General features: G+C 39.3%; 7 protein-coding genes and 1 pseudogene across 9 annotated transcripts in view; 5 read left to right on the forward strand and 3 right to left on the reverse strand.

Moving 5' to 3' along the window:
* The window catches only part of LOC146564577 (uncharacterized), an 11,851-nt pseudogene extending 4,824 nt beyond the window's left edge, over positions 1–7,027 (forward strand).
* On the forward strand, positions 770–3,909 carry LOC146564578 (putative C-type lectin domain family 20 member A). Its single transcript, XM_085290391.1, has 5 exons — positions 770–820; positions 1,516–1,875; positions 1,963–2,289; positions 3,057–3,157; positions 3,554–3,909. The coding sequence occupies exons 1-5, from the start codon at positions 784–786 to the stop codon at positions 3,689–3,691; spliced, it is 963 nt and encodes a 320-aa protein (XP_085146517.1). The 5' UTR covers positions 770–783; the 3' UTR covers positions 3,692–3,909.
* Positions 7,028–15,122: 8,095 nt separating the features above from the next.
* On the forward strand, positions 15,123–32,406 carry capn7 (calpain 7). 2 transcript variants are annotated; one of them, XM_085292462.1, is made up of 22 exons: positions 15,123–15,493; positions 15,751–15,859; positions 16,962–17,119; positions 17,260–17,327; positions 17,485–17,718; positions 18,055–18,141; positions 18,578–18,704; positions 19,115–19,200; positions 19,333–19,426; positions 19,863–20,009; positions 20,395–20,501; positions 20,615–20,735; positions 22,896–23,040; positions 24,254–24,353; positions 24,530–24,665; positions 24,776–24,851; positions 25,230–25,375; positions 26,394–26,456; positions 26,656–26,786; positions 27,847–27,939; positions 28,835–29,004; positions 30,083–32,406. In XM_085292462.1, the coding sequence occupies exons 1-21, from the start codon at positions 15,392–15,394 to the stop codon at positions 28,977–28,979; spliced, it is 2,475 nt and encodes an 824-aa protein (XP_085148588.1). In that variant the 5' UTR covers positions 15,123–15,391; the 3' UTR covers positions 28,980–29,004; positions 30,083–32,406. The 2 variants fall into 2 exon arrangements, with proteins under 2 accessions (XP_085148588.1, XP_085148587.1); XM_085292461.1 differs by having other exon boundaries at positions 28,835–32,406.
* Positions 32,407–34,985: 2,579 nt separating this feature from the next.
* On the reverse strand, positions 34,986–65,365 carry sh3bp5b (SH3-domain binding protein 5b (BTK-associated)). Its single transcript, XM_085292463.1, has 9 exons — positions 64,993–65,365; positions 64,123–64,185; positions 59,359–59,487; positions 43,805–43,969; positions 43,367–43,497; positions 40,290–40,332; positions 39,516–39,735; positions 37,374–37,733; positions 34,986–36,547 (listed from the first exon to the last, which is right to left on the reverse strand). The coding sequence occupies exons 1-9, from the start codon at positions 65,068–65,070 to the stop codon at positions 36,324–36,326; spliced, it is 1,413 nt and encodes a 470-aa protein (XP_085148589.1). The 5' UTR covers positions 65,071–65,365; the 3' UTR covers positions 34,986–36,323.
* Positions 65,366–97,325: 31,960 nt separating this feature from the next.
* LOC146564581 (uncharacterized) lies at positions 97,326–101,460 on the forward strand. Its single transcript, XM_085292466.1, has 3 exons — positions 97,326–97,567; positions 100,692–101,015; positions 101,219–101,460. The coding sequence occupies exons 1-3, from the start codon at positions 97,498–97,500 to the stop codon at positions 101,224–101,226; spliced, it is 402 nt and encodes a 133-aa protein (XP_085148592.1). The 5' UTR covers positions 97,326–97,497; the 3' UTR covers positions 101,227–101,460.
* A 2,649-nt stretch (positions 101,461–104,109) lies between these two features.
* LOC146564582 (tRNA N(3)-cytidine methyltransferase METTL6-like) lies at positions 104,110–109,283 on the reverse strand. Its single transcript, XM_085292465.1, has 5 exons — positions 108,834–109,283; positions 105,917–106,051; positions 105,595–105,765; positions 105,178–105,319; positions 104,110–104,886 (listed from the first exon to the last, which is right to left on the reverse strand). Exons 1-5 carry the CDS (start codon positions 109,122–109,124, stop codon positions 104,744–104,746), a joined length of 882 nt encoding a protein of 293 aa, XP_085148591.1. The 5' UTR covers positions 109,125–109,283; the 3' UTR covers positions 104,110–104,743.
* Positions 109,284–109,532: 249 nt separating this feature from the next.
* On the forward strand, positions 109,533–116,708 carry eaf1 (ELL associated factor 1). Its single transcript, XM_085292483.1, has 6 exons — positions 109,533–109,791; positions 110,163–110,257; positions 111,371–111,507; positions 111,637–111,809; positions 112,051–112,272; positions 112,443–116,708. The coding sequence occupies exons 1-6, from the start codon at positions 109,689–109,691 to the stop codon at positions 112,490–112,492; spliced, it is 780 nt and encodes a 259-aa protein (XP_085148609.1). The 5' UTR covers positions 109,533–109,688; the 3' UTR covers positions 112,493–116,708.
* A 123-nt stretch (positions 116,709–116,831) lies between these two features.
* Positions 116,832–144,179, reverse strand: part of bmper (BMP binding endothelial regulator) — a 33,050-nt gene continuing 5,702 nt past the window's right edge. For both annotated transcript variants that reach the window (XM_085292479.1, XM_085292478.1), the window contains 15 exons: positions 143,533–143,618; positions 133,112–133,211; positions 129,958–130,040; positions 129,263–129,353; positions 128,136–128,218; positions 126,909–127,008; positions 126,442–126,551; positions 126,219–126,353; positions 125,649–125,753; positions 121,391–121,436; positions 120,494–120,663; positions 119,584–119,785; positions 118,784–119,126; positions 118,480–118,610; positions 116,832–118,085 (listed from right to left, as the gene is read on the reverse strand). In XM_085292479.1, the coding sequence (XP_085148605.1) occupies positions 117,904–118,085; positions 118,480–118,610; positions 118,784–119,126; positions 119,584–119,785; positions 120,494–120,663; positions 121,391–121,436; positions 125,649–125,753; positions 126,219–126,353; positions 126,442–126,551; positions 126,909–127,008; positions 128,136–128,218; positions 129,263–129,353; positions 129,958–130,040; positions 133,112–133,211; positions 143,533–143,618 (1,967 nt within the window). In that variant the 3' untranslated portion in view covers positions 116,832–117,903. The remainder of the gene's footprint in view (positions 118,086–118,479; positions 118,611–118,783; positions 119,127–119,583; positions 119,786–120,493; positions 120,664–121,390; positions 121,437–125,648; positions 125,754–126,218; positions 126,354–126,441; positions 126,552–126,908; positions 127,009–128,135; positions 128,219–129,262; positions 129,354–129,957; positions 130,041–133,111; positions 133,212–143,532; positions 143,619–144,179) is intronic.

Below are 144,179 nucleotides of genomic sequence, written 5' to 3' on the forward strand. Positions count from 1 at the left end.
ATGCAAACACATGCACAGCAAGCAAACTCACGAACCTCAGCTTTGGATTCAAATGAAGACACAAACATTTCCAAGTGCGTCCATCTTTGCTGATGATGCAGCAGACACGCTGAACTCCAGTCAGGAGGAGAAGCATGTTCTTCCACTCACAGACTGAAGCCTGAAACCAAACGGCCCGTTTCCTGTGTTTAACCTCAGTCCTAGTCTCATGATTCGACCCCTGTGACATTGTTTAGGTCCAATTCACAGCCCGTTCTGCCAGACGTTAGTCTGTTTGCATCTGTAATAACTTTGAATAAGTCATCTTCAGTTAAATGACTCTGAGCATCTTTAAACAAATGCACTTTAATGAACACTGGGCTGCTTTCTAAAACCACTTTTACAAAGTCTCTGATAGATGTGGGAGGAGGAGCGAGGATGACATATATATCAGATGAAGAGTTCTGACTGTGTCACAGCTTAACAGACGTCTCATTGTGTCAGGTATGTTATGCATATGTTTGTTTTGGTTTATTTGATAATCTCACACATTCATTATCTGGTATTCTAATAAACAAAATGATGATAATTGAATAAAGACAACACTTTTTAAAGTTGAACGTTTCAAATGTTAAATATGTTTGATAGTTTTGTTTGAATCATTAGATTAGGATAGAAATGGAGTGAATGACAGAGACATCTGCCTCTTTGTTGATGCTGGTTTAAGTGTTATGATTAATAATGATAGAGCAGCTGCAGATGAGATTCATGAGGACATTCTTCACAATTTTTCAGCTCTCAGCCATGAAGGGGTGTGGACTGATCCTCCTGCTGCTCTCAGGTCTGTAAACTCATCTCAGTCGCCTCATTTATAATTTGAATAAAACTTTTGATATCAGAAAATCAGAGAAAGCACAAACTGAACTGCTCCATAGTGATTATTTTAAAGGTGTCTGTAAACAAGCTTCAAGCAGTCACAGAAACACTCGTACAATCTCCAAAGATCTTTGTCATGTCAACTAAACTTCTAAAGGTTTCTTTGGGTCCAGTTAAAAGTTTGATTGACAGTTTAATAGTCGGTAGTTTGTAACAGTTTGTATAAAGTGAAGTAAAAGAGCAAAAAAAGAAAGACAGGAGGGAAGAGAGAGTGCATGAACGTGGCTCTGTTTGTGTGCACATGTTGTTCAGCTTTGAGCCTCGGCCACTAACACGTTATTTTCCTTTATTGTGCACACTGAAGAGGAAAAATCATCCAAATACATGTGCAATAAGGCCAGAGTGAAAAACAAACTTAACACTGTTAAAGCAGCTTTTTAACCTGATGTGTGAGTTTTGCCCTGGAGCGGGAAACCAGTGTGTAGGTGTCCACAGGCATTGTAAAACACATTTTAACCAGTATACGAGTTACAGATCCTTTGAAGGACACATATATTAACAGACCACAACACTGTTCAAATCTCTGTAAATTCTCCTGACGAGTAAAATCGAGCTGAGATGAGTCTGTGACCGCGCTGAATTACTCGTGTCCTCTCTCAGGTTACGTGATGGTCTGCCATTTTCAGTCTGATCAGTTAGTCAGACAGCTCCACCTCGTTGACCTGCAGAAGTCCTGGAACGACGCTCAGCAATACTGCAGAGATGAGTACATTGACCTCGCCATCGTTAACAGCTCAGCTCTCATCCAGGAAGCCCAGAAATGGGCGGGGAGCACAGAGGTGTGGATTGGACTCTCCAAGAGCGACTGGAAATGGTCTCGCCTCAGTCCACTTCAGTCATCCTGGTTTCCTCCCTGGTCCCCGGGACAGCCAGGGACTGGGGAGTGTGTTACAATATCTAGTAATGGATCATGGTCCACAAGACAGTGCTCAGAACAACATAGCTTTTTCTGCTATATTGGTGAGTGTTTTGGACTTTGGAACCAGGGTTTGACAAACTGAACATTTGAGCTGCAGGTCTGAATCCGTCTGATCTTTTGTCTTTCAGAGACGGGTAGCAGGTTCATCCTGGTGCCGAACTTGATGACCTGGCCTGATGCTCAGTCTCACTGCAGACAGACACACGTAGACCTGAGCAGCATGATTAATTCAAATTTCAACACCATGGTCGCTAACACTTTGACACCTTCTAATCAGGCCTGGATTGGACTGTATAGAAATTACTGGACGTGGTCAAACTCGAGCACAGCCTCAAACCTGCCGTGGGCGCCCGGGCAGCCTGATGACACTCAAAACTGTGCCACAATAGATGCATCAACGGGCTCCTTCTACAGTCATAATTGTAATGAACAACGCCCCTTCCTCTGCTCCAGAGGTGAGTCTGTCCTCTGTGTTTCTGCACAGTCTGGTCCTCCTGGGCTCATCTGGACACTCTTGGCACAACACTGTCGATCCTTTGGGTGGCGCTGTCATTTGATGTTCGCTCTCTCTGTGGTAGAGTATCACTTCCTGTTCCTGTTCCAACACAGAAACAGGAAGTAGTAGTTGAGTAGCTTATCTGCATACCAATTTAATTAAAAACCTTTAGATAACTTCTGTTTTCATAGTATAATCTTCATGTGCAGCATGGCCTCTTCACCTGTCCCTCGTGCACTTTCCTGCTCGTTGTGTCAGATGTTTAGTTACTCCTCGGCCTCCTTTAGCAGTAGTGATACTTGTAACATATGTAGCATATTTGCAGCTCTGGAGGCCAGGATTACTGAATTGGAGACTCGGCTTCGCACCCTTGAGTCACCCGTAGCTAGCCAGGCCCCTGTAGTTGGTGCAGCTGAAGATAGTGTAGGCCCCGCTGGCTGTTCCCCGGCAGACCCTAAGCAGCTCGGGAAAGAGAGCGGCTGGGTGACAGTGAGGAGGAAGCATAGTCTTAAACAGAAGTTCCAGGTACACCACCAACCTGTTTTTCCTTCCCACTGTTGCCAAAGTGCTTGCTCATACAGGGTCATTTGATTTCTTGTTTTTTTCTCTATATGTATTATTGTAGGGTCTACCTTACCGTTTAAAACGCCTTGCGGCGGCTGTTGTTGTGATTTGGCGCTGTATATATAAAATTGAATTGAAATTCGGCCTTTTCTTTCTCTGCAGATGTCAAATCTTCCCGAGCCTTGAGGTCAGTGAAGGTTCAGCTGAGAGCAGGATCTGCAGACCTGAACGACCCCACAGTGCAAGAATCCATCCTGCAGCAGGTCAGAGGACACACAGGCCCCGATATAAGGAACAGACTGCTATGACTACTGTGAAATGATAGAGAGCAGTTAGTCTGTGCAGTCCAGGTTCAGGGAAACATGACAGCACACAGCTGCAGACATACGGGGCTCATTTAATGGAATCCCATCGATTTTTGTTATTTAACCTTTTTTCATTCTTAACTTGAAGAAGTCATTTAATTTCAGATTACTGTGAGGAGACGAAGTGACCCAATGACAGGCAATGAGGCCTAATAACAAACTTCAGTTTCATCCCCAGCCAGTTCATTTAGTACATTTCCCCCAGAAACAGCACGAACAATGTTTTCTGCTCACTACGGAAACAACGGCTGATTAATGAGGAGCTTCTTTTAATGTGTGAAAACTGTGTTTCAGGTGAGGGAGAAGCTGCTGGAGCAAGGGATCAGAGAAGAGGTGAAGCTGAGGTGGAAGGTGCAGCCTGATGGGAAGATTTTCCACAGAGAGGAGGAGACAGCCGGTTACTGTGAGAAGGAAGAGTGTGGGTCGGTTTAGTCTGAACGTTATTGGCTGATGTTCCTCAGATGATCTGCTGTGTAATTCAACTAATTTCCATCTCTATACTCTGACTGCTGGATTATAATAGCGTAGCTTTGCATGACTGATAGTTGGAAATAATCCTTATTTATCCTAAGCTCAGATCAAAGAGTGTCTGATGAGCTGTTTTATGCCTCTTTGTTTCTTCTGATTGGTGAAGCTAAAGTTTGCAGGTGAGCAGGTCATATTTTTGTTCATCTCTGTTCCTGGACTTTGTAAAGCAATTCTTACCAAAGGCCATTTGTGGACAGAGCATTTAAAATATAAATGTACCCAAGGAAAGTAACTAAATGTTTAAAACTGTGTAACCTTTGACTGAAAATAAATAAAAATATTATACAATGGAATACAAGTTTTTGACCATGTTTCTGAATTTTAGGGCTTTTCAAACAACATTTTTAAGATGTAATATCTCCCACAAAGATACAAAACACAGAAATGACAAAAGTTGTCATTGACCCTGAGTTTTTTGCCTGAGTTTGGAGTTTTTGTATTTACATTTTTGCCTTTTTCTGTACATATAATGTTCTGAGTTTTGGGAGACTATATTACATTTAACAAGGTTTAGCCTTAGTTTTGCCTTTAAATTTTCTGATTTAGTTTTCTTTGTGATTATTTGATTTTGATTTTGATATACCTTTATTAGTCCCACAAGGGGAAATTTCATAAGGCTGCCGACCTAATGCACGCAATGGGGGCGCCATCTTACCCTCCGACCATACATACATTACACAAAACATCACATGGGGAAGACAGGTCAGAGAGGTATAACAATGGAAAATGCACCACATGAGGAAAGATAAGGAGAAAAAAATAACTCCCCCCAGACTGAGCTCCAACAGGGAGATCAGTTTGAGAACAGAAAAAAAACCACCTCTGCACATAGCACATGAAAAAACTCTTAATACACCAAAGAAACACATGACAAGCAACAGGGGTGGGTAAAGGGTGCAGCATCGGAAGGGAATAAGCGTCAAAGGCGTTTGGAAAGGGAGGGGGGATGAGTGTGTGCATATCAGTGTATATGTATGTGTGTGCCTGTCCAGAGTTCAGCTGAGACAGTGTCCTTCGCCCTGCTAGGCTAGGTAAACAGTCTTCCAGCCAACCCAGGTGGCCTTGCATGGAATGGACTAAACAGACTAACAGACTAAACACAGTCGTTATCAGGGTGTTGTTGTTCAGCTCCAGCCTTGAGACCGCAGCTGGCGCCAAAGGGGTATCCGCATGAAGTGATGGTGGTTTTTACTTTAGTGCGAACAGCTCATATGAATTTCAAAGCAGTTCTACAGTCCAACACTGGTCTCTCAATCTCCCGTTGGAGAGCCGCGAGCTCCGCCTTCGTTCTGTGATGTTGTCATTTCTTGTGCTCAAGTAGCCGATTCTGATAACTCACGGCAGTGTGCCTCCCTGAGATGTCATCCAATTTGCACCCAGAGATGTTATTCCAAGCTAGCCCTTCCGAGATGTATCCAGTCTGCAGTCAGAGGTCTTATTCTGAGTATTCACAGCAGCCGTAGCCTTTCCAAGATCTTATCTGTGCTGCACTCAATGAGCCCATTTTGAGAAACTCACGCCTCTCCCATCGTTCCAATCCCAGCGGGCAGCCTTGTGGGGGTTTGAACAGCCGGTTCCGCTTTCTTAATTCTTTGATAAGCCATGGCCAAGCCAGCTCCGATCAGCCAGAACCCTGTTACCATGGTTCCGAATAGGTAGATATCTTCAGCACTCAGGCTCACCCAAGCCCAAACTTCTCGTTAAGAAAGGGGTGTCAATTGCATTTAGGGACCAGTTGATCCAATCCATAATTCCTCTTTTAGGTTTTAGAGAACAGACTGTGAGAGAATGTTCCAGGGAAAAGTAATACAAAAAACACGAGACTAGACAAGGATATAAGAGGCTAAGCAGGGAAGCTAAGGGAGAGGAGGAGGAGGAGAGGAGAAAAGTGCGACCGCCTTCGTCAAGAGCAAGAGCATGGAAAAAAAAAATTATAGATCTGTTCTGAAGTTAAATCATTTTTTTCTGCCTCCAATATGTATTTTGTGCTTGTACATAACAGAAGAATGCTTAAATAATAAGGGATCTTTGACACATTTCATTTTATTCTCAAGAAAAATATGAATAATTTTAGTTGTTGAAATAACTTTTTTTTTTGCTAGATAAGAAGTCGTCTTGTAATAAATCTTTTCTATCACTAGCAACATGCTGGGGAATTCTAATACTAATTATGGTCCTTCGCATCTACTGTGAGTATAACTTTAAAACTTACACGCAAACTAGTGTGATGTTTTATATTTGATTGTGTTTTTTTAACAGTTATTGTTGCATTAATTTACATTAATTCCTTAGGGTCCTTAGGGACTAGAAAAAGCGCTATACAAATGCAGGCCATTTACCATTTACCATTTAATTTATAAGAAATATGTAAATATATTCAAACCACTTAAAAATACTAACTGCTGTCCTTTGTAACCTTATAGTGTCCACAGTTTTAGAAAAACAGATCACAAACTTGACTGCAGAGACACAGATGCTCAAAATGAAAAATGGAGACAGAGAAGAAAAACCTAACAGAAATAATACAACATCATGGAGTGACTTCAATGTTAGTCGAGCTCAATGGAGCATTGATGCCTACTCTCCCAAAGAAAATAACAGTATGTTCCAAATATATTTGTACAAAATTACCTAAGTTAACATAGATATGCACTGAAGTTGTTTATTGACAGTTCTCTATTCTTGCAGACAGAAAATGTGAGCCTTGTCAGGCTGGCTGGGAATTGTCAGGCTGGTTGTTGTGATTAATGAAGAAGAAAAGGTACTGAGAAAATTGTGGGACACGTTATTACAGACTTCATGAAATAAAAATAATTTCTTTAGATTGAAAGCTTTCTTAGAGCAAATTGTTTAAATATCTCTGACAACTTTCTCTCTGTCCTCAGAAAACTGTCAATGGAAACAGTTGGAAATATGATGAAAACAAAGGATATTGGATTGGTCTGAGAGTTGAAGATGGGATATGGAAGTGGCTGGATGGAAGGGATATGACTAATAGGTAAGAGACACTTTGACTCAATATAAATTCCAAGTATTTCCCAAATCTGGAATAAATCAATTACGGTGTACCAGTGTCCATCAGCCTTGAGCAGATTTCTTGTTTTCCTCAGCTCCTGGATCGACCTGCTGTCTCCTTCTGACGGTCACTGTGCAATCTCTGTCCAAGACGAAGGATTTAAATCATTGAGCTGTAATGAGAAGAACCGATGGATCTGCAATAAGAAAGCTTTGTCTGTTTGAATACTGCAGTAAAACTTCAGAGGGCTAGTCTCAGTTTCAAATTATAATATTAATGATGATATTAATAACTGGTCAACAGAGGGCACTGCATTACTTCAAATCAAAGAGTCGTTGTGGGAAGTATTGGCATTGAGATTTTTTTAATACTATGTTTAGGACTAAAGTTTTAATCAAGCCGAGAACAACACTGTTCAAACTGCTGTAACATGTTTAATCCAGATGTGGAAGAAGGACAGCTGGCCTCTACTTTTGGACTTTGTTAATCAGTCAGTGTCAACATCAGCTACAGAGCAGGAACAACAGGACAGGGAAAGAAGGAAAAATAAGGGAACCACAGACAACTTTGATAATGCTTTGATTTATGCAGAATATATTTAGTTCAAATATTGTTTTCATCACAGTGGGATTTTCCTGGTTTCAGTGGGAAAGGTATGCAGCTCATTTAAATGCAAAGAGCTGTGAAAAGTTGTCCCATTCATAAAGTGTGTCAGTATTTTATAAGGATGTCATGTTTCTGTATCATCTCTCTCCTGTTAGAGCCTCTTACCCAAAAACCAGCCTGTTTAATGCTCTCATATCTTCAGCATCTTAAGTAAATTATACTGCACAGTTTTCTCATCGATAAAATAATATTTACTGCATCAGTTTGTCTTCATTTCATCTGAAACACACAGGGATCAAATCTTTGACTTTATGTTTGGGATATTTTACTTAAATATAACTAAAGCTTTCACACAGGGTCATAAATACCTTGAATTTTGACTGAAATGTCATATTTGATTCCAACACTGATCTTCCTTTTTCCAAAAATGGTGTGTATATAGTAAAATATCAATAATGTCACTCCTGTTACATTTGTACCATCAAGCTGAAATGAGACTAGTGTCAGCAGCTACACTAGCAAACTGTTTCACAAGCTAAACTTAGCATCATTGTTGTCTAAGGGGACTCAGCGCATGGCTGAAATGTTCTCCCGTCATACGGAGCTGAAACGACAGTTTTCACATAGAAAACAGTTTAACTAAGAACTGGGTACTTTTCTGTTGAATCGTTTTCATGATGTTTGTTTGTCGGCTGCGCTCAGACAGGATGGAAATAAAGGTTTAAAAAGAGCTCGAGTCCTTTTTCATGTACTCGTGGTGGCTGCAATTACACAAACCTTCAAAACACAAACCTAAAATGTTGCCAACTGATTTGGTAAAGAGAATTATCCAAAGCAGACTTCAGGTTTACCATCATTTATGATATTCTCTTAATCTTACACATAATCAGATATGAGTCCGAGTGCTCTGTCATGTGGATAGTAAAGTTTTCCAAGTCCTAACAAGAAGAAAATCTAAAAGTTTCCATCGAGTGAAACTAAAAACTGAAAATAAATAGAGGAGCGCTCTCTCCTTCCTATGCACCGCCGGCATCGAGCAGAACAGACCCACGCTGACACCTGGCAAAGGTGGACTTCTAAGTCAACACGGGCAACGAGCTCGCATCCGGCTGCCGTGGCAACACCGCTCACCGTGTGATCACTGGGACAGCTTTGTCTTGTATCAACATCCAATTATAATATTTAAAAGGTTTATCTTTTCTTTTAAATTCCTTGGTATTTATTTGTGAAGCACTTTGTGATCTTCACATTGTGAGGCGCTACATAAACAACATTTACTTACTTTCAGTGAAATTTAGTGGTAACTTAAAAATCATTTTATTTGTCTTGAGCCTCCATCTTTGGAAGTGGTGCTGTGTGAGACTGAAAGTTTTAGAGGAGATGCACTAAAACTGTAATATCATTTTTAAAAAAAACACGCTGAAGCTAAACAAACAAAGAATAAAATAAAAACTATTTGTTCTCGAGCTTCCTCCGAAGGGTGGCTGGCCTCTCCCTTAGAGATAGGGTGAGAAGTTCGGCCATCTGGGAGGGGCTCAGAGTAGAGCCGCTGCTGCTCCACATCGAAAGGAGCCAGCTGAGGTGGTTCGGGCATCTGACAAGGATGCCCCCTGGGCGCCTCCTGGGTGAGGTGTTCCAGGCATGTCCCACCGGGAGGAGGCCCCGGGGCAGACCCAGGACACGCTGGAGAGATTATATCTCTCGGCTGGCCTGGGAACGCCTTGGTGTTCCCCCGGATAAGCTGGAGGAGGTGGCTGGGGAGAGGGAGGTCTGGGCCTCTTTGCTTAGGCTGCTGCCCCCGCGACCCGGCCTCGGATAAAGCGGATGAAGATGGATGGATGGATGGACTATTTGTTCTCTATGATTGGAACTGACATGTGAAATGTGTCAGGTTGCGTCTTCATCATCACTGATTTGTTTGGAGGAGTCAAGCTTGAACCCTCTTTTGTTTGAATTATAATAATTACAACATTATTCAAATAACACTGAAGTGGTCAGGCAGAGAATCAGTGCTGTATCCATGCGAACACATGCACAGCAAGCAAACTCGCAAACCTCGGCTTTGGATTCAAATGAAGACACAAACATTTCCAAGTGCGTCCATCTTTGCTGATGATGCAGCAGACACGCTGAACTCCAGTCAGGAGGAGAAGCATGTTCTTCCACTCACAGAGACTGAAACCAAACGGCCCGTTTCCTGTGTTTAACCTCAGTCCTAGTTTCATGATTCGACCCCTGAGTTGTTTAGCTCCAATTCACAGCCCGTTCTGCCAGACGTTAGTCTGTTTGCATCTGTAATAACTTTGAATAAGTCATCTTCAGTTAAATGACTCTGAGCATCTTTAAACAAATGCACTTTAATGAACACTGGGCTGCTTTCTCTTCGTGTCAGGTATGTTATGCATATGTTTGTTTTGGTTTATTTGATAATCTCACACATTCATTATCTGGTATTCTAATAAACAAAATAATGATAATTGAATAAAGACAACACTTTTTAAAGTTGAACGTTTCAAATGTTAAATATGTTTGATAGTTTTGTTTGAATCATTAGATTAGGATAGAAATGGAGTGAATGACAGAGACATCTGCCTCTTTGTTGATGCTGGTTTAAGTGTTATGCTTAATAATGATAGAGCAGCTGCAGATGAGATACATGAGGACGTTCTTCACAATTTTTCAGCTCTCAGCCATGAAGGGGTGTGGACTGATCCTCCTGCTGCTCTCAGGTCTGTAAACTCATCTCAGTCGCCTCATTTATAGTTTGAATAAAACTTTTGATATCAGAAAATCAAAGAAAGCACAAACTGAACTGCTCCATAGTGATTATTTTAAAGGTGTCTGTAAACAAGCTTCAAGCAGTCACAGAAACACTCGTACTATCTCCAAAGATCTTTGTCATGTCAACTAAACCCAGAAATGGGCGGGGAGCACAGAGGTGTGGTTCCAAGAGCAGCTGGAAATGGTCTCGCCTCGGTCCACTTCAGTCATCCTGGTTTCATCCCTGCTCCCCGGGACAGCCAGGGACTGGGGAGTGTGTTACAATATCTAGTGATGGATCATGGTCCACAAGACAGTGCTCAGAACAACATAGCTTTTTCTGCTTTAATGGTGAGTGTTTTGGACTTTGGAACCAGGGTTTGACAAACTGAACATTTGAGCTGCAGGTCTGAATCCGTCTGATCTTTTGTCTTTCAGGCAAGAGTAGCATTATCATCCCGGTGCCGACCTTGATGACCTGGCCTGATGCTCAGTCTCACTGCAGACAGACATACATAGACCTGAGCAGCATGATTAATTCAAGTGTAAACACCAAGGTCGCTAACATGTTGACACCTGCTAATCAGGCCTGGATTGGACTGTATAGAAATTACTGGACGTGGTCAAACTCGAGCACAGCCTCAAACCTGCCGTGGGGGTCCGGGCACCCCGATGACACTCAAAACTGTGCCACAATAGATGCATCAACGGGCTCCTTCTACAGTCATAATTGTAATGAACAACGCCCCTTCCTCTGCTCCAGAGGTGAGTCTGTCCTCTGTGTTTCTGCACGGTCTGGTCGTCCTGGGCTCATCTGGACACTCTTGGCACAACACTGTCGATCCTTTGAGTGGCGCTGTCATTTGATGTTCGCTCTCTCTGTGGTAGAGTATCACTTCCTGTTCCTGTTCCAACACAGGAACAGGAAGTAGTAGTTGAGTAGCTTATCTGCATACCAATTTAATTAAAGACCTTTAGATAACATCTGTTTTCATAGTATAATCTTCATGTGCAGCATGGCCTCTTCACCTGTCCCTCGTGCACTTTCCTGCTCATTGTGTCAGATGTTTAGTTACTCCTCAGCCTCCTTTAGCAGTAGTGATACTTGTAACATATGTAGCATATTTGCAGCTCTGGAGGCCAGGATTACTGAATTGGAGACTCGGCTTCGCACCCCTGAGTCACCCGTAGCTAGCCAGGCCCCTGTAGCCGGTGCAGCCGAAGATAGTGTAGGCCCTAAGCAGCTGGGGAAAGAGCGTGGCTGGGTGACAGTGAGGAGGAAGCATAGTCTTAAACAGAAGTCCCAGATACACCACCAACCTGTTCATGTGTCTAACCATTTTTCCCCACTCGGCGACACACCCGCCGGGGGTCCAACTCTGGTAATTGGTGATTCTGTTTTCAGATATGTGAAGCTAGGGACACCGGCAACCATAGTCAATTGTCTTCCATCGGCCAGAGCAGGCGACATTGAGGGAAATTTAAAGCTGCTGGCAAAGGGTAAATGTAAATTCAGTAAAATCATAATTCACGTCGGCAGTAATGACACCCGGTTACTGCAGAGACACAGATGCTCAAAATGAAAAATGAGGTGCTGGAGACACAGAAGAAAAACCTAACAGAAATAATACAACAGATGTCGACATCATGGAGTGACTTCAATGTTAGTCGGGCTCAATGGAGCAACATCAGCTACAGAGCAGGAACAACAGAAAGCTCAGCTTTAGAGGACTCTCATGTTGTGTATTTAGGTTTTATGCAGATCACTGTTATTTTAGTGTTGTTATCAAAGTTTTGATTTTATTCATTTACTTCTATCTTCTTGTAATTTTATTTTTCCCCACATTAGTTTAGTTAATTTTCAAAGTAAATTTATGCTTTTTGTCTCAGTAGTTATTTCAGTATAATTAACCAAATTATTAAAAACTTTTGCCTGAAAGTCTGCTGGAATATTTATATGGTAGGCTCAGAATTTGGCATAAACAGCACGAAAATATGGATCCAACCTGCCCTGTATCAGCAGTTCAGACTGGTGGTGTCAAAATAATGGTTTGAGAGGTATATTTTCATGGCACACTTGGTGTCCTTTAATGCCAAATGAGTATTGATAAAATTAGTATTGTTGCTGACCATGCCCATCTCCATGTGAGTTCACTGTAGTCAAATAGCCCCCATAGTCAACAGGTCTCTATTTCAATAGAGCACTTTTGATAGAGTCTTACAAATCTGCAGTAACTGTTTGAAGGCATCATGCTAATATGGACTCAGGTGTTTCTAGATATTTATATATATAAACTATTTCAAGTATCCTCCACATAGAATTAAGGGAGGTCTGACCATAAAAATGGCTCCAACCAGGTATTACTGTGGTGCACTTGATAAAGTGTTTTCTGAGTGTATATAAGAGCATACAAGGGGCAGAGTGAGAACTATGCCTCAGACATGTTCAAACAAATAAATAATTCCCATCAACAAATAGATATGTGTGAAAAAAAAGACTGACAATCTGGTCCCTATTGACATGAGATACGTTGTTACCACATCCTCACATCTAACAGACAATTGCATCATAACTGTCACGGCTGCCGAGGCGAGCCGTGTGGTATTGAAGGGGGAAAGGACCCAAAACGCAGGCAGTAGATGATAATGCTGGTGATGTTTTATTTACACAGTGGTGAGATGGCAAAACAGGCAAGAGGAAAGACAAAACTAAAGACCTAAACTGGGAAAGCTAAATGACAAACCTGAGAGGGTACCAGAATGGGGTGAGAGGCAGAGAGACACAGACGAGGGACAGGACACCGTGGACCACAGAGGGACAGGACACCGTGGACCACAGAGGGACAGGACACCGTGGACCACAGAGGGACAGGACACCGTGGACCACAGACTGACACGGCGTGACCACAGACTGACACGGCAACAGGCAGGTGAACACACAGGGCTTAAATACACACACACACACACACACACACACACACACACACACACACACACACACACCAGTAATCAGGGGATGAGAGACAGGAGGGCAACACAGCTGGGAGGAATCAGAGCTGACGGGACAGGGGAAATGCAAACCGAACACACTCACATCAGACAGAGACCTTCACAATAAAACAGGAAACTCAGACACGGGGAACCAAACAAGACACAGAACTAAACAGACAGCTTCACAAACAGACGGGGTGACACCATAGACAGACAGAGACACAGACGCAGACTCAGAGGCAGACCGAATATAACACATAGAACTCAAACAATAATAATCATCATCATCATAAACTAGAAAATGATAATAAACTAAAAGCGCTGGGTCACCGACCCAGGACCATGACAATACCTTTATGTGTATGATGCACATTAAGATAGTTGTATTTATGTGAAAGGTTAAAATCAGAAGCACTGAGAATAAACAGTTTAAAAGATTTTCTTATTGAAAATGTATATCCTGTTTTAGTTTTGGATATACTAAAATCATAAAGAAGATTGTTTATTGGGAGGCAAAATAATTTTATTCTGAGTATTTTTATACGTATTGAAAACTATGAGTCACCTCAAATGGTTCCATGGCTTCATGGAGCTATTGGTATTTTATGTACAGAATATATCTGATCTGCAGCAAGCAGATAAAAACAAAATTCTAATTTCCCCATTTGCTGTTTTGAGGAGGCAGACATTCTCTCTAGATTACATTTTTATATTGAGTAATGCACAAATAATTTTTCGATTTCCAGTTCCCAAGGATAGTTTTCTTCAAGAGGTATATAAGGCATTCAGAACTATGTTTGCTGTATGCACATCCATAGATAATTCACTTACCTGACCTAAGACTCACAGTGAGGTAAGGTTGGAAAATAGCAACTAAACCATGTGCATAGGTATTCATATATACTCTGCCAGAAACTCTAAACAGTCGTACAAGACCTTAGAGCTTGCATATAGTTCTCAGATTAAGGAATTTAAACACATTTGTGTTGAGAAGTTTTTATCTTGGATTGATCTTGCTCCCATTTTGCAGTTGGGAAGGAATTTTAAAAATAACTTCAGTTCAGTTGATTGGTATTAAATCTTGCCTGTGTCACAGGCTTCATTTACTGATATTCAAGAAATTTACTGTTGCTGATCTCATAATTTGATACAAGTTATTGGAATTAAGTAAAGTTTCTGTCTTGAATAACATGTTCTAGATTTTTTACATTTGTAATTCTTTTCTCGTGCCACGAGGGAAAATGTTGTATTTTCTTTTTCTGATATCTAGACTCCAAATGGGTGTTAGTTTACAGAGGATAAGTGAAGATTTAAAACAGTTTTAAAGCAGATTTTTACTCTTTAACTGAGTGCTTGTTCTAGCCCCAACCATGAGCTCTCTAAAAATCTTTGTTTTGACCTATTTTTAAAACATACTGCAATCTATTTTTTCCATAAAAATTTTGAGATGTTTGAGTGTAGTGACTTAAACCAAGAAATAGAGGGTTTATTAGGTATCAGCAAGAAAAAAATATTTTTAAGACGGGTAAAGTTTCCCAACAGGTAAGATCATCATCTACCATTTTTAGTAAACAAATGTGATTCTGGAAAAACAATCCTCATAAAAACGATTGCTCTTCCCCCTTTTCTCTTGATTGGCAGCTCCATAATCAAAATCCTGTGTCCAATGTATCCACTATCCCTCTCATAACCATGTAAGCCTGGTCAGACATAACTTAACTCATTCTGACCCTTTGTATACTTCTGCATCATCCTCTTTCCCATATTTTCATGGTATGGCTCATAAAGAAAAAAGAAAGACTAGACTTATACTACAATATTTTACCAATTGCCAATAAATAACGTTAGCTGTATTAAAAAAATGTTATTTTTCCCTGCTCGTGAACGCACCGTCGTACCCCCGGTATCTGCGCTCTTCAACAGCGCTAGCGTTTCTACTGCGACTGCGCGAATTGTCTCCCGGAAACAGTATGGTTGTTTTGGTGTCTGCTAATGTTGTAGTCATTTGATAAAAGGCAGAGGAAAACTTTTACCGTGGCAGTTTTGGCTGTGGGATCAACACCACGTATCAGCATTATCTTCTCTATGTTTTTTCCGAGTTGACAGAATGAACAGTGCCAACAGAGAAAAGCAGATATTTTGTTTATAGACATTTTATAGGTAGCTAACGGTTAGCTAGCCTGTTCTGGCTAACTGAGAGATTGTCACTCTGTCAACAAGTTTTGTTCGACATGGACTCCGCGGCGCTGGAACTTGATGCTGTCACTTTTGCCAAAACAGCTGTAACATATGACCAGAATGGCAAATATAACGAGGCTGTATTTTATTATAAGGTAAGTGCCAATAAGTTTTACCTGTAAACGTATGCCATTTTTCAGGGTTAGCATTTTGCTAATCTTAGAAGTTCAAACTCACTTTCATTTCTGTAATAGCAGCAGGATTAGATTTAAGAAGTCTACTACTTTACGAATTAACAGTTTACAGATATATTTGGTCAAAGTTGGGTTGCTAGTGTCCCTGGATGCCAGTACTTAGTGACCGGATGTAATACTTTTCTAACCGCTGCCTCTTTTATGTTTGTTTTCCATAGGAGGCAGCTCAGGCCCTCATTTATGCTGGCATGGCAGGGTCCAAACTGGACGGGATCCAGGAGAAAGTGAATGAATACTTGGATCGGGTTCAAGCCCTCCACAATGCAGGTAAGCTCACCTCACAATAGGCGCAAAGGGTTTTGCTTCTGATGGCTTTTCAGATGACTTACAAATGAAGGCTTAATGTGAAATATAAATCACATAAAAGCTACTCTAGTAATATTGCATGAAAATATAGACCTGGGACTGAATATACTCCCATTTTAATTAATGTATGGATAGCTGGAAACTATTATAATAAACACAGTCCACATGTTGTTCATTAAACTTGTTGTCTAAAAGACACTCATTATCCTGTTTTACTGAGTTGTTGATTTATCTTGAGCAACACCTTTAAAGAGGTGAAGTGTTTAATGGGTAAGAAAATGTTTCTCTTTTTTACTGAAAAGGACAGTTTCTCAGTTTCTGTCTGACCAGTTTTTTCCATGACTCTCCTCATGCTCTTGATTTGTGTGTTCACATGGGTGTGGCCACAGAATGTACAAGAGTCCTGTTACCACTAGATGATGTGTAATGCTGGGTATTGCTGTTTAGTGATTTCGATGATATGAAATGTAGAAATTGATTGCTCTTTTTTTCTATCATCTTTCTATCATTTATCCAGAAAGCTACCAAAAAAATCACAACTAAGTAACTTAGCACCTGTCTGAGCCAGCATTAACAAAGAATAATAATTACTTCATGACATTTTTAAAGGTGGAGTTTTTGTATGCTGTTGTATTAAGCTGCACCAGTAAACTTACTAAACTGATAGTTTAAGCACTATTTCAGCACTGTTCAAGAGATTAAAGGTGGCTCAAGAAAAGTTGTTGGAAGGTTAAATTCTGTTTTACTTACTGAATACAATGAGAGACAAATATGGGCAGACAGTACTTAAGATGAGTCTTTGGGTCAGATAGGAGAGACTAGGGAGCATTAATCTCCTTATCTAGTGTCTGGTCTTAATCTGTTTTGTAATGAAGATATTCATATTTCCAACTTTCATCTTGAGTTTTCATTTACTCAAGTATAATGTGCTAAAAACAGGTTTGGATAACTTGGTGTCCATTAAAAATCCTCTATGACAACAACATTAATACTCCATGGGAAAATGAATTAGGTCAAATTACCTGTTGTCTTAACCATTCCTTCCTTTGACCTTTGACATTAGTTCAAGCACAGAAAAGTGACCCACTGAAGTCCCGGCACCAGGTGGACCTGGAACGTGCCCACTTCCTGGTTACCCAAGCCTTTGAGGAAGATGAAAAGGGAAATGATGATGAAGCTATTGAACTGTACACTCAGGCTGTGGAGCTGTGCATTAAAACGGTTAGTCTCTCACTAGGCCCCTTTCTGTTTTTCATTATGTCACTCACTGACTTACACTTAGACTTCCCTCATATTATCCCTACTCATGCTCACATTAATTCCTCTTCCTGATTTCTTTTTGTTTGTTTTGTTTTCACCAGTCCAATGAAACATCTGAGCAAGTGCTGCAGAACAAACTGAAACAGCTGGCACGTCAAGCTTTAGACAGGTACATATAAAATGGTCCTGGTTTTGTGTTGTAAACTAGAGTGTTCATCATTCATTTTAATGCTCTAGAGCTTTTTGTTTTAATGTTGTTGTTTTCACTTTTTGCATGTTAAAAAAAAACGAACAACAAAAAAACTTCTTCCACTATATTTTGCCAGAGCCGAAGGTCTTAAAGAATCCCAGTCCAAATCGGCTTCAGCTCAGGACAGGACAGGGGCTCCTGGAACCAAGCCCAGCACTGGTGCCAGTTCAGGAGGACCTGTCCGCCAGTTCCTCCCTCTTGGGCCAGACTTCAGCCTCAATGACCGACAGCAATCCCAACCTGTCCGGGCTGTGCAGTCCAGTGAGCCCCAAGGTCAGCGCTACACATCTGAGGAGATCGAGGTACTCAGGTGAGAAGGCTCACTGAATATGTTATAAAGGCCAATGTTTCTGGGTATCCCTTTAGTATACCCTTCTAGTTGCTGAAAAATTTTAGAAAGTATAACATTTACATTTTTTTTTTTATGTAGTTTTGTGCTAAATCACTGCACCAGGTGGCAAATGAAATAACTGCCTCAGCCTTTAATGAGATTATTTTGAAATCTTTGGATGCAAAAGATGCCTGGAAAACTTATATAGGGCCTTTTAATGCCCTAATGGTTTTATCCTTTTTAAATATGTAAATACTACTGCAAAATTATGTGTCAAAGCGTTTCTATTTCATTAAACTTGTGCTTTATTTTCAGGAGTACATCTACAATCAATGGCATAGCCTACGTGCCCTTCATGAGCGTGGACCTTAAAGAGCGATTTGCCTTTCCTGTACCTTTCTCGTGAGTTTGCTTTATTGTTTGCAGTCAGTTTTTATAATAGTAACATTATTTCAAAGCTAATACAAGCCTCACTGAGACATTCAGGAGAGAAAAGTCATGTGCGGATGTATGTATTTTGGAGAAAGTCTTAAGATTTGTAGAAACTGCAGTATCTGTTTCTTGACACATTGAAGGGAAGGATACCTGAAACACTCAACACTAAAACACTTTTGCTTTGAGATGTGGTTGTAAGAAGTTTTTCCAGGTTAAATTCGTATAACAAATGTGGGTTTTTTAGTAGAAAACATTACATATATGAAGCTTTGGTCCAATGCATGTGGGAATTACTGACAGAAACTTACTGTAGTTGAAATTTGGTGACATAGAAAAATAAAATGTGTGACTGAATTGGCTAAACACAGTTTTTCTTTTTCTTTTATTTTTTTCTTCTCACCAGGGACAAATCAGGGAAACTGGCTTTGTCACCCAAACAGAAAGCCATCTTCTCCCGCTGGGTTCGGCCAGATGAGATCTGCAATAACCCCACCATGATCATGTCTGTGTCCAGCTTCAGCATCAAACAGGTTGGACTGGTTTCGTTTTATTTCCACAATCCTCAGTTGATCTCTACATGTATTTTCTAAAATCCTTATATTTGAATATTAAATAAAAATCTTGTTCAAACTTTGTCCTTTACCACAATTATTGTTCTAATGTTGGTTATTGAAGAATCATGCATTTAAAATTAGTGAATTTTTTTTTGTTTACTGCTTAAATTCATCCAGTAGATGGCACAGTAACACCACAGATAAGCGTTTTTATGAGAGACAATTTAAAAAACCTTTTGATATGTAACTGAACATTGTAAAACTGAACAGTGTAAAAAGTCCAAACTCAGACTTAAAGTAATGGTGATTTTATGCAATGTATTTAAATATATGTAATTATATATTAACCCGTTCACATTGATTTCCTCATTTCATCTTCTGTCCAGACGGTGGTATCTGACTGTTCGTTTGTGGCCTCTTTAGCCATCAGTGCAGCCTACGAGAGACGCTACAACAAAAAACTCATCACCAGGTGCTGTGTAGCTTCTGTTCTTTACTGATATTGTTTTTATGGCACATCAGCATGCAGTGCATTTTAATTTAAACTGTCTTTCATACTAAAAAGCAAAATAGCCATTGAACCTTGCATGTGTGTGTGTTGCAGCATAATCTACCCTCAGAACAGACGAGGAGAGCCAGAATACAACCCCTGTGGAAAGTACATGGTCAAACTCCATATCAACGGAGTTCCCAGGAAGGTAAACAACGAATTACAACAGTCAGTTACCTGTTGGTTATTTGCATTGCAAATATTTTGTCTTTACAATGTGAGTTGAAATGAGCATAAAAAAAGTACTTTGTGAAATGTTTACGCTCATGTCACCTGTTCATGATGCAAAAGAAAATATCTTGTTTTGTTTTGTTTTTTTTGTTTTGGGTTTTGTGTTGTTGTGGGGTTTTTTTGTAGATTTAATAATGCATTCTGATATTAATTTAAATATAACAATAGTTATTTTTTTAAGTATACAAATTCATCCTCTTTTTTTTCTTTTTTACTTCAAAAAATGGAAAGTGGGGAAAAAGTCTTACTTCTATCTGATAACTGCTGTGCATGAGAAAAAGTTATAGTTATGTTCTTTGTTATATTACTCCTGCTTTCCTTAAACTGAGAAACTGACTCTTTGCCTGTTCCAGGTTATTATAGATGACTTCCTCCCAGTGGATCGCAATGGAGAGTTATTGTGCTCCTACTCCAGCAACAGGAACGAGCTCTGGGTGTCCCTGATTGAGAAGGCCTACATGAAGGTGATGGGCGGCTACGACTTCCCTGGTTCCAACTCGGTGAGTAAACCGGGACATTTGTTAATTAGTGATTTCTCCTGGTGTAACCTGGTAACATCTAAAAACAGCTCCCCAATAACAAGTAATTAAGTAAAATATTTTGTGCAGGGATTTGCTGGAACTGAGGAGAAGGGGATGTACAGTTGCAATAAGTTTAAATATATTTAAAAATAAATGTGCATTTTTTTAGCTTGATAAATTTGTGTCTTTGTAATTAGTTCACTTCCAGGTTTAGTAACTCCAAAAAGCTTCTTTTTTTCTAAATTTTGCAGCCATGCTGTTGAACAACTTTCTGCATATATTCTGAATTCGAAAAAAGTCTGATGTCAAAGTCAATAAATTCGTTTTCTTAAGAACTGTTTTCATAATAGCCTAATTTTTACAGAATATTGATCTGCATGCTCTCACTGGCTGGATCCCTGAACGCATCGCTATGCACTCTGACAATCAGTCGTTCAACAGGGACGACACCTTCCGCATGCTCTTCCAGAGGTAGGTGCACAGACTTGCACAGGCATAATTATTTTATAGGCCATAATAAATTCCTCAACTAAACATCTGTGCTTATTCTCACTCTGTATCTGCTTCTCTCTCTCCTGTTTAAGGTTTCACAGGGGTGACGTTCTCATCACCACAGCAACGGGTGTAATGACAGAGGAGGAAGGGGAAAGATGGGGTTTAGTGCCAACACACGCCTACGCTGTTCTTGACATCAGGGAATACAAGGTTAGCATTGGTTGTTTACATTATACTGTCAGTTTATACACATCAAGCCATTAGTGGCCCCTCATACACAATGGGTAGTGGACTTTCTAATTTCCAGCAGGGGAAACTGATTTTGTTGCAAAAAAAAAAGTCAGATTGATGTTTGTGAGAAAATGTTTCTACTTTTCACCTGGTTTGTTTCTTTAAGCACTTATCAAGTTAAATTTGTATACAAAGATGATCATAAAGGAACGATGGGATTGTCGTACTATTGCGGTTGCACATTCAGTGTTTCCTTCAATTTTTCATCTGCCTTATATTGACTCAGACTATATTGAGTATGGGGGGAAATCAGACTTATGACATTTATATTATACTGACCCTGCTGCAGCGCTGTAACACTGGTGAACTCAATATTTCAATATGAATTGAATTCAGCCCTGCTAACCGGCTGTGCAGGTATCTCTGAAGCTTCTAAAAGGTCTTTGTGCATGGTCTTGCTAGTGATTGTCAATTATGACTTCCTTAACAAGCTGCTCATGTCAGTAGGTTCAAAAAATGATGAAAACAAAGTTTTTAAAAAAAGAAAAAAAAACATTTTTAAACTTCCCAAAATACAACAAATTCCTCATGACGCTAAACTGAAGAATGAGCATTTCATTCTTATAATCTTGCTTAGTAAATGTTTAGTAAACCCGCTAGTTTGTAGTAGAGATGGACCGATCCGATATTACGTATCGGTATCGGTCCGATACTGACCTAAATTACTGGATCGGATATCGGAGAAAAATAAAAAATGTAATCCGATCCATTAAATATCACGAAAGCACCTGGCAAAACTTGCAACACGCCGTAACTCACCTCAGAACGTTAGCAGTCGGAGCAGTATGCATCACGTGATAGAGCAGCTGTGGCATGCCGGACCTGTCGGTGGTCTGGATAGCATGTGGAGCTTCGCTAGCAACCTGGCATTTCATCTCCGACAAAGTTATCCCCGAGAGAAGTAAAGCAAGTGTGTAAGTCCATCTCTGAATGTTTGTAAAGCATTCCCACGTTAAGCTTAACAAGCGACTGCCTCTCGCTCTCCGGCTGCTACTTCAATCGTGAAACTGCTTAAATGATCAGCTGATCGGCTTTTCTGTCGCGAGTCCGTGTCTCTTGTTTGTTTTTGGCCCACTTTGCACCAGAAAGAGGAAACCAGCGGCTGAACAACAGCAGAACGTTTAAGCTTGATAAGCTGTTGTTAGAATTTATTTAATATTACTTTCTACACCAGGATCTTTTTCTATGTAGCTGACGCTGGTAACTGTGCAGGGGCGGATCTAGCAAAGTTTAGCCAGGGGGGCCGATAGGGCATGAACAGGGAAAAGGGGGCACAAAGACATACTTTTCTTTCTTATTCTCATTTAAAATGTCTAGCTTTTAATAAATAATTATCTGACACCCAAAGTTTTAATTTGATGTAAAATGAATAGAAGTCCATTACTGTATATAGTGACTATTAAGTCTAATATATATACCCTAGTAAGCTATAGTACTTTTTACTTTGGGAAGGTACCATCTGTGCAGTCTGCAATTTTGTTGAAGAAAGATGTTGAATCTATTTAATATTTCTTGAAAAATAATTGATTTCTGTGCATTTTTTTTCACACTGCATCAAATTAAGGTTGATTACGTCGATTAAGCATCATGAGGTGGAGTGTGAGGGGTGGTTCCCTATTTTTTATTTATTTCTTTTTGTTGTTGCTGGGAGTTGGAACCCTATTAGTTAGGTTGCTTAATATTTACGCTAAGTACTCTTTAAAATACCAGAATAGGGAGGATGGTGTAGGTCTAAGTTTATTAGATTGATCAGTATTGCTGAACTATGAAATATTTTTTTTGTATACAGGTATAACAGAATAGCTTTAGTGTAGTTGTTGTTTTAAACTTGAGTATGAACTTGCAGACTTGCAAAATGCAGCAAGATATTTTAAAAAACAGTTTTGTTGATTAAAAAACACTATATCGGATTCATATCGGTATCGGCAGATATCCAAATTTATGATATCGGTATCGGTATCGGACATAAAAAAGTGGTATCGTGCCATCTCTAGTTTGTAGTATATTTAGATAATTCTGTCATTTTTTTTTTCTGCTCGTGTGATTAACCTCATACTTGCGGGTTTGTTTCTCTTGTAGAAAATGCGATTCCTGCAGCTAAAGAATCCGTGGAGTCATCTGCGGTGGAAGGGGCGCTACAGTGAGCGCGATGAGAAGAACTGGACACCTGAGCTCCTGAAATACCTCAACTTTGACCCCAAGACAGCTCAGAAGTTTGATAACGGTATCTGAGTTTATTGAGTTTTACATTCAGTACTTTGACATTGGTCACACACATTGGTCTTTATATTCTGTCTTTAAGTAATTCCAGGGTATGGAGCATATTCAGTCGCAGTCTAGCTGTTATTGTCGGTTTGTTTTTCTGTTCCTGGTAACTAATGTACTATTTTTATTTATTTTTTTACGTTTTTTTTTTTTTAAGTTACACATTATATGTACACTTACTGTGTGTATTTAAGAACCTTGTGAAAATGTTAGTCACATTCTTAAATAATCAAAGGGTATTTTAAATGTTATAGAAATATGTGGCACCTTGCGTCATGCATAAAATTACTCACACAGTGTTAGATTAAATAGAGGGTATGCCTCACTCTGGTTGCCTCTGTCAGGTGGTTTTAGTGTTTACACTTTCCCATCACAGAAAGAGACAGAGGTGCTGAAATCTTCAACATTTGCCATAATATCTCAGAAGACAGTTTACCGGTGTTGCAGTTTAATAAAATATGAATTTGATAAAAAGAAGAAAATAAATGGACGCATAGATTAGCAAACTGATTCCTTCTCACTGTCACCAGATCCACCATCTTTTTGTATGTAGTTTGCATGTTCTTCCCGGTGTCCATGTACACTGGTTTTCTGCCACAGTCCAAAGACATTCAGTTAGTCAGGTTAGATTAATTAGTGATTCCAAATTGGCCATAGGTAAAAAGGTTTGGTGTGAATGGTTATCTGTCTCTCTGTGTCCACCCTGTGACTCACTGGCAACATGACCAGGGTGTACCTAAAGGCAGCTGGGATCGGCTTCCACCAACCCTAAACTGGATAAACAGAAGAAAGTGGATGGAAAGATAACTGCTGTTGTGAATGGGTGCCATATAAATAAAAAATTAATTCAAAATGAAATAGTATCCACAAAAGATCTTAAAAAGGTAGAATAAAAATATTATGCTTTACAAATAATAAACATTGGAGAGTGTTTAAAAATTAAAATCACTTGCTAAGAAAGCAAAAGTTACAAAAGTTACTCACCATGATGTGCAGCGCTGACTTTATTCATAAGCTTATGACATAGTCGATATGTTGCTAATGAAATCCAGTATATACCCGAAGTCACTGTGAGGGTATAAATCCAAACAATTTTTATCTCTCTTGGCAAACTTAAAATGATTAAAAAATGATAAATTAGTGTTAACGATCAACTTGTGTTTGCTTTCCAGGTGTGTTCTGGATCGCATGGGAGGACCTTTGTCAATACTATGATGTCATCTACCTGAGCTGGAATCCTGCACTCTTTAAAAACTCCTCCTGTATTCACAGGTGTCTGTTAATTTATATTACTCATGTTTTATGGATGCAGAGTTTGTCACTCACATTTTAAGGACTATTCAAGGGAACAAAAAACATTACATAGTATCTTACTCCTAAATATTCTGGTACATTTTGTGACATTCTACACTGACATGTCTATGTTCTGGTTTCTTTTCCATCTGCAGTACCTGGGATGGAAAGCAGGGTCCAGTGAAGGATGTGTACAGTCTTGCCAACAATCCCCAGTACAGGCTGGAGGTTCAGTGTCCAGCTGGTGGTGCTGCTGTGTGGGTGCTTCTCACCAGACACATCACTGATAAGGTAAAGGCACAGATCTGATATGTTTTTATTTCATCCAGATTTCATTTCCAGTAATGTGGTGGTCTGATACTGTAATGCTACACTTTTGTGCTATGACCGTGTCTGTCCAGGATGATTTTGCACAAAACAGAGAGTTCATCACGCTGGTCGTTTACAAGACTGATGGCAAGAAGGTTTACTATCCAGGTGAGGTTTGATAGATACCTTAGAGGACATTTTCTTTCTTTCTTTCTCTGCACCACCGAGCAAGGACAGTTCCACTATAGATGAATGGTAGCAGGAGATTGATGGCAGCCTTTATTTCTGCCCTTCCGCCACATACAGCAAGGTCAGATGCCTGGAAGAAAGAGATTAGTCTATTGCAGAGCCCTGGCTTTAGTGATGCATCACCCTTTTTACAACGACACAAAGAAAAACTTCACTTCACTAACATTTACTACCCTATAAAATTGATACTGGAGGTTAAGAAAAAATTCAGTTAGAAGTTGAGTTTGAAGAAAGTTTTACGTTATCTGTAAGCTACAGTGTGGTTATTTATTTTGAACACCTCCTCTTCCTCCCCAGCGGATCCCCCTCCTTTCATAGATGGCATCCGTATCAACAGTCCTCACTATCTGACCAAGATGAAGCTGACCAGTGCAGGAACACACACCTTTACCCTGGTGGTTTCCCAGTACGAGAAACAGAACACCATCAACTACACACTGCGGGTGAGAGATGTTAACTCTGTTTATGCTCATACACAGAAGTACAATCTGAAAAGTAATTTAAAAAGTCTAGTCTTAATTCTTTTTTTACTACTGAAATCATTTCTAACTCGAACTAGAATTTGATGTGGCAGCTGGTAACAACAGTTTCAAAGCTACCTATTGGGCATTTTGTTATGCTAGAATAAGCACGATGTCTGTTTTTGTTTCTGTCAGACTTACTGTACATACTTATACGTGCAGTTAGGAACAGTGACTGCTCTTCTCTGATCTCCTCTCCCTATAAATTAAAATTCACCTCTCACATTATTCTGCTACACCCACTTCAGCTTGTCTGAAAAAGCAGGTCCTTGAGTGTAGATTCTCAGGGACTTTTTAAGTGCACGCATGTGCTGCGTGACCCAAATATATTTTTTAGTTATTTATAATTCATGGACTCCTCTTGCAAACCGCAGTGAGGACTTGGGAAAACAGTTTATACTGAAATCCCTCATTAAAAAAACAACGTGCACTCGTGTGCACGTGTCAGCTGGAAGCTTTGTGTTTTATGTGTGTGTGAATTCTGTAACAGCAACACGACTGCTGTAAACACTGCAGGCTTTCTCTCAGTTTCTCTCTCTCCCTCTGTCTCCAGCAAGCCAGCCGTGAAGAAAAAATCCCCTCCTATCAGCTCACATCAGTGTTTCTCTATGAATATCATCTTTGGAATAACTGATTGAACTCTCTCGTGTTCACTGTGTTTTCACCAGAGATCAAAGCCGGAGCAGAAAATCAGATTTCTTTCCTAATGTTTCTTTTGCCAGAATGGCACTGATATAAAAGATTTATTTTATGAGCAGATGGTTAAGAATTCACAGTTTTCTACAGTGTTTTGAGCTACAATATGCACAGTTTGACAAAGTTATAGATGATGAAGGAGTATTATTAGGTAGGGTATGAATTGAAATTTGAGTATTTTACTGAGCAGTTTGCCCACTAACAATGTGAACCCTAAAATAATGGAGGTTGTTTCTTTATGCAGGTCTACACTGGATGCAAATTCACCTTCTCCAAGATCCCAAATCCCTTCACTAACACAAAAAGGGTATGCTATCTATAAATCAACAACTACATTCTGTGCATTATGTATTTTATCATGTAATTTAGGACTGGTACATTTTTGGGCAATTTGGTTAGCTAAATTAGACAACATTATATTAACTGTATTCTGTGAATATATTTACCTTGTCCAAACAGTTGGATATTGTGGATATTATGTTTACTGACTTGATTTCTGTCTTCAGATTAATGGTCAGTGGAAGGGGCTCAGTGCCGGTGGCTGTGGAAACTACAAAGACTCGTACAAAAACAACCCAATCTATCAGATTAACCTGGAACGGTCCGGACCGCTGCTCATCGAACTCCGAGGATCCAGGTGAACCCCCTATACCCTAGTTGGTATACTGAGGCGCAATATACCAAATGTGGTATAGAGTAAATTGGGTCTCCATATGACAATAATATCCTAATAGGAGCACAGTTTTCAATTTTCATTGAAATCATTCATGTAGTTTTAGCTCCAATAGATTTAAAAGCTTGTTTTACTTTTACTTCATCTGTGCTCGTAGTTGTATAATCTGCATATAGCAGAAAATGATGACATAAAACAAACACTGAAACCATCAGCATCATCAACCTCTTAGTCTGGGTATCTATGTGCTACTTAGAAAATGCCAGCAAAAAGATTCTGGGAAAATTAGATTTTATAACACAAAATTGGGTTAAATTAGTCCTCCGGGGTCGTGGTCACGGCACTAATTTTGGCGCACTTCAGATCTCTAACCAACTGATGGAATTTATGTCAGCACAGCCAAAACTACTTGAAAGTCTTTGTCACTCTGTGCTACATTATCATATAAAGGCTTCAGAAGTGAAATGAAATTTGAATTTGTTAAATGTTCGCCTGAAACAAGATTTGCAGTCCAACAGATAAACCAAGTTATGCTTTTCTAGTTGTTCACACTGTAGGGAGGGTTAACAGTGACGCAGATGGCACAAAAACTAAGGCGTTTGTTCACCATGCCAATGACAGATGTTTTTGTAGTGGTTTTGTTTTTCTGGCATTAAATCTCCTCGTTAATGGCAATAATTTTAGGGCGTTGCCACTTATATTTTACTTCATTTCAAGCATATTTGTTTGACTAGCTTTAAGTGACTTATTAGCACAACGGCTAAATGACTTTTCTCATGTAGCATTAGCACATAAAAATCCTCTGGCTCAATCTCTTACCTTCTTTCTACCTTACATACTGAGACACACAGGCTTGTTGCACTAAAGTCCATCTCTGCACTGCAGGAAACCAAATAAAGTTAAAACAAAAAGCTCTTATTTTTCCTCAACAATGGATAACCCTATGACTTTAGCTTGAGCATCTTTGATCTGTGTAGAAGTCAGTTGCTATTCTCTGCATTTTATTTCTGTTCTGTGTCTGCAGGCAGTACAGCGTTGGGTTTGAGATGGTGACAGTGTCGACAGTGGGTGATCCAGGCTCAGCTGCCTTCCACAAGAAGACCAGTGGCGATTACAGGTACAGTAATGAGCAGGCATCATCGTGAAAGGTACACAAGCTGCAGAGCAACAAGTCCACCCTGACCATAAGCTGAGTTTGATGTCTGGTCATTTATCAACACTGCAGAAGATTTGTTTGAGTTCACTTAGAGCATCAGGAGCATTGTTACATCTGAGCAGTACATTGATCTGATGCGATATCTTTGTGACTTTCTGAGGGCAAAATTAATTTTAATTTGATTGAAAGTATTTATTTATTACTGCTGTAAGGGATCACAAAAATGTTTCTTTCTACAATTTGCATATTTCGAAATTATTGATCAATTAATTTTGTTCCTCAAAAACGTGTCTCCATCTGCGATTGTAGATCTTTACCATCATTAAATTTTTAACAGGTCAATACTAAAACGGTCAGCAGGAATATGTATTAAGCTGTGGATTTTATTGTTTACAAGCATGTGGGCATAGCTGAGTGAGTTCAGTGTTTGACATGCAGTAATTTTAGATTTTACCACCAGGGGGCAGCATTTTATCAGTCGGTGTGTTACGATGTTTTCAGATTTTTGCTGCTGTTTAAGATGTTTAAGATGTTTAAGTCTTTTTAGCAAACCCAGTTTCCTTAAGAGAATTTGAAAGTGTTCCTGATTACTTGCCAGGTTTAAAAAAAATAAAATTAAAATAACATCAACAAATTATTCTGTTTATAGATTTGGTTAGGTTTGGAAGATTAAAAACTCTTTTTTTTGATAAAAGCATTTACAGGAAGTACCGTTAAGTCAAAGTCGTTCGAATGAAGAAGAGTTAGTCTGCTTATCTTTTAAAATGAAAATGTGATGTTTAGTTTCCCACACCTCTGAAATGACATCAACCTCTGCCATAAATGAACGTCACAGCCTCTTCCTTGCTTCTTGCAGATGTGGTTTCTGCTACATGGAGGTAGATCATGTCCCAGCAGGCATCTATAACGTCACCCCCACCACTTTCCTGCCTAAACAGGAAGGACCCTTCTTTTTGGACTTCAGCAGTACTTCAACCCTGAAGGTCTCCCAGCTCCAATGAAGATGGAGCTGGGATTGGGAGGAAGGTACTTGGTGGCATTGTGGAATATATTTCTGAAACTGCATTTTGGAAGTGCCAAGGCCTCCACAAAGCCCAGAATGTGACTGCTGCTAGCATTTTCTCTTCTTTCACTGAGACTTTTGCTGATGTGGACTTGAATTTCAAAACTGACTCAAGGATACCACAAAGCTGTTCTGGAGATATAATCAAAGAGGCACTTTGATATGGACTAAAACGCATAACCATCAAGGCATCTTGGGACAAAAACAAAAAAACATCTCTGCCAAATTAGAAAACAGCCCATTACAAGCCTCACAAAGTAATGGTGTTAAGAGCAGTAACTCCTTTTGCCCTAATAAGGCACACAGTTCCTCAAATAGAATAATTAGTATCAACATTTTTGTTCTTATTGTAGGCAAATCTGAGTGATTTCATGGAACAATAATGATTATACAGACACATCTGGCATTCATCGGGATGTGGAGCAGTAACGGGGTTGAAGCTGCAGAATTAGTGACATCGCTACTTAAACACAGCAGATTTTTCTACTTCTTCACAGGATCTGTTTTGCTGCGGTGAACACCTCAGCTCTAAAGAGCTACAGCCTTGTGGTTTCAAATCACAGGTTTAATTTTAAGACAAGGATGATGTATTTAAGATATGACGGTACTTTTGGATTGTAGCTGAGTGCATTCAGTCTAAAATGTGACCAGCAGCAAGCCAACCAGTGTTGAACTATACACATAAGTAAATGAAATGATGAAGCTGAAATTCAAAATGAATTAAAAGACCAGGGGAAAGAAAACACACAACTCTCATATAAATGAGAAAAGTAGTCCAAGGGTTTCATGTTTGAGGTGCTCATTACTTCAAAGCTTCAAAGACACTGACAACCACAATTAAAAAAACACAACATGCTGTTTCTGGGAAGTAATTAAATCACTTTCCGAGTATATCGAAATCATATCTGTTGTGACATTCACTTCTTCTAGCAATTAAATAAGCTGCCAAAAAAGCTGTTTTAAAAAAACAGTTAACATGTCAGGTGGAAGGGGCAGTTAGTTTCTTTGAACCACCAACAAAATATTATTTTTAATTCTCAGGAGCAGTGCAGCAGAGCAGCATCACAGGGAGTCCAGTATGGCAGCAGTCGAATGATGTCTCTACATGTTGTCTGTGGATGTGATGGCTGAGTGAGAAACAGCCTGATTTCACTGACAGGATTCACGCTGAGTTTGTTATACCTGAGCGTGCGTATGTGGGTGCGTGTAGATGTCTGATTGTTACAAACTTAAATGTCTTGCCAAGTACCCATAATATGTTTACCTTTTGTTTTGTTGATGCACTGCACTTTAAACTCTTTTTCATCATGTTTACTCTTTGGTTCATCGGTGCGAACAGCAGCTCAACCTAAGTCACCGTGTTTCCTCAGTTTATCGTGTAGAAAGTTTCTTTTGGGTGATGTCAGCTATCAGCACTCTGTCATGTACAGATGCTGCTGCTATATTCATTGCTGCTCATCTCTGCCAAGCTTTACAGTTGCATCACAAATCCCTGGGCAACAATATGTGTTGCAATCATAGAGGTACGTGATTGTATTAGATTTGGATTTGGGCTAGAGACCCTGAAATACCAATGCTGAAATTAACATGAGGAATATGTTGCATCATGTGGAAGCAGCCGGCCAATATTACGCTCATTAAATGTACTGTATGCTTAGAGACATTTGAATGGAAAACCATTGAGTCAACTCACCGAAGGACTTTTGATCTCACAAAAGAAAGGTTCAGTGCTTTTCTCATTGCATTGCAACTTGCAGACTCAAAATCTACAGGCCATTTATTTCTGGAGTTTTCAGCATCAAAGTTTATGCTTCACCTTGGGAACATTGTTTGAAAAATGATATGGTCAGCTTACTATATGGTTTTTGTTTGTTTGTTTTTTTTTTTTAGCTTTTAATTGCATCAGAGTTTAACTAAAAGTGAAGGAGTTCAGTCAGTTGTCACAGAGCTGATTGTAGTTGTTTGCGGACCTAAGAACCATCTCTGTGATATTCAAGCACTTACTGTAAAGAAAAGCTCAAGTAATGAAAACTTTGTTCAGTCCATCCATCCATTTTTTTATTTTTCTGTTTTGTTTTTATGCTGGAGCCTATCCCAGCTGCTACAGGGTAAAATTCAGGGTACACCACGGACAGGTCGGCAGGTTGTTGCAGGGCTAGTGCAACTAGATAGACAACCATTCATACTCAATTCACACCTGCAGCCAATTTACATTCAGTTAACCTAAACCTATTTTGCAAACTCAGAAGTTAAGTAACAGAGAGCAAACACTTGGGAAATAATTATTAAACTTAATTTAAATTTTAACTTTAATATGATTCACTTTACAAATGTGTGTTGTGGGCCATTATATTTGTCATTTTCGCCCTTGTGAATGGATATGAGGACACTGATGTCAGATCCACTGGCACAAGCCATGCTAGTGTCATTTTGCATGGTCATGCACCATCCAGTTTCTGTAACCTCACAAGTGTTTCTGTTCCCTCAAAAATGCCACAAAGCAAATATAAATGTCACCATCAGTGCACGAAGCAACCATTGCTGGGTGTATAATGGGCCCTGTAGTGCCATGGCTGCATGCTGAAGAAGTCTGTGTTCAATGGGAACAATGCACAGCTGTAAACCCCTGTGTGAGCCACCCTCAGTCTGCGCACAGCTGTTTCTTGTGTGATTAATGATTTCACCAATTTAATTTGAATTGTTCATAAAATGAAGGGGAGAAATCCAAAACATGCAGTTTACAGTGGTGTAAAACACTGAAAAAGAGTTAATCATCACTTAAATAAACATATGTAGAAGCATTTTTGCACAAATGATTAAGTGATTTTCAAAATAGTTGCTGATGGATTTTCTGTTGCTTAACACGCCACGCGATGCTGTGCACTTCTTGTTCACAACATTACAGAAGCCTCTTCGCAATAAATCAGATAAAACTGCTTATCTTATTTTTGGCTTGGCTTTTTGATCAATTTATTTTTGAATATTTTAATTTCTCATGTGAATCGTGTACATCTTGTCTGTGTACCATTATTCTTTTGCAATGGAAAAAGCACGTGTGCAGTGGAGGCGGACTGTAAATGAATTAGTAATGTTGGTGTGTAAAAAGATTGACGTAAACTGTTCAGCTTTAAATATCCATTGCGAGGGACTTCTTTTCACCTGTGATGATAATTTATTGTTGTAATGAATATCCATCTCTCACAATACTGACGTGTCTTTTTATTACTGACTAGCCGACTCATTTAAAGACGAAACAAGACAATCTTGCAGCAACCTGTTGTGTGAATGATGATATTTGCAGAACTTGCACTAAGCGTCGAGTAGACTGGCATGTTCAGAATTTGAATACAGAGAATTATACCTGTTTCTGTCTGTGCTCTTTTTCAGTTATTTGTGCAGATAATCACAAGTACATCACATTATCTACCTCTGAAGCCAGTGTGCCATATTCAGATAACAGTATTTCTAGCCACAGCAATCCTGTACTGAAGCAAAACAGAAGTAATCATGTCAGCTATAGAGGTGTGCTAATGACATGTTCAGCTATCAGCCTTATGATAACCTAACCCCGACAGAGACACTTCAAGCCCTCCCACACATCTGACTGATGATTGCATGTAGCTGACATAAACACTGGATCCAGTGCTAGAGGGATAAGTCAGACATCTAGTGTTAAATTAAAAGGTAAGCCAGCCATATCCGTCTTGATCATCTGTGTGGCAATCTGACCGTAAAATCCTTTGATCCTTTTTATTTAAAAAAAAAATCCAACTGTGAAAATCATCATGAAAGGTTGTGATAACAGGATGTTTCAGGTGAGCGGTCGGATGAAGCAGAGCCAGTTCAGCTTCTGAAGAATTTGCTGACATGAAAGCTGTGAGGTGAGCCAGTTATCTTACTTTTATCATACCAGTCGTTAGGTTTGTTTGTTCTATTTGTATTCAAATTTCATTGAAATGTGCAGTTGTTTAGACATTACTGACCCCGTGCTGTGATTGGACAAGAAAAAAGGTAAGTTCTCATAATCTTTTTTTAGTGATTTCTGTTAAAAATCTGTGTTATTAATTTTTTTTTTTAAACAAGGTATATGAAGTAGAGGAGAGATGAAAAATGATGAATTATGTTAGTGTGCAATAATCAGGCTTCGGTGTAATTTTCTTTGTGTGGCAATAATTCATTTTAGTCTTTTTCATTGACAGTTTGGTGCTCAGTTTTTGTAGTTTTGTGTTTGTTCACCACCAGTGTGTTTCAAATCACAGAATCAACATGTGAGTAAAGTGCAGACTTTAATTCAAAGTGTTTAATACAAGTATTTCATTAACTTGGAATTACAGCTGTAATCCATTTTCAGAAGCTTAAAAGTAATTGGACAGTTAATAAAATTCTAGCTTCATGCTCAGGTGAGGCCTGTTGTGCTTCTAACAGCACATCTCTCACAGTGTCTTTACACATCCTTAGAATTAGAGGATGTGATGATGGCAACACCATGACAAGACAAAAAGGTTAATGTGATGCTGTTGTGTGTGTGACTAAACTAACAGGGAAAAAAAAGGCAAAAGGTCAGTGTTAAAGTGCAAACATGAAGACAGGCATGGGAAAACCCTGAAAAGAAATTAGAGGGCTGACTGGGCTGCTCAAAGCTCATGTCACATGTGACCCTGATAAATGCCAACATGTCAGCGTGGAAATTTTAAACTTCACAAGTTGCCTCCAAAGAAGTCTATCTGCACATTTAGTTACACGTGCTTTAAGATTTGGAAAATGTGTACTTTTAAGATCCTTACAAAATAGTTTAAAGTCGAACGTATGTTAAAACCCTACATGTTCTCATTTTAAACATTTAATACGGTCTCTTTGTTCTGTTAACAGGAGCTAAAATATTCTATTGTTCATCTTGCTAAACCTTCAGGCAAAGAAACAATAACCTAAACAATAAGTGGTGGTAGTGTCCTCACCAAGCTCCGTTCTTTTTCTCTGAATCCTGATCACTTTACAGCTATCCCTCACTGCCTGTTCAGAAGACACCACTGGCAAGTGTAATATATCTAAGCGCACGTAATAGTCAGATCATTCCTTAAAATAACTGACACATCAGGAACAAGCAAAGGGGCATGTCATACAAATCTCCCTCTACACCAAATCAGAGCTCAACATCAGACTCAACAGGTTCATCCCTATTTCTCTGAACAGTACAAAACTGTCATTGAGGAAAAGTGGAAGAACAGACTGATTAATGTTGGGCTCTAAGTCACCTGTGTCTCTAAAGACTGTAACAGGAACTTTCTGACCCTGATCAGCTAGTGGCTCATTGGCTTCTGTTATGTAAGGACCATGTCCTCAAGAAGATCCCTCTGAAGTTAAGATGGGCAGAGACTGGGACACCAAAAAAAAATTAGAAGTTGAGTCTGCACTGGTGTGACGTAAAAGACTACTTTCCCACCCACAAACTGCCTATCACCAACTAGCTCTTAGTCTTAACCCTAGGCTTCATGCGTTGTATTAGGTGCGTGTTAAACGTACTTGCCCTGGTTAAACTCCAGCCCTTGCGTCTCAGTTACACTTCCGTGTACGTAATACACAAAGGCGTAATCTTGTGATGAACAAAAAAAGACTAAAAACAATCCAGCAGCACCTGGGTGGACTGTGTCACTAATGCCTACAGGGTGGGTAATCCAAAAAAGCACCAGGTTAAATAGCTTTACAACAGCCTAACCATGTAGTGTCATCACTAAACCTTTGTCTGTCTCAGCAATTCCACCAAGCATGGAAACGCTGATACTCAGCGAACAGGCCCGAGGACAAGTAACAGTTATTCTTAAAAAAACAAACAAACTACCAACTGGTGTTGAGGGCCCTCCTGTAACGTAATGCTAAGAAACTAAGGAGAAGGCCTCATTTTTTTACATGTGACTCCACCTTCAACAAAAGAGTAAGAGCCTGCAAGTATAATAAGCATTAACTGTTTTATTTAGATAAGATGAACAGAAAAGTCAGTAAATCAGTGCTGCGATGGATGCATGGATGAGAAGAAAGTCAATGTCCATCAGTTCAGGAGCCTGCCTGCCACATGGAGGGGAGCAAAGAGGGAGGTCAGGTCAGTCTTTTATATCCTTGAGGCCACAATCAGCCCTTTGTGGCAACGAGCTGGGTTGTCTCAGCTCGACCCCACAAACCAAACCTGTATTAATGACGACCGATTATACACATTTCCAACACCATATTTCTATTCTTGGACTCCACTACAGTAGATTTTCTGATTCACAGTTCAAAATAATCCATATTTATCTTATACTAGACCTTTGATTCATCCACTCACCCTTCTCCCCCACATTTATGCATTCTTCTGATTGGCTGCCCCTCGTAAAGAAAAGATTTAAACTGCAAGTGGGTGGAGCCTTTGTTCACACACAGCCATCTGCCTGAGACGACCTTACAATCTTTCGATGATATCCCACTGACACAAGTAGAAAAAATTATCTGAAAGGGAGTGTTTAGAGTAGCTCAAGCCTGAGCTTTTGGTTCACAGGGAATACTTCTGCTTATGGTGAACTCAATCATCATTCACCTCAGTTTCAGCTCAGGGGAAAGTATGGGGAGCGTTTCTGTGCATATAATTGAGACACTTTGGTTTCGTCACCATGCTTCGATTTCAAATTTAATTATATTTGCAGTTTATGTGGAAAATAAACAATTTTAAAACAGTCGAATCTAAACTCAGACACGTCACATACACAATCTCAAAATTACAACATAGTTCTAAACAAATACAGGAGCACATGTCAGACTATTTATTTAGCTTTAGCATTTCCACACTTGTTTTCACTGTTGCGCCACGCAGAACTTCTTCCTGCATAGTATACAGAACGTCATTAACAGTAACAAGTTCACTTTTACGAGTTGTTTAATAGAGCAGGTTTCAGATGCACGCAGTTAGTGTACGCAATTTGCTTTTGTGACAGACGCATTTTCAGCTTTTAGTGAAAAAAAGAACATAATTTTATACCTTTCACCACCCTTAACAAAAACATTGCCAACATAACAGTGCTCTTTATATGTAATACATGAGTTCAAAAGGTGCCGTGTCCTTCAGAAAGGGAAAACACAGATGTATATTTACAAAGCTAATATACACTAACTATGACATTCAAAGTCTCTCTTTGACCACAAACACTGGCAATGGAGTGCAGCAGTGGCAGCTAGCTTACAAACAGCTCACACCAATTTGGTTCAAAATGAGTCAAGGGCGAGTCAAACTCCTTTCAACACATTCTCTTTTTGTTGTTCACACTCCTTTGACCAGGACCACAGTTTGCCCGGGTTCAGGCTTCTGGGAAAGGCTGTCTGTGTTTTTGGTGTTGTCGGCTCGTGGGCGTCGCAGGTTCAGAAAGCTGAAGCGTGCTTCCAGGCTGAAGCTCTTCTTGGTGCTGGATGTCAAGCTGATGTTGTTGTTGCCATTGCTGGTTGGAGCATTGTCTAGATTTCCCTCTGAACCTTCAGCCCGGTCACCTGAGGCAAAGGAGGAGGTGGTCAGTGAACATGAAATGTTTTGTTCTTTAACATAATTTTTAAAAGAAGGCAATTTTTTTTTAAACCAACAAAGTGCTGATTAAATGTGTCCTTTTATAGAAAATATTGCTCTCTGTTGCAAAGCGTGTTAAAGTAAGTTTGTTCATTTTAAAACCTTTTCTCTAAGACAAATAACAGGAAAAATTTGACCGAAAGCTGGACAGATACATTAACAAATCTCCAAAATTTTTATTAAGGGTCACTAAAGTTATGTGAATCATTTCCTCTCTGCAGGACGATATGCAGATGAATATTTTTTTCTGCAGGTGAGGCACTCGCCTCGCTGTCACTTTGACTAATAGTCATGTTGGCTTGAGCAGGTGTGAGCCACGCAGGGAGGAGGAGACTGTGTGTTACCAACAATAGATTCTTAAATATCATCCATCACACTTCCATTTAACTTTCACTGCCTTCTGTGTGCAAATACACACAAATGGAGTCATCCATGAAACAAACCTTTCGTTGCAGTCTGAGTTTTTCCTTATCTGAATGTTTGTTTTTTTTGTTTTTTTAAATATATCTACAGTGGAGTTAGGTTATCGACACTGGGTCAAATTAGCATTTTCTCCATTAACAGGCTCAGTTATCGCATATTACCATATCAATGACCACTTTTGAATTTTAAACTGGGAAATTGAAAGCTGGAGGGACCTTCTGATATCAGCAGGAGCTGATTTGTGATGGTGCATCAGTGCATTATGGGTTTGCATCTTCAGTTTCTGCAAGCTTCATGGGGTTAAACCGGATTTTCTCTCTCATCACTCACCTCTCTCTATATCACATTCAGGTGATGAAGCGCCGCTGCACTCGCTGCGAGGCCCGAGCACCGGCGAGATTAGGCCGAAGTCAGACAGCGACACGGTGCTGGGAAGGTCAAGACTGCAGGGCCTGGACAGAGGAGCCGGGGAGGACGCGGAGGAGGAGGTGGATGGAGTGGGGGACGGGGAGGCAGAGGAGGAGGACATGTAGGAGGAAGACGAGGAGGAGCTGGCGAAGGGGCAGGGTGACAGCTCCTCTTGCGGGCTGCTGGGAGACGAACCCAGGCTGCAGGTGGAATGAGTCTCAGAGTCTTCAGACATGATGCCGCCTCCTCCGCACGGGTCTTCATCAAAACACACTGATGCCACTGTAGCAGAGGGAGGGGAATAGAAGAGTGGGAGGGAGGCAGAGGCACAAGAAGGCAATTAGCAAAAAAAAAAAAAAAAAAAAAAAATGAGAAAAAGGAATGAAGAAGAGATGCCGGTGAAAGGACAGATGAAAGAAGGGCGAGATGAGAATAGGGAGGTTTTTATAAGATGGAAGGAAGAAAATGACAAGGGTAAAGGAGAAAGAGTTGTGGAACAGAGGGTGGAAAAATGGAAGGAGAATGATAAAGTCAGAAAAAGGTATGGAGGAATTATGACAAGGAAGGAAGAAGGGAAAGGTGTGTGTGTGTGTGTGTGTGTGTGTGTGTGTGTGTGTGTACAGATATAAATAGAAGTGAGAGGACTCATCTGTCACATCATATTCACACAAAGTGTTACATCTTCCTAACATAAATCAAATTACATGAATGCAAAATTAGTAAACTTTCATTTCAGCCACGCATCAGTGTCTCTCTGGACTGAACTGCTGTTACTATGGTAACACCATTAAAAGTACTGAAGAGTTAAAATTTATATTTTCTATGCCGCCTCCTAATATCTTGTTTTGTCCCATCATCGGTCTCAAACCCCCCCAAACTGCTTTTTGTCAAACAATTTATGTAATTTATTACTGCAGCAGAACAGAGTGAGTTTGGCATCAAAGCTGCGAGCTTATCACCTTCTCAAAATATGTAACACATGAAATCGATGAGTCTATACATCTCCCTAGAGCGTACGGATAAAACTAGGGTGGTGGCAGGGTTATAATACCAGGCTGCGGCACTGACATTATCACACAGAGAGACGGGTGAGATTTCACAGCTCGAATAAACCTCCACATTGAGAGGCTGTGTTTAGTATATGACTCAGTGAAGCATTAGCTGCCTGCCCGACCTAGCTCCAGGTTTTACTTAATTCAGATTATAGCTGCCTAAGATTGAACAACCTAGCAAATAATAACATGCAACAATTAATTTGCTGTTGATTGACAACCTGTGAGGCCTATTTTAAGGGTTGGAATAACTTTCCATCCTTGCTCACATATGAAATTTGCTATTGTGCATTGCTTAGAGCTAATAGTTGGTCTCTAATGGCCAGTCTCCTGGCAATAGGAGGTTTACTGACTGCATAGGTAACTACACACAACTGGTAACCTTCTAATTCAGTTGTATAGACAACCCTCTGATATATTTACCAGCCCCTAATATGGCAATCAGCATCATTCTTCCCTCTAGTAGCTCATCTAAAAATTAAAGGTTTAACTGAAGACCTACAAATCACTAAATTTATTGACCTTCTGTGGTCTCACTGCATCACTGCTGGTCTCCTCTGTGTGGATGGATCTTTAGAGTAAGAGTTAGATTTTGCTAAATAGACAGTTATTGCATCCCACAGATACCCTCTGATAGAGCATGCTTATTAACACATAAGAGGTGTGATTTCCTTGTCTGCCATGTTTTCAAAGTTTCTCAGTTGTCTTTAACACCAAGTGCTGCTAAATGGCAACAAGACTGCAACGAAATCTCATTACAGCAATCGCTGACATTTAGAGAGGCACCAAAGTGAGCAGCTGATGCTGCACGGATCGACAGAGCAAAAACATGGAAACGTTTAACCTTTACTAATTAGCCTTTGAATCATCTGAAGTGTCCAGAGAATCATTTGAGTCGTGCTGAAGTGTGCAGAGACATGCAGTTCAACATTTGCAGTGAGTCCACATAACCTGCATCTTTGACAGACTCATGAGATGAAGTGAAGGACAAGAAGACTGTTTTTGTACTCACTGGACACTCCGTCAGAGTCCATCTTAAAGTTGGAGATGTCGTCCCCAGAAATGCTGCTCCCCTCTGCACCAACGCCACGTCCCCGGGGGCCCATGGCAGAGGTACGCCGTCGCTCATGGATCTCATCGGAAATCATCTCCAGGTTCTTGAGAGCTGTCTTGTATTCGCCTTTTGCCTGAAACAGCTTGACCTGCCTCTCATCCACAGTCTTCTTCAGGTTCTGGGGGAAAAATAAACAGGCGATTTTGGGTCAGTTTGGAGTGTTTCTCTGTGCTAAGGAAGGTCTGACAATTCAGATCTTTGATGCTCAGAGGTGGAAGCTTTGTATTCTGCTGTCGACTAGAATTAGAGCTGACTACAGCTGCTGTCCTCTCCAAAGGAGAAACACACAAACATTTTAGAACCACCTCATGAAAGTTTAATATATTTAAATGCTAAAATTTAGTTTCCTCCATGTCCTGCAGAAGACAAAAATCAACATTACTGATGCAGTGTCTCATGCTAATTAGATGGCATAAAACAAAGCATGATGCACTTTCTCTCTAACAATGCTAACAGCTGCGGTTTCTAATCAAGTTTGGGAATAAACAGCTTTAATCTGATTAAACCCTCAAGCACGGGTTGATCTACATTCAATTAAAAAGAAGAAAAAGTCACTGCAGTTTCTGGTCAAGCTGTTTAACCCTGTATTAGGATCTGACAGTGTCTAAAGAAACAATAAAACAGAACAGAGGTGGTAAGTGGTTTGTAAAAGCACAACAGTGGGTCACATACCTCTAGCTGCAGATAGTACTTCGCCTTCATCTCAAAGTAGGGCCTGTGAAGGAGGAGGAGGAGCAGAGGTCAGGACAGACAGAACGTGGGGGGAAAAAACAGACTAACCTAGAAAAGACCGGTACCCACATCATCACCATGGCAACCCAGCAAAGGAAAGTGAGATAAAGGGGGCTGTGATGTTGGATGAGCGAACGATGCAAAATGGATTAACACCCTGCTGAGGCAACACACGGCAAGGCTGCAGCTGATAATTCAGTTAGAAGATTCCAGCTTTAATAATCGGAGCTGGGACTTCACTGATCGAGCAACAACGAGTAGATCGTGTGACAAGAAAGACATTGTTTTAAACTCTACCAAAAAAGATTGCAGCAGCTCTTTTTGGTGCCGTTTAGGGTAAACATCAACAACAGAGCAAATATCAACCTTTATTTTTTATGCGTATGCTCATTTTGATAGGTACTCAGATTCTTGAAATAGTAAGTAAAATGATTACATAAAATATTGTCAGCATGTATTAGAGAAAAATAACTTATACTGAGTGAAAGTGCAAATGGTGGAGAACTAAATGCACAAGCCTGCCTTTGTGTTAGTAATGAGTTAAGTGGAGTATCTGTATTTGAGTTCCTCTGTAATTCTGCACCGTTCCTGCTGCGAGTTACAGTATGCACATCGTGCTAAGCGGGGAAACGTTGTAGACTATTGTCTTTAATTCTGGGAATTAGCCACTGATAAAGCCCCATGCTATCTTTTGATAAACTGTGGAATGTAAAGCACCAAACACAGATCATGGATTTCATAGCCAGTATGCCCAAGAGAAACAATTACAGCAAGCAAAGTTTCAGTGTTCACGTGGGAACCAGATAATTGTTTTGGGAAACTTGACTGAATGTAAATCTGATGGTTCTGTCTTGTAAGCAAACTCTGGATCTAAAATTCAACAAGTACTTGTGTCTGTCAAGCAAAATGGATGAGAGATGGTGAGAGTTTACCCTTTTCTTCCTTCTTTGGTGGTTTTTGAGTAGTTGTTGCTGCCTATTCAGTCATAAATAGGGAGGGTGAATGGGACAAAAGGTTTATAACAGTTACAAAAACCCCCAATAAAACAGTTGTGAAACTTTTGGAATTACCAGAAATTCATCTAAACCTAAATTACAGACAAACAGAGACTAGAAAAAGTTAAGTGAAACTATGTGCTAGTGATTTCTCTAACAAATACTTCAAATCAATGTTTGAATTGCAGTGATGAGAAAGGAAGTGTGGCTTACAAAAGGTACACTTCCCTACAAAAAGTACAAAAACTGCTCTTGGTAGTAGATGGTCCTTCCTGTTCTAGATCTTTGTGCAGAAGAAGATGCCTCAAATGCAAATTCACATATTGCAGAATTGAATGAAATACAGTGAGAGAGAGAGTGGGAGTTGGAGGCTGACACAGACAAAAACAGCCTCTCTGAATGATAAGATATGAGACTTAAGGGGGAGCTTATGCAACTTTGCAATTCTTCAACTAAAGTTTTATTTGAGGTTGAAGCCTCGAAGCTCAAATGTACTTTTTCCTACACAGCAAACTAAACTCCAAAGGTGTTTGCAGCATGTTAGTATAAGCAGCAGCTCTCATCTGTGTGGTTTTAATGGCAGAGAATTTAAGTTTGTAAGGCTCATATGTATCATTGGATGAAATTAAGTAATTTTTTGAAGGTAAATAAAAACTTGTGTTTAAAAGGTTTTTTTCATTTGCAAAAACCTGAAAAGGCCTTTTTACAATTTTCTTGGATACCCTTAAGTTATGAGGTATATGTGTTATGAGGCAGTTCTAGTATATTAAGGGCAAATTACTTCTATCGATTGCATTTTTCAGTAATAGATATTTTGAATGTAACATTCACATTAAAATGTGTGGAGCTTAACTCTGTTGGATCATTTGTAATTTTTTTCCCCTTCATATTTTGAACTGAAGCTAAACAGCCATCTGCCAAACTGCAGCACTGGTTTAAAAAATAAATAAATCTTTCCCCTTGAGAAATTATTTCGTTTTAGGGTAAAATAAGGGGGATTTCTGGCCATTCTGAGCAACATTTCAATCATTCCATATTGCCAGCTGCAACCTTTATCATGTGATACCATAGAACCCATGACTGTGCTACATTTAGCCAGACTTCCCCTTTAACACCTGACTTTTGTATTAATATTAAAAGAAACACGTTCAGTGCGGCTGGAAATGAAAGTTTCTCTACGTCACAGAGTTTCTGCATGGAAAGAAGTGTAACCTGCCAGTGATGCTTTTACAGAAAACTGAAGCAAAACAAAGCAGGTTTGAACAGCTGCGTTTGGAGGAGCAGATCTGTTGTTATTACATAATTTCCATTGTTTAATTTGAGGTTCTATATGCAAGATATTTCAACTCATCAAACACTAAAATAGCAGCTACAGTCTCGTGTTGTGGTTCTGTTTTCCACATGGCATACATGACAACTGACTGCAGAAAATCTGCCCAATATCTTGAAAGTTTTAGTTCTCTAGTGTGACCATAAGTGAGACTCTATGGTCATGACTAAAAAAAACAAAAACAGGATGCTGAACATTTGGCTCACACAGTCTGCTTTAGAATTTGTTTGTTATATGGTTTTCATATGTACTCATTTTCAGTCATATCAACTATAATAACAGGAAATTAACCAGGCATATCATTATTTTCTGCCATATTTTTCAAGTAGCCTATATTTGACAACAGCATATTAAAACTGGAAGTATGGCCACCCCTACGAAAAAATTCTGGACACGTCCCTGCATCTAATTTTTGCTCACGAATCTGTTAGGTTCATGCACAATGGGCAAAACGATAAAATGCGATAATTTTTCTTTCAATTGAAGTTAATTTGTTTGATTTGTAAATGTGTTAAAAAGTTTTGAGATCACTTATTTGACAAATAACAATTTCAGAAGCAAAAAAAAAAAAAAAAAAAAAAAAATGAATGTAGCAATATATTATTGCCTTTTTCACCCCAAACAGTGGCTCTAAAACTCCCCAAACAGAAGTAGATAAGTTAAGGTGCCATTAAATTCTGCTCAGCTCTTACTTTGACTTGTTGATGGTGCGTTTGAGTTTTTTCTCCAGCTGCTTCATGCGTCCAGTCGCTGCTGTGTATTTTGCTGCTGTCTCTTTATGGACCAGCTCACTTTTCGTCTTTGTGTGCTCTGCCTCCATAACCTGCAACAGCCAATCAGAATTCAGTGTCATCCAATATTTCGGTTCAGTACCTTAGAAATGGTCCACGAACCCTGTTTTTTTTCTTCCACATTTTATGAAATATTTGCATAAATGAAAAATACAAAAAAAGATTTTGCAGGTCGCAGCGCTCCATAATCAGTGGGCATCATAACTGGTGTAGATGGACCATTAACAATAAGTTAATTTAGTTTAAGTGTTATTTTTCCTGTCGACAGAAAACTAGCAAATAAACCCAAAATAATATTCAGTTTTTGAAGAAGAGATTCCCACTTTTCCCCCTCCTCACCCGCTGGGTGGCATGGTTCAGCATCTCCTGCCAGGCGGAGTCAAACTGCCGGCTGTCCTCCTCCAGGAGCCTCTGCTCGGCCAGGGAGATGGTTTCCTTTGCTGCCTGCAGAACCTCAGTGGCTCTCTGAAAGTCCTGGGTGGCCTTCTGGGCCTCCAGCTGGGCCTGGGAGATGGAAAGATTGGATACAGTTTTTAAATTCTTGTTTTTTGGTTTCAACTGACTTTAGCAGATTTTAAGGTTTTATTGACACAGTTTTCATGTTCTCTGAGCAACTCTTACAATTACCCATGTCCTATAAATGTTTTCTTGGTGCCATAATAAACTTGTGCTTGTTGCTTCCTGAGGAAAACAATCAACATACATTGCCTCTATGGCTACAGAGCTTTACAACTGCCCTGTTGCCAGTAAGAGCTAGAAGCACCCAGGCCAGTCAAGTCAGGGGTCAAACAAGTTGATCACCTGGTGGCAATATTAACTTCATTTACAAAACACACTACATTTCTATGTGTGTTTGTTAGCAGCTTTAATTTAATAATAAACATAATATTGATTTAGAAAAATTATTGAGTTACGAAACTTCAGCTGTAACACAAGCACTCGTCTGTTTCAAAAAAAGTTACCAATTTGTTTTCTTCTCTTCAGCAACAGCTGTAACTACCAGGCCCTTTAGATTTTTAAGATGTGTTTTTGTTGAGTTAAAATCAGGAGAACCTAATTTTAAAATAAAATAAACCTTTAGTTCTTCTGAATTTCTAAAGTATTGTAATTTCATATAAACACCAATCTATTTACACTGTTTAAAAAAAAAAAAAAAAAAAAAAGGAAATCTCAGACTTGTAAACACCAATTTTTTTTTTTAAGAGAAAATGTGTTTGTTATCTTTTAGTTAGTTTTGCAGGGTTTGTATAAAAGTACCTTAAGGCAACTGCTGATGTAATTTGACGCTATAGAAGTAAAATTCAATTGAATGTGAGAAGTGGCAAGATGACCACTAAGCACTAAGCCCCTCCCCAGTCCCAAAAAAACCAACTTAAATACAGTCAAATGTGTCCAAGAAAGAAAAACAATGTAGAAAAAGAAGAACCCCAAAGAATACCTTCAGCCTACACCTAGCAGCAATTATTAAAAACAAGCTTTGAGGCATATCTGATGTTTTGTGCATTGCTTCATATTTTATGTGTAAAAAAATAAATAAAAAAAATAATAGTAACTAACTCCAACAACAACACAGCTCTCTGTTGCGTCGGAAACACCATTTGCGTAATCCAGGCAAAGTTGTACAGCTGAGACTACAAACTGCTGTTACAAACAAGATAAGACTGTTACCATGTTCACAGTGTGCATGAGTGTGAATCCACAATCGGTGCAACATGTGCTTCTTGTGGATAAACGCTGCAGTGGTTTGACAAGGTCTGTGTGTCACATTAAATCAGTTCATGTGACTGGTGAAGGCACACAGGAGCCGAGCTGGACACTAGACAGCACATCAGTTATCACTGTCAGCAGTAAATGTTTAGTTTTATGTTAGAAACTCAGAGCAGTGAACATCTTTACCAGTGTCCTTCAATCTGTTTCGCATCCTGCTGAGAGAATTTTTGGAAATTCTTCTGAAAATTATTCCCGATAATATAAATTTATTATCATATTTTATTATTTAAAAGGATTTCTCATCTAAAATGCAGTGAAGTGAGCACATACAAATCAGTTAGCTGACCAAACAACCAACAGATATTCAGTTTACTGTTATAGAAGACTGAGCAAAAGATAGTATCGATACATTTTAAAAATTGGAAGAAAAACGGTAAAATCAGCCGGATCATAAAAATAATACTGAGTTCATGTATTCAGAAATATCAGTCTCTACCTGTGAATAAAACTGATGTATGAACAGTCTACATAATTTTCTGTGTCAATGGACAGAAGTTTGAGACATTTTGACTAATCTGGTGAGGCTGAAAGCCCGTCTGTGTCCTCTGCTTTCTGCCGGTCTTATCAGCTGCTGTCAGCTCTGCCTGAACACATCAGCAGCAGCAGCATTTAACTCAGTGCTATGCAGGCCAATAAAAGCTATACAGAGAGACAAAGGCTCAAAGCTGCTGCAGCCTTGACACTGCAACACTCCATTTCTCTCCAGCTAGTTTATCTACACAACAGCTACATGAGGGATGCCACTGTTTGAGCAAGAGATACAGAAACATGACACACACAAGATGAATCCTTTTTAAGGGAACGCCTGAAAAGTCCACATTTCATGGATGAAATGTTGAAAGCAGACTTTCAGACACTTTTGAAGGACATACTCTTTTATCCTTGAGCCATTTGGGTACATAAAAACACTAACATAAAATACAAAATGCAGACCCCTTGGCTACAAATCTGACTATGGACGATTTTTTAATGGTAACTTTACAATGGCCTCGTTACCTTTAAAGGATTTGTCTACTGCTCCGTTGTTATTAGGGAAAGTCAAGGAGACGCCTCAAAATGATCTGTAGGGTACCAAATCCACCTTAAACCAAATAATTTCAAATCAGTGCTGCACTGATATTTAAGATATATTAATAAAATAGAAAAAATAAAAAAAATACTGTGTCTGCTACTTTAGAACGCTCCAAATAAATGTCCCACCCGTCTGTCCTGAAACAAAGTCTTCGAAAATGACTAGAACACCCAGATTAGTGTTACTTTGTTAGGCTCAGAGTGTTGACTGAACGAAGTATTAATAACGTCGTATTTAAAACTCTTTGGGTGCATTAAAACCACACCAGAAAAAGGAAGTGACAAAACCAAAGAGTACAAGTTTGCCAAAGAAGATGCACACCGATCGAGTTAGAGTGTGCACTCAGCTAATCTTCTCATATGAAAGTTCAAGCTGACAGCACTCTAATCCAGAATAAGAAGTTTCTGAATAACTGTAAGAGTGCATGGTGTGCATATGAAGTACAGTATGTAATGTGAATGTTATGAGTCACCACTGATGTGCTGCAGTACTCCCTTCATCGCTCTGAGACAGAAATAAGAAGCACTGCTTACCTTGTCATTTTTTCTTAAGTTTTGAAAGAAATGCTCAGATTAATAAGAAGAGCTCAGCATGAAGACGCAAATGTAAAACGCTGCAGAACGACAGATCCCTCAGGAAGAAAACATTCAGCTGAAAACGCTTTGCTGAATATAAGATCAGCTGTTGTTTCCACTGACCCAGTTTATATCAACTTAGTTGCTGTACAAACTTTGTTGCAAGTCTATATTTCACCCATAGGCTGTATATAAAAGACAGCTGCTGTGAAGTCACACTTTATCTTCACTTTAACAGGAACCACAATGTACAACATAAACAAAATGCTGTACTCGTAATGACTGGAAACTCGCAGCTGAGCCGTTCTTCCAACACAAGACAACTGTATCCAGAGGACACGCCCACTGCAAGCAAAAAGACACTGCAGATCAGAAAGATACGACGATCTTTTAAGTGAAAGTCTTTGGTTGCACTCAAAGAGACTGCACGTAAAATAAGCTAAATGAGCCAAGTGTTGAAGTTAAAAAGCTGTGGACAGAAATTTGTGTTTCTGTGAAACACAGTAAATATAGGTCAGTCTGAAAGTCAGTAAAGCCAGTTGCGTATACCCAAGACAATCTTTTCTTAAGACAACAATGCCTTACCGTGCTGACTGTCTTTAAACACCTGATTGTTTGCCTAGGATTATTCCACAGCCACACTTATATTTAATAATATATATGAACATTTGTTTATTGTTTCCTTTAAATTGTCTTAATGATGAAGTTCACTGAAAAATTCCAGGAATGTGTTAGCTTTCAGAGTTTAACTCACAAACACAGCATCTGTCTTGCCTCAGCTTTCTCAGTCAAACTCTAGTCTGCAAACACTCTGACATCACCACATGCTCACTGTAATTTCATTATCGACGGTCATCAACATGCCACGACAGCAGAGTCCAAACAGCTTCTGCCTTGTTGCTGTCATGAGGTCAGCTTTGTGTTCGAGACTGTCTGAAGACTACAGAGAGCATGAGTTACAGTTATGCCTCTTACGTTGTCGTCTCTTGTGACATCAGTATTTAAATATTCAGATGATTTACCAGTTTGTTTTTGCTCATCCAGCAGAAAGGTCCTACTTTTGCAGCCACTCTGCTTGTCATCATAAGTTGATCCTGTTGTGTGTCTAAGGATCTTTATGAAACTCAATTTGCTAATGTATGCAAATTACATCTGCATTCAAGTCTTGCATAAGGTAAAAAGAAGCAGATATCTATAAACAGATATCTTGATGTAACAGATCTCTACAATCCAAAAGCAAACGACACTATTTTGTGGAGCTTTCTGATTTTCTTTTTTCATCAGGGACAAATGAAACCTGCAGCTTTGGCTGCTGCTGGTAACAATCCAAGTAGAGAGCAAATAATGCTTGGATTTACTTCTTTAAATTGATCTGCATTTGAACAGGAAGTCAGGAACCATACACTCTTGGTAAATTGCCAGGTAGACCAGTCGATGGGTTCCCATACTAGGAAGCATCTCAGTGGAGGATCAACTGATGACGAGAAGTTTAACACTAATAAAACACCACAAACAAACAAACGTAAAAAGCCTGTATTTTTCTTGGCTGAGGATGGTTCTTTGAAGGGATTATGCAGTCTTGGTAATTATTCTAGGGAGAAGCCAAGACGTCTTTGGCTTTCCTCTTTGTAGGCAGGACAAAGGAAGATGCTCACTGTGGTAAAATGATTAAAAAAGGAAAATATTTACACAGAGACGATATTAGTATGCCAACATCAGCTGTCCGTCCATCTCTACCAAACAATCTCGATCTGTAGCTCATAGAAAAGACTGTTAGTAAAAAGCATCACTGTAAATATAGAATACGTCAACATTTGATTCCAGAAACATCACTGATGTTTTGTCCAGTTGCATCAACACATGTATTTCCACCATATGACACAATTAATGAGCAAATTTATGAAATCATACAGACTGTTTATTGGACCAGACTGCATCTTTCAAGCTGATGTTTGCATGCTCACTACTGCGAAACAGACAGCAGAACTGGGTTTCTGTAAATTTCACGGTCACAGTTTTTAGTTCTGAGGCAAACTTCACATTTGAGAAAAAGAATGCTAAAGTTGTCTCTCCATCTGTCACCTCCTCACCGATTATCACCTTTCAGCACCACTTTTTTTTCCTTTTCTCACGTTCCCTCACTACCACCTCCTCTGTTCTCACGTTGCCCACAAGAAACCCTTCAGGCACGTGCTCACTCCATCTCCATCTACCTCCTGCGCTCACCTCCCCATTCTGTCAGCACTACTCTCTGCTTGGTCTGCTTTAGTAAGAATTAAATCAGAAGGTCATTTTTGAAGCTGAAAAGGAACTAAAGATGCCATCTCAGTACACACCAAACTTAAAATCCAAAACTTCTCCTCATTCAGCTTCAACAGGGGATCGATAGACTCCTCTTCTCTGCAAATTGTTGTCAAAGCAAGAAATGTGTTCATGTTTTTAAATGGTTGAGTTTTCAAGAACATCTCAGACACTCAAATCCCAACAAACAACAAAACATGTGACAACACAGAAATAAAGGCCTGTTTTTCTCCCTTTATCCAAGTTTTTCTTCCCTTTGCGGTGTCAACATGTCAACTACAAGCAAGTAAAACGCCAGTGCTGTCATCACCAAGCCAGAGTTCAAAGGCAACACTCATAAGCAACCAAGAGAGAGAAGGATGAAAGAGGGAGAGGGGAGTGCTTGGAAGAAAGGCAAAAGGTGAAGCAGAAAGCGGAGAAGAGATAAAACAAAGCAAAAACAAAACACCCTCATTAATATGCATGCTCTCACTGCTGAATGCTACAAAGCCAAAAGCATGTGTGCACCTGAACCAGCAAGTTACGCCCACATGAGTACAGTTAAACATAAAAAAAAAAAAAAAAAAAAGAACATTAGAGTGTTGCTCTCACTTCTATAAAATGCATGCATTTTATAACTGACTACTCTCTGATTACTGAGATAAGAGGTTGCCTTCAACCTTTATGCAGTCTATGACAACGCTTTGACAACTGCATGACAATAATAAATAACCTGAAGTGTCTCATTCCTCTAATTCTGGTCCGGTAGTTTTGGCGCCTTTGGCTATCCTTCCAGCATTTCTACCCATTTCTCTTTCTGCATCAGCCTCTTTCCCCCCCCCCCCCCCATTGTTCTACCATTACTCCTTCCTGTCATTGCTATCCATTTGTCTCCTTCCATCTACATCCACTGAGCTCTCTCCCACCATCAGACCCTTTACCAAATCTTCAGCAATGGCTATCCTTCCTTTCTCTTCCAATCTGTCACTTCCTATAGTCAACTTAATCTCTCTTGCTAGCCACATTTAGGACTTTGTCTGCCTCTTTTTACATCTTTCCCAACACACCATGCTTAATCCCCATCTCTCCTCACCCTGCACCTCTGCAAAAATCATCACTTATCTCTTCCTCTTTCTTCCAACCATTTGCTCTTCTACTTCATATTTTAATCACTCTTTAATCACTCCCTATGAAATGTTCAGAGATTCAAGCCTCCAGAGGGAATCCAACATGTAAGTAATGCAAGACTTCTGACAGATCTGTGATGTCATGTATGCCCCTCTGTTTGAGACAAGTGCAATTTGTTTTAACAGCTGCTTCAATTATCCAAGTCCCTTTTAAAATAAGAAAACTTGATTTACTTGTGATTACAAGGAAAATAATGAAAAAAAAGGATGAATGCAGGATCATGAGAAATGTAATCTTACCAAGACGACCCAAGGAAATAGATGTTAAAAAAAAGAAATGGATGGAGCCCATTTGTGTGTGAGAATCTGTAAATCAGTCAAACTCCAACAGGTGAAGAACATAGAAGGATGAGAGGACATAGAGAAAGAACAAATGTGATCATCAGTCACAGTTGTCAAAGGACAAAGTTGTATAAAATGAGCCTTTATGATAAAGACTTTACACTGACCTTCACAGCAACCCACAGAAATTGAAAGTAAGACATGCCCAGATTTCACAGTCTGTTGAAATAACACATTTGCTCATGTTTAATGTGGGTGTTTGTTTCTTTACTTGAGCAGGAATATGCCTTTTAAAAACACATTCATGAGAAACATTGTAAGAGCAACACTTGTGTACCCAGACTAATGTAGGAGGAGATCCACACAAACCACAAATCAGTTTGTTTTCCATCCAAGAAAAAAGGTTTGGGAATGCACGAGACAGAATCTGTTTTCAAAGTGACCTGATTCAGCCAGCTTTCCAGGAAATCTGATTATTTTATCTGTGCCGCTCCATCAAGCCTGGCAATTAATTTTCTCTAAAGGAGAAGCACAATCTGGGACAATGGCATCTATTAAAGATGCCGACTGAAGAGTGCAAGAATGCTGTAAACATGATATCCTTTATGTCTCTGTACGCCTGACTAACCTCAGCCATCTATCTGATGTTGCTGTTTATACCAGGAGAGGGGGAACGAACTGTGACTGGCCTAGATAAATGTGAGAGCTTTGGGGCTAAACGGATGACTTCAGCAGCAGGGAGGAAACCTAAGCCTCTGATGTCCACTTCACGGTCTGACACGTGCAATTTAACCCAGATATGAACAGGGGTAGATAGATGGCTGCTGTCGTGTGTTCAAAGGGACAAGTTTTAACCGGGGTTTGCTTTTTAGACAGATTTGTACCACCTGACAGGGCTAACAGTTAAGAGCTTTTTTTTTTTTTAATACAGTTAAATAAATTTAATAAGTTTCTGCAACAAAGAATGATCCGCAAAAGTTGCTATGTTGATGAAAGCATCACTTCCTGCACTTCACACGGTGACAGGATGAAAGCAAGAATAGCTTAAAATCTCTCTCTATAAAAGTGTTGTTGTTTTTTTAAACAGTGGATTTCTTTGAAATTTGAACATAATTCAGAATATAATTATATATTTGGAATCTAGTATAAAACTCCACCCTGCCTGCACTCGCTTCTACTTACCTCTCTTGTGTACTCCCTTTTGCTTTGCATGGTTGACCCCAGGTATTTAAACTCACCTAATTTCACTACCTCTACTTTCATTTTTACTGGGTTACAGGCAGAGCCCATCCTGTGCAAGAAGAGAGCCTGATGGGTAATGCATTTGTGACAAGAGTCCAATGTTGTAGGGAAAAGAGGGACTGCTCCAAGTCTATTTATGTGAGCGAAGGTAATGTTAGCAGTGCATAGTGTCATCCCTCTGTGAAAGCGTGCCCACAGAAGTAACTACAGCAGCCTAAAATGTGACTAAGGGGCTCAGTCATGAGTGAACTGTACACAGTGTTTGCTGCTTCCTCAAGTAATAACATCTCGTTAGTGTGCATTTTAGATGCCTCTCTGCATCTCTTCACTCTTCCAAATTGGCTCAGATAACAAAGCTAGTTATCAGCTACAAACAAGGCTTGAATAAGGACACTTGAGGAGTCATGTGCTGATGCTGTTAAGGTATATGTAGTCATTTATGTTGGTATTGCTATTGGCATTGCTGATGCGCCAGATGCTACTTGATGGTCAAGTCATTTATGCTAAAGGGAAGGTATTTGGGGGGGGCGGAGATATGTCAGATTTGGTATACCTACCTCTTTTACAAAAGTAGTTCATGTTCAGTTTCTCTAGTCACATTTTCCAAGTCAGTTAAAGCACTTGTAATGATTTCCTATACTTCTTCATACAATAACAGTTACAAATTACAGTCCAACGTGTACGGTAACATAAATATTAAAATAAAAGTCCGCTTCTCTTGTTTGTAATTTCTGTTCTGCATTTCTGTAGAAAGGTTAGCGAAAAGCACAGACACAAACACACCTGTTTGCTCCTATTGAGTCATTGCCAAAAGTACAAAAGGAAATCCTCCCATCTACAAAAAACTCTGTCAGAGCTGCTCAGTGACATGCTTGCAATAGTTGTTATGCAATAACATACACACGCACACAGAGTCCCAGGTGGTCAAAACAAGACCAGATGGCTTTGACCTTGCAGCAGCTTCCTCTGCTGCCCCAACCCCTCTCCCAGAAAACCCAAATCCCTCTCTTTCAATCCACCCATCCATAAATTTGACTTCATCTCTCATCACCATCCCGTGTGCGCCTGCATTGCTTGCCAAAAGCAATTCACACCAGTGAGGCAGAGAGGGAGGATGATAAAAAGAGAAAAAGGGAAGGAAAGAAGATAAGTTGACAAGAAATGTGGGGACATCTATGAGTCACTACCCTAAACTTTTTTTCTCTTGTTTCAAATTACATAACATTATAACCACTGCTATCAGAGATTATGTTTGTCAAGAGATTTCCATGAAGCTTCCTGAAGCCAGTTATATGGTATTACATAGTGTCATATTAAACATGACAACTTAACTACTATCCTTAAGAAAAAACTATAACAGGAGCAGCTCTCCTAATCCTAACCCCTCTAGACACAGACTCTAGCAAGTAATAATCCAAAGAAAATAAATGTCAGAAAGCTATGCAGCACGAATGAAACGACATCCTCTTAAGTTCCCATCAACACATTTCTAGTATGCCCTGTTTCACAAAGACTGCCTTGTTGTGTCCCTCTGATGTGACTTGACGTTTAATCAATGAGGTGAGGAAATAATTAGCATATCAATGCATCTGTGTACATCACACATAACATTTTAATTTCAGCAAAATACATTCTGCAGGATCCCCTACTGCCTCACCTCAACCTTGAAGCATTTGATAAGCGGCTGCAAACCCTTCAGTATCAACCCTCCACAGTCTTTCACAGAGCCCCATCTAGCTAATGGGACTGGAAGACATGTTGGACAGGTTTTGTTGCTCACCACTGAGACAGTCAAAACAAATCACATCCATTAAGCAAAGCGTGAACTTTCTTGCTGACTACCTCTCCTTCTTTGTGCTCGCCTTCCTCCAAACAATCTCAGTACTTCTCTTTCAACTGGGTTAGATTTTCCACTCCAAGTCTAGCACAGCATCCTCTCAACAGCCAGCAATGTGCTTGTTAAGTCCTGACATCTGTTCAAACCGAGACGATCTGTATGAGATTCCCACAGCACCAGTAAACACCCTAATACATTACAATATTAGAATAACGCCCAAGACAATCTAGACGATCCCCTGTGGGCAAAAACTTGACGACATGGTCGTGGTTTATATAATCATAGTAATGCATCACAACGTGTGCTTCATATTGCCCAGTTATTAGGGAATAAATCCAGACCTGTGAGATTTTGTCAGATTTTCACCTCTGGATTTGCTCCCATTATTCACCTGCCGACTGGATGCAGACTTGTCTTGAATCAGTGCATCAGTCACATCACAAGAAAGCATCCTTTTATCTGCAAATTTACTCCTCTCTTCCTTCATCCCTTATCTAAATCCTGTACATTCCCATCTTATTCTCAAACTGCCTTCCTGTCTTTCAGATTTACAGTCAAAGTACTGCTCCTTTCTCTACAACCAAGATCAGCAGACCTGCAAACACACAGTGTGGTGCAGCAGGCTGAGTGGGCTGCTGGTTTCAATCAGAATCTGCAGTTGCCACACTGATGAGGAGAAACTGAGTCATCCACTTTAACGCTCCGTCATAACACAGAGAGAGCCATTGCTGCTCTTCACCCCCATTAATAGACAAAATAACCAGCAAGGACAAGTGGTTTGGCTTCAAAATGAAATATCCACAATTGAAAAGGGGATTGTCAAAGAATAATGAAAAAAAGCACTTTAAGCCTTCAAATGCCTGTGTTCAAGAAACACCAAAGACATCCCGTTCACATGCTGTATTCGCAGTATGATGTGAGATATTTGCATATGCTCACTTCAATCTCCTGCTGAGTCTTGAGAGGTGACGTGGAATATATAGCAGGCCCAATGCATATTTCATTATGTTTAAAACACACACAAGTCCAACTTCATACGTCATCCTTACTCCATCCCACCACAGTCAGCACTTAAAAACCTGCGTCTTTGAACGGATGTGAGCTTGACCCATCACTTTGCAAACTTTTTAGCCTTGTCGCCATGACCCACTTCTCAGATTAGCATTGAAGTCACGAGTACGGACATCTACTTTTCTTCCCCCCCCCCCCTTCTTTCTGGACCACCTGACAAACCTTTCCCAGTGAGATCAAGAGGAAAACAAGGACCTAAATGTTATTTAAGTTAACATCTGGATACACTGTTCTCTAACAGGAAAGTCAGAAGTATGAGTCATACAATATTTACCTTCTCTGCCACAAGTTTTCTTGAAGGAAAGAGTTCTGCTTGATTCAAATTGGATCGATTGTAAAAGTACATATAACAGCAACATTGCAGCCTGCAATCAGAATAACTAAAGTAAAGTAATAAGATGCTGTCTTAGTGCACACGCATTCTTAACATTAAGAGTTGATCAAATTTGCTGATGTGTGTGTGTGTGTGTGTGTGTGTGTGTGTGTGTGTGTGTGTGTGTGTGTGTGTGTGTGTGTGTGTGTGTGTGTGTGTGTGTGTGTGCGGTTTGATGGAGAGAGAGACAAGTATTTTGTGAACAGCAAAACAAAGCAGTAAGTCAGGACAAATGTTTTGTACACACTGATGACGGAGAAAGGGCAAACCTGAAATAACATGAAGAAATCGTATAACAGAAGACAGCCGAAAGCAGAGAGAGTGTGAGATGGAAAATGAGAAGGGCCAAGGAAAACGATCAGGTGTACAAAGGAAATATTAAGTAGAAATACAACATGACAATAAAAGGAAAGGAAATGTGCCCAGAGGGGTGAAGACTAGAAAAGTAAAAAAAAAAAAAAAGAAAAAAAGAAAGAAAAAATCCCCTGAAAGGACGAATTCAAAAAATGCGGAAAGGACAGCAATACAGGAAGTAAAAGTGATGCATTTGTTATGCAATAAACAAGAAAAGGTGTAATGAAGGAAGAAGAAAAGAAAGAATTACAAAAGAAAGAAAGCAATGAAACAACTAAAGAAACAAGGCTGTGTATCGAAGCTCCCTCCCAAACTGATAAGCAGGATGTGTTGAAAACACCAATTACATCATTAAACCTCTGCTGAGCAGAAGCCAAACATCACACTCTGCTGTACTGAGAAGTGAGCGTAGTGTGAGCGATGGAAGGCTACGCGAGGACAGTGACAATGAGTCCCAGCATGTTTCTTTTATTTGAGATATTTTTAGTTGGCAAGTGATTAAAGTAAATGACATCAAGGGAATGGTGCAAGAGTTTTGCCCAACTGTGTCAGAACCCATTTGCATGATTCGACAGCTTCATTAGAGAGGTTAGATACCCTCAAAACAAAAAAAGAGAAAAAAAAAAAAAAGTGTTCTCAGCTTCGAATAAGCAGCTGCTTTTAAAAGGCTTCAGCAGTTTTTTTCCCCTCACCATCTATTCAGAAAATAAATCTATGATCACAGTCTATACTGGAAAGTACTTATAATGTCGACATTTAGACCACAGGAAGCTGACGGATTGTACAGTCTTGTAAAGGCCTCAATGATTTCAAGGGTGAGTGGCACTTTATGAGAGACTTACTATGAACAGAAAGCCAAGATGAACAGACTTGTTGGGAAATTTAAGGGTTTTTGTTTATTACCCCCAGTCACAGTCAGCTCAACAGGATGTTCTGTTCATTAAATCAGATAAAACAACCCGCTATTTAGTGGAAGTATGAAATGCATTCACAGTCTTACCTGAATAAAATGGGCAATTGCATGTACACACACACACACACACACACACACACACACACACACACACACACACACACACACACACACACACACACACACACGTAACAATTAAAGATTTATCATAAGCCTGACAAACACCCAAAGTTATGTGCCAAAAATCTTATCCAAAGCTTTCCTTCACAGAATCACTGCAGGCAAAGCTTTACCTTTATATGCTCAGGTGCAGACAAGTGCAATTAATTATTGCAAGTAAGAAACTCTACTGCAGTCACGAGACAGAGCACAACAAACAAAGAGAAAGGCAGGGTACAAGGGTGGAACAGAATGTGACATGTGATGAAAAGGCCTAAGAGCAAAACCAGAACTGGCTTACTGAAAGAGCAAAATGTTTATCCTCTACTGTTGATACGAAACATAACAACAACTAAGCATGTCCTGGGAGGCACTTGCAGAGCAAGCACACTTTGCTACAACAGACAGAAAACGTTTATGGCAGTGGATTCAGCTACACTGGGCTTAGACAAGCTGGCTGGGATTTCAAAGTCACCGTTTTCTAACATCAGAACTACTGAGAAAACCTGGATTGTTGAGATAAATTAGCATTTCAAGCCCCCCTTGAATAACATGTTCCAAACACAAACACATTTAGAGAAGCGTGAGCACAGTGAGTAAATAAAAAATGCAAACAATCAAATAACAGCAACTTTACACTGCTTTGCTGTCACCCACGTCACATGTAGGCTGCTGTGACATAGTCACACTGTTCAATTAAATTAAGTTGGCAAGCGAAAATCAGATAATTAAAGCCATTTAGAAGAAGGACATTAATGTCATGACTTAATAGAGAGAAAATTGGAAAACAGTAAAGTGCAAATTGCTTTAACCTAAGTAGGAAGCATTTATGGCCAATCTCTTTCTTCTACATGTGCATGCTACATGGGGGAAGAAACAAAACAACAAAACAAAAAACAACAACAAAAACGCACTCCAGTTATACAGCCTTGTGCCACCACTAAATAAAATTTGGGTGACCCACTACCTTAATGAGGACAGCAGTCTAGATCAGTCACTTTGAAACATGTTTTCCTCAGAACAGAAGGGAAGATGCTTCACAAAGTAAAGGCTACTTTTCTTTCTTTAAGTTAGAGGACAGTTTCTCTCACCAAGCATACCACAACTGGGTCATCTTTAGCAAGTCACGAGCCAAACCATCTAACCGGCCTCAGCTTTTTAAAATTCTACTCTCAACACATGACCTTTCTAGGGACACAAGAAAAGCAGTCATTGTGAATATAGCCTTTTGATAACCGTTCTTTTGCTCATGCACAGTTAAAAAGTGAAAGTAAACAAGCAGAGAAGACCAAAGTAAAACTGTGCTAGCAGGTGAGTGGACAGGTAAAAGGGAACTAGAACGATCACGTGCGGGGGAAGTCTCATCTCAGTTCCCCCAAGGACCAAAATTGGCAAGACTGCCAGAGGTGCCACTTCTGTACAAATACCTGACATATTTATTTCACACTTTACTTTTGTGTTTGTGCATTTATTCTTAATAGCAACATGCAGTTTGTTTGTTTTTTTTTTAAATAGCAACATGCAGTTTTTCCTTGCAAAAAAGGTTTGAAATGAGTAACTGACAGAGGAACCTTGGTACCCTAGATTGCATTAATGTTAACAAGAAACTGCAAGCCATTTCTACGGAATATTTCACATCATTGACCTAATCCGCAGTATATTTGACTCTTTGCAGCACATCTGGATGTTACTAAATTCTAGGAATTGATATTTTTTGCTACAAACTTTTCCATATGACCTTTGTCACAATAGTAGCAGAAATGCTCTCAGAGAACCTAGTTTAAGGTCATAATGCTAAAAAATGGGAAGTCCAGCTACAGTGTCACTTTACAGAAGCGCTTTCAAAATTGCCAAAATTTCACCACACTGTGAAAAGTTAACCTTCAAACACATATCTACAGATATGTGAACAGATAAATACTGACAGCATGACAGTAAGACCTGTGTCTTAAGTAGAATCCTATAAAACTGCACAATAAAGTCTTTTGAGTCTCACTGCTGCCTAAATGTGCACTTACAGCTGTATGGGCTCTTATCAAGATGTGTAGGTGGCTTCTTCCCCTTTATTTACACATACACACATTTTACCGAGGCTCAGCTAAAAGGGGAACTGAGAATGTAGTCTGAAATTAGTCTGCATGTCACACTCGCCTCCCTTTTTATCTCTTTAAACACATTAAAACAAAGACCAGAAAGCTACACAAAGGAATGCAATTACCAGGTGTCACTTTAAGAGTACTGAAGATGAAACCATTAAAGAAGGTAGGAGAGGATAGGGGAAAAAAAAGATAAATACTGGTGCACACAATCAGGCTTGAACACCAGTAGACAATGGAACAATGTTTTTCACTCTGACTTACTCGGTGCTTATTTCAAATCCAAACTAATTAAAAACTTTCTGAGGCCTGACCAGGTCTTTCTATTTTATACATCAATGGTTGCTGATAGGAAACTTGCTGAGATTGAACCTGCTTTTCAAAGCAAATGTATAGCAAGAGACATGCCCCCCAAAAGAAAAAGCAACCAGCAGGTCATGCATAACTAAACATTCTGTATATGTGTACGTCTGTATAGACTAGCTGTGTAAAAGCCAGGAAGGGAAGAAATCACACTGCTAAAACCTAATAGCCTTGCAATTGGCTTTGAACCAAGTCGATACCCAAGGCTTGCTTTAACCACACCTAAGGCTTGACTTGAACTCAACTGATTAGTTTGAGTTGCCCAACTGTGCTTAAAGACAGTTTTGAATGTTTACTCCATCTTCCATTGCTCACTGACCTGTCGGGCCAGTCTGCGAGCCTCCCAATAAGGTTTGGACTCCTCTATTGCCTTGCCGATCTTCTTCATCAGTTCATCCAGCTTCACTGTGGCCTCCACCAGAACTGAGCGGAACTTTTGTCTTGCATCCTGATCAAAAGAAAAAAAAAAATCTTTAGCAATTTAAGTCAAAACAAACTAGGAACAGGAGGTTGCAAAAAAATGACAAATACAACTCTAGTGCTTCTTTAGAAGCAAAAAATAAATAAATCAATCAATCTTGTGCTTACTCACTGTCAAAAAAGGATAAAATCGTATACCATTTGAAGACTCCCCTACTTACCTAAATATTCCTCTTGTCAAGTAAATCAGTCATCTTAAAAACGTCAAAATGCGTGCGTTTGTTTTTTAATATTGTATTTTAAAAGGGAAAAAAAAAAAAAAAACGTTCAAAACGGGCCTTTGGTGAACAACCCCATGTTCTAGTGATTGATCATCCTTCAAGCAAGGCAATTAGTCTATGTTATAGATGTTTATGCATATTCCTGTTATTTCTGGCAATTTAATTTGTGGCGAATTTCCTTTGGGGAGAAAGTAGAAGCCTCAGCATTAGTAATTACACATGCTGCTATCCATCTTTATTTGTCATATCCTTCTAAAGGATGGTGTAGCTCTTAACTCCTGACCTTTATTAACCTCACAGTTTATGAAGTTGCTGTTTAAGGAAATTAAACTTGCCCTGTTGTTACCTCTCTTGTAACTCACTGCCAAGCCATTAAAGCACCTTGAAAACCCAAGAATTTCAAGAGAACAACAAACAAAAAAGGGCATTTGAAAAATGCAAAGCAAACACTGACTATCAAGCATTAAACATAATTTAATCTGGATAACGTGTTCAGACCATGTCCCAGATAGAGCTGACATATTTTTCTTGAAACTGAAAAACAAACTAAAGCCAGTCTGATGAACACAGTCCATGAAAATCTAATCTGATACACTTTTCTAACTGAAAAGAAGTGACCTTTCTGTTTAGTGTTAGAGAGCCTTGTTTGTCCACTATACAAACAAGGGGAACTTCTCAGACATTTATCTCTATAGTTTCATCACAGTCATCTAATTTGCATGAGAGACAAACCTTCAAAGCACAACAGCAAATAAAAAAAAAATCAATAAAAAAAATCCAGGAAGTAAAAACAAAAACATTCAGTAAACAAACTACAGCAAAGCAACTGTTCAAATCCTCATAACTTTAAATACTTCCTTGTTTTCAAACCAAACAGAATCACATCCATGATAAATTCTTTTATATGACACTTGTGTTAAATTCAGGCTCTGGTGTCATTGTGCATGGGTAATAACTGTTTATTTAAAGTAGACATACTGAAAATAAACAAGATGTTATTGTTCACTTATATACTGTGCATAACAGAAAAGTGGTAAGTAATTTAATATATATATATATATATATATACACATTTAAGGTTGAAGAACAAAAAGCTAGTCAGCATTCAGAGTGCACAATGCTTGTTTAGCACTCCACACTTTTTAGAAAATTCCATGGAAATTGGATGTGGCTAAAAGACAGATGCTCTCACCAAATATCATTTTGGTGCGACAGTTCTTGTTTTGTTGTGCGCTGAACTTTTATGTGGTCAATAACAGTACATAAGATTTACTAAAAGTTATGATCAACTTTAGATTTCTTTTAACACCTACGAGTTTATATTTTCTGGTATTAGAGGTCCCTAGAAGGTAATTCTCAATATGCTTTTCAGTATTGAGGAAAGTGTATTGAGTGTACTGGTTCGACAAGGATGCAATCTCTCATGTTAGATTACTCACAAGCCAAGGTTGTGAGGGTCTATTTTGAAGCAGGCTGAGGTGTCAGATCTGCACAGGAAGCAGAAAACCAACACTAAGTGCAGTTTGCTTTCACTCATGTCCGAACCTAAAGTTGACTTTGACTGTATTCTGCTTTCCAGGCTTACTGACAGTCAGTCCTCACTTTTCCCCTGTAGTTTGAATCTTAGCCCATGGCTGTTGTGTCAAACTAGTTTTTACTCCTTGTCCAGTCTTCTCTTCCACACCGCCACTTTTAAAAATGCCCTTCTACTCCACCTGCCACTGATCTTCTAATCACTCAACACTGCCCACTTCTTCCACATCAACTGACAGCGACTGGTGCATTGATAGTGTATTGAGAAAACTCTTGTTGCTCAATCGATGGGGTCACTTTGGCTTAAACTAAAATGCCTGAACATCAATAAACTGTCAAGAAATTATTCAGACATAAGCATTCCCCAGAAGATGAATCATCGTGACTTTCATAACCCCTCTGCCCTTTCACTTAATTACTTCACAGGATTAACATTTTTAAAGATTTTCCAGAAGAGTTGAAAAAGTTTTCTCTAACCAACAACATTCAAAAACTTACTGAAAGCTTTTTAACTGAGATAGAAGAATCAGTGATTCTTTATCCTTAAAGAAATAAATTTAACTTAAGACAAATTCAGGATTATCTGAATTATTTTTAAATTCTGTTAATCAAGTTGTCAGCAATTAAACTATGCCAGAAATATTAAAGAGTGATACAGCATATGGTATATATATATGTTTTAACTCTGACCCCCAGAACATGAGAGGATAAAGTACTGACTTTTAAGTTTGAGGTAAAAAAATAAAAAAAAATCAACAGTCTCTTTTTGTCCTTGTGTCAGATTTTGTCAGATGTGGCTTACAAAACCCTCAGCAGTCATTGTTTCATTTCCAACTAATGTGTTACTTAGTCAACATGAGAATTTCTGTGGAAACAGCTCCCAGTTTGGATTCAGAAGACAGAAACCCTTTTTACTTTTAAAGTTAGACTTTCCTTTCTAATAATGATTAGAAAGTCAGGTGACCCTGATCCAGCTGCTCAGACTGCTGGGGGATTTTCTGTGACACACTAAACTTTTCTTCTCCATTCATCTCTTTTCCCTCCTCTGATGTTCCCTGATGTTTATCAGGGAACATCAGAGGAACAATTTAATGACATGCCTCATGTAAACACATGAGGCATGTCATTAAATTGTGTCTTTCTCCCATAAGCTGTGTTTTGCTGTCTCCCTATGCTCTCCGTTTTCTCTTCTTTCCCCTAACAACCAACTGGTCAGGACATATGGCTGCCCATGTCTGAGTCTTGTTCTGTTAAAGGTTTCTTCCTATTAAAGGGAGTTTCCCCTTACCACTGTCACCTAGAGCTTGCTCATAGGAGATCATCTGATGTTGGGGTTTTCTCTAATACTGTAGGGTCTTTACCTTACAGTATAAAGCACCCTGAAGTGACTATTAATGTGATTTAGAGCCATCTAAATAAAACAGAATTGTCTTGAATTCAAAATGTCCAAGAAGTACTTATTTTCAGCTTTTATTGGAAGGAACTTTTTTTTTTTTACTGATGCTGATGCAGACTGAGGTGCAGAGTGTCTGTCCTCTCTCTCAGGGCTCGGATGCTGACACTGTGACGCACTTCAGCTTCAATACATTCATGCTTAAGGCGGTGTGTCAGCAACTTGTGGTTATCTGCTAAATTAAATATCATTTGCGTCACTGCTGTGAAGATACATTTTCTGTTTCACAACACTGGGATCGGTACTACTCCAACCTCTTTATTTTACTCATCAGCAGCATCAACGTTTCAAATCAAAAGCCTCTTTAGGCAAAACAAAAGCAGTATGATACCACACTGCTTAGTGTAGCAATAACAGAAACCTTTATTCAAATAAGAAGACAGTGTCCCCGCTGCTGACATAAACAAAAGGATGGATTTCTTTGGGAAGTTCTGAAGCTGAGTGTGCACAGCTGGGGTGAATGGATAATTTAAGTTTTGCATTATTGTTGCTTATATTTACCAGTGGAGCATCATAGGCTGCATTGATGTGCAAAAGATGTTCTTGTCTTATTTGAGCACCTATATTCTGTGCTGCAAAATAAATAAATAAATAAAAATAAAAAAAATACAGAACTTGTGTTTAAAAGAAACCCTGAGAAGATGCAAAGTCACGGACTCCTGTTCAGCTTAACCTCTGAGTGCCCCGATTAACCCCATGTAGAACTGTCAACTTGTGCAGTGCAACACAGATTTGGACTTTCAGCCCCATAAAAATGCACACAATGTTGCTGAACTATATAAATGCAAGCCATCAGCTGCTTCTGTGCTTTAATGGGATCAAAGATCAGTTCACCAAGTTTAATGGTTTTTGACGGCCCAAGTGAGAGTCGTGTCTCTGCAGCACATTCTTTCTGTTTTGGTCATCACGGGCTTATAGCTCCACAACAGTCAAACTGTTTTATATAGAGGTGGTTTGCCAAGACTTTGAAGCTCACATGCTTGATCTTGGTAAATTGATTTGGATACAGCTGTCAGCAAAATGTTTTTAAGGCTTAAATGAGTTTATTGTAATATAACACACCAAGTCAGTGTCTCACACAAAAAAGTAACAAGTTAGTTTGTAGGCAGAAACCTGCTGACATGGAATAAAATCTGAACTTTATATGAAATTTGGCCTTCAAAAAGGAAAGGTCCAACTGTATCTATATTCTGAAGCCTTCAAAACAACACTTGATCTCTTTGAGCGATGACTTTAAGAGCAGATGAAGTAGATGTTAAGTATTAATTACTGACGGGGGTCATATAAGCATGATTATTTGCTTGATCAGTCAAAAGCTAACATAACTCCACTACGCTGAAAGGAAAAACACAAACACATTCAATGCACATAACACTGTGTGTACCAAATAACTGACCTCAAGCTCCGTCTCACATCTGTTGATGTCGACAGTGGACTGGTTGAGTTTCTCCAGCTCCCCCTGGAAGAGAGATGAGGACAAAGTGATGAAGCAAAAAGGAGGAGGAGATAATAATGTAACACAACACCTAAAACTATGGGAGAGAAAAACTAGCAACATCTGGAAAGAATTATGTGAACATGGGGAAGAAGGGAATGTAAACTATGGCTTTTAAAATGTTAATGTGCTTTAAAAAATAATAATTATAATAAATCCACTGGAACTGTGAATTGTACATTACACTAAATATATTTTCCCTCATAAAAGGTGCAGAAAAGAGTGCAGTATGTTAAACGGTCAATGGTCCACTGATATCAAATATCTTCCTCAAATTCAAATTCTGATTCCAGAAATTTGAGTATTTGGAGATACAAATTAAGAAATCTGTATTCCTCGCAGGACCCAAAGAAAAACCACTGTAAAGAAAATGCTAACTATAGCCCCTACAGGAGGCAACATGAATAACTTTTAAAGCCTGATATTAAAATACCAAAGTACATTTTTACTCATATTACTGGCTTCTACCATTTAAATTTTGACTTGCCAGTAAATTAACTGGACTAGCTTTTTGAACATAATACTTTCATCCAGTATTAGTGGAGCTACAACAATCTGCACACAACCAACACAGAAGACAATACTAACAGTGTTACCTTGTATTTACAAAAAAAATTAAATTACTAAGAAAATCCAGGGGCTGAATCATGCTAGGACTTCGCTGTTAGCTGCTACAGCGGTTTGGAGACAGACATACTGCTGTCTGGAAAACAACGAACCCTTACCGATTAATAAAACACGCTTAATGCTTTAAAAGTAAAGGTTAATCACCTGGATTCTGGGGTCCACCTCCTCGTCTTCATAATCAGCCTCGTCGTCGGACCTGTGCTCCTTCTCTAAATGGTCCATATCGGAGCTGAAGAAGAGACACCACAGCCAAACAAAGACAGAGCTCACTACAAGCGGAGACACCGCAGACTCATCTGTCTCTCGCAGCCGGTCACCAAGAGCTGGACTCGCCGCCCTTACTTCAAACCGCTGACTTAAAAAAATCGGTTTTAAAAGCTCGGCTTTTCGAGGAGGAACATCTCGGGTGGTATCAGCCCGGCCGAGCAGTAGCGTCTTTCCCCGTTCAGCAGTGCCTGCACACGGAGACCGCTGCTGACTGACCCGAGAGCTGACACAAACGGGAACGCCCCCTCCGAGTATGGGAGGGGCCATACAGCGGTGAAACGTGATGGCTTTTAAACGCTCAGAACGCTTATGAATATATATTTATTTAAAACAAAAAGCAAATCTCAGTTAAATTAAATGCTCTTTCTATATTCCCATATACAAACATGTTAGAAAATAAGAAAATGCGAAGAAACACTTGCTATGACTTCAAAACATGTGCTGTGTTAAGGAGATAACAACTGAAGCTTAATATGGGCCTAGCCGTACGTTCATGTAACTAGTTTGTACCACCAAGTGGTTCAGTTAGTTAGTGTGGCCATTATTTATCGAGGTAAAGGTAAAATAGTAACAACAACAATAATAATAATATCTTTATTGTCATTACACATCAAAATCATCATTAAATCAAAATTGGATGCAAAGTGAAAAGGCCTGATAAAGGCTTAAATGTCTTAAACAGTGTACATGCATGTATGTATACCACACATTAGAGACATTTAACATTCTATGGGCATACTAGCACAGTTCATTCTTTTAACAAAAAAAAGCATCTTTTGGATGAAAGATATTTTTAAAACCTGAAAACCTGAAACGTGTGCCTAAGGGCAACAGTTCAAACAGAGAGTGTCCAGGGTAGGATGGATCTTTTAGAATCCATCCTACCCTGGACTTGCAAGGCTTTTTTTTAAGGCAGCAGGAAATGTAAAGATCTTCCAGGGAGAGGAGAGGCCATTCAGTTACGTTATGGACAGTGGTGATGACCCTCTGGAGAGCTTTTCTCTCTGCTATTGTGCGGCTGGCAAACCACACACGGACACAGTAGCTTAGCCCTTGCCATAGAAAAACAATGAAGTCAGAAAAACCAAAAATGCTTGGTGGTGAAAGTATACAGTGTTAAATATAATGAAAACTGTCCACTGAATCCCTCGTCCGTGCTTCTTTCTAATAGTTGTGAGCTCTGCTATCACTCCCTTTCCATCAAAGCATTCTACCTATGTGCCGGCTATGCAGTGCTGGCTTTTTGGAGGACTTTAGCCAATCATATTAGCATAGGTTGCATACCTACAATCCTTGCACTAAATTACTAAGACTGCATTCTTATTTACCATGTTTGCCTGGCAAAAGGAGAAGCCCATTAAGAAAATGGGTGTAAAAGTGTGGAACTTATAGAGTAGTACATAAAAATACAGTACCTGTATACCTTTAGGATATTGCCCTATATTTGTTGGGATTGGCTCTAGCCCCTTGCAACTTTGAACTGGATAACAGTTGAGAAAATGATGTACTGTTGGACTTTGTTGGATCCTTAAAATCATCATGTTAGTGGAGGATGAATCAGTAGTTCACTTGGACCCTGACTTTTCCATAGGCAAATAAGCACATATATAAAACATGCAGTATGCATGAATTTAAAACCACAGTCCTTGTGCGTAGGTCTGCCTTGGTTTACACATTTGTGTTGTCCTGTGGTGCCTGGTATCTCAATGTTGTGGCAGTATGGCAGGTCTTTGGCTTGTTCCAGAGGATCCCACAGATGCTTGATATCCTGCTGGAGGAGGCTGCTGCCACTGGAGAGTGCCTTTGTCATAGAGTGATGTACCTGGATTTCAGCATTGTTTAGATCAGCAGTGGATGATTAATTTTCCCAAGGAGCAGCATGAGAAACTGGAACTATTGTGGCAACAATAAGCTGTGCCCACTTGGGAAAGTTAATGGTCCACACCTGCTTTAGATGGAAAAGTCAAACCAGCATAATGCCAGGATTCAAGGTTATTCAGCAAAGCATTCCATAATCTAATGCAATGAAATAAACAGTGTCATTCATCTGAACCTGTCAGTGGTTTTAATGTTTGTGTTTTTTTGCTGAGTGATTGCTATACCTGCTCCAAGTATAGCCAGCCTTTTACAGCACTAGTTAATGTTACAGCCATTAGCCAACACAATAGCTATAGCGGGAGCCACAGCTTGGATCACAGGATCAATAATGTTCTTATTAAGGTCAGTTGTGTTATTATCTATTTTTCTTACTGATATATTTTAACATTAGTTTAAGAGAACCTCATGTGGAAAAAGGATTGAAAGCTATTGCTATAAAAATGTTACTGCTTTATTCACAGAGGTCACAGAGTTTTTTCATTCAGTTATATAGTACGATATTGTTATGTGATTGTGTTTTTATCTAAATTCCAAAATGTGCTACCTTAATATATAATGCTATCTCACTGTAAAACAGCATGATCCAAATTGCCTTCCCTGTGTGACAGGCGCTGCCCTTTGCACTGAAAGGGCATCTTGTGTGTCTCTTGTTTGTGTATGACACACATTTCCGGGTTATTGGCATAAAGATGAATCCCTCAATATTTTCTATTCTTGGAAATTTGTTATTATTAACCTCACTAACTGACATTTCTTCATGATACAAGCAATTCTGTTGTAACTCTCCTTAATCCACACCACTGGCCACAAAAAGTTCCATATAAAAGTCATTTCATTTAGTTAAAAAATAAAATACTAAGAAACAACATGTAATATGATTATAGACATAGACTTAATTATAAGTCTGGGTTTAAAAACGTAAAATATAGTTCTGTGGAAAAATATCAAAGACTTTAATGTCATAACTGATATGCCAAACAGACTAAATATTGAATTGAATAATGTGTAGTGACATTGAAAAACTTTGTCCCTACTGTGTACACAAACAGCATTTTGTCCCAATTAGATTAAAAGCAGAAACTTTACTGTCCAGCTGACGCATGAAAGCTGTTTCCCAATTTGTAAACATCCCCTCTTTGGCTGTCTTGTTGAGTGGCCTTGACCTTTTCATGTAATATCTTCATACTGTAGATGCACAGAAAAATTTTCAGTTTGACAGAAACATGTCTGTTGGCTTGTGGATGTGAAAGCTTACTGTCTCTCTGGCTTGTCAACCCCATGCTCAGACTTGTTCCTGTTGCACAACTGTGAGTTCATCGGTTACAGTTTTTGTGAGGGAAAAAAAGCCTAATTTCCCAGTAAATTGATGTCTGAAAGAAAACTAGAGTAGGTCCAATGGACTCACACTGGCAACTACATCAATATCATCAGACATGGCCTTCATTTAATTTGCCAATACAATAAGGTTTCATAACTATATCTTGCACAGGTATGATGTAATCATGTTGACTAAATTGGTCTACAGACATGCACAGCTGATGTTAGAAATTGTAGGATTTGCTGGAGTAGGACAGGGAGACCGATCTGGGGTTAAAAAAAGGTTGCGAGCACTGGGGATAGAACAGAAGAGCAATGACAAAGAAGGCAACACTTAGGTGGCCCGGTGGATAAGGTGGAACAATTCTGACGGCCACAGAAAAGCCCAGTGAAGGTGAAATCTCTCTGGAGGCTTAGTAGGAGGATGGCTGTGAAGGCGGAGCTTCTCAAATGGCCAAGGTGCTGAGGTGGTGGCTAATGATGGAGAGGCAGAACAGGTGGCCAGCTATGGCGGTGAAATGGTGGCTGAAATTGGGGCTTGGTAGGGCTTAATGAAGGGCATGTAACCCCACTGGAGGCTTTTCCAGCACCTGGTGGTGGAAGAGCATGGCAAGTGGCCAGTTCTCTGAAGACTTAGCAGAAGCACGGTGGCAGTTGGGCTGGCATCGTCATGGACTCATTATGGGACACTGGTGTGGTGGCAGATAGGAGGCTTGGCATCTGCTGACCAAGGTGGCAAAGCTGGGTGATACATTTATAAAGAAAATTATTGTACAATAACTTTTACTCAATAGAAATTTGAGGTATGATATAAAAAAAGCCAGTAGAACTCATTCCATCCATTTTTTGACAGATAACACAAGAAGAGTGCTGCACTAAACAACTCATGTGGATGGAATAAAATCAGAGCCACATCACATTAAGTAGATGTCCACAAAGCACAGAGCATAGAATGAAAAGCGTAGCAGCAGCATATGTGCTAATGTTTTGGGGTACTGCAGTCGTGCACACAAGTACTGTATTAGTATGACTGAGATAAAAAAGAAAGCGACAACAGAAAACGTTGACAAAATACTCAAGTGTCAGAATGACTGGAGTGGACACAACCCAAGGTTCAAAACACGAGGACGCTGAAAAGAAAGATCCAAGGAATTTGGTAGTGTATAAATGTATAAACTCAAATGACATAAATTAATAAATACTACTTTTTCAGCATTAAGCTAACTCCATTTAGCTGAGCATAGTGGCATAATTAAATGCTAATTTGACAGCCTTGGTGAACACTGCAAGTTAAACCTCAAACTAAAAACACCAAGAAACACGACAACCTTCTGCATACAAGTGACCACAAAAGTCATATCAAAGAATTCCAGAGCTGTAAAAGTAAACAAGGTTTGTTACAGAGACAGACATTCTTTTCATGTGCTGGCATCACACTTCACATCTTTGTTGTCATTCCTAGTATTTGACAGAGAAGAATTCACTGAAAGATTTAAAAGACAGTGGCCTGAGGTGGTATTATACAGGTTTCATTATACTCAATGTGTTTACTTGCCTCAAGGGTTAAGGCTGATGAAGAAGCTCAGAAGGACAAAATCAACTGATCAGAAAAAGGAAAGAAAGAAGAAAAAGAACTCAAATCACTTTCCCAAGAACCTTCTCATTGAGTTTATGTGATGGAGACGCATATATCGAGACTGAAATAATACATCTGTTTATCATGAAGGCTTTAATAAGCTGATGACCTTCCACTCATGATACATTTTATATCACATAACCTTCACTCATAATAAATGAGATGTATTCATGATGGTAAAAGGCACTTTAGATAAAAGCATCCCTCTGTCCTCTTGTATGTTTGAGTCATTCTGAAGGACTTTCAAAGTCAAACATGTATGTTTGTATTCAAAGGAAAGATGGCTCCAGCTTAGTATAGAAAATCAACCGATTCACTGTACAAACCAATAAAAGAACCATACTTGAAAATATGGATTTAAAAAGTGTTTTTCACTCAATATGTTTACATTTTCAACCCTTATTTTACAGTCCAACATTTAGATTTGGAACACATATACATACATAGTTAAATAGATAATGTCTGCAGTCTCAAGTGAGCCTGTGAATATGCCATTTTGACACTGGACAAACATTTCAAATATTAAAAATAAAATAATAAGGTAGGAAAGGTAGAAGTGCTTAAACATTTCTTCAAAAGTATAAGATTTTCATTCCTCAGTTATTGTAGTCAGAGTAGTTTTTGATAACAATACTCTTGTAATAACTATAGAAAATCAAAATCTAAAAATAGATTTTAAAAATCAGCACTGCTAATAATACTAGCAATCATGTATGTCCATGTTTAGTATGTATTGTCATTTTGAGCACATTAATTGACTTAAAAACACAAGTGAATGGAGCTGTCAAGTGGTTATATAACCATAACTGTACAAAAGCATACAAAGGGACAGATACACAGTTATTTGGGTATTATCACATATACATTACTGGCACAACATCATTATTTTATTATTAAGCAAAAACATTTCCAGTCAAACCATTACATGGTTTTATCAATATTAAACAATGCCAACCAAGCATGTCTCAAACTCTGATATTGATAAATAAGTCAAAGCGTTAATTTTACTCTGACTATAAATTTAGAGTGAATCTAGCCAATCAAAGCTGTTGACGGTTCTGTCATAGCTCCCAAATAGTGGACCGGATGTCCTCATGTACTTTATCAGTAACACTGAAGGTCAAGGTGCAGGTTTTGTACAGTGACACACATCTTTATTCAGACGTACTCTCACCACTCCCTTCAGGACCGCAGTCCAACTTTCCTGGCTGAAAGACATCCCTTTGTCCTGTGGGCGCTGAAGGATATCCAGTCGTATCAGCATGTTTTGTCTCTCTTTGGGAGCTGGTGATTTGTCTGAATAACAGGATATGTCAAACCCTTATAAAGAGGAAGAAGCAGACTACAGTGTCCTCTCACTGTAACCTAGGTCACAACCTAGGCTCACTGACCTCCGTGTGATTGTATGGCTATTAGCTTACTGTCACTATGATATATGACTTGTGCCAGACAGAAAAATCCGCCTTCAGTAGGGAAATTTGTAAAGAAATGTGGAATTTGTATCCAGAGGCATCATTATCCATGTAAAACGTCTCTTTATCGAATTGTTGTAGAATTTGCCTATCTACCCAAAACCTTTATCAGTAAGTTACAATCTAGTTTAACATCATCCAAACAGAGACGCATGTGGGCCAAGGGCATTTGATGTTTTCCGAAGTGATATAAATGACAGAATATGTGTGGATATTCTTAAGGTGTGATTATACATTATTATATAACAATAACAACAACATTATCACTGCTTCATTCACTGGGTCATTGTGCTTGTTAATCTGGTAAGTCATATAAGAAAAGAAGAAAAAAGTAACAAGGAGCTTTCTGTTTATGGTGCTGTTGTGTAATTTTCCAGATATGTAGAATATTCCAGGCCTTATGCGGACTTGTCAAGACAGGTCGAGGTTGATCGAGAACACATAATCCTCGTCTGAGAAAACATTCTTTGCTTTGTTTACTTCTGACGTTTTATCTGGATTTCTTTCTGATTTTTACTTTCAGGTTTGTGGCTTGGAATTCTAGTAATCTAAGAAATAAAATCCCACCCAGTCCTTCCTCTCACTGCAACTAACATTGGTTAAGAGTGTCAGCTAAATGGCTTAACTGGAGGTCAAGCTAACAATGGGCTTTTTGCTGTGTCAGTGAGACAGTTGTTGCATTCACAGCAGAAGAGAAACAGATTGTATCTGTTTAACTTTATTTAAGTGGACTGTCATGAAGCGCTTGTTTAAGTAGCTCAGATTAGAGTGTCGGCTCCTGAAGAAAAATGCTGTAGAAACCTGACTTTATTTCGTTCTAAAATATCCTCCTGCTCAGTTATTTTCTTTCACTTCTTAATTATTTAAAACAAATGGTGAAGAAATGATTGTGTTGTGACAAATAGACTACTGAATATTTTCCTTACAAAACTGGTATAAAAACTATCTGACAATTTGTGAAAATAAAAAGCTGAATGACAGATGAATTCTGAAATTCACATCTGTATACCTAGCACTGGTTACTAGAGAAGAATTTTCACACTGATCAGAACCCTATGATCATCCATCCATCCATCCATCCATCCATCCATCCATCCATCACTTATCCAATTCAGGGCTGGGGGATGCTCAAGTCTTTCCTGGCTGTCACAGAACAATAGGCAGGGTACACTCTGCCAGCCTGCCAGCCTTACACAGTGAGACAGACAGAATGTCCATGCTCACCTTCAACACCTACTGAAAATTTATGATTGTTAATTAACCTAGCACATGCATGTCTGTGGACTCTGTAAGGAAGTCAGAGTACCTGTGCACCTGTGAACACTGTTCCATTTTACTCCCGTGACTGGTTAAACTGAACCCTCTGCTAGGCATTCTATAGAATAATTCTGTTGTATTTTTAGAAGGTTGCAGAGCAAGTCAAACAGTCAGTTAGGAAGACAGTTGCTGTACACCAACTGCTGCACCTCCACCCACCAGTCTGTCAAGCTAATCAAGTTTGCAGATGACACCACCGTTATTGGACTCATCTCGGACGGGGATGAGTCTGCCTACAGGAGGGAGGTTGAACGTCTGGTGTCCTGGTGCTGAATGCCCAGAAGACAGTGGAGATTATTGTGGACTTCAGGAAGCACACAGCTCCACTCCCCCCCATCATCCTGACTGACACCCCCATCACCTCTGTGGAATCATTCCGCTTCCTGGGTACCACCATCACCCAGGACCTGAAGTGGGAGCCCACCATCACCTCCGTCATTAAGAAAGCCCAGCAGAGGATGTACTTCCTGAGGCAGCTGAAGAAATTCAACCTGCCAACACGGACGATGATGCAATTCTACACCGCAATCATCGAGTCCATCCTCACCTCCTCCATCACCGTGTGGTACGCTGGAGCCACTATCAGGGACAAACAGAGACTGCAGCGTGTTGTGCGCTCTGCTGAGAAGGTGATTGGCTGCAGACTCCCATCTCTGCGTGACCTGTACACTTCCAGGACACTGGGGCGTGCAGCTCGGATCTCAGCTGACCCTTCTCACCCTGGACACAGTCTGTTTGACCTGCTCCCCTCAGGCAGGAGGCTCCGGTCCATTCGCACCAGAACCTCTCGCCATAAGAACAGTTTCTTCCCCTCTTGCACACATGAACAATAAACGTATGACCCTACGCTGTGTTCACTGCATCATTCCATGTTTGGCACTGATCACCACCTGCACTCATGTATATATCATGTATATATCTATCTACTTAGCACTTTTAATTCTTATTCTTATTTTTATTTTCATGTCTATTTAAGCGTAATTTATGACAGTATGTTTGCACTGAAGCACCGCAGCAATTTCCTAATGTTGTAAACCTGCCCAACATTTGGCAATAAAACCCTTTCTGATTCTGATTCTGATTCTGATTATCAGGAATGGGCATGACTTTGTTGTTCATCTTGGTAGAGGTGCAGTTGACGTTTAGGGTGATACAGAACAAGAAGTGAATGACCTTTTATATTTCAAAACTTTCAAAGCATTTATTTATTTGCATCCATTTATTTAGCTGATATGTTTTAAGTGGAAATCAAAAGAAAAAAAAAAGACTAGCAGGTTATTTATATTACATCTTGACTATAAGTAAAAACACTGTAGTACAGTAAATGTCTATATGGAGATTCCTGCTGCCCAAACTTATAGAAAAGGTCAGGATATGCAGGCTAGTATCTGTACCTCCAACTTTACACTACTTTACTTGCACCAGATCACCTGTTATTAAAATATAACGCCCTGCTATTTTTAGAAGGTTGCAGAGCAAGTTACATTCAGTTAAGAGGTCAGTTTCTATTACCAAACTAGGTGTAGCTATTTATTTTCATAGAAATGCAGTTGAGGTTTGATGTAATAGAGGCAAAGAGATGAGAGAAGAATAAGAGAGACAAAGACACCTGTTTGTAACAACTCAATGGCACTAGAGGTCTCTGTTTGGGATTTTGTGTTGTGTTGTACTTTGTTCTGCTTGCGCTACCCTGGGGCCCAGTGAACTTTGCTATAAAAGCTTCCTCTCCTCAGTCTCCCCCCTCCATTGCTCCATGTCCTGACATTGCTACCAGCTTTTTGACTTAGACCACCTTAGCTATGGCATGATTTCTGGAGATATTTTTGTTTCTACAAATATATATATATATATGCTTTACTGTACACTACTGACCTGTTGACAAACAAGTTGTCTTTAATTATGGTTTGTAATTTTAAGTTGTCACCTTGTCTGATTCCTCTCTTTTGTTTCAGTCTACAAGCTGAGCTGTGACAAATGACAGATCATCCTTTGCAGCTTAGATTTCTGGCTGGTGTTATATTCTGTAATTAGCTTCATATTCATGTATCTTTGATTTGAAACAGCTAATCAATGGTGGCAGTGTCTTTGTGGTTTGGGACTCTGTTGGCCTTTTAGCTGTGCTGAAAATGGCACAGGTTATGTATTTGTCTTTTATTCCCACCTGTCAATGTGACTAATAAAGAAGGTTAGGCATTACATACTGGCACAATGAGTGTGTTTACTGCTCAGCATATTACATAACAGCATAGGGGGCATACATGGATGCTGACCTTGATAAGAGGATAACCTCTTTGGCCGCATCTATTTGACTTCCTATCAGGATGAGGAAGTGGGATGTGCTCCGCTTTTCAAGGACAGCTCACAAATTGTCACTCATGCAGTATGCTCTGAAAATTTGCATTTAGTATTTCAAGCCTTTGTTGGTTCAAAACTATAAACAGCAGTTCTTTATTCAACCAGTTTTAGACATCAGTTTCAGTTTTATCTTCATTCCACAGTCTACAACTACAGACACTAGAAAATGCCATGTATTTCTGGGACAAATAGATTCTCTCTGCCTCTGAATAAATTTCAATCATTTGCACCAGCTCATGAAAGTAAAACAGATAGCACCAAAACTACAAGACAGTAATTTTGTGTGACATAGGAGACAGCATTTTAAATAGAACAGATTCTTAGGGTGTTACAGATATTTTGGAATTATGTGTTTTATCCAAAATTACAGTACAATTTGAGGTGAAACAAACTTATTTTGCCATGTTTAGGGCATTTTAAAAGATTAAATGATTTATAGTGAATGATTTTTTGATGATTTGATGCACAGCAATAACATGTTAACAAAGTTTTAGTTCCAGCTTTGTCATCAAAATGTATTTTATTGACATGCAGCCAAAACAAGGCTTCAGTAAATATAAAAAACAAACAAACACTCTCATCTAGTGGTCACATGCAGTCAGTACAACTCTTTACTTATAAAATCCAATATTATACAAATACTTGAAAAGCACACATAAATTATTTTGTGGTTAAAGATAAGAAAAAGTGTTGATAATTACATTGCATCAATAGGAATGTTTTGCAATGTATTACACCACCTGTCATAAAAATATGACAACATATTTTAGAAATTTGTCAAAAAACTTTTTAAGCTGAAAATATATTTTAAAATAAGGAATAATTACAAATGGAATTCACATTTTCATACCCAAATTTGAGTCGTCACACTGGACTTCTCTGAGAAGTCAGAAATTACAATTTCTCCTGATTGTTTTGGCGCAATTTCACATCTAAAAAGACTCACTTATAACTGGGTGTGTTTCCATACACCCATGTCCAAATCCAGAAGAAGCAAAGTTTTTTCTGACCTGTTAAGCCAATCCAAACTTTTACAGCACATCTGACTTCACTCACCAGTTTCTGTTTTGGAACAACTGTAGTTAGGATGCTTCATTCACTTAGATTTGAGAACAGCCATAAAACATCAGATGGAGTGTTGGACAGCTGATTTAAGACATTTCAGGAGATAACAGTGAATAGCACACCAGAGACTACATAAGAATAAAGTTACGTTGAAACCAAGCACACCATTGTTTTTCTTGTGACATTACCTATAAGTTTGATGTGTCACATGGCCCTCTTCCTATTGAAAAAACAAAAGTTGTATCCAAGATGGCCGACTTCTAAATGGCCACCATGGTCACCACCCATCTTGAGGAGTTTGCCCCCTCACATATACTAATGTGCCACAAACAGGACTTTAATATCACCAACCATTCCCATGTTATTACGGTGTATCCATATAAATGGCCCACCCTGTATTTTGCTTTTCTCCCTTTCAGAGATTTTTGTCTAATAAATCCTTCACATTTCATTTTCGTGCCTCATCACTTCCCCCCTCTACATTAGGTCTACATTTTTGCTGTACTCTTTCCAAAGTCCATAAGATTTTGATAAAAGTAAAAAAATGTAATTTATGTCTAAAGAGCACTAAACACTGAAGGCACTGCATAAAACTGACACGATGTTCAGAATTTTATGCATCTGAAATCACCGTGTAACGTACATACGCGCTCCGTTTTTGTGGAAAACTTGACCTCAAAAACGGATTGTGAAAAAAATGAAGTTGACATGAGGAGATGATGAGCTAGTCCTGATGTTACTAAATAAGAAAAGAATGAAATTGAGATTCTATGTTCATCTAATTCTCACGAGAAGACAGCACCAGGGTTTGATCTGGAGTTTCAGACATATTTCAGGATGTCAGTGGGGCAGTTTGAACATGTTAGCAGAGATGGAAGCTCATCCAAATAGGCAGAGAAATCATTTCATAGCTGTGTGCCTGAGGTAAAACAGTTTACTGTTTACTATTTTCCAAATCATAGTATAATCAGTACAGGTGTGCAATTTGAGCTACAAGCACGCATGTGAATGTGCGAATGTGTGATTGTTGTCTAGGTGTGGGCTAAAACTTGTAGACACAAAATAAATAAATAATAATAATTGAGAAAGGATTGTATGATGCACAGAAGGCTGAAGCTTGCCAATCAAATTATAGACTAGAACAGTGGTTCTCAAACTTTTTTTACAATGAGTACCACCTCATAAAATATATGTCTATTAAAGTATCACCCTTATGACTGACATTAAAGTAAAGTAGTATAGGCCTATTTAACACAATATATGCGAGACAATTTGATTTCTTATATGAATGTTATTTATTTTAACTGTCATAAACAGGATGTGATGTGATGTGAATAATTCTGGTCAAATGTACAGTGAACAAACAAGCTGATGAGTAAGATAACCAAAAAAATGTTGCACTGTGTTATAGTCTGACAGCTGCTGGTAAGATTGACTTGCGGTAGCGCTCCTTCCTACACTGTGGGTGTAAAAGTCCACTGCTGAACGAGCTGCTCAGAGCTCTTACTGTCTCATGCAGGGGGTGGGAGGTGTTGTCCATGATGGATGTTAGCTTAGACAACATCTTCTCCACCCCAACCTGCTCTATGGACTTCAGCGGACAGTCCAGGACAGAGCAACTTAGACCCTTTTTTGTAGACTGCATTTGTCTTTGTGGACCAGTCCAGTTTATTATTGAGGTGAACACCCAGGTATTTGTACTCCTTCACTGTATACTTACAGTTTCCACGAGCTGTATACTCCTCCTTGCATACTTTGTAAAGCAGTTTGAACTTCCTTTAAGGTTAGAGGCTCCCCCAGCTCCTTGTCTTTCTTGATTTCCCTCTCCATGAGCTACAAGCATCTTCAAAAAAAGAAAAAAAAGAACCCTTTCTCATCCTGTATGTAAAGCATACACATCCACAAATACATTTTTAAACACACCATACTTTGCCTTCACCACCATTATTCTGCCCTTTCCGCCTCCTGAAATTCACAGGACTCTGGTAGGAAGTTTTTTGAAAAAAGGAGCGCCACTCCACCACTGGCTGTGTTTAAATGACTCAAAATCCTTTCTCCCTCCCATTCCCTCCAGTCTGTCTCAATTAAACAGTCTGTGTTTTTCTTGGACCATTAGCACATTTATACTCTTCAGTTTGATGAATTCATACACACTGACTCGCTTCCTCATATCTCTGGCTTCATTCAGATTTAAAGGAGAAACTCTGAAGTTACTCATTACAAAGATGCAAGGATAAATAATGACATAAAATAAAATAAATAATGACATAAAACACAAAGCCTCATCTGTCATGTTTAATTAAGAACAGGACACTAACATAGGCCTTTCATGGTTAGCAACAGTGAATTTATTTACAGAGCAAAGCAAAAAGTGTTCCAAACTGTGCAGTTTCCTTTAAGGCAAAACTCCCGACTCCCATAAGGTGTTCTCTTGATCCATGGTGCAAGAATAATCCAAAACGTGTTATTTACAGATGTGCTCATGCCCTTCAGTACTCCTCCCGTGGTTACCTGTGTGGAGTTCTTTTTTACTGAGAGAATTTCAGGAGACAATCTATCTGTTAGTTATATTTTATTGTTGGGCAGTTAAAGATTCGACTTGCGTAGCAGTGGACTTCTCTGCAGAAGTCAGGCAGTCTGCACATGCAGAAGCAAAGTACAATTCATAATTCATTAAAGTATATATTAGACACATGAAAACAGGAAAATAATTGTGATTGGCTATTGATGGGGAAATACTGTGGTTTAGCCTCAGCGCTCCCTGATTTATCTGGTCTTTGACCACCAGTCTGGGATCTTGCCCTGTGTCAGAAAGCTCCTCCTACCTTACAGTTGTTACCAGGAATGTTTTATTTTCATGCTGATTTCAGTTTTAACTGACACAATGACGTCTCTACTTCTTGTTGATTAGAACATCCTGTTATTATACACCCAAGGCCAAGCAGCCTGTCCTGTCTGAAACTGTGTCTTTCTGAAACCTTCTACACTCAACTCTTTCTATCCCTCTTGGGGTTAATACTTATATCCTTTTAAAAGGAGTTTAACAAAATTTATTATGAGCATACATTGCAATTAATTTTAAAAAATAACATAATATAATATTAACTTAAATGGGAGATTCTCCTGAACTTGTTGCAACATAAGCAGCATTCTAGAGAAGACTTGGTCAAAACTTGTTATGTAATTTATTTCTTCCCTCACAAGCTATCTTTGGCTTAGCTCAGTCATAGTTTCCTTCCTGTGGTAACTTGGTAACAAAAACAAAAACAAAAAAAAAGTATTAAGAAAGCAAATTTCCCTAAATCGGCGTATTCTGAACCTTTGGCTGAGTATTATCTGTTTGTGTCACTCCTGCCACTGATGCATCAAAGTCACTCTGTAATCAAAAAATATTTGACAACCTGGTAAAAGAACATGCAGCAAAATGTGCAGAACAGCATGGTAACTATTTTATAGGATGTTTTCTACAACTTGCTTCAAGCTCCAGAATATCGTTAAAAGAAAGAGGGGGGGAAATATAATTAAATACATGTTTAGTTCTCAGAATTGAGTGTGACATCCTTGGCAGCTAATTGATTTTCTTGATCCCAAAGCTCTTGTAGTGTTATATATGATGTTATAAGATGACCTAGAAGGTCATCTTATAAAACAGTTAATGATAGCTAACTGGGTTTTGAGAGAAAAGATTAAATATAAAAATAGAGAAAAACAGATTTCAAACATAGGCAGCCTACATACAAATTTGACATGAGGTCTGAAAGTGTAAATGTCCTGTTTTAGGTTCATACATTTAATTGTTTAAAAAAAAAGACTTTAAAACAAAGAGTTTAGACCCGCCTACTCTCCCTGCAGATTCCCCAGGGATCTTCCAGAAGTGATGACATTATTTTTTGGAGAATTGATTTGTTAATAGGCATACCTGCTCCATATGTTACCATGGCAATTTAGCCCAGTAAGAAGTGAACCACCTTCTTTGTACAAAAAAACCAACAATAACCCTGCAGTTATCCAGATAAACCAAAATCCTTCTTCACAGTCCAGGACTTTGGTAGCAGTTTTACTTTAAAGGGTGCTGATAGCGTAGGTGTGGCCACAGCTGTAACAAAACCAGGAAGGAAAAAAAAATCCAGAGAATTGTTCCTCTTTCTGGATTAAAACGTACTTTTCTTAGAAGTAAGAACCAATATATTCTTTGAATCATCCACTCTTTACTTTCCTGGGGATTCATAATGTTGTGAGTTTGCTTTTTAATAACATTTTGCTGTCAGAGACAGAGAAAATAGAGAAAAAGAAAAAAACAGCAAAAACAAAAGAAAAAAGGGAGAGATCTGTCTCATAAAGACTAAACAACTGAAATATCAGAATTACCTTTGAGAATTATTGCATATGATGTTTTATCATGCAATCTACAAACCAAAGTACAGCACAGAAAAGCAAGGAATAAACTGCATTTAATATCCAATGTATTGTTATTTGTTTATTTTTGAGCACTGAAAGAAAAAGTATAATCTTTACTTACAAAAATTAAAGGGTTTCGGTTTCTTTTTCTATCATGAAGCATATAGAAAATGGGACAGGCTACAGGTTCACCCTTATTAGATCTTAAAAACACAGAAATAAAACCTTGTCAAGTGGCCACATATGGTCAGTACAACTATTATACAAAGTCCTTTATTATCACTTTATTTAAAATGCAGTCTAATATAAAAGAAAATGGCAACAACGAGCAGTGTCAGATGTACATAAGAAATAAAGCAGCTTTGTCATATTACACAGAAAATTAAAATAATCTGCACAGACACATTTTACATGTATCTACTAACATGCTGCATGTACAAGTGATTTATGGGTTAAATGATAATTAAATATTCTGGGAGTGTTTTGGATCTTTAATACTGCAATTACTAACGTATACAGTGTCCTTCATCAGATCCGACTCAGTGACACACGCTTTTGTCATGTGGGCAAGGTTAGAACTCTGAATTCAGGTATCAAGTATTTACATGTGAATCTGGTATGTGTATGGTTTAATCACAGATAAATTCTACTCTCTTATTTCAGGGCACTACAATATTTGGGCGATTCAGAATAGTGTGTATGCGTGTGTGTGTGTGGGAATAATCAGTTTTGCTGTTTGATGCTTTTTTCTATTTACTAAAGTCAAGCTAGAAGTTTAACTCCTTCTCACACATCCAGTAGTAGTTTTTGTTACATTCAGCAGTATCCCAAATGGACCAAGTTGCACTTTGGTACGCACAAGTCCAGAGTGTAGAGGATGAGGATGTTTGTCCGAAGTTGCTAGAAGAAAAAACAAATATGTTTTCAGTGCATGAGGCTTTGGAGTGTTGAGGTTGAAATGCGCCTAACAAATAGCAGAACAGCAGTGGCTCTACTAAGGCTAAATGGTTAATAATTGTTGCTTCTCTGCTGCTCTTAACCAGCTAACTACAATCAAAAAAGGAGTCCTTTGGTGTGTAGCTCTTGCCTCAGTGGGCAATCAGACATTTTATAGTGTAAGATAACAGGATCGATGTGGTGATTTAAGATTCAAAGGGCCTCACTTATAACACAGTTGGCTTCCATCCACCCATTTCAATGTCCACATACTGCTCATGTAGTTCCACTCATATTTGAAGCCGATCCAAAAATGTACAGCCTGTCCATAAGACCTGACAAAATCCTGTTTTGAGGGAAAGTGGTTTTAATCTTTTATTCACTTTGGTTGGAGGATGACAATAAAAGAATTCAGACATTTCGGAACATGGGAGTGCAGAACACACCAGAGACTAAATCAAATAATAACTATTGTTGTTGCAATACAAACGAGAGTGGCTTTATTCTGCTAAACGTTTTAAGTTTATAGGGGAAAAAGTTTATCTAAATACCTTTTCTGCATCATCACTGATAATCACCAAATGAGCTCCAAGCCTCTCGCAGTTTTGTTTGGCATCCTCCCAGGTGGATTTAAAAGAGGAAAGGCGGTAGCAGCTTGACCTTAATCTTTTCCATCCCGGGGAACATCTTGGAAGGTTTGGTAGCGCTAAATAAACATGACAAGACTGAATCTTTATGAAACGATTTCCATCCCATTTATCACCAAATAAAACATTTATAGCTCAGTTGGTGCAGAATTTTCAATCACATTCATCCATCGCCATAGGTACTGGAATAGATAAGTAATGTTTGAATTTTCTGACTTATTTCTTTTACTTACTAATTCTAACTTTAGCTTAGTTTAGCTAATTTTCACTGAAGTGTTGTTTGATGACATTACACATGTACGTGTCTTTCCAATTTCTAATGCAAGTGGCTTGACTCTTGAATCAGTTTTGTTTTACCTTGATTCAGTCTGCTGTTTTCTTCAAGCAGTTTGTCTTTCTCTTGAATGAGCTGATCAATATGTTGATTCAGTTGACTGTTCTCTTCAAGCAGCTTGTCTTTCTCTTGAATGAGCTGATCTTTATGTTGATTCAATTGACTGTTCTCTTGATTCAGTTGACTGTTCTCTTCAAGCAGCTTGTCTTTCTCTTGAATGAGCTGATCTTTATGTTGATTCAATTGACTGTTCTCTTGATTCAGTTGACTGTTCTCTTGATTCAGTTGACTGTTCTCTTCAAGCAGCTTGTCTTTCTCTTGAATGAGCTGATCTTTATGTTGATTCAATTGACTGTTCTCTTGATTCAGTTGACTGTTCTCTTCAAGCAGTTTGTCTTTAGTCTGCAGCAGCTGATCTATAAATTGATTCAGCTGCTCTTTCTCTCGAAGAAGTTGGTCTCTCTCTAAAAGCACTCCTCTGATGTCATCAGCTGACACTGAGGTAAAATTGCAAGTTGAACTGTTTTTTGATTTGTTGGAATTCTCATCTACAAAGTGAATCAGATATGGGTTTGTTTGTTTGTTTGTTTTTGTTTAGTTTTTACTGTGACTTGTAAAATGTGGGCTGATACATACCGACTTGTAGCCACATATAGACATTGAGTGATGATTGTATGACACATAGCAGGCCGAAACTGATTCCAGCCAACTTGTAAATCGTTGATCCTCCTACAACACACACATCTTACATCAAAAATGTATCATCAGCATAAAGAAAGTTACATTTTTTGTTTTCTCTGTGTTTTCATGATGTTTAAATCGAATTATAGAATCCAGCTGTCTTGCATGTACATTTTGTTAACATTGCTGCATTGCATATTTTTCATCATCTTAGCTATGGGCCTGGAGCCCTACATTCTTCCATTACATTTATACAACTTTGTACACTAAATTACTTTTATTGTCATTTCTTAATGTAATTATGCTAGTATGTAGCTTCATTTTTTAAACACCATATAACAACATTTTTATGTGGATGTCCGTCACACTGAAAATCTTTTTGCCTTTGAATGCAGATGACATATCTGGACCCAGGTTTCTCTGCAGTGGTTATTGTTCACAAAAGTAGATTAATTAAGAATAAAAGCTAAAACTATAATCCTTGATTAATTTGCCTTTTGTCAAAACTTTTGTGAACTATCAATTTAGAGAGAAATGTAAATTATAATGATCATACCAGAGATGAAAAGAGTAAAATAATTTAAGAGATACCTGGCTTGTGATTTGCTCTTGTTGTTTCTCTGCTATCAAAAGCTGAAGGGACAGAATATTGAGTTTCCATTCTTCTTACACTGACGATCTGAGAAAGCACTGTTTCATCATGTAAGCTGAATCTCTTATTGTGGCTGTTGCCTTTAGTTTCCTTTAGCCTTTTGTTTCCTTGTGGTAAATTAATCATCTCCTTTTTATATTCACTGATCTTTAGATAGTATAGTTATAGTGGTTGTGTCATGAACCACAAAAAAAAGTGTAAACAAAGGAAATTATGATAAATCTCCCCATTTTTTTAAAATATAGAGCAAAGGCCTATCGGTGCTTGCATAATTATTTTCTTATGTTGCCTTGTCTTTATGTTACCACAGATAACCTATTATGTTTTTCTTAATGAATAAATAACTAACATTTACAAATTTAAAAAGTATCTATACACACCCTATACCACACAGTCATGCAGTTTTACTTCCTATGAGTTCATATCCTGTCTTGAAGTTATTTGACATGTTTAACATTATTGCACTGCTATAACTGTACACTTCTTATTTTGCAGTGTTTGGGTTGTACATATACATTTAACTTAAACAATTTTCTACCAGATTTTTGTGTTTGTTGCTTTTTGTTGACCATGATGTAGTATAAAATAAACCCCAGTTCCAGACTTATGTTTGCAGGCAGGAACTATGTTAATTATTTTAAAATGCGTTATATATCTTGTGGTATGCATAACCTTTAAATCAGTAGAATACAGCTTAGATTATGTCCAACAGCAGAAAATTACATAATAAAATCTACAATAAAAGAGGTGCATTAGGTGGTATAGGCATAGGAATATTGAACTTAATTATATAATACTTTGTACTAATATCATCTATGTTATGTTTACAGTACGTTTTATGTTCATCTGAACTTGTTATTCAACGCACACTTAAACCTTACTTTAAGTCTTAAACTTAGCAAAAATCCTCACAGGAAAAACTTACTGCTAAAGATTCAATAGATTTTAAACTCAAACTAGAGTCCTGAGTGCTTGATAAACTGGACTTCTTCTGGGTCTGTGAAGACGTTTCGAGGTTATTTCAGTTCTAAAACAACTGATGGAGAGTTATTATAACTCATAGTGAGGTTGTAGACATGTTCCTGAGGTCATTACCCACTATTACTCATGACAGCCATCACATCAGTCAAGGCATAAAACGGAACTTGGATAATTGCAGTCCTCACTCACCAGCCATGAGCCATATTTTTCATAACATACGTCTGTGTTATGAAAAATAAGTTTTGAGAACTGCATGATGAGTAATGAGAATGACTTTTCTGTTGTGAGAATTGATTGAGGAAAAACTGCAATGAGGAAGTTCTTCAAACCTGCATTCTTGAGGGGGCGACTTCACCCCAATGAAGTCAATCCCATGGTGGTACTTTCTGGTTTTTAGACAACATCTGCATGCTTTTTCACAATTTAACTTTAAGATTCCATAGTCTGCCTTGTGTAATGTAATTGCTATCACTGAACGGCTGTACTTCTCATTTTTGAGCGGCGTTCAGTTTGTGAATATTTACCTGAGAGTGGATCCCAGCTCTTTTATCCTTCCTGAGGAAAAAAAAAGTCTTTGCTGGACTTTCTTTACCAGGTGAAATGCATTCAAAGCCAAGGTCAGATCAGCTGTGATGTCAATGCCCAGGAACTTATTGGCAACCTGTTCTGCTTGGAATTCAAGCATTCCTGTAGTCTGCAATGACCTCCTTGGTCTTGCTGGTGTTAAGGACCAGGTTGTTTGATGAACACCATTCGGTCAGGCGCTGAACCTCCTCTCTGTTGCGAGTCTCATCAACAAAGACAATGGAAAATCAAACTTGTGGAGTTATTCAGTAACGTCTTTTATAGGCCAAACATTTATAAAAATTAACATTAAAGTATATACTTAAATGTTAGTAAATTCTCCCGAATTTGTTGCAACATAATCAGCTTCCTAGAGAAGGATCAATATTTAAAATTGCCTATACTGTATATTCTATATGTTCCCTCACAGCTATCTTTGGCTCTGCTCATACACTTATTGACAGAGTGACAGCCATCTTGCTGTCATAGATCCCAGTTCTATGACTATGGTAATATAGATAGTGTAATAGCTTTCTTAGTAAGGTAAATAGGTTCAAGGGTGCATTGTGTTCCCAAATAAATTTTTGCAAATCTGAGTTATGTTGAAGTATTAACTTGGTAAATTACTCTTACTACAATCATGATCCAAATTTGCCTCGAACAACAGGTCTATTTAAGAGCTTTGGCTCCTATTTATGGAACATGAATGTTCTACACATTTTTCCTGATGATAATTTCACATAATCCAATAATACTGATCCACACTGTATATAATAAAGAGTCTAAGCTTCTGTGTGGTTGACACAGAGCTAACTGGCTTGTAGCTAACTGGCAAACATTTAGCAAGTTGCAGACAAGGGGAGCTATTTGTATTCTTCATTGCTGACGGGTTTTTTTTCTATGAGTCAACACCATGAGATAAAGCTGTATTTTTCCTGCATGCGAGCCACATAGAACTAAAATTCCCATGATGGTTCTTTTTTTCCCCTGAAACCAACATCCAGATATGTATACACACCCTATACCACAATGTCATGCAATCTTACTTCCCTTATGATGTCATTTCCTGTATTGAGGGTATTTTAAAAAAATATCTACTATCATTGCAGTGCATTAATATGGTTGCCCATCTTCAACAGGTTTCTTTCAGTGGAAGCAATTGACTGTGTGGCATGTTAATGGCGTAAGGAAACAAATGCAGACATGTGGAGACAAGTGGAGATTAACTGAAAGTATGCTGTTTATTTGGCTGAAGGCAGATAATACACAAGCAAAAAGGAACTGAAGGCTATAAGTTAATGAATTCCCCAAAAACTGGGAAACATGCTAGAGCTGGAAACATTGAGGCTGGGAACCACTGGGAGACTGTGGAGATCGAGAGGGGTGGACCCAGGCGCTGACAATGAATCGGAATAAGAAACAAAAACAGTCCACAGAAAACAGTGGAGCTCACGAAAACAGTTTATATATAGATCAGAGGACCGGCCCGGAAATTGACAAAGCAGGGGTCCATTACGGAGCAGGTCCGGAGGCCAAAGGCCTGTTTTACTTTTAAGGTCCATGTGTGGTATTCTGTTTTGCTTCCTCCCTGTGATCATTTTAATTATTTACAAAGGCGTGATGTTATGTGGTAAAGATAAGATATATATATATATATATATATATATATATATATATATATATATATATATGCTAATTGAAATGCATTGTATCTAAAACTACATATAAATTAGTAGTTTTAAATGCAGAAACTTTATTGTCATGAATGAAATGTCATAATAGGGCATAACAGAAACGAAAGATTAATTTTCTTTTGATCTAACTTAATGGTTAATGGTTCTATTATGCTCTCTGCGTGATAGATGATAGATCAGGTGAGACATCAGTGGCACAGGCAGCATTTGGGGGGAAAGGCATCATTACATTACATCATTACACATTCACACAGTGTGTGAATGTGTGTGTGAATGGGTGGATGACTGGATATGTAAAGTGCTTTGGGGTCCTTAGGGACTAGTAAAGCGCTATATAAATACAGGCCATTTAGTGGCACAGGCAGCATTCGGGGGGCACAGGCATCATTGGTGGGACAGGCGGCATTGGGGGGAAAGGCATCATTGGTGGGACAGGCTGCATTGGGGGGAAAGGCATCATTGGTGGGACAGGCTGCATTGGGGGGAAAGGCATCATTGGTGGCACAGGCGGCATTGGGGGGACAGGAGGCATTGGGGGGACAGGCATCATTGATGGCACAGGCAGAGGGTTGCACTGCAGTGGGCGGCACAATTCTTTCACTGAAAAACACCATAGAACACAATGCATTTTGTCATCAATATCATGTCACATTTAATGTTCATGTTCAGCTAAAATTGTTATGCATAGGACACTCACAGAGCAGAAACTCCAGCAACACTTGAGGGAAGATGACCAACTTTAATAATTGACCTACGCGTTTCGGCTTGTGGCCTTCATCAGGGTCAAGCCGAAACGCGTTGGTCAATTATTAAAGTTGTTCATCTTCCCTCAAGTGTTGCTGGAGTTCCTGCTTTGTGAATTATTTCATCTTCTCCATGCACCTTGGAAGCAGGTGAAGTTGTGCCAGAAAAGTTTTTTTGCTGCGATGCATAGGACACTGCAACTTAAAATTTGATAATTTTGCCTTTGTGTGACTCAAAGCCTTGCAGTAAAGGTCTGATCACTGAACTTTTTCTTCAGTGTAACACCATATTAACATCAAACTGCAATGTGCTACTCATGGATGATAAATGAGCCAGAAAAACACTTTGAATGTCTGATTACTTTTTAAAATGCAAATTTACACTCTTACTTTCTGAATTTGAACCTTTCCACCAGTTTTCAAAGACTGGTGGAAAGAGACATTTCAATTTATCCCCTGTGGATCTGAATTAATTCAGTTCATTTCAATTCATTTTTATTTATACAGCATCAAATCACAACAACAGTCGTCTCAAGGTGCTTTATATTGTAAGGTAGACCCTACATTTACATAAATCCCTACCTTATTGTGGTGGAGAGGAGTATGCGCCCTATTGATCCAAGAAGCTATGTTTTTGAGGTCAATTTGCCCTTGTAGTGTCCCAAGAAAAATTTGTTCTAGATGAAGTGTACTAAGTGGAATTCTCAAGACCCTTATTGAAGGTAAACCAATGTACCATAACATCTTGCCTGGATAGGGGTTACCAGGGCCTTAATACTGGAACTAGGCCTGGGCAAGAGGCTCATTGGTGAGCATTGGGTAGTTGGCCCCTAGGCCATGGCTCAGCCTGAATGAGCCACATGGGCCAATCCTTCCTGTGAACACACTACCAACAGGGCAGAGATGATGATGATACTACTACTACTACTACTACTACTACTAATAATAATAATAATAACAATAATAATAATAATAATAAAAATAATAATAATAATACATTTTATTTAAAAGCACCTTTCAAAACACCCAAGGACACTGTGCAGAGTAAATAAGACAAGCATAAAAACAGGAAATAAACACAATAAAAGGCAGAATTCTTGGTGGTCTGATGCCAAATTGCTGAAACTGGCTTTAGGTACATGGAATGTAAGTTCTCTGAACTAGTGTTTGAGACCAAGTGATAGCAGTTGGATATAGTATAGCACACCATAAAACACACTGGGGGATCTAGAACCAGTCTCTGGAGAGGGGTTGAACTCTGTTCCACTCTGGAGCTGCCCTTGGTGAAAGGCAACAAGTAGGGGTGGGTATACTTGTTCAGCATCTATGTGCTGGAGTTTCCCAAGTGGATGAGGGTTGGCCTGCTCAACCTGAATCCGAACGGTGTTTTGTTGCCGGACTTCTTTGACAACCATGCTTTGTCAAAAACAAATACTATATATATATTTACATAAGTGCATGTGGCACCAGGGCACCATAAAAGCGAAGGTCGTTTTTGTAATCGTATTACCAAATCTTCGTCCACATGTTCTGGACACAAGGGTGAAGAGCAGAGCTGGAGTTGGATCAAGTGGGCATCTTTAGGGGGATTTCACTTCTCAGCTACTTTTACACTACCTTTTGCTGGAGCTTGGTCCGCACTTCCATCAATAATTCAATCATTCAATCATTCTCGATGGATCTTGGATTCTGCTAGTGCTGCTCATTCAGTTTTTAATTTTTATGGACAGAATCGGTCACAGAATGTCATCTTTGATTTTTGCAGATGATGTTGTTCTGTTCAGTACTTTGGGGTACGTTCACCAGGTGGGGAGAGTTGAATGGGAAATTGACAGATGTATTAGACCCTTGTCTGCAGTAATACAGATACTGTATCGGTCTGTAGTAGTGAAGACAGAGCTTAGTATAAAGACAAAGCTTTTGATTTACTGGTCCATTTATGTCCCAGCCTTCACTTATGGTTATGACCTTTGGGTAATGACTGAAAGAATGAGATCAAAAATACAATACAACACAGTGGAAATTAGCTTTCCCGAAGGGCGACTGGGCTCAGCCTTAGAGCAGCTTGGCTAATTGGGCAAACCTCAGAGTAGAGCAGCTGGAGAGATTATATCAGATTATGTCTGGCTTGGGAATGCCATAGTGTGACCAAAGAAGAGCTGGAGGAGATGGAGGCCAGGGCATCGCTGAATCATGTTACTAGCATAGATTGCAAAATTTAACTTTGTTTATTTAATTCACTTACCCCTGTCTAGTTCGGACTGAAGATCCCTTATCTGAACTTGTTGACTGATGATATTGTCATTACACATCCTCTTCTGTTCAGTTAGGTGTCTATTGGTGGCCTTTAGCTCATTGTTCTTCTTCTCCAGTTGTTTTTTCTCTTGAATGAGTTGTGTTTCATGTCGATACAGCTGGCTGTTTTCTTCAAGCAGTCTTTCGTTATATTGATTCAGCCGATCATTCACTTCAGTAAGTTGTTTTTTCTCCTGAAGCAACTGGTCTCTCTCTAAGAGTACAGCTGAGATGTCATCAGGTGACAATAGGGTGATATTGCACGTTGAATTGTTTTTTGAGCCACCTGAAGTCCCATCTAGAAGAGGAATTCAATTAAATGTTTGTAATTAATTACATGTTATACATTGACTTGCTACTCAGTGTTATGGGAAACGCATTTGCATTCAGGTCGGGCTAATTTAACACTGTTCTTTCTGAAACGTCATCCAGGACTCATAGTCTTCGAAACTAATTAAAGGGTGTTAGCTGATTGAATTTAACGAAGTCAATAAGGAAAAATAATGTAGTTAACTTGAAGATAGCATCAGATTGTGTAGCCCACTACAATCAGTCAGTAGAACTACAGTCAATGTTTGCTGTGTTTTTATATTTAATGTGATCTAAGGGGTATGCTACAAGTGTAGCTCAACACAACCAGACTTTTTTGTGTTTCTTGTGTTTGCTGCCTTGACAAAACCTAAAGCTCCAGCCAAAGATAACGGCTATTTCTATGATGTTTATCGACTTTCTCTGTTTCTGCCGTATATTCTGTGTGCGCTCAAATAAGAACAGGTGTTTTGTAAGTGATTTGATTCTTCTTCTGCACAAAATGATTCCTTTGCTACTTCTCCAATCAGACATTAGAACGTGATAATGATGATGGGATTTAGTGCAGAGTGGTAAGATAAAAACTTTAACTGAAGTTAATTATTTTATTGCTCAGTGCTGCTGTTTATTTCTAAGGTGATGGCTGCAGATTAGTGCTCTAAAACCTAACACTGGATACATTTAGACATTTTAATGTCTAAAGAATAACATTTCTAACATTTATAAATATAAATAACATTTATACATGTTATTCTTCCATAGCTTAATAAAGGAGACTTTTTTTTAGCTGACAAACTAAGATGGGAATCACTTTTCAGCAGATTGAACTGAAATCAATTTTATTAACTTGGCATGTGCTCGTAGTGGCTTCCAGCTAATTTTAGACTCAGACATGGAACATAACCTACTCCCAGTCAGGTTATGTGTTTTAAGCAGGTTTCCACAGTAATTTAGTCAAGTAAAAAGAAAGTGACCCTAATGATACAGAAAACTCCTACTTTAAACACAACATCGCTCATTAAGCCATCAATCTGGGTTTGTAGTACATTTCTGTGGAAGGTGTGGGCTGATACGCACCAGCTTGGAGCCAGCTATAAACATTAACAGCAGACTGGATGATGCACAGCAGACCAAAGCTGATTCCAACCAACTTTAAGATTATTGCTCCTCCTACGGGTAGGCAAAAACACACATATACAATTCAAAAAGATTCTGTTATTAGCATTATAAAAAAAAGAGTAAATGTTACTTTTCAATATTTTTTTTGAAGTTATTAAATCAAATTATGCAATCCATGTCTTGCCTGCACAATTTATTCATTCATTTTTTCAAAAACTGTGTGCCTTTGAAGTCCTGTGCTGATTCTTTACTTGTTAAGGCCTGGACAACATTTAGCTATTTAGCATTATGTTTGATTATAATTTTATGGTCTACTGTCTTCCTTTTTTGTTCATCTTTTTCTTCTTGGGTTTTCACTTCCAGGAGGACATCGCCCTTTTATTTTTGTTAAATAGATTTATAGTTGTTTATTGTCTTCCTTCCCTCAACCAGTCACAACAGATGGCCGCCACTCCCTGAGCCTGGTTCCTTCCTGTTAAAAAAAGATTTTTTTCTTCCCACTGTCGCCAAAGTGCTTGCTCATAAGGGGTCATATGCAGAGGTCTCGCACTCCAGGCCTCAAGGGCCGGTGTCCTGCAGGTTTTAGATATCACCCTGGGTTGGCACACCTGAATCAAATGATTAGTTCATTGCCTCTGGAGAAGGTAATTTAGCCATTTCAATCAGCTGTGTTAGATCAAGGACATATCTAAAACCTGCTGGACACCAGCCCTTGAGGCCTGGAGTTCCCCCACCCCTGATCTAAATGTTTTATGACTGTACTCACCAAAAAAGAAAAAGAGCCTCAGGTAAAATGAAGTTTTTCCAAAAGAAATTACATTCTCAAAGACTCAGAAAAAGTCAAAGACTTCTACTTCCTCAAAACATTATTATTATTACTACCCTTAATTAATTTTTCTGCACTACAAATTTAACTTAAAAAAAAGAAAAAACACGCTGCACAAAATACGCTGGTGGAATAAATATTTCACTGGCTGGGTTTGGAAAAACACAAACCAGAACTTTTTAGTGGCATTTGGAATTTAAGAAATCCTAAATGTATTACAAGCATATAGAAAATCTATGCACTTCAAATAAGCACAGACACACATTTAGTACATTTAGTAAACTACATAGTTATTTTTGTCTTTTAGAAATGGAGCAAGACAAAAGAAGCTTGTAAAGAATGATTATAAACTGCTTATTTGAAGTAAAATGTAACTTCTATAAATTACAGCAATGACAGAAATGGTTGACATAAACAAAACAAAGTTTAATTATTAAAGATTTAGACCTGACTGATTGTCTCTGGTCCTCGCTCTCCTACCAACAGATGAATTGACATAGTGCCGTAGTTCCATTCTTCTTTATTGACAGTCTTGAACCGATGTTCAGCGAACGTGTTCTGGCTTGTAAATTGTGACTGTAATAGTTTCTAAAGTAGTTAGTTCCTTGATTTGTTCAAAGGGGAGGGTAAATTCATCATTTCCTTTCGTGGCCAAGTGATTTGAGACTAAAATTAACAATGAGGAGTAAATGTGACATCATCACTTGCTTTTCATTTTGCTTTGAGTTTTTCAGAGGGGCAACTTATTGTTTTAGCTTGTTTTGTATTGCTTAAAAAAATGTTAAAATTTACCAAAGTGAAAGCTTTGAAAATAATGTTCCGTCATAACATTTACTCTACCATCATCGGTAGCACGTGAAAGAACCTTACACAACCACAACAACCTGGCACCTCCTCCTTATGCTGGTCACCAGTTTGGTCCCATACTGCTGTGAGATGGTATCCAATTCTTCAACCAGCATTAAGCGCAAGTCTGCCAGTATAGCTGTGTTGGTCGCTCTTGCACAAAAGTCAAGCACAAGCTGATCCCACAAGTTAGCACGGGACTAAATGCAGTATTTTTTTACTCCCAAATTCTGGAGGTAGTCAGTGGTAAATCCTGCTTTGTTGGGGCAATGTTGCCATTTTGGAGGATAGAGTTTCTCTGGTTGAGGAAATGCCATATCCCATCTCAGTATTTCTGTGGATTGAGATCCAGTGATGACAAGCCTTGTTTTTGGTGGAGATGAGAAAAGCTGTTACCCTATCGGTATAGCAGTCAGCATAGCGCTCTCCGTGTCTTTTCCACGTTTTAAACCTGCGATCCAACTGCCATAGGCCGTATCTGGACTCATCGCTCAACACAACATTGATCAACATGTTCAGGTTTCAGTGCACATGTTGCTGACACCAGTGCAAATGAGCGTGATGGTGTAGGGCAGTCATTGCAGGCCTCCTGGCAGCCACGTGAGACCAGAGACTGGCTGTGTGCACTCTGTTCTGGATTGTCTGGGTAGAAAGCTCAAAAATGCTCCCAATTTTCATCTGATAGTAAGTTGTTTTTGACAGCATTGTAGATATTTATTTAGCTATACAAGTAATGATATTTTCTAATTCTTCGGCCATGAATAAATGAAGAAAAAGGGAAGACGTCATTTAGATTGCAGTAAGCTGCAGGAGGCTGTCAGCATAAACAAAACACAAAGCAGTATGTTTTCATGTAGTAAAAGTAGTGGAAGCAGATTTCTGTGTCAATGCGTGTGTGTGTGTGTGTGTGTGTGTGTGTGTGTGTGTGTGTGTGTGTGTGTGTGTGTGTGTGTGTGTGTGTGTGTGTGTCCTTTCCTTTCTGCAAAAGTCATTGCATGCCATTACTCTGTATCGCACTGTCATGCGATTTTACTTCCCCATGAGTTCATGAACTACACTGTTGGTATTTAAAGCACTTAATGTTGTCCTGCTATATATACATCTATATATAATGTTAATATATAGATGTAATTTCTGCACGTTTTTACCAAGCCTAGTGTTTATTTGCTTTTTGTTAAATAGATTTATAGTTGTTTATTGTCTTCCTTCCCTCAACCAGTCACAACAGATGGCCACCACTCCCTGAGCCTGGTTCCGCCAGAGGTTTCTTCCTGTTAGAAAAAAAAAGAGTTTTTTCTTCCCACTGTCGCCAAAGCGCTTGCTCATAAGGGGTCATATGCAGAGGTCTCGCACTCCAGGCCTCTTGGGCTGGTGTCCTGCAGGTTTTAGATATCACCCTGGGTTGACACACCTGAATCAAATGAATAGTTCATTGCCTCTGGAGAAATTCAAGACATGTGGAGGTAATTTAGCCATTTAAATCAGCTATGTTAGATCAAGGACATATCAGGAAGAAAATATAGAAAGAACAGATGCTCCTTTTGGATTAAAACTGTTTCTGAAAACATGAAAAACACATTTTACTAAACTGTTCATATAATTTTCTTAACATCCAACCTTTTGCTGTGTGATGTGGAACATGAGGGTAAATACTCACTTCCTCTAATACAGTTTAGGCCCTTTTTAAATCTGTCTCTCACATCTGACCAAAAATATTGGAAGTAAAAGAGTAATAATAGAAAGTAGCAAAATTATCATTAATTGTGACATGTAAGACAACATGGATAACATGTAAGGTATTTTACAGCATAATTTCAACATAGAACAGAATATTTACTTTTTCAAATCAGTGTTTGTTTATTCATCACTCAAATTATGATGTAAAATGAGTAACAGAAGCAAGACTATAATATGCATATATTTCAAACCCCAAACCAAAGTTGTTACAGTTATGACGCTATATGTCATCTGAAGTAACCTAATCCATACTTAGTATTTTAAAACTGCAAAACTAGTATTTACTAACATGAACTGAGGTGAATTGCCACAGTGGTTTTCCGACTGTTGCCTAAAAATATTTAAATGCAAACAGCCCCATCTAGGGAGCACATGTGCTCAGTACAACTATTAACTTGCACAAAGCCGTACAAATAGGTTTGTTTCTTTAAAATGTATAATACCTTCCTATTGGTGAGCAATTCATTTTTCCAAGAAGTCTTGTGGAGGACTGATTGAGATTAATTGTGTCTTTATTTTTTATAGATTATTAGGTAATAGTTTTTTTGTTGTTGTTTGGCCCAACCCTGCTTGAGTTTAGATTGGGAGACATGTGGCCATAAAATAAAATAAATCTTAACAGGCCTTCATTTCAAAAAGTAAACATTTTTTACTGATTGAATAATTACTTAGAAACCTGCAGACATATGAGTATAAAACAATGTGCGGGGGCAGTTGTATACACGATAATTGGTGCCTGATATCAGTCACCTCTTAGTTCAGTGCCTCCCACTCCCCACCAGTTTTAACCAGTTAAATAGATACACAGTCTCATATAAAACCATGTGAACTGTTAGTAGATGTTAGTATCTTCTGGGTAGTTGGCTGCTAACAATACATAGTGATTTCATTTCAGGCTAACATATTATTTGGGATACAATGATATGCCTAGAGTTATATTACTGGAGCTTGCTGGAGGCAACTCTGTACAGTCCACAGCCACCATGGTGATTCACAGATAATGTGGGAAGGTTTGGATCTTGGGCTGTTACTTCATGCTTCCACATTGTCATCACTAAGCTCATTAGTTACTTATTGCCTAAATAAGATAAGCCAGGTTTTATTCTTGCTGTCACACTAATATCAGAGCCATGACTATGGTGGTTTAAATAATGTGATTCAAATGGTTTTATAATGATGCCATGTTATATTCAAACAGTAACTGAGAACCAACTTTTCTGAGTTGTTTTAGGCAATTTTCACTTTAAAATATGTGTAACTGCCTGATGAAACTAATAGGAAATAAAAAGTGTCTGAATCATTATGAGCTAGCCCACATATTGGTAAACGTACATGGATGCTGATTTTCTGGTAGCAGCAGAATCCTTTATCTTACCCTCTGTGGATACAGGACTGTTGTATGCAGTGGATCTGGAAAAGGTATAGAGAATAGAATAGCTCTTTATTTTCACTGTTACAAGAACAATGAAAGGCAGTTTGGCATCTCTCCATGTGTGTGAAATACACAATAGCGTAAGTATTTAAACAATAACACAAACAAATGTACATTTACACAAGAAAGATATGTGCAAGTTATACACACATACACATACACACACGCGTACATATGGATATACCCAGTATTCTTCTATACAGTATTCTTCACTAAGATTTATGTACATCTACTTCTACTAAAAATGAGATCTACTAGCTTGAATATTCTGACTGGCTTGGCCATCAAAGAATATCTCATTTCTTTGCTTTGAGAAACACTTGGGCTTGTTACGACCCAGCTCAAAGCCGCAACATAAAAAAGGAGACGAATACCAGAGTATGGGTGAGAAGAGGGTTTTATCTTAAAATGGAAAACCAGGTTGGCTAAAATGGCTGATGCCACCAAGGCAAAGACAAGTGAGCTCCCTGGGAAGCTTGCCTCAGGTATGCTTTTATCCACACCTGACTAGGTGTGGCCAATTAGGACCAGCTGAACACACTGAGCAGATTAGAGGCTGCAGAGGGACGTAACAGGCTGCTTTAGTAGTATGGATTGGGTCATATCCATTTACAATGTGAAGTGCTGTCTGACTGTACACTACTTCTATCAACAATTTGCTTGAAATCATGAGTTGTTCTATTTCTTCCCCACACTTTTCTCTGGTGCAAGTTATTCTTGGTTTCAACTGACTTATAGTTCAGTCTTTGCAGTGCGATCCCCAGTGAAAAAATAAAAACAAAACAATTAGTCACAATTAAGATGGTGCAGGGAGTTGCCCCTGACAACACAGACAGGGGCAAGACAGTCTGAATTTTAACTGTAGTGCTCAGTAAAAGTGAAAGCTGCATTCAAGGCAACAAAAAAGTGTTTTTTCAACAGAGTGCAAAGAGAGGCAGTAGGTTTGTGGTGGTCAGAAGGAATGCAGATAGTCACACATAGCTGAGCACAGAGTTGCATATCCTCCACCCACGCATCTGCAAACACACTCACACATTGCAGCCAGTGGTGTTCATGCATCTTATGTGAAACCTATAACCTAGTCTGCCATTTGTGCTGTGGTCCTCGTGTTCATCTTTGGTGATTCCTGCTGTTGTATCTTATCTACAATGTCATGGTTTACTGGTTTTGCAGTGGTGCTGTTGATGACTTTTCCGCTGTTGTTTGCTCAGGAGACAGGTTAGTAAACAATTTTTAATTTTTTTTCTCTAAATTTTATTTTCTTGATAACGGATGGTGTCATCGCCAGAAAATCTATCTCAATAAAACCATACATGATACGTCATTTCTAATTATACTCCTACATTAAGCCAAGAAAATCATCTAAATATAAGAATATGTATGTAGACATATCCGTGGCAGTATAACCTTGTTACAATCAAATGTGTGTTAATAACAGCTTGTAGTCTGACCATTAACCGTACTTGAAAGTGAGGCTTAAAGGTTTTGGGAATAATAGAAAATGTTACAGTATGTGAAATATTTATTCTAATCTTTTCACTGACTTAATACCAAAGAAGCATCACTCATAAACATAAAGCCTGAGTGTATCACTGCTTACAACATAATATTGACCTTCAGTATTTGACATCATCGATACATTTATACTAACCTTTTGTTTTTACACTGGATTTAAAAAGTGACCAGAACAAAGTGAGGAGTAACACCCCCCAAAAAACTCAGTGTCAATATGATATAATAGGCATTAAGGGGTTACAGAATGCAATGCACAGGTCAAATCTCCTTTTTTCACGTAATTAAAAGCAGTATCTTATCCATCAACCTCTTTTGACCAAGTTGACTTTAGTTTACACAACTTAGCAGTGTCTCCAGCCCAGTAAACCGAGACTCCGGCGTATAGCGGCTGACTGAATTTGGTTTGGACTTTGTGAAGGAGAATCATTTCTTCAGAAATGCCGTAGAATGACAGCGTACCGGCCCTGTGATCCAGGAACACCCCAATTTTGGGCATCTGAGAGCCTGAGAGTAAAGTTTTCATATTGTTATGTCTGAAATAGTAATTAAAGTCAAAACATCCTAATGCCCAAGACTTGTCGTTGTTTCCAAATCCACTCTCATCCCCAGTTCTGCTAATGTCCTTGTATGCAACAGCTACTAAAATTCCCCCACCGCTTCTCTCAACCTCCCAGTAACAACGCCCAGTCAGACTCTCTTTGCTGAGGCCTTGAAGCCAGTGAGTGAATCTGTCTGGGTGACAGTCATATATTTGCTTTTCTCTCATCACTGTTGCTTTTGTGTTGCCTTCAGATAATGATATCCACGGGTTGACAGTCTGGGGATCCAACGTGATTTTACGAGAATATTGTAGGAATTCTTCTCTTGTCTCTGGCTCTGGGATTGGCAGTAAAACATCCACTTCAGTCACTTTTAGTGAGATTTTTGGCCATTCCTCATTTAGAACATTTTCCAGCTTACCTCTGATCTCTGACAAAGCCTCTGTCACATGCTCAAAGTACAGGGGAGGATGGACATCTGAGCTGGGCAAGTCTGTGGACTCACTTAAATGTGACAGTGAAGGGTAATTAAGTAGAAACTGGATGTGGTCATCAGTATTTGAGAGCAGCTCTAGTTCCGCATCCTTCACCCACAACTCAGCAATTTCCTGCTCCAGTTTCTCCTTTAACTCTGTAACTCGATTAACTTCAGCTTTCTGCCGGAATCTGATTTGTTCATTTAAAGCAGAGCTCATTTTCTCAACAAGACAAACTAGTTCTGTGAAGATCTTTTTGCTGTCGTTCACTATTTTATCTGCAGAGAAATTGATGGCCTCAATCTCCTCCTGAAGAACTTTCAGATCTTTTTCTCTGTTCTGAATTCTCATCTGGATTTTTTCCCGACTCACCCCAAGCTTCATCTGCTTATGGTTTCTTTCTGCTTTAGCTGAGACTGTGTCGTGATTTTTGTGTTCATCAACAGAGCACAAAAAGCAGATGGCCTGCTGGTCAGTGCGACAAAAGATCTTCATCACCTCATCATGATGAGAGCAAAATTTCTCCTGTAGATTTTTTAGCGGTTCAACCAATTTGTGCTTTTCAAAGGCAGAGGATTCGTAGTGAGGCTGAAGGTGGAGCTCACAGTAGGAGATCCGGCACACCAAACATGACTTGAGGGCTTTCAGCTTTTTGTCAGTGCAGAAATCACAGGCTACATCTCCAGGCTTGGCATAGCAGTGATCAGCTGGAGCAAACTGAAGTCTTGTTTTCTTCAGGGCTTCAACCAAATCAGCAAACATGGCACTTTTCACCAAGTCTGGCTTTGGTGCAAAGGTCTGTTTGCAGTGAGGGCAGCTGTAGCTTTTATTATGTTCCTCTTCAGTCCAGCGGCTTTCAATACAATTCATGCAGTAGCTGTGCCCACAGGGAATGGTCACTGGCTCCTTAAGTAAATCCAAACATATGGAACAGCAGAGCTTTTCTTGGTCTAGCTCCATCGCCATTTCACTTGATAATACATTTGAATATAACTCCGATAGGGAAAAGGGTGTGGTAGTCAGCTTACACAACATTCCAGTAAGAGGAGTGGTTTATTAGAAGAGGAAGTGTGCTTTGAGTCCCTATTTTCTCAGTGAAAGTTGCATGACCTCATAAGTCTTTTTAGCGGTAGCAGAAAAAAAATATGTCTAGATATCAGGTATTTCAAAGATACAGTTTCACTTTTCTTGATTTATTTCTGTTAGAAAAAGTAAGCAATTCAAGGAATAATGAAATATAACCACAATTTATCTGACAATTGCTGATCTGTTATTTTGTTATGAAGAAAACCTAGACATCTAGTTTTTACTCTTGCTGTAAAAACATAAGCAATAATATTTTCATTAGTAATCCTTAAAACTGCAGATAGCAGTAGAAAAAATAAATGCACTGTTTGATCGACAAAGCACAGCAGTGAGTAAACTTCCAGGCAGCTGTCAGGAAATTCAACCTGCCACAACATGGGTGGTGTCGTTTTTGAGAGTGTCCTGACCTATAATGTCCTGATAATGAGAAGCAGTAGCTCTGGGGCTCACAAAAAGGCCCTTCATAGAGTTAATATAACTGTAGAGAAAACAACACACATACCTGCTCCGAACAATATCAGAACATCCTGCTGTCTCTGGAAAACAACAAACATCATAAAAGACCCATCACACCCAGTTTACCATCTCTTTGAACAGCTCCCATTGGGCAGATGATATTTTAACACACACCAGTAGCACTGACTTTAAGTGACTCAAAAATGATTTGGGAATTCAATTTATTTTCATGAAGTGAGATATTAACACTGGGTTTTTTTTATGTTCTAGATATTTTAGAAGTCCGCTACCTACAGAAGACATTCACTCCGTCTATAGGCTCATCAGTCACACTAACTTGTGAGGCACATTACGACTTCGAATCGTGTGGTGTGGTGCATGTTGTGTGGCATGATGGAAGTGTTGAGCTAATTAACCCCAAAAAGTACTTCACAACAGTGAGTGAGACAATCTCTGAAGGGAAAAGACGCAGACTGGTTGTGACAGAGATCCTCAACGTGACACCAAAGGATGCTGGTACCTTTCAGTGCAAGGCTGTGTGTACAGCAAGTGGAGAGACAGCCATGGGCCATTTTATCACTGTTGTTGTCAAAGGTATTTTCATGATCAGTCACTAAATATGTCATTATTATTTTTGAACTTTGATTATAACAATCTACTCCTCAGTACGGCTTTGTATTTGAGGAGTTGAAATATTTGTAATTTTTTAACTTTGTGGGAAGGCGGGGAGATAAACTCAGTTTCTACCACATATGGATTTGATGTCTCATTCTGCTGTTCTGTCTGTTCTTTTACAGATCAGTAACTGAGGCAGCTGTTTTGTTGGGATGGATACTTTGATGAATATTGTTCAAAAAGCATTTCGAGAACACCTCTTTGCTCTGTTTTGGCTGAATGAAGTAAACGGATCAAACATATTTTTCACCATTTTTTTTATATCACAGCAACAAATGATTTTTTTTTTTTTTTTTACAAATTTAATGTTTCATCATAGAGTATAACTGCTTCAGTTGCATATTAAAGATTTATCGTATCACTACGACTCCTCTGTCTGTAATCTCTTTAATATACAGTAGTAGTAGTCCCAAAGCAGCTACTTTTTATTTCTGTGTCATTTAGAATAGGGGAGGCTAATATTATAATACAAATCAATTTTACTTTGTATATATTAGGTTGTATTTTACTAGTGCTGTGAATTTTGGACTAATCTAAGGGAACATTAAAAATACATTGAGAAAGAATAAAGAAATATGTTGCTAAACTGACCTAAGTAAATGCAGTTCTTTCTGGATATCAGATTCTGTCATCATTGCCAGAATAATTTGGTGTGGAAACTGAAATTAAACAAAACGCAGTTTGGACGAACAAATTAATAACAATCAAGCGTTAAAATTGCACCTGGAAGCCATGCTGTGCACACATGTTGAAAGTGAAAGCAGAGAAGGAAAGAAACCCAGGCTGCTGCAATGTGGAGAGATTCAGTGGAACAAACAGACCTTTAAGTACGTGCTGGTTTGACTGTGTCGGTGCAGTAGCTGGTTGCAAAAAAGGTGTGAAAAGCCACAGCAACCATCACCAGGTTAAAAAAAAATATCAAGGTTGGAACTTGCCTCTATCTCTCAGACCACAATGTCATCATCCAAATTTATACTCACCTATTTATTTATTTTTTAAAACCACACACTAGAGAGCACGTAGCCACGGCAGAAATAATTAACCTGAATTGGGATATATGATGATTAATAAATCATAAAGAAAGAAAATGTAATAAAAAAATAAAACTCAACAATACAAATAATCCCCACAAAATATAGCAGAAATACTAATAAAACATTAATTTCTCCAACAGAATTAGTTAGTTGTATTTATTTTACTGATCAAAATCATTCATCATATTTTATTTAATGATTGTAAAAAAAACCCATAACCTAGAATGAACTGGTACGAGCATCTTTAACTGTCTTGGCACTTTCATTTCTCGCTTTACTAGTAGAAAGCTCGAAGAAGCCAAACCACGGGACAGGAAACTGTATCAACTGCATTGTACTGCTTTGAAGTCAGTCTTAAAGCAGCGTGCATGGTCAGATTAAATAGGGCACCTCGCTTAACATATCACCGGATCTCACTAATCACAATTTTCAACATTTTTAAGGGTGTCTTAATTCATGAAAAAATTTGTTACGTAGAACTGAAGCAAATGGCAATTTCTCAGGAATGAGACTAATTTTAATTTCGTTACATTTTTGGTAACCACAACTTTTCTTCCAGAACCACAGAAAACGTTTTCAGAATCAGAATATTACATTGTGTTAATTAATGACACAATCTTCATGATTGTAATCTAGTACTAGTCCAGCTTTACTAGTTAGCAAATTATGAAATTACTGTCATGAAAATGCATATTTGTTCATGTTTAAAAACATACGTGAAATGTTTAAACAATATAGCCCACTTTACTAGCTCAATATATTACAAGATTGAATTATGTTTTAATATAAATATTTATTATTTTAATCTTTACCCACATCCCATTCACTCAAATAATTGTCATTTTGGATTATTTTATTTGACTACATTAAATTTTAGAGGGATTTATGCAATTTTGATACTCACTGTGATTTCTAAAGCCGCCCAAAATCTTTTACTTTCACCACTGGGTAACATATAAAATCTGAAAATGGTAATTTCATATCTGTGACATGAAACACTGTGATGCCAATAAATCGCACTGTGTCAAACACCAAATTACATTTCTGTTTTGAGAGGCACAACAAATCTTTAATGTGTTCTAAACTGGGAAAGTCAGTGGGCGACACAGCTGCTGAACAGGAAGCCACATTTAGTGCATGTTGCAAGTAGCTTGACAGGCCCTAAACCGATTCACCACAGTGGTCTTTTTTAGCAGAATGTACAGTACGATGAAGGCAAACATGCATGAATGCAAAACTTAACTAAACTGCATTCACGTATAAAAGCTCTTATATTTGTTGTTAAATCGAAACAACGGCAAACATGTTGATCTTGGGAGCAGCTGATGGTACTGTAGTAAGGGCAGTTCTCTTTTAGGCCTTTGTGTGTCACAGATTAGAACTTTGATAGCTTTGTGCTCATACTGCTTACAGGTGTTTATGCTTCAAAAGACCTTTTCCAGTGTGATCAATGTAAATTTTTTATCAACTAAATTGTTTAATATGGAGTCCTCGAAATGGGTACAAGGAAGAAAAAATAAAATAAAATAATTTTCCTGTCATTAATTTTTTGTTATTGTGTTTTCTCCATTAAATAGATTTTTAATTTATGCATTTTTAGTAGCCCGTGTTACTGTTAGTCTTTGAATTGATTGCTACTCAGAAATCAAAGGAAATAAAACGTCTTCACAATAAATATTTAGATTCGAAGGTTGTTCACACACTTGCTCATCTAGTTTTTCATATAGACTGAAATGTCTTAATCTACAAGTTGAAAAACATTACAGAATAATAATTTATAACTCATAGATAATTGAATTATCTATTTTGTATTTATGCTTTGGGCAATGTGGATGTCTTAGATTTTGGCATCCTAGCAGCCTTAAAGGTTTCTTCTCTGTTTTTATACAATGAACATTCAGTGACATCTGCCAGGGAAGACGTTTTCATTGAATCGTCTGAAGGAGAGATAGTTAAGATAGTTTAGAAAAAAAGGCGCAAATTTAGCATGTTTATTCTTAAACGTGGAAATATCCATACATCCACCACAGGGATTCATGGCCCATAAAATGTGAACCTCAAACAGAATGAGAGGCTTTGCTTTTTCATCCTCAACAATTTTTTAAAATTTCACATCAAAAAGTGGGAAATTATAAAACACAGATTACCATGTCCTCTCACAGTATATGTGGGAAAATAATAAAATACATTTATTTAAAAAAATACATTTTTAAATGATGACTTGAACTCAATATTAGGGGAATGAAGGGCAAGAAAGTCATAATTCTATTAGCAATCATATTACTGGTTTATATTTAAAGTGTTTCTCAGAACGGTATCACAAACTGTGAACGTTTAAACAACCATGTTTAATGCCTTTTCTTTCCCCTGAAAAAAATCCAATCAAATCCCTTTAGATGTTGGGAGCAGAGCTTTTCTGGGAGCCTTCCTCAGGTGGTTTGGTCAGCAGATAGCAGGAGTACATACTGCTAAGTTACCTTGATGGCCCAATTTCCATTCTGGTAAAGTTTTGGCACACATTTCCCTCACCTTTTACTGTCCAGTTTTTATCTAACATTTCAGTGCTATGTTTTGCAAAACCTCTGTAGATCTGTGAGACGACAAACGCAAAGTTCAGCTCTCTGGTTTCATAAATTTGCTCTGCAGGAACACTCTGGGTACACAAAGTCCCTCCTTCTTGTTGACAGTCTCTCTAAGAACATAGTCATTAGAAACGCACTTGAAGCCCGTCTTCTCAAACAGCTCAGCCAGGAACTCTGAGGGCAGTTATAAAAAAGAAAGAAAAAGGTTTAGAGATTTTCTGATGTGTCATAAAAAGATGAAATGCATAAATTGAGCCTTCTCTACTTGAAAAGGTTATCTCAACAATGAGTGACCAAGGAAGGAGAGGTCAATGTTGTTGCATATGAATGTGCTGATATTCTGAAATAAAAGGTCTGAAGCCTCAATTCACACATTTCTAAACCGGTAATATATATCTATCTAATTATAGAGATAAGCTAAGTTAGTATCAACAAAAAATAACTTCCTTAGAATAAACTACTGACCTTTAGAGAAAAAGTAGGACCTAGTTCCATCTTGCCGTACATAGAAGTTCTCTCCCAGCTTATTTCCGGGTTTAAATCGGAGCATGGCATGGTCATAAAGTCCGTAGTCCCTGAAGAGGATAAATCCCCCAGGCTTCAAAACCTTAAGATCACATGCAAATCACATTAAACTATTTCAATCTGACTAATGTGGCACATTAAAAGCATATCTAGAAATTAACCACCAAATACATCATCAGATTAAAGGCTTCTTTCAATCAAACGTTTCGTTTTATCCACATTATGAGTACAGAAAGCAAGTGCTTGTGTAGTTCCAGTAGGAGAGAACTCTCCCACCTATCATTTCATTTAAACTATACAAGCTGTTGGGAGTACAGACTTATACTAAATCTATCCACACGCCATCTCTGCTCTCACCCTGCTAATGTTCTCCAAAACCAGCTTCATTTTGTCAGGATGGACAGCTGACAGGACGAAGATGAGTGTGATGACATCCACACTGCTTTCTGGCACATTTTCCATCAGGTCATCTTTAGTTAAATCACACTGGAAGGCACAACAGCGGTCGGGGCAGTACAGAGGGTTTTGCTGTTAACACAAAGAAAACAAAGGAAAGAATGTTTTTTTTTTACAAAATTCAGTGGGGTTTTTTCTTTTTGTTGATTCCAAGATTCTCAGGTTAAAATGTCTGAATCCATTGAATGTAAAGTAGTATTACAGCTTCACTAATAGAGCTTACTCTGACAAATTCAACAGCTCGTGGTGAGAAGTCACAGGCATAAACAAAGATGTTGAGGTCATCCTCGAGCAGAGGGAAGATGCAGTTTCCAACACCACAGCCTGCCTCCAGCAGCACCAACTTCTGGGACTCAAACTGCAAGCCAGATGGGACAAAGATAAATTAAAAATAGCCACAAACAAATGTAGTATCTAAGGTAAAAACAGACTTTGTACAATCAAACAAGCTTGAAAAAAATCAGTATTTGGTATGACCACTGTTATTCCTCAACACAGCCGGAACTCTCTTAAGTAAGCTTTCTTGTAATTTCTTCAAGTGGCCTCCAGGAATAGTTCTCCATGCTTCCTTGGGTGTTTATTGTCTTATGTAGTCTGGAAGATGAGTGGATGGTGGGGTGGGTGCAGTTTTCTCTGTGGTGGGGTTGGGTGGAATGTCCCGGGCTCTGTGGGGCCGGGAGGCGCTGCTGCACTGGGCCCCGGTCTGGATGGGCCTGGGCCCCCTTTCCCTGGCGGGTCGCGGAGTATGGGGGTGCCTACTGGGGTCAGCGGGGGAGCTGGCCCCAGGGAGGGGTCACTTGCCCCTCCCTTCCTTCCCTCCCCATCTCCCTCCCTCTTCCCGCTCCACCACAACCACCCACACATGCAGGGCCTTGGAGTAGGGGTATGTCACCAGGGTGCAGAGGAGGCTACCCCCCCTGTCCCCTTCTGGCTGCCTCTGCCTCAATTTTATCCCACAACTTAGACATTCACATTACTCACACTCTCGTTACACATACATATAGGATCTTGGGGGTGGGCACGATACACGGAGTCCAAAGTACCATCAGGGTGTACACCTCACCCCTGGCGTCGTCGCCCACCTCTCAATTTTAAATACACGTAGACATTGAGGGCTAGCAGGAGGGACCATGCGCTTACCTGCTGCTCTCTGGCAGGTAGCTCCAAGCCCTCCTGGGTTTTAAATGCACCTTAGAACACACATGCATCAACACTACAATGAGTGGGTGGAGGGAGGTTTGGAGTCTTCTCTCACCCCCATTCTCTGCGGCCTGCTGGAGCGGGGGGGCTAGGAGGAGGAGTTGGCCGTCAGGCTGCGGTCTGGAGTGTGGGGCCTCCCTGCTGCTGCGGAGTCGGGGCGGTCTGCCTCTCCCCACCGCAGGGAAAAGGGTAACACCACCTGGGTCTGGGTGCAGTTCCCCCCTCCAGGGGCAAGGGTACCTAGTCCCGGTTTGTAGAGTACGCTTGGGGAGTGTGATCGTGTGTACAGCGTCTCTTTATGTCTGTCTCCACGTTGGTTGAGTGTGGAGTAAGTGCATATGAGAGCATGAGGGTGGGAACGGATGTTTGTATCTGTGTGTGCCTGTATGTCTGTGTCTATATGTCAGGTTGGGTGTCAGGCGCCACCTCTCTGGGGACATCTCAGGCCCTCCAAGGTTTGGAGGCCTATCTCCCCCTACCACCACTTCCCCTGCCAGTGGCGGACTCCCTCAGACATCGGTGCGTTGGTGGTACTTTGTGTCCGGGGATGGGCGTCCAGGTACACACCGGCTCACTCCTTGGCGGCCGCTTATCGGGGCCTGGAGCCTGGGGCTCGCTCGGGCCACTTCGGAGGTGGGGTGCCCCCGGCCTCTCGGCCTGGGGCTCGGTCACTCAGGCACGGCTGGCTGCCAGCGGAGCTCACGGGCGCGTCACTGCAACTCCCCCTGGCTTCTGCTCCGCGGCTGCTGAGTGAGCCCTCATCTGGGACTCTCCTCAGCTCTTTCTGGGACAGTGGCGCGGCTGCCCCTCTGTTGGTCTTCCTTGGTCTCTTGTGTTCTGGGGGCCTCTTGATGTCTGGAGTTTTGATCTCCTCCATACCTGCTTCATGCCCTGGAGGACGGGGCTGTGGCCCCCCCACACCCTCTAGCAGATCATTACATGAAGGAACCTTTTAAAAAAAAAACAAGCGTGTCCATGCTCACAGGTGTACACACGGGTGATCATACCCACAAACTACACCCTTTTTGGCTCCTACCTCAAAGCACACTGTGTTCTGTTGATCTTATGTGCTGCACAATAATGTTTAACATTTAGTATTTACTGTCATATTCCCATATATCATTGTGATGTTGTTTATTCTATTACTCTTGTTCTCTTCTGCTTGCTTTCTTTTTTCTTTCTCAGCAGGTGATCCAGGTGATTGATATATGCATTTTTTTTCTCTGCCCGTTCTGTTGGTTTTTGTCTTTTGCCCTTCTCCCCCGTCCCTCTTCTCAGCTGTTTCTCTTTCCCTCTTTCTTTCTCCCCTTCTTTCCCCCAGTCAAGTCTGTCCCGTATTCAGTAAGTGAAAATAAAATAAACAATAAAAGGTGAATCAAATGGACCATTACGGCAAGGCTGGGATGGTCAGTTTGGTAAAGTAAATCCGTTGGGCATCTTTCTTTGCCTTTAGACAACAATTCTGATGGCAAAAGAGCCAAACGGGACAGGCCAAAAAAAAAAAAAAAATAGCCACAAACACAAGGTATTAGTCTACTCATGTCTCTCAACTCAGCTTAATGATTTTTAATAGTGAAACTCCAAAAACTCACTTAAAAACTTTTACAATATCCTTTATGCTAAATTACTGTTGAAAGTTGCAAGCTTTTAACTGACCTCTAAATATCAGCTCTAGAGAAAAGCATTTACTTTATTAGGTGGTAATTAAGTAAAATCAGAAACTACACAGCTGATAATGTCAAGTCATGGCCTGTGAAGCCTCAATTTTCCTTTAGGGTGTCCATTGTATACATTAAAATCAGTACATTTTTTATCTATTTCACACAATACCACATGCATGGCAGTCATACAACTCAAATATTTCAAAACATACAGATGTTATGTTTAATATCCTGTAAATGAACCTCCTCTGGTGTGGTCTGTTGTAAATATTTCCTCACCTCTCGGCATGCCTTGAGCTCTTCAAATTCCCTGGTGGTCCAGTGTCTATCCTTGAAGAAATTTGTTGTGTTTCTTTTGTAAAACAAGTCCCAGTTTTTCTGCGCTTCTTTCTCCAGCTTCATCTGTTTGAAGTCAGACACCAGAGCCCGCTCACCGTTCAGTCTTTCCTGCTCCCCCAGAGTTAAAATCCTGGCAGTGGGGGTGTTCGCTTGGTCTTTCGGCTCCTCTTCTTTTCCAGGATGTGTACAGTTAATATCACCACTCAAAACCCCACTTTCTGACAATGCCATGATAAACTGCCACAAAGTGTCTCCACGTTCTGTTTATACTCGCTTATGAAAAATAGACTTTTCAAACATGCTAACCCCAATTAACTGATTTAGAGTTTTATTTTAAAACAAATTTGAGGGTAGCCGTACTTTTTCCACATTTAATGCATCCATGTTGTCCGTTAACTAAATGATGTCGTGTGGTCTTTACTACTTAATTCCGTTTCTCATCGAGTGGCGCGTTTTCTATAATTACTCGTTACTGACTAAATTAAAGCACTGAAAATATTTTCATAGGTTATTATGTAGTGAAATGCGTTGTGTTTTTTTTTTGAAAAATCTTTTGCTTTAATGAAAACAGGTGACGTTGCTAACACAGCCCACTTTCGGCGATATTTGAGAGCCGGACCAAAAGCGGAAAAGGCGTGGCCACGTGATGTTTTGCTAACTGTTAGCCACAGCAAGCTAACCTTGTGTTGTAGTTGGTATCTTATTTTGATCCTGCTCAACTTGCCAGATTGCTCTCGGGTCTTCGTGGGATTTGACCTAAATGCGAGTTTTAGTAACCATTAAACTAACGGAGCCATGAACGGGAGCACGAATCCGCTGCTGGACAAAGAGGAGCATGTTTTGAAGCTCGGAGAAAGCTTTGAGAAGAGGCCAAAGTCTTCCTTTCACACCATCAGATGTAAGTGTGACAGACTGCGCGATGTGTTAAATAAAACTTTGGCACCATACAAAGCGCACTGTTAGATTACTGTTGTGTCAGACTCACTTTCTCACATGGACGGAGAGGCTGTGTCTTACACAGTCTGTGTATGGGTAATTATATGGAGAAAACAATATAAGTAAGTATTTGTTGCAAATGGTGTGGCAGCATTATACACTGAATTTTATCGTTTTACTCCCCATTCTCAGGTTTTAAATCTGGGTTCGTCGGCTCATAATTTTTCAATATTTGTTTAAGATACTTAATAAAATGTCCATGTATTTGGAATTACCTACATACAATGTCTCCTAAAGCACCTGATTAAATTATCTGTTGCATCTCCTTTTCAGATGACTTCAAACCAGCATCGATTGACACAAGCTGTGAGGGAGAGCTTCAAGTTGGGAAAGGAGATGAAGTTACCATAACACTACCTCATATTCCAGTAAGACTGCATGATGTGCACTTCTTTCTGTAAATTAAGCAAATAATAAAACAATTTCCATTCTTCTAGCATCAAATTCATCGCTCTTAAATACTGACTGAATTGGTACTTCCAGGAAGTGTGGCACTTGCATGTTAGATGAATATCTGTTCACATTCTGTACTGTGCAAAACTTTATAAATGCCTTTTCATTTCCTTTTGCTTCCAAGCTATGAGACTTTCTTGTAGTTTTTTTTTTAAGTTGGTTTAAGCAATACTTTTCCAGGCTTCGTCAAGGTCTTTTTGATTGTTCTTTTGCTTGTTTTTTTATTTTTTTAAACACTGGCTGCATTTTTTGCTCCTTTCAGTCCAGTCCTTGTATCTGACCATTTCCAGAGGCAATTTGTTTCTAGCATTGCTAGTATTTTATGCCAGTCAATTTATAACAGCCTGGCATAAAATACCATAACATTTGCACCAATCAGGTGATTCCCAAATAGCTATTAGGTGTATACTTGGCATATCTCAGCATGGTTTGCAGGGAGTCCTTAGACAAATTGGTTGAAAAGTGAACATTTAGAAGATAAAAGAATAAGTGGTAGGCCTAATAAAACCCCAAAAAACTACAATCTACATCAGATGAGTTGTGGAATGACCTGGACCTCAACGTTATTGAAGCAGTGTGAGATTATTTTGACAGAACAAAACAAAAGGCAGCCAACATCCAAAAACAGCTTTGAATGTCCTTCAGGAAGCATGGAGAACTATTCCTGGAGGCCACTTGAAGAAATTACAAGAAAGCTTACTTAAGAGAGTTCCGGCTGTGTTGAGGAATAACAGTGGTCATACCAAATACTGATTTTTTTTTTCAAGCTTGTTTGATTGTACAAAGTCTGTTTTTACCTTAGATACTACATTTGTATTTATGTTTGCACATTTAGAAATCCAGTATCGAGGGTAAAAACAGACTTTGTACAATCAAAGCAATTCAAACTGAAGTCAGCGAGTCAGTCACACCAGGAATAAGCACTGTATAATGATACCTTCTTCCACTGTTTTAATGTAATAGGGTCTGGCAAAATTAGCCAAGACTGTCCATATTTAGTTCTTGCATTTTCTTTTTTTTTCTTTCAGGGCTCTACCCCTCCCATGACAGTATTCAAAGGAAACAAGCGGCCATACCAGAAGGACTGTGTGCTCATCATTAACCACGACACTGGGGAGTTTGTACTGGAGAAACTGAGCAGCAGCATCCAGGTCAAGAAAACTAGGTGAGATATCAGTGGAGATATCAGTGATTACAAAATTAAGGTTATTGAAGTGGGAAGTTCAGGCTGGCTTCTATGTTACTCTTAAATAAATCCAGGTGAAATCACATCTGTTGTGTGTGTGTTTTACAGGGCAGAAGGCAGCAGTAAGATCCAGGCCCGGATTGAGCAGCAGTCGCTTCGGTCCAGCCAGCCCACCTCTCAGTTTAGGGCCCCCACTAAACCCGGGGCTGGGATCAAAACCTCTCCTTCCCCATCTAAGGACAACCCCTCCCCAGAGCCTCAGCTCGATGACATCAAGAGAGGTAAGGAAGGTGATACACGGCCATAGCTCATAATAGAAGAGATGGTTTTCCTGACATAACTATAGTTTATGATTAACATCACAAATAACATATTCTATATTAAACATATGCTACGTGACACACTTAAGTATCACATAGTTCTAAATAAATGTAAGGACATTACAGTTTGTTATAAACAATTTTTCAGTAAATGCTGAATGTCTTTGTGTTAACTGTAGCGATTCTCTGCTGTTCTTAACAGAGCTGCGAGCAGAGGTGGAGGTGATAGAGCAGATGAGCAGCAGCGGCAGCAGCAGCTCCTCCGACTCGGGCAGCGCCTCAGGGAGCGGCGATGACAGCAGCAGCAGCGACGGAGAGCTCGAGACCCCCCGACCCCTCAGCCAGACGTCACCCAGCCGCCACCCCATGGCCAACGGAGGACCTGACCGGCAGCAGGGGAACAACCAGCTCATGAACACACTCCGTGAGTACCTTTGGGTTATACTTAGACTTGGTCAGGTCAAGAGATGGAATTTATACATGCGTGCATTCGTTTTCTGTGCTGCTGCTAATCTTGCTCATTCACTGCCAGTGACTCTGTGCTACCACACTGCATTTTTGGTATTATGGTCATTTATCTTCTGCTCCCCACAGGAAATGACCTTCAGCTCAGCGAGTCAGGCAGTGACAGCGATGACGACTGAGCTCTGCTGGTCAGTCTCTCTGTCCACACTCCTCCTCCTTTCTGCCTGGTTGACTTGTTTCTTTGCTGTGATAGCTGACCCCAGCTGTGTAGGTTGGTTTGACTACATATATTTTTTTTAATTTGCTTTAGTATATCCTGAAAGCTGGCCAGCCTGGAACTTAAGAGTGTATTTTTTATTAGATGTATATCTTGTTTTGTATAGCGAAACTGGAGACAAAGAAAAAAATTCTTCAGAGGTTTGGAAGATTATATATTAGAGTGCACATACATATTTTCTGTACTTAGAGCAGCTAGTTTTATTTACTTGTATCATTAATATTTTTTTTTCTTTCAGTTTTGTCTATGGTTTGGCAAGCAAGATTTTCTGTAGCTGTGCGATCATCGCTGTAATATTTGTTTTTTGTTTTCATTTTGCTAAGAGTACAAAAATAGCAGAATTGCACAGATGATCTGCAAATAGCAACAAAGCAAAGAAAACAAATGCCGCAGGTATTTTGTCATCCACTAAGTTTTTGAGGTCATTGTGGAACATGATGCAGAATCAGTATCAGTTGCTGATGCTAACTTTAGTTTGCTGTTTGCTGGTCATTTTTCAAGTAGCAACACTACACTCACTAGATGTCACCTTCTAGCAGGTTGAGATTGTGGTTTGCTTATCTACGCTCATGGAAAATTAACAGGGCAACATGCTGCATGTTGTTTTAAAGCTCCAATTAGTTTGTTTTATGTCCACAAGGGGGCAGAAAAGAGTCAACAACGAGCAGAAACTCAGATTGCTGGTATGAATAACATGTAAGTAAGCTATAGAATGTAAGTCTAGTGTTGTAGCTCCCTTTTGAATTCAACTGCCACCCCCCCCCAAAAATGTCAAACTAATTAGCTGCTCAACTTTCCTCACCAGCTGCGTTTTACTTCCACTGTCTACTCTGTGGTGCCAGACACACAAGCTTTTATTTTTCTAAGCTTATTTATATGAAACAGTAGTTACAAACGCACGTGTTTGCTTTTTTTCCTGATGGTCAGAGGAAAATGCAGACTTTAATCCTCCAGTCGGTCTGTGAGGCCATAACTGACAAGTTAATCATATTTGAAAGGAGACGGGTGCATCAGGGTTGGCTTCTACAAAATTTCTGTCAAGATTAAAATACTTAAATAAAATCAAAGAACCAAATTAAAGGGGGAAACTAATTTGCCCCAGAAGCATGCAATGTGTTAATCATCACTTTCAAGTTTGTTGTATCAGCTATGTATCATTTGCAAACAGAGAACATTTTATTTTTTTGCTCCAGTATTTTCATATAAAACCTATACCATTGTACCATTCCACGCCTTAAAGCATGCTAGCTTGGAAAAAATAAGTGAATGTGTCTTTTTCTGAAAATGCCAAAGAGTTGAAATGCCCCTCGTCATGTGCAAGATGTACAGGAATGTTCACAGTGTAACGCCTTTTCCATGCATTTATTGCAGCTCTGAAATGTTTCCAGGCATCGCCTGCAGTGGTTGTATGTGACAATGAAAATCTCTCAGTCGGTCAAACCACAAGTTAAACAGACTTTAACTGGTCAGATCCCTGTTGCACTGTGGTTGTGTGTGCATAGAGCTGGTAATATTAATTTTCTATCATGCTTCCTGCACCCTCTGAACAGGTGCCACCCATTGTATAAACTAAACATAGTGTTTCCAGTAGTTAGAACACAAACAGATCTCTTACTGTGTCCTAAATGTGTGAAAATCACTTAACGACACCAGTGTGTAATTGTACTTTTCATTTTTTTCTGTAGTTTATGTGTAATTGTGATTTGTATCAGTGATTTTCTTCCAATTTCTGCTAGAGACTGTGAAGATCCTGTTTGTGATTATGAATGCAGTATAACAAGCCACAGTGTAGAGAAAACCGAGGAGTTTTATTACAGAATGATTAGACTTAAAGGTCACAGTATTTGTTGTTAAAGAAATTTTGACGAATGCAAAATTTTAGGATGAAACGCCAGATGATTGTCATTTTTGAAACTGGTAACAAGTTTTGGGTCATATTTAAAGGAAATTTCCATCAAAATAATTAAATAGTTACTCTACTCTAAGATTAACATTAGATGTACTTTATTATAATTAGTGTTAAATTTGAGATTGTAAGGGTCTATTTTAATCAATACAGCTGTCTGCAGAGACCCGCTTTATGTGACCCAAAGCGTCTTTTTAGGTCTATTTTCTTCTGTTTAATGCTTGCAACTAGGGCTGCCACGATTAGTCGACTAGTCACGATTACGTCGACTATCAAAATCGTCGACGACTGATTTAATAGTCGACGCGTCATTTGAAGCTTTGTAAGATCCCAAAAGCAGGAATAAGTAGCAGGATTTAAGAGTGTAATAACGGACTGAAACAGAAGATGGCAGCACTGCATGTACAAGGATGCCAGCTGCCGTTAAACCCCGAAGAAGAAGAAACTGTGTCCCAGAATTCATAGCGCGGCCCAGCGCAGTTGTCAACAATAGCGGCAGCTAGTTAGTTTTAATATTACTCTTATTATTCTTTCTGGGTCACAAAATAAACGTTTAACATATTTTCAGGCGAGAATGTAGCTGTGTAAACCTCAAATATCTGCTCAGTTTACCACATATTTTCAAAAGCGCTCCGACGTTTTCGGAGGCGTCTGTTACCCACTAGCTCGATAGCTAGCCGGGGGCCATGAGAGCACCGGACTCCCGGCAGATCGTTTTCAAACCCACCGCCCTACTCAGGTTAAACATATACAAGTCACTTAGATAACTTAAAAATGTTATTGTTTGGCTTTTTTCAGTATTTTATTTGTTCCTGAGTAAATCGGCTGAGTTTATTAAACTCCACCGAAACAATCTGCACATTTAATTAGTATTCAATTAACTATCATCTTGTCTTTATTTTTAGTTAGCACAGACCTTAAACACTTAAAGCTGTAAGCTAATGATAGTTATATAAGAGCAGATGCTGCTGGTGCAATAAGCTGTACTTTTACGTTCAATGGATGATGATCTGATTAGTCGACTAATCGCAAAAATAATCGGTGACTAGTCGACTATCAAAATAATCGTTTGTGGCAGCCCTACTTGCAACCACAGTAATGTGTGTGGCCCATATACCATACTGTGGTTCAGGACCGAGGCTTTGACATGCTACTTTTTCAAAACCTTTTTGTGTGACTGCATTCATTTGCAGAGGAAGAAACAAGTGTATTCAAATAATCCAGCTGCCCCTTACGTACGCATCACTCTTTACAGACGGCTTAAAACTGAACTTTCATTTACTTAAAAACCACATTTAATATAAGGAACAATTACAGGGATTTTCTGAATCCCATGTACACGCATACAGATGCTGTTAAGCCTCTTCTCAGGACTGTGTGGGAGTGGATGGACCATGCTCCATCGACTCCAGCCACCACACTCACATTTTGCACCTTTTAATGTTGAACAAACTTTGAAACAGCTGACCTCATGTAATTCCCAGCATAGCACTATCCCATATACAACCTCAGCAGTACAAGGCTTGCAAACTGAAAACATCAACAAGGAGTAGAAAACGCGTGTAACTGGCATCCCAGTACGTGCATCATTTATTCAAAAAGATGTGTCAGCTACCAAAAGAGAGTAAATTTGCTCTAGTTTTCTGCTATCCTGTACTCCTGAAATGAGAGATTTTACGAGTGGATGTGCAGCATCAACATTTTGATGTTTGACATTGACTCATAGCTACGTTCATTTTATGGGCAGTGTTCTAAACTGAAGCTAGTCTTTTCTTTTTAACTCACATAACAAAGCAGACATGATTGTGAGTTATAAGACTGTCATACTGTGCAGTACTAGAAAGAGTTACAGTAGCAGGTGAAATGTAAGTATTTCTTCTTGAACAGGGGGGAAAATTCACTATCTTCCATGTGTCAGTGTTTTGTTTCTCCACCTGGGCCAGACTGCAGTCATTTTTTTTTTTTCTGCTTTTGAACATTGCTTGAAGTGAAAGAGGGTGGCGAATTGTCAAAGCGAGTGAAACCACTGAAACAGGTGGACACACGTCTAATCCCCTAAAACCTGTACAACCCTGGAGACTCAGTTTGCTGTTGAATGAACTCTAATGTATTTGGTGCTTTTAGTCCTTATGTTTTATTTTAGAGATGTGTTCATGTGAAATATGTTTGTATAAATTTGAAGTGTATTAAAGCTGTGCAAATGTATTTAAAATAGTTTTACATCTTTTTTTCTTTCAAGATTTGTGTCTTTTATCTTTAGTGGAGATAAATCTAAGGAGCCACAGATAAACATGAAATCAGCTTTACTTCATTTTTTTTTTTAAACACTGGCTTCTTTTGGGAATTGAACTAGCAGCCGTAATCTCGATTTTTCTCCAGCACTACATAGAGGAAGGACGACAGTCAAAAATGAACTTCGAGAAAAGATTATATTGCTGGTCTTAAATAATTATCGTCAAGTGAAACATATGCTTTCACGAACACCTTCAGTTTACTAACCACTACAACCTGTACACTGAGCATAATACAATACAGTACTTAATCCCTGCGATGGTGCAACAGCTGAGTCACATTTGGGCATTTCTCTTCAAACAGTAACAAAAAATACACAACAAATATATAAATAGCTTTTGTTTCCCTTTAAATCATTTATAACACAATTATATTCATGATTCTGGCTCTTGCTACAACATTTCATTTGACTGATATATAAATTAACATCAACAACAAATAATAGCAATAATATTAATAATTAGAACAATAATTATATAAAAGCTTGTCTGTCTTTCATATAAATCTGGCTAGCTTACAGTATGAAATGATGGAATAGAGATGATAAGTTCAGTTTTGATATGATGAATCCGAGTTTCTCTTTGACTTTGAATCTCACTATTCCAAATGCAGATGCTCTGTTGGTCACTTTAATGTGTTTGCGAGAGAAACTCAGTCGCCATGTTGGCTCTAAGAGGAGTCCGCTGGCCCCAGACTGTTCCCTGAGGGTCCATGGCAACATGCCGTAGTTCCTGTAATTCGTGAGTTGTAAAATCTCCAAATGCCACTTAAGTTGTCGCTTGAGATTTTAGTTTTTATTCTCCAAAACTGTAATTGGTGGCGACTGGTGTAGTAACAGTGTGACAAAGAGGCGAGAGGAAGTCAGAAATCGAACGCTCCGTGATCAGATGATCATCTGAGTTTCCCTTCAGTCCGTCACCATTGTTTGGATCGCTGGCATCTAAGTCACGACAGCGTACTTCCTTGTGAAGTTATGGACCCTGAGTACCTTGTTGCATCTTATCTGTCAACTTGAGACCCTTTAGTGTCTTCCCAAACTCTGCTTTGCTAGTTTGGACCCTTAGTTTTAGTTCAGATGACCCTCCCTTCAGTCCCCTTCCCCCAGCTCATAGGGGTCACCGTCCAGGGCATGCTGTGGGTTTGATGCACCGTCCCTGGAACATCACCAGGTTGGCGGGGCAGTGGCAGCCGGCCACGCACGGCTTACGGCACGGTCCGATCTCATTCCAGTTGTCACAGGTTTTGGTGCAGCCTGGACCACAGGTGTCGTACACTGCATCGTGTTTACACTGGGTGGCTGATGAGAGGAAGAAAAGGTAGAAAGAGGGGAAAAAGTTAGGACTTGATTATGTCAATGTGAGCAGATTCTCAGCAGCTTCTCATTGGAATTAGCTGTTTCTCATGCACTCATACCAAACCCAATGCATACTGTTCATTTTATCAAGGTTGAACGATAATATCATGCAAAAGAGGGAATTTAAGCATACATAAGGTAAATCCTTTTCTACTTCTCTAAAAGGGAGTACTATGAACTGGAATGGCAGCTGCAGTAAGTGTCAGGTTTGCTCAGAAGTGAGCAGAATTTTCTTTAAACAAAAAACAAAAAGCCAAATCTGGTGTCATTAAGACTGGCTCTAATAGTCAAGAGCACTTCTCAGAATGCTCTGCGATTTATGAGTGTTGCCACTCACCCATACAAGCAGCTTCGGCTTTCCAAAGTACGGGCACACCTTCCCTCTCACAGGCTCTGCTGTAGGCGATGAAGGTCTCGCAGTAACAGTTTTTATGGACTGGACACTCACACATGTCCGTCACACACGACCTAAAGAGGGCAGAATTTGGTTTTGTTTAAGATTAAGTTCCCGTAATGAAAAAAGATTTTACCGAAAGCCTCATACAAGTATGGTTATGGTAGGACAGAGAAATGGATACGTGTGACAAGCTACAGTGTTTGGCACTTTAACAATTAAGTTGTCACTTGAGATTTCTCCTCACCTGTAAAAAGACCCGAAGTCCACCACACTGTGGCACTTACTAAAAAGCCACGATTTTATCTTCTGGCACTCCCGGTGAGCCCTGAACTTGACTTTAACGCTGCCGGGGCACAGGAATGAAGTCGGCCTGCGAGGCGGGTGATGTTTGGTGCAAACCTCATTTCCCTCGACCCTCCATGACTCTGCGAACTCGTCCACGTCAAACTTGAACTGCCCGTCACCGCCTATGGTATCGTCACGCTTGTGGCCATTGTAGTTGCCGCAAAGGCCGCAGAGGCGCCCACGCAGATGAGGAGCAGCTACAACCTCCACAAAACTGTCACCATCCCATGTGATCTCCAGACCTGCAGAAAAAGGTGGAGGTTAGAAACAAAATCTTTATTATTTGTAACCATCTCTTGTAAAAGAATGATTTCAAATTATCAACTAATTTTTCAGATATGTGGTTTTCATCTGCAAAGTTTGTGCTGTTATTCTTAAAGCTGCTTTAATTTTGGACAAAAAATTCATAATAACCTTTCTGCATATTTTATTTGGGTGGCATGAGAGGGCAGAAGACTCCTGCGCTTCTGCTGATGCTTAACAGAAGGCCACACACAGGTACAGTCAGACCAAATCAGGTGAAAGGTCCACACAGAATGTTAAATAGACGATCATACATGGAAAACCAGGCTCCACTCACTGAGCCATGCCATATTTTATCAAGAACTCTCCAATGATTAATTCACCTTCAGCTGAGACCACAAATAGAGGTCAATATTTGCTGATTTAAAAACTTGGATCAGAAAGACGTATACTGACCTGCAATGGTGGTGAGTTTGAGCAGGTATCCATCCAGGTCTACATGCACCCCAGGACCATGGTAGGGCAGGGCGATGCGAGTACCATTCTTCCGTACCGTTAAGTGCTGGTGCAGGCTGAGGATCAAACTACCCAGCTTCACCTCGACAGACTGAGTCCAGGAGAAGGAGCGAGTCCTCCGGGCGTGATTCTTCACCAACACCTGAAATCAAAGTAATGAGATTAAAAGCCAATAAAACAGGACAACTCAGGATCTATTGAGGTCTCAGAGGTCCTGATGTCTTTATAAAATTTCAGCTGCTTTTGGTTTCTAATGTGTGAAAAAAGTCAGCAGAGAGGTCAGCAGAGATGAGCAGTTTCCCAATTTTTTTCATCCCATTCTGAGTACACATTTTATCAAATCCTAGTGTATTCTAAATTCCATCAATAACATACTATAATACAGCTTAACCCGGCCTAACTTTCAGGTATTTCACTCCTTTTGAAAATTATATTTGACCAGTGATGGTGAAAGAAAACCATCAAGTTCCATCATTGTACTGTAACATTTTGACTGTATTTATTTTTTTTGTTGTAAGTTGGTAAGATAAATGAATAATTGAATAATAGGACATCCAGCATGCACATCAATATAACAAATATAAAATAAAGATTAATACGCTCTGTAATAAGGCCTGCGGCCTGAAAAGTACAGCATGCTTATGATATAAGATGGGGAAATATGGTTTGTTTTCCTCCAGCATTACCATGAAATTGCACACTACTTAAAATTACCAACCCAATATCTAAATTTACTTACAATATAATTATTTATTTGTTTCCTGTATATACACTCAAATTCCATTTAATTACAGAGGAAGTATGCCCTCAGTTGTGGGCTATATTATGAAGTGATACCCTTCCATTTTACCGTGAAGCTCGAGTCTGGGCTGTTGAGGTTGATGTTATTCCCAGGCCCTCCAGAGGGAATGCTACCACAATCACGAGTCAGAACATACTGACAAGTTCCCTGAAAGTTAAAGGTCCTGCCGTCAAAGGTGTTGTAGTGAGGGTCGCCAAAGACTGTACACACGCCTGGCTCTGAAGTAGGACAAAGAAAAAGAAAGCTCTTGATATGTTTAACCAAAAAAATAGAAAGAAGTCAAAGAAAGCAAATGCCTTTTTTAACCTCAGTGACCTAAAACATGAACTTTGGAACAGCAGTAGGTCCCTGGACAGCAAGAGGCAACCCAAAGTTAAGCACTTTATAAAAAAGGATACATGTTGAAATCTGACAGCTAACAGCGGAAAAATTATTTACGATAAATGCTGAAATATGTGGCACTAATGTGACTCACTGTGGTAATACATCTGCCTGACCAGCTAAATCTAAACTCTATATTATACACAAGTGGGGTTTATGGAGTATTTGTAGTCCTGAAATAGAACATTTTGGGGGATTTTTTTGCTGCAGTTTGAAGCCAAAAGCTAAAGTAAAACGACCCAAAGGGTAAACCACAGTCTGGACTGAAGTTCACGGGGAATACTCAAGTGAACTGCAGAGGCCAGAATGAGATTTTATTTTTTATTGCTCATAAAAAGAACAATTCATAGGTTCTGAAGTATAATTAGCTTTCTAAACATTCAGTATCAATAACTCTGATTCTTGTGCAGCCACAAACAAAATATATATATATAAATATATTTGAGATATTTTAAGACTTTGATGGGCTCAAATTAAAGGGCTTCCCTAGATATATAGATTAGAAGACACTGCAGTGAGAATCCCACAAATCACTGTGTGGAGGGTGGAGAAGGACTTACTCACTTTCAGTGCAAACTGGGCAGCAGCCAGTTCTGTTCAGGATTTTATTCTGCAAGAGAACAGACACAGAAACACTGGATTAGATAACTGACAGAGGAATTAAGGGAAGATGACAAGAAGCCTGAATGTGGCAAGGAAACTTGTTTTGACAGAATGTGGAGCAGTGTCACGAGCAAAGCATAGACACATGGAATAAAAACCTAAAAGAAAATTACAATAAGAAAAAACTGTTATGCTTCTGACTAGCTTTGCAGTTTACAAATTTCAACCGAACTGTACACGAATCAGAATGTCCAGGAAAAAAGTTTCTCTTTTGATAAATATTTCTAAAAACCATTAACTTTTTTGCCCTTGTTAAACTTTCTTCTACTGATCACAGATCACTAAGTCAGATTATTCCTAGTTTTCTGTATTTGGGAGAAAAAGAAGATCAGAGTTTTGTAAATGCAAGAAAACTAACAAAGTAGGCCTAAAGTAAAAATAAATAAAAACAGTAAAATAAAACAGAATCTGAATCAGAATACTTTATTAATCCCGAAGGAAATTGTAGGTTACAGCAGGCAGGATGCTAATGGCGCACGCGCAAAGGAACCTTCTGACCAAACTTTACATAAACATCACATTGGGAAGAAAAATAGTAGTTGGAGTTGATTCCTGATGGACCCCTGTTATTGAACGTAGGTCTGCCACATAAAATACAGTATTATAATGTATGACTTAGAATATGATGACTATTACTAATAATCTCTCATAATATTTTAACTTGTTCTTTTTCCTCTAATTTAAAGTCTTGTTTCCACACAGTTGAGAACCAAGTACTGGTGGTCAAACGATATATATTTCCCATTTTTGTTGGTAGAGATTATCAACAGTTCTAATTTTGTGCTGTCATTCAAGCAGAGGTAACAGAAGTTACATGAAAGATGGCGATACAGGAAAAGTTCACGTTTTGACAAGTTCACAGCAACACCAGGAAGGTTTCAGAGACACACATACTCCAACTTCAACTGCTGAACTTTGTCTGTGTAACAGGACCCTCTGTGTGTGTGTGTGTGTGTGTGTGTGTCCGCTGTATGTTTCAACTTCCATCAAAAGTGCAGATCAGAGGGCTCTTTCACACACCTAGTTTTTTTGCCTCAGGGAAGCCCTTTTTTTCACACGCACACACACACACACATGTAATTCTATCTTTGTGAGGACCTTCGCTGATACAATGCCTTCCTTGCCCCTTAAAACTACCTTAACCAGCCTAACTAAATGTTTTAACCCCAGCCCCTACCCCTGTTAACCACCCTTTGAGTCTAGACTAACCAAATACCCTCCCTTTTGAAAAATGACTCCTCTCCCAAGGTCTAAAACTGGAACCAGTCCTCACAAATAGACATATAAACGTATACGCAGTCTTTTCCCCCTGTCTTCCAGACATACACAAACACACACACACACACACACACACACCACTCATCTGTCATCTCATAAAGAAGTTCTCTGTACCCTCAATGCAGACTCCAGAGTCCTAACCTCGGCACAAAGGGCACTCTCTCTCTTTGAAGAGGGCTGCCTTTTGACAGACTGATGACACAAACAAGGACACGCACACACACACTCATTCAGGCACACACAGTGTCAGAGATTGGTTTTCAGGGGCCTAAATATAGGGAACCTCTTCTTTGCTGTCACTCAAATGCCACACAGACAAAAGGCTGTTCGGAGACACACTGTCTCCAAATGGGACCCACACGCTCTGCCGACCTGCTGCTGACCGCAGGATGATGGCATGGGAAAGAGTATGCGTGAGGTATGTGTGTGTGTTTTGAAGGTAATGTGGACTGTAATGACCTCTGTGAGAGTGATAAGCCACACTAGATTACATTTACTAATATCTTTTCATATCAAGAATAGTGCAAATGTCAGATTTTTCATTGTTATTAAACTGTGGGACAGATTGTTTAAAACACCTGCCTACAAATCAAACCTGACTTTGTATTTTTATAAGAGAAACATTTTCATAAGAGAAACATTGCAACAATTTTATTGCAATCAGAATTTAATAAATTCACAAATTATGCTTAATATCAACATATTTTTACAAGAAATTATGTTTACTTTATGTAAAGAGCAGAAAAGTCAACCCAGGGGGTTAGCGGTAACCTCTCCACTGGTCCTGAAGTGTCCGATTTCACTCACTGATATCAACCTCACAATGCAGCACACACGTGTTATCCGATATCGTGCTATATATTCCCCACTGAAAATCTGTTTACATCCTTTTGCATTCCTTTACATACAACTACATGCATCTGGGTAACTTTTTCCTGTGTCACTTCTTTCATGTTGTTTTTTCTTATACAGCTCTCAAAAAGTGATGTCACATACTGTCTCAATGTTGTGTCAATGCTCTAAAAAGTGCATTAATATGTTAAGAATAGAGACTTTAACTGTATATAAAAGACAGCCACTGTGAAATCACTTACTAGTTAGGAAAGTGCCGGATTTAACCCATTAAAACCGACTGGAGCATCTGTGCTCCCATAGGTTTTAGGTTAAACTTTTACGTCAAACTACCATAACTCTTACACCATTTGTGCAACCACAAAATTTCAGTGGTTTCTGAAAGCAGAAACTGTTATTTTCAGTGATATAAAGGTCATTACAGTAATCCCAAGCAAGGCCCACATTCAGTACTTAGCAAATAACACAGAAAACAGGAAAAAGAAAAAAAACCCCAAAAAAGAACCCCAAAAGATCAAAAGAAAACAGATAAAAAGTTCTGTTTTCTGTTGAGCTCTTTCTCCCCTCACTCTCTCTTCTCTCAACCAACCTTCGTCTTTGCGGGGCAGTACTTGAGAAAATCGCCGAGTCTGTGCTTTCAGGAAGTTTTGGAATTCTTTCAATTGAGCATGAGGTTAAGGAGTTACGGGAGTTACAGATGTTTTAAAAAAAAAAAAAACACTGTAAAACACCTGTCTGACGCCAGCGATGGAAACAGAAATACAATACACATTCATATGGCAGCAACTTGCCAATCTCCCTCTGTGGTTTCCTTTTTTTCTCCTTTTTTGATGAGTATGTCATCAAAACATCTACATTATTTTGCAATCAGTAAGACTAGAAACTTGTGACTGAGACCATAGAGGAATCACAAAAGTGTTTACTAGGATCACAGATCAAGGAAGCAGGAGGGTCATTTTCTTACAAACATTTCAACAATCTGGCTTTTTTTTTTTAGCAACCAGAAAAGTCGCCCCCTGCAGGCCACTAAAAAGAATGGCTGCTGCATTCACTGCACTTTTTCAACATTGAAGCTACAGTCCTTAAAAAACTATTTGCCCTCTTCCACATTTAAAGTGACTTATAAAACTGCTTTTTCTCTGGAGACAAAACTGAATGTGGACCACCAACGGCACTGTGCCTGTTCTGACCGCAAACAACAGGTGAGGGCTCGTTGTAACCACTGGAAGCGTGTGAACTTAGACCAACATTGACACCGGCTTTGACTGCGTGACAGCCACCGGCATGCCAGGAATCCACTCCATCACGAAACGCACGACAGATAACCTCAAAGCGACCTCTGCAACAGGTGAACGCACCATAGACCCTTCTCTTGCCAGCAGTTCCCCGAGTTCCCAGCTAATGCCACATTTCAGCTGTGTTACAGTGCACTAATTGAGACCTCTTTATGCAACAGGCTGTGTTACTCTTTGATATACCCTTATAGTTATTTTGCTTATTTCTTGCATATGTCATGTAAAAAAGAGGATACATTTTTACATGACATGTTCAATGTTTTGATTCAAGCTGATACTCTACACCTGCATTTTGAGGTGAACCTGTTGAAATTGAGAGTCGGTTATGGCAGCACTGCCGATAAATCTTGACAGTATTGTCATTTTGAGGCGTTACGCATGTGAAATGAGAATCACGAAGTTAGTCATGGGCTGTAAAGTATGAGTGTGAGACAGGTCAGATGGAGAAAAGGAAAGCAGATAAAGTGGAGTGACAAAGACAGGGTTGTTGTAGGTTAAACCACCAGGGGTATGAGGTATTTTTGTTTGTGCCACCAAATCTCCACCCACCCCATCACCTTTGGATGACTGACTGCTCCCAGCCTTCACTAGAGATTGCAGTGTTTTTTGCAAACATTATAGTCCAAGAAATTAAAAAGACAAATACACAGTCGAAAAGCAGCTAGGGTAACATAACAGCACATAACACACCGCTATAAATAAATGTAATCCATTGATCAACTGGTGTCACTCACCGAGGGGCAGCTGGTGATTGGTACACACTGTTTGGGCTGACACTCAATGCTGCCTTTAATGCAAGTACAGAGAGTACAGTTAACTGATGACCACATGTCTCCTTCCTGCAAAGGAAAAAAGACACAATAGGGTTAGAACAACATCCATCAAGACGTAAAGGCACTTATCATTCCAACAATACCCAAGAATACAGCTACGTATTATCTATACGTTCATCCTTTGCTGTTGTAGTCTTTCTGATCACTCAGAGTGCTTTAAGCCACTACTTTACCAATTCTTGCACATGGAACTTTAGTCACATTTTAGCTACCATGCATTCACACCTACAGCCTCTATAGAATCACCAATGTATCTAACGTGCATGTCTTCAGAGCTGTGAGAAGTCTGAGTCTGAGGGTCACACAGGAAACATGCTCCACACAGAAAGGTCTCAGCCACCAAAAAGATTTTAACAAGGAGGCAACAGAGCTAACCGTTACCATCATCCCACTCCATAATCCACCCATCCATCCATCCATCCATCCATCCATCCATCCATCCATCCATCCATTCATCCATCCTGCTCTTACCCTGTAGATCTTGTTCCGGACTCTGCAGTACTTCACCTCCTCCACCTTTACATAGGACAGACACTCCTCACAGCAGTGGCTGCCTTGGCAAGTTCCCTGCCGCGAGCAGCGTTTCTTGCACACTACAGTGGAATTCTAGAAAGATTATTTGAATTAGGATTTTTTAAATTTACTAACTGACCATTGCTTTGTTTAATGAAGCCTTTGCTATTCAGGCTGATACCTGGCAGGTGCAGGTGGTACAGTTGTCGTGTATAAAGGAGGTGCCATTGTCATAGACCTGACTGTAGAACAGACAGCTTCCCAAAGAGAGATCGAACACCTTCCTCTGACCTGGAGGAAAGACAGAGTCATGTAGAGAAAAATGGGGATTAAAAACGGAATTGATTTGGTTGTATCTAAATAAAATTCTGACTGCTTCAGACATCCATGAGTGCAAAACAAAAAAATTCCCCTGCAAGATATGACTAAAGTTATGAAATTAAAATTAATGGAGGCTGAGGATAAAAAAGATATTTAGGGTTATTAGGAGCAGCATTAACCCCTTCTCTAAGGAGATTACATGTTTCATTGCCTATCTATGCTTCTGGCCACAGCTGTGTAATGTCTGCCACCTCATTTTAACAGGAGTTATGTTTTGTGGTGTTGCCCATCATTATGATCCCCATCATTGAATTTCCCAGTCTTTACCGACACATCTGGGACAACACTGTCCAGGCGGGGTGTGGGTGAGCTGAGAGGGGCAAGAAAGGATGGGACACACCTCCCTCGTGCAGAGAGTTCGGCCTCCCTGAAACAAAAACAGAATAACAGCAGCAGAATTAACCTTTGAATGAAACTTTCCTAGGAAGGTGATTTGTTTAATTTTGTTGTCAATCTTTCAGTCTTTCATGCATCAGCAGAAAAGGGGGTGTGTGGTTGAATGTGTGACTTCATATTACCTTTGCAAACTACGGTACTCACATCTGACTTGTGAAATACGCTTAGATATTTGGTACAAAGCCTTCATCAGTGTAAAGTCTGGATATTTTGGTTCAGTTTTATTAGCACAAGAGCCGAGTTAGTACACAGCTAATGTTTGAACGTAGTTACCCGCAGAATCAATAACTGGTTTTCTGTCCCTGAATTCTTTTCACAGAGGCCAATAACAATTAGACAACAACAACAAATAGATAACTGTCTTTAGCCCCCATAAAATAAGACTTCATACACTGCCATATTTCTCTACTTGATGGCTACAAAAGTACATTTTAAAACCCAGAAAATCCATCCATCTTCTTCCTGCTGTGACAAAACAAATTTCCCACATGTGGGACTAATAAAGGTTATCTTATCTTATCTTATCTTATTTGTCCAGTTCAGTGTCACAGGTGGTCTGGAGGCTAACCCAGAGTGTGACAGGATATCACAGGACAAAGTAAATTCAGTGTAGTTATATTTATGTTGACAATTGGTTATTCATATTATTTTTTTAATTAAGACAAAACAGAAAATTTAACAGAACGATTAGTAACAGCATGCTGATTTCTATTTGGGAAACACCTCTGTATGTGTGTACATGTGTTAAAAGCTTACAGGTTCTCAAACTAGGTGTCAGCACATTAATGCTTTAATGTGTTTATGGACAAACCTGTAGGGTTTGTTTATCTAAGGTAGGTGTGTGTGTGTGTGTGTGTGTGTGTGTGTGTGTGTGTGTGTGTGTGTGTGTGTGTGTGTGTGTGTGTGTGTGTGTGTGTGTGTAAGAGAGAGAGAGAGAGTGAGAGAGAGCAAAGAAGTTATGGGGGAAAAACCAAGGAAAGGGATGTTGTTCCAACCAAAAATTTGTGACTCCCAGGAGAGTCCAACACTAACCAGCTGGTGGGACAGAGCCCCTGCTTTGCTCAGAGGGGGGTGTAAGTAGAGGGTATGTGTACTCACAGTGCAGGTACACTTGATGCAAGGTTTCCCTTCTGGACTGAACTCCTGATTCTCTTTATATAGACGACCCTCAAAGATACAACCTGCAGGGAAATACGTTATACCAAACAAATTATTTTTTAATCCACTCATGTTCACACAAATCTTTTGCCTCTTCACCTGAAGCTTTTATTACTGCACTTTTAAAGTGATTTAAATATAGACAACAGCCACAGACACAGACCCTTCTACCAGCAGAAGAAATACACATTAAGTCAGAATTCAAAAAACTGCAGTGCAAGTATGTTGACTGTTTGCGCACATTGGCAAGTCCAAAAATGTTACTCCCAATTTCAACATAAGTGGAATTTGTCATATCTCATAAATAAATAAAAACTCTATTATGAAATAAGATAAAAGATCCTGTTTCATCAACTCTAATCTTTTTCTCTCCCATTCTTCAGGTCAAATAAAATGTAGTTCAAAATCACAACAAACTGCATGAGGTTCCTCTTCTTTTTTGACCAGAGAGCTAAGAGAAATTCATAACTATTGTTTAAATTTTCCTCATCAACTACAGGAAGCTTTGGGCTTAATGCTAGTTAATACATTTCCAGAAAGAGAAAGAAAAAGAGACAAAGAGATATGACATAAATGTAGCGCCCCTGGCTTCGACCTTCTGAAATTGCTGAGCACATCCTGAATTTGTTTTACTTTATCTTAACTATTAAGCTTGTTATCAGTTCCTGTTTAATATCTATAAATATTTCATTTCTGGGTTTCCTTTCAGCCAAACGGCCGCCTCTCCCTGAGCCGGGTTCTGCCGGAGGTTTCTTCCTGTTAAACAGGAGTTTTTCCTTTCCACTGTCACCAAAGTGCTTGTTCATAGGGGATCATATGATTGTTGGGTTTATCTCTGTATGTATTATTGTGGGGTCTACCTTACAATATAAAGTGCTTTGAGGTGACTGTTGTTTTGATTTGGTGCTGTATAAATTAAATTGAATTTAACTGAATTAAATTAAACCTTAACTCCACTAATGTGGATATAAAGAAAATGAATAAACAGAATCTATGCATGTACAGTAGAAATAAAACTGAACCCCCAAATGTTTCCAGGCTACACTTGTGTTAAAATTCATACTCACCGGGGCAGGTGGGGCAGCACTTCTTTGGGTGGTTTTTGGGGTTTTTGCAGTGGATGACACACTGAACTTCTGCTTCAGTGATGACACCTTCCTGTCACAACCAAGTGGAAAATATTTTCTTCAGTTTGTGCATCTTTATAAGTAACATGTTAATGTATCTTTAATGCTGCTACTTTAAAGCTTATTGTTCCACCATATTGCCTTCCTTTTCTTGCTATACATATATCTTTCCTCTGCTTCTGCTTCCTCTATTTGATTCTGTTCCTCCTCACTATGTTTTTCCTACTTACCTGAATTCCTTCTGTCCAGTGCTGCCTGTTCCTTTTTTTATCCATACCTCTTTTGAGCAGTTTTCCAGACCTGTTCGTGCTTACTCCACATTTCTTCTTAATCTTTCTGGCTTATTTCCTTTCTTCCATCCCTCAGTTCTCATACTTGTTTTGTTTTCTTCCATGGCTACTCACTTTCTTTCCTTCAGTGTCTTTGTTTACTTCCCTGCCTTTTCCTTTTCCCAACCCTTTTCCTTTTTTTCCCATCCTTCACTCTTCTAGCATTATGCCTTCTTGCTAACAACATGTCTGTGTGTTTTTCACATCTGATTTGGGATCAGTGCTTTCAACTCGAAGCCCGAGCTTTGCTTCCATTACCTCTCATCTGCTAACAGTGCAGCTTGGTCAGTCAGCGCATATACACACCTGACAACGTCTTGTTATGCAGGGTTTCGTGGAGGTGGTCCAGGATACTGAACTGTTATAGGAGCATCCATCTAACGTACAACCTGGGAGAGAAAAATATAACCTTAACTTGGAAGACAAGGGAGAAGCTGGGGAACAGGAACAATGTCAAGAGCTCAGTTGCTCTAATTGTGTTTCAAGTAGTTTCTAAATTTCAAGGATGTGTAATTTCTAAAATACCTACAACTTCAGACGCATTTCACTTGTAGCTTGTGGCCGAGAAGACGGCTTGGAGAAGCCAAAGTCATTTTATGGCAAATGACCAAACTTTTTTCCAATTTGTTATTTTGACAAAGGGAATTTAAGACTGCCATCCTTCAGATAGTAAAGATAACTTTTTTAATCTCCCAGAACGTTGGTCCCAGTGTAGAAATGCAAACTATCCATGCAAATGATCTACTGGAGGAACATTCACTTTCCTGCCAATGTTTCTGTGAATTCATTTTTTGGGAAACAGAAAGCATACATTTTCAATTTCTGCAAATGCTTTAATTTTTCTGCCATGCAAAGAAAATTTTCTTAATCTGAAAACTTAGATTTTAGATTGGAAAATGAGAAAGCAGTAATCATAATTATGACTACAGCCCTGCAAAATGTTCATAGGTTTATAGCGGTGTCATTTCTAATGTAGAAAAATAAATTGTGTTCTAATCTTGGCCAAAGCTCACGGAAGTGACTAAGAACATCTGGTAGACATGTTTCAATTAGCTTTATATATTGTTTCTTTTCCCTCTCTTTGTTGTTGGTAGCCAAAGTTTCATCTAAGTTTTCATTGTAAGATGCATTAAAATATCAAGGAGGTCAAATATTACAGCTGTGTGAGGTCAAAGTCAAGTCTTCATTTTTGTGACTTAAATCTAATTTAAAGTCTCGAGTCTAAAAATAACCACATCTGATTATATGATGTGAATATTTAAACTCTCTTTCAGTTTAATGTTAAATTCAGTGTGTACACACTGATCTCTTCCTCATATACTTGGATGAGTCGCCCTCTGAGCTGTCAGCAGCTGTCTATTCAACTCTAAATGAATAGCCTATTCATTTCATCCCATTTGCAGAAAGTGGGTTCAGATCAATATAGAACTTTCCATACAATGAAACCTGATCACACCCATTGATCTACTTTCCTCAGTGTAAACTAAACCCTGTGATACTGTAATACTGCAGCAGGAAGATGTACAGTATATATTTTATTAGTACGAGTACAAGAACCCACAGAGACCAATACCCTGGCAAAACACTCAAACTGTTAATATACTGCATAAATATGACGGCTGTCAGAAAGAAGCACTTTTGCATTTGTATACCAATATGTAGAAGAACACTCATGTGAAAAACACAGTCCATGCTGTGACTCAGAAGCTTTGGTCCCTGTGGCTGAAAAAACAAACCTAAAACATTGCCCCTTGACCACTGTGCTCGACAGTTGGTATGAGGTTTTTGTGCTGATATTCTCTTTTCTGGTGTTAGCCAACTGTTGCCCTGTGGATTATGGCTCTCCACTTTGGTCTCATCTGTCCAAAGAACAGTGTTGCAGAAGTCTTGAATTGTACGATAAGATGGTGGGAAGGATTTACTGAACCATCCAGTCCTGGGAAGGCTGTGGCATTGTGTTAACACACACCTGAATGCTCTGAACCAGTAAAGTGATGATGATCAGTTGATCAACTGCATTTGATTATCACTGACTGGCTGCTAGCAGTAAGGGTATCCCCGCTGAAGAGAATGTTTAAAGTCCTGTGGAAACTTTCGATTTTACATGACTGTTTTAGTCAAAACCTGGTGACAGTTGTGTTTGTTTGGTGAGGCTGCCGAGGAAGTTCTGACAGCTATACTCCTAAAAATACGTATTTTTCAATCTCAAGTGCACTTGCTATTACACTGCTGCATATATAAACGCCTTAATTAAAGCCGCTTTATAAAGCTGTTCCCAATAAACTGATGCAGTCAAGCTGTGATTCTCTTTAACTGTCGGCATGATTTCATAAAAGTGAGAAAATGGTGATATGACATCTAGGAATTAGTGTGTTTTAAAAAGCAAAGACACAAAGCAGTCCTAAATTTGATCACAGTGGCTACAACTTAACCACACAACTAAAACTAACACCGACTGCTGTGGTGACGTGGGGCTTTCCATGTCCGAGTCGAGCATGTTCTGTCTCTCTTAACGAAGTGCCGTGTCGTAAAATGGCGAACCGCAAACAAAAGGGCCCCCTCCCTGCCGAGAGCTGGGAGGTAGGTGTGACAGTTTATGTATTTCCGCAGAGCCACATGAGCTTCATAAGCACAGAAAAAGTAAGGGAAGCCATCGTAGTGCAGACTTTGTTTAAGGGTCCCCTTTTGGGTTTTTATAGAGGTTAAGTGTCTAAGCCAGTACAGTGGGAACTAAAGATTCGGTTCCTTTTATACTTGCTGGATGTTGAAGCTCTACAGCTATGCAAAAATCAGCTACAGTGGCTTACTTTGTCCAATACAGATCTTTTAATTCTAAAGAGGGCAAAAAATACAACAAGTCAGAGCTTACAATTGTAAATGATATATTTATGTAGCTACAGTGTGCAGTTGGAATTTAGGTTTGATGATTGCTTCAGCATTATGTCTCTGTTTTAGCCTGAATGCATGTATCTGTTTGTCTTAAATGTAGTACATAAATGTGCACGGAAAGGGTTTTTGTTAAAATGCCCAGTTTAATTAGGCTGATGTGAAGTGACTAAAACCGTACACAGAGGATGAAGAAGGAAGGTATATAGAGGAGTTCCTGCCTCATAAAAACAACTGTATTTTTGTGGGCTGTAAACCCAGCAGTGAACCCCTTCAGCAGCAGCACAGTCTCCTTGTAGTGCAACTGTGTATATGTGGCTTTTATGTGAGGTAAATAATGAAGCTTTACTCTCACATGCTCTCCTAATATAGGCCTCGCTGTTAGGATACGGTGAGATAAAGTAGTCCCCGAAGGGTCTGTGTGTGCGTGAGATTAGCATCTCTATATTTCCAGTGTCTCCCATTAGTACAGAGGACCTGCAGGCATACATAGCTTTACAATAAATATAAAAAAGCAAAGGCGCACAGGTATTCTCTTATTGTCGCCTGACCTCTGTCCACTTGCTTGTCTTACCTTTACACCTTTCACAGCAAGCTCCAGTCTGTTTCACCACCAGAGCACAGTCCTCTGAGACAAGTGGACATTTCTCCTGTTTACAGTCTGCTTTACCGTCCTGCAAAAGAGACAGAGAGAAGAAAACAACACCCAGGGTTATATTTTTCCAACATTTTTCTCCTTTTACTTTCATCCCAATTTTTACTTTCTCACAGATTTCTCTGGCTGTTATTTCTCTCTGTGGAAATTAAAATGGGATATAATACCATCATAAAGTCAAGGATTCAAATGTTAAATTTGCTGAAGAAGATTAAGGAGAAATATAAATAATGTACTTGCCAAAATCCAAGGCGTGATTATTACTGGCAAACTGTTTTTTTTCTCCCACAAGTACCAAAATATCTCGGCTTTACAATTCCTCACGGTGAACACGTGCATTGTTTAAGGTATCAAAATTGAATGAATATAGAGTCAGCAGTGTGTCTGTTATACCCTAAGCCCGTTGACTAACTCTGAAATCATAAAGTGAAAGTGTCTAAATTTGTGACCTCAACATGTGTCTTGAATTATTTTATCCTTTTTAAATCAACCGCCCCTAAAGAGACTAAAACCAGGAATTATTTATCCTGTTAACACTTCTGATTTTTTCGCTGCCATCCATCTTACATTGCTTTGATATTTCAGTCTTTAAAGGTCAACACTTTCATCCATCTAGACATGCTCATGGAATGAGTAAAGCTAAAACTCAGGATAATTGTAATATAAATATTTTTTGTGTGTATGTGGTTTAGGACCACTCTTTACCTAATATACCATCTCCGTTCTCTGCTGTCAACTTCATCTAATGTGAAAAGGCTGCAGGTAAAGTTCCTACATAACAAAGTGCCTCAGGCTTCACAGTTTAGCTGTGAATTTTCACACCAGTTCAACAATCCTCCTGTCACCTTCAGAAACACTGCACACTGTATCCGTCATCACCAATAACTGCACCGCAGGACTGGACAGAATCAGCGCTTTTTAAAAATTCACTCTACTTTCACACCCAGCTTTTATTGCAGATTTTATCCACATGCTGCGTGTGTTTTATTTTACACACTGTGAGGGTTCATAAAGTGGAGGCTGGCAGGTCCCGTGGCTCTGTAAGCACTGTGGCGGGCGGCTCTAACGAGAACGGATCAAAGGAGGGCGAAAATATATCAGTGTGGTTTAATATAGCTGCAGTGCTCCAACTAAACCCCAACCACACTGAGGACAGATGATGTCATGACATAAGAGCAGGGAGGAGAGAAATGGAGATGGAAAAGAGGGACAGAGGATGTAAAAGAGGCTAGAAGGACAAGGAGAAACACATGAAAGAAAAGAGACAAAGAGGGGCGGAAGAAAGACAAACGTCACGTCTTTATTCTGGAAAAGTTGATTTGAGAATACAACAGTTAAATGACAGTGGATTAGGCTTAATTACTTTTTTATTTTTGCTCCGTGTCCCTGGCAAATCAGTGTGTTTTATCCACCCAGATTAGATGTGGGATTTCTTCTACACTTGTAGGCTCGTAGCAGTCAAAACATCATTTACCCATAAACCCAGCCCTGATCTTAAACCAGAGGTGAGAGATTTCCCAGATGAACATCACAGAAAACAGTCATTCACAATGGTGAGTGAACAAAACCATGTGCATTTTACCTCTGAGCAACAGGCCTTACCAAATCAGTCAGTCAGTCAAAGAGTTTCAGCTTTAAACACTGAAACAAATATCCGGCAGCACGAAACTAAAAAAAAACAACCAATGCATGATTTGGGATTTGAAATATACAACAGATTAAAATACAGTTAAAAGTCCAAAATTTATGCCCATCTTCACACTTTATGTCCCCAGCCATTATATTTGACACCCCTCCCTTAGAGGGTTGGTCACTGCAAAATAACAATGTTGTTCTGAGTGATCACCTTGATTTCTATACTGATCTGCAGCGAATAGAACACCAACATCCATATGTCATGAGGGGAGAATGAAAATAGCCATATGTTAAAGCCTTCATATATACCAGTTCTTAATCCAGAAGACAAAGGTCCTGCTCGGCCTTACCACTTGAAAATAAAAGCAGCAAACAAAAGCAAGGGAAGCAATTTGCTATCTGTTCATTTCAAGGGTTGGACTTGTGTGCAGGTTTTCCAACAAAAACAAAGAAGTTCATAACCTGAAGTAAAGTCATGAATGCATTAGGAGAAATGGAAATGGCATTTCCACTCAGCTTGCTGCTGTTTTCCTAGTATTTAAGTACTGCAAGGAACCAGAAGAGCACATTTTCATCACAGACTAAGAAACCTGGGGAATCACTAATCATGCAGTCACACAAAACAGGAAAGTGCACAATGCACTTTTTTACATCCACAAAAAGTCTTGGATGACATTTGGTTTCTATGGTACAGAATGATCTCAGCACAGGCAGCATGGAAGGAAATAAAAACATATGAAGAGATGCTTCAGACTTTGATTATGATGGCAAACAACAGCAGCAAAAAAATGCAAAAAACTGCCGTCGGGTAGAATATACACGATGTTTGCCAAAATGCAATCAAAAATAAAATGGAACAAATAAAGAAACATAGAAAGATTTCGTTAAAATCTCACAGTTTGGTCAAAAGCCTCCAAGGTCATGTCCTTCTCTCTCTCTCTCTCTTTAGTCATTCATTAGCAGAAAGTGATGTTAGTAGACCTCCTCCACCACTACCCATCTTGTCATGAGGTCAAAGGTCACAGCAGGTCACCACACCTTATAAACACTCGACATACCACCACGGCACCATTGCTGGCCAACTGGACGACCGTCTGTTGGAGAGTGACGACCCCCTCGACATGTGGAGGGGGATAAAGCTCTGGTATGCTCATAAGTGTGTGTGTCAGACAAAGAGAAAGTGAGCGTGATAATGGCTTTGTGTTTGTGTTTCTCTCTGTGCACATGCTACTACAAGGGCTTCCACTTTAACTAATTTACAGTGAACGCATTTGTGTGCAGATCTTTAAATTGTGGTAAATGAACACTGTTGATCAAAAACATGCTGATCACGAGGCATGACATAGAAAGGTCCAGTAAGGTGTGCACCATCAGCATTATTGTCAGTTTAAATAACCTGTGAAAACTACGTTCTTCTAGAATATTTTCCTTTTTTTTTTTTTTGTCTATGTCCATGAAGGCCAATAATCTTTTATTAGTACAGTTTAAAATATAGTGTGACTACGGGTCATGTACTCCATTGGAAGATGTTTTTTGTCATTAATCTTTTTGACTTGGAAAATAGTTTTGATGATCACTTTTGACACTTAAGTTATTAAAAGTGAACAAAATGTAAATACTTCTCAGTTCTTCACTTTTTTATGAACATTAAAGATTTCTCGAATGGACAAATAGTCCTGAGCTGTGCCAACAGGGTTGGCGTTCCACTAGGAGGCGACAATGTTTGTGTTCAGCTTTGCTTCCCCTCATTAGTCTTCTTCTTCTTCTATCTCCTCATCAATCAAACCCTGCCTTTCTACCTAGCTCCATCACTTTTCTTCAGCATTTGAAAATCTTTTTTTTTTTTTTAATTTAACAAGCCACTCTCGGCTAAATATATCTATCATGTCTTGTTTTGTGTTTTAATCGTTTCCACTAATGTGTTGAATTCATCAAAAGTCAAAGCCTCTTTCTGGCATTCCTCACCTTTCTTTTTGTGCTTTTCCTCAGACACCACTGTGGAGGAAGAGATCAGGTTTTGCCAGGTGCTACAGCACAGGAAAAGAAGCTCTCGAATTAATGGCCTACTTAAGCCCTTGGACTCTACACCCTTCCGACCTCACAAAACTTAACAGCCTTTGCCACTGCGACCTTTCACCTTTCCTACAAAACAGACCAGTCGCAACCTCCCACAGACAGAAGGAGACACGGTACTTTTGGGGACGAGACAGCCGTGGAAAGACGCTGATGTTTTCAAAACTGTTTCCACAGGTTGATCTTTCTGACAGGAAAAAGCTCAGCATGACAGTCCTGCTTCTGTGGCCCGGCTGGTTGTAATAGAGGATGGAGTGGCAGGCTGAGTGTACTGGCATGTCTTTAAGTGAAGTGGCATTTTTATAGATTGGTCCAACGTGAAATGTACAGCACATTCCACCTTTATAACCACTGAGTTTAACACATTCATTTCCCTTTAGCAGCTTTGGGGATTTTAGCTATTTAGTTTTATATTTATTTATACAGGGTGGGCCATTTATATGGATACACCGTAATAACATGGGAATGGTTGGTGATATTAAAGTCCTGTTTGTGGCACATTAGTATATGTGAGGGGGCAAACTCCTCGAGATGGGTGGTGACCATGGTGGCCATTTAGAAGTCGGCCATCTTGGATACAACTTTTGTTTTTTCAATAGGAAGAGGGCCATGTGACACATCAAACTTATAGGTAATGTCACAAGAAAAACAATGGTGTGCTTGGTTTCAACGTAACTTTATTCTTTCATTAGTTATTTACAAGTTTCTGACCACTTATAAAATGTGTTCAATGTGCTGCCCATTGTGTTGGATTGTCAATGCAACCCTCTTCTCCCACTCTTCACACACTGATAGCAACACCGCAGGAGAAATGCCAGCACAGGTATCCAGTATCCGTAGTTTCAGGTGCTGCACATCTCGTATCTTCACACCATAGACAATTGCCTTCAGATGACCCCAAAGATAAAAGTCTAAGGGGGTCAGATCAGGAGACCTTGGGGGCCATTCAACTGGCCCACGACGACCAATCCACTTTCCAGGAAACTGTTCATCTAGGAATTCTCGGACCTGGCACCCATAATGTGGTGGTGCACCATCTTGCTGGAAAAACTCAGGGAACGTGCCAGCTTCAGTGCATAAAGATGGAAACACATCATCATGTAGCAATTTCAAATATCCAGTGGCCTTGAGATTTCCATTGATGAAGAATGGACCCACTATCGTTGTACGCCATATACCACAGCAAACCATCACTTTTGTTGTTCCAACAGTCTTGGAGGGATCCATCCAATGTGGGTTAGTGTCAGACCAATAGCGGTGGTTTTGTTTGTTAACTTCACCATTCACATAAAAGTTTGCCTCATCACTGAACAAAATCTTCTGCGTGAACTGAGGGTCCTGTTCCAATCTTTGTTTTGCCCATTCTGCAAATTCTGTGCGCCGATCTGGGTCATCCTCGTTGAGATGCTGCAGCAGCTGGAGTTTGTAAGGGTGCCATTTGTGAGTAGCTAACATCCGCCGAAGGGACGTTCGACTAATGCCACTCTCCAGTGACATGTGCTACGCTGTGGGCTCTTGCTGAGTGAAGCTAGGACAGCCACTGATGTTTCTTCATTAGTGACAGTTTTCTTGGGTCAACATTTTGGCAAATCCAACACTGAACCAGTTTCACGAAACTTAGCAAGCAGTTTGCTAACTGTAGCATGGAAGATGGGTGGTCTCGTAGGGTGTCTTGCATTGAAATCTGCTGCAATGACCCGGTTACTGCGTTCACCAGATATCAACACAATTTTGATCCGCTCCCCACGTGTTAACCTCTTCGACATGTCAATGGCTGTGAACAAAGAGAAACTTGTAAATAACTCATGAAAGAATAAAGTTATGTTGAAACCAATCACACCATTGTTTTTCTTGTGACATTACCAGTAAGTTTGATGTGTCACATGGCCCTCTTCCTATTAAAAAAACAAAAGTTGTATCCAAGTTGGCCGACTTCTAAATGGCCACCATGGTCACCACCCATCTTGAGGAGTTTGCCCCCTCACATATACTAATGTGCCACAAACAGGACTTAAATATCACCAACCGTTCCCATGTTATTACGGTGTATCCATATAAATGGCCCACCCTGTAGATTGAAAAGTAACACATACTGGTTTTGTTTTAGTGGTATCAGCAAGGATCTGTCTTATCAGGTAAACCTCACCCCTCCTGTATCGATCAGCTACTGTTTGAGAGGAGACACTGACAGGAAATGACCCCTGACCTTTCTCTCAGATCGATCACAGCTACTGGGTATAAAACTCCACACCCTGAACTTTTACACGCAGCTCAAGCGAAATGTTTGTTTAATCAATGAATGCAGTGCACGTACCTCTCATGTTTGACCTTCTGAATGATGATGTTTGATTTGGTGAAGGAATGGAGGCATGTTTGCTGTGATACTCACATTACATTCCAACAGCATGAGAATAACAAAAGCTGTTTCACACGGGCACTACAGCTCTGAATGTTTTTAAACACTACCTGGAGCAGCTGCATGTGAGAACCGGACACCAATCAGACTTTACCCTGCCAGAGCGTTTCCAGAAGTGAGAGCACATCTGACGCGGGTAAATCTCCTGCTGTCTGTTACACATGCTGACTTGAATCTGCAGAAATTGTACCGAGTTCATGTGTAAAAACAGCTGATGTATTTAGTCTGATCTGAGTTCACTGAAAAATGAGGAACTACTTTGTTCCAGCTCTTCAAAGCTCCCCTCTACAGCTTTTTAGGGAAATAATCACCGTATCATTTTGTATGAACATTTGTCTTTTTAATAGTGTTTCCACTGAGGTCTCAAGTGAGATTTATTTACTTTCTCACATAACTGTTTCTAATCAGCAGAAATAGACAGTCTCGTTTCCTGTTCTTATTCGGATCACATGGATATAGAAAAAGACAAAAAGAAATCTGGGAAATTCTGCAAAATCCTGAATAACATTTAAAAAAAAAATAGTGCACGATAACAATACCTGCACATGCAACTGTGACATAAATGAAAGACTGTGGACAATTAAAAACCTTCGTGAAGGTAAGAGAGCAAAATCATGGTTGATAAAAAATAAAATGTTAAAACAAAACATGCGTGAAACCCTCTACCCATACAACACAGCAAAAAAGACACTAATGCCTACTGAATGTTGGAATTTGGGTCTGTGGCTCTGCGGAGGAAGATTTGGGAAAAAATATACCACAATTTCTTTTAATTATTGAGTTATTTGTGAGTTTTATGACAAGATGTGGCTCGTGGGTTGCCGTGCGTCAAGCAACTTTTATCAGTTGTGTTCATGTTTAAGCACAAGGCCAGTCTTGAATATCTTCAGACAACTATTTTTCATTATTGCCTGAGGCAAAACTGAGTTCTGTTTCCTTTCCATGCAATGCTGAGATGAAATCAAACAGCAGATACTCATAGGTCGCGGTAGATGAAATTTTGTAACAGCAAAATGTGACTGTGCTGCTGTTACACAAAAAAAACTGAGGGAGCCAACCAGAGGGTGAGGGAGGGGAGGAAGAGCTGATGAGAGAGTGGAAAAAGACATGGAGATGGACAGACAGATAGACGAGGACGATGAAGAGAATGACGGCGATGAACTGACTCGTTTCACGATAAAGGATCGTCATGGCGACCCGCCTGTCAGTCAGTCTGTCAGCCACATCCACTCCTGGCCGCATTACAGCTCTCTACCTCACCCGGACACACACAATAGATCTTCTGTGTGTGCATATGTGTGTGTCCGATACCCACAGGGCAATTAGCAGGTACTCTGGACCAACTAAGGAGCCAACCCCCTCCGCTATGTTTCCATATATGAGTGACACTGGAGCCCGGATGCCCCCCCCCTCGACCAGCACTGCCACACAGGACTCTTTCTGGACATGTAGAACTGTCCAGAAAGAGTCCTGTGCAGAGGTCATGTAAGTATTTTCTGAGTTTTGACATTTCCTGGTACAAGAGGAAATTGATCATCAGAGTTTGGAACCAACTTTGGAAACAGCAAAAGTCCAGAACAAGGATAAGACAGAAATTCTTCCTTTAATGCTACAAATCAAACAGAGAGGTAAAATAATTTTATATAATAATATCATAATAATAGTGTCAAATGACAGAACATTAAGTTTTATGAAAACCGGGTCAGTATATTGATTAATAATGTTGCTCTTTTATCACCTGGAGCAGAAAGAAATGGAAAATGTTTGCCACAAAAGCCAAAGTTGTGCCTTTCTACTGCAACCAACGTACTTCAAAGGGCACAACTTTTATTTTGTATCACACTTTCTCAAGTTTCATTACAGCTTAGGCAGTACTGAAACTTAGGAAGCCCATACATCTTTCATGCAAACTAGAGGAAACCACAGTGATCCACTAGCAACCACAACAACCACAAGAAGGTTTGCAACTGATTTGACCTGGTGAAAGCCATCAGCCTCAAGCAACCTCTCTCCAACCTTGCACATTTTTTCCTTAGCAGCCAGAGGTTGCCAGCAGGGTCGCCAAACAGTCTCTATGTCTGAGTCATTGCAATGCATGGAGTAGGCAGGGCAGAGAGCAACCATTCATAACTGCATTTATGTCAGTGAGAGTGATCATCTCCTGAAGGAAGAGAAGCCATTAATTGTTTGTTACGTATACATTTTGGCAGAACCTTAAATTTAACTACTCTAAATTGTAAATTCAGATTTATATTAGGAGGGAAGAAAAGCTGCATACCTCCAAATTCAATAAAGACCGAGCCCTAAGTGTATGGAAGTAAGTGTGTGTGTGTGTGTGTGTGTGTGTGTGTGTGTGTGTGTGTGTGTGTGTGTGTGTGTGTGTGTGTGTGTGTGTGTGTGTGTGTGTGTGTGTGTGTGTGCGCATATGCAGGGTGGCTTAAAGTAGAGATGAAAGGGCGGCCATTGCCTCCTGATGACTGATAGCATTCAGCAGGGCTTTGGCTGATGTCTGCCTGATAACACAGAGGACGGCTCAGTCAGTCTTTAAGCAGAGGGCAGCATTAGAGCAGCCAATCAGGAGCCAGTGAACAATCAAACATTAGCTGGGGCTTAATATTGTTTTAATGTTTTAATTCCTAGGAATCGTCCATTTAAAACCCAATTCATTCCCAATGTGGACATGACAATTTAGCTTAACGTAGACGTTAGCTTGATATGTACAGGTAAGAAAGTAGACCTGGTCTACTACTCTACTGCCCTCCTTCTGTGACCAGCATGGTTGCTTTCACATTTACTTTTTTATAAATTTGCCTACTTAATTAAATGCATTGAGACCCATCAGTAAGCCACTAGTGGACACGGCCTACCATCAGGCGACTCATACAAAATCACTATTTTCGGAAATATGCTTATAACCTTTTGTAAAGATCAATAAAATACTGCAGACTGCTTGCCAGCTTCATGGTGAGACGACATCATGAGGTAAATACACTTGACCAAAAAACGTTTGTGAGTTTTTGAACAGACTAGAAAAAACTAAGCGTGGCATGATGATCCATGATTTGTTACTGCTGGACACTGCCAGGCTATGCTTATATTAAGCCAAGATCAATGGCCGCTGCTGTGGCTTTATATATAACAATACAAAAGCAGAACCAATTTTCCCATCAATTCCTAAATAATGAAATTAAATTATTCCTTTTTGTAACATGTCTATTGCAAAATCTAAACTGTAATATATTGCCCATCTGCAAGAGGCATGGTCCCAATTTTGGGCTTTAACTTCTAACCAATCATAAACTTGCATTTTTGTGAAGATAAATATAAAAAGGAATACAGTGTGTGAAGCTTATGTAAACTAACAAATCGGCACAGACGCACACAACACGCCCTCGAGCTCACGCTTGCATGGTAAACTGTGTTCTGGTGGCTTTTAAAGAAATGTGAATGAATCTTTCTGCCGGTGTCAAAGCAGTGACACAGAAAGGATTTGTTGGTCCATTCTCATTCTCTAAAACAAAAGGCTCTACAGCAGTAAAGGTTTGGAGAGGGTGCAGGGCAGGGGTCAAAGAGCACATGTTCCAGGAAAGAGTTGCCCCCTAACGTTTTGTTGGCTGATTTTAACAGCCAGGCCGAGCCAAGACAGCGTGATGACAAGCATGAATGTTAAAATAAACAATCCCCACTTCATGTTTCACTGATATTTTGTCGTAAATTTGAAGAAAATAGTAAAAATCGCATTATGAAGTGGTTTCCTTTACTTGCAAATGCAACTGCTTGCAATCCTCAGGTCATGTGAACAAAATATTATACACTGTGATAAAGAGGTTGACGCTTCAAACGTTTAATACTGCTAAAGTGTTTTAATCACAAAGTCGAACATCAAATCAAAGAACAGATCCATCAAATCTGACCTGAAACTTTGCCAGAAACTTGCGTTACAAAGTCCTGTCAGTCTGTTACAAATCTTTCACAACCTTCTGATAAGAAACACCTCTCAAAGCTTAATAATCAGCTTTACAAATACTCCTATCAGTGCTCAGAGAGGTCATTTTATCCATTCACTCTGAGTGGAAATCCTGTAGCAGCAATTACATGTCAAGGAGGCGAGAAAAAACAGCGAGGGAAGGGCGCCATGGCAGCCAGTGCCTCTCTATCATTAGACACACTGCGACCTCTGCAACATATCTGACAGCGACGAGAAGGTTAGTCTTACCAGACAGACGCATGTAATGCAGGGGTTGTCGGTGATGTTGGGGATGTGGAGAACCTCTCCTTCATTGTCACAGCTGGCCTCAGTACCTATAGAGGACAGGAGGAAGGTGAGATGTAGGAGAGTGAAAAACGATGATGATGATGATGTCACACAGGCTTGTATTAAATACTTTTGCACAACAAGCGATGCAAAGCAGAAAGAAGCTTGGATTTCTTCCATGCCAGTGTAGAGATATTTGATACGTCCTAAACTAACAATTTTTAAACATGCAACAATCAACATATAATAAATATTTAACATCTACATAAAGAAGCAGCCTAAAATACATAAATATACATAAATATCACTTTAAGTCTAATTTGTCTGTCCGGTTAAGAGCAGTGACATTATATAGATGAACCAACTCTTTCCAGTGCCTGTTACTTGCACTCGTGGGATGGAGCATGTCCATCTTTACCTTCATCTTTTTTTTTCTTGTTTCAATCTCAGTTACACACTAAAGGTTTTGTAACTGTATCTTGCCCGACTCTGGTGGTATCGTGTTGACTAAATTTGTTCACAGACAGACATAAAAACACCTGCCACAGTATTCAAAACTGTCTTTGTTGGGTTTCTGCTACAGTAGATGTCTCCAGGACCACAATGAT

Source organism: Mchenga conophoros, linkage group LG11 (genome assembly GCF_057382185.1).
Source record: "Mchenga conophoros isolate Kocher_MC1m ecotype Shallow Benthic linkage group LG11, M_conophoros_male_GT1.1, whole genome shotgun sequence".
NCBI lineage: Eukaryota > Metazoa > Chordata > Actinopteri > Cichliformes > Cichlidae > Mchenga > Mchenga conophoros.

Coding starts and splice junctions, on each gene's coding strand:
- LOC146564578 (XM_085290391.1), top strand. CDS start 784: ATGAAGGGGTGTGGACTGATCCTCCTGCTGCTCTCAG. Junction 821..1,515: donor GATCCTCCTGCTGCTCTCAG/GTCTGTAAACTC, acceptor GTCCTCTCTCAG/GTTACGTGATGGTCTGCCAT. Junction 3,158..3,553: donor AAGAATCCATCCTGCAGCAG/GTCAGAGGACAC, acceptor ACTGTGTTTCAG/GTGAGGGAGAAGCTGCTGGA.
- capn7 (XM_085292461.1), top strand. CDS start 15,392: ATGGACTCCGCGGCGCTGGAACTTGATGCTGTCACTTTTGCCAAAACA. Junction 15,494..15,750: donor AGGCTGTATTTTATTATAAG/GTAAGTGCCAAT, acceptor TGTTTTCCATAG/GAGGCAGCTCAGGCCCTCAT. Junction 26,457..26,655: donor CCTTCACTAACACAAAAAGG/GTATGCTATCTA, acceptor TTCTGTCTTCAG/ATTAATGGTCAGTGGAAGGG.
- sh3bp5b (XM_085292463.1), bottom strand. CDS start 65,070: ATGGACCATTTAGAGAAGGAGCACAGGTCCGACGACGAGGCTGATTAT. Junction 64,186..64,992: donor AGGTGGACCCCAGAATCCAG/GTGATTAACCTT, acceptor TCTCTCTTCCAG/GGGGAGCTGGAGAAACTCAA. Junction 59,488..64,122: donor GATGTGAGACGGAGCTTGAG/GTCAGTTATTTG, acceptor TCTTTTGATCAG/GATGCAAGACAAAAGTTCCG.
- LOC146564581 (XM_085292466.1), top strand. CDS start 97,498: ATGTCATGGTTTACTGGTTTTGCAGTGGTGCTGTTGATGACTTTTCCG. Junction 97,568..100,691: donor GTTGTTTGCTCAGGAGACAG/GTTAGTAAACAA, acceptor TTTATGTTCTAG/ATATTTTAGAAGTCCGCTAC.
- LOC146564582 (XM_085292465.1), bottom strand. CDS start 109,124: ATGGCATTGTCAGAAAGTGGGGTTTTGAGTGGTGATATTAACTGTACA. Junction 105,766..105,916: donor GAGCTGTTGAATTTGTCAGA/GTAAGCTCTATT, acceptor TTGTGTTAACAG/CAAAACCCTCTGTACTGCCC. Junction 105,320..105,594: donor TTTTGGAGAACATTAGCAGG/GTGAGAGCAGAG, acceptor TGTGATCTTAAG/GTTTTGAAGCCTGGGGGATT.
- eaf1 (XM_085292483.1), top strand. CDS start 109,689: ATGAACGGGAGCACGAATCCGCTGCTGGACAAAGAGGAGCATGTTTTG. Junction 111,810..112,050: donor GCTCGATGACATCAAGAGAG/GTAAGGAAGGTG, acceptor TGTTCTTAACAG/AGCTGCGAGCAGAGGTGGAG. Junction 112,273..112,442: donor CCAGCTCATGAACACACTCC/GTGAGTACCTTT, acceptor TGCTCCCCACAG/GAAATGACCTTCAGCTCAGC.